The sequence below is a fragment of the Geotrypetes seraphini genome, chromosome 1, assembly GCF_902459505.1.
Source record: "Geotrypetes seraphini chromosome 1, aGeoSer1.1, whole genome shotgun sequence".
Classification (NCBI taxonomy): Eukaryota; Metazoa; Chordata; class Amphibia; order Gymnophiona; family Dermophiidae; genus Geotrypetes; species Geotrypetes seraphini.
In genome coordinates, this window is record NC_047084.1 from 119143014 (window position 1) to 119287192 (window position 144179).

At 44.3% G+C, this 144179-nt stretch overlaps 3 protein-coding genes across 10 annotated transcripts in view; 2 read left to right on the top strand and 1 right to left on the bottom strand.

Moving 5' to 3' along the window:
* Positions 1-5125: 5125 nt before the first annotated feature.
* LOC117356917 lies at positions 5126-30440 on the bottom strand. The gene is made up of 5 exons (XM_033936849.1): positions 30423-30440; positions 29808-29987; positions 26045-26268; positions 14896-15087; positions 5126-7347 (listed from the first exon to the last, which is right to left on the bottom strand). The coding sequence occupies exons 2-5, from the start codon at positions 29984-29986 to the stop codon at positions 6977-6979; spliced, it is 966 nt and encodes a 321-aa protein (XP_033792740.1). The 5' UTR covers position 29987; positions 30423-30440; the 3' UTR covers positions 5126-6976.
* On the top strand, positions 30191-107473 carry TAF1C (TATA-box binding protein associated factor, RNA polymerase I subunit C). 6 transcript variants are annotated; one of them, XM_033936792.1, is made up of 16 exons: positions 37055-37130; positions 37568-37758; positions 44375-44532; positions 44670-44763; positions 45275-45384; positions 50954-51049; positions 51684-51754; positions 52111-52358; positions 61014-61142; positions 64338-64455; positions 70371-70442; positions 72142-72277; positions 72871-72999; positions 73612-73789; positions 97113-97250; positions 103369-107473. In XM_033936792.1, the coding sequence occupies exons 3-16, from the start codon at positions 44395-44397 to the stop codon at positions 106119-106121; spliced, it is 4410 nt and encodes a 1469-aa protein (XP_033792683.1). In that variant the 5' UTR covers positions 37055-37130; positions 37568-37758; positions 44375-44394; the 3' UTR covers positions 106122-107473. The 6 variants fall into 6 exon arrangements, with proteins under 6 accessions (XP_033792721.1, XP_033792711.1, XP_033792692.1 ...); XM_033936830.1 differs by lacking the exons at positions 37055-37130; positions 37568-37758 and adding an exon at positions 30191-30208; XM_033936820.1 differs by lacking the exons at positions 37055-37130; positions 37568-37758 and adding an exon at positions 30494-30511.
* A 3843-nt stretch (positions 107474-111316) lies between these two features.
* The window catches only part of HINT2 (histidine triad nucleotide binding protein 2), a 44681-nt gene continuing 11818 nt past the window's right edge, over positions 111317-144179 (top strand). Inside the window, exons 1-4 of one of the 3 annotated variants that reach the window (XM_033936870.1) lie at positions 111317-111514; positions 119567-119722; positions 138797-138901; positions 140826-140898. In XM_033936870.1, the coding sequence (XP_033792761.1) occupies positions 111428-111514; positions 119567-119722; positions 138797-138901; positions 140826-140898 (421 nt within the window). In that variant the 5' untranslated portion in view covers positions 111317-111427. Of the gene's footprint in view, positions 111515-111554; positions 111584-119481; positions 119723-138796; positions 138902-140825; positions 140899-144179 lie in introns of those variants that run through there. The other 2 variants (XM_033936881.1, XM_033936862.1) reach the window with 2 other exon arrangements.

Genomic DNA, 144179 nt, shown 5'->3' on the forward strand with positions numbered 1-144179 from the left:
TTCTTAACTGAGGACTGATCTAATTTATTGAAAATTTTTCTATTACCTTCATTATTGTTTTCTATTATATTCTTTTAAATCTTTGTTAACTGGCTCGAGTCCTTGCTGGAATGATCCGGTATATAAGATGGAAATTAGATTAGATTAGATGTTCTGGTTCAGCAGGAACTTGTCTAACCTTGTCTTGAATCCCTGGAGGGTGCTTTCCCCTATAACAGCCTCCGGAAGAACGTTCCAGATTTTGAAAATGACTTAAGACACACTTGCTTGTAGCTGATTTCCAAGGGTTTGATTGGATACATTCTGTTTGATATATGTGTGTCGAACAGAAAGAAAAGAAATATTAAGGTTGATTAATTTTGTATTTTATTCTCTATACTATTGTGAATATTTGTTTTATTTTGTAAGCTGCGAATTATAAATTTTTTAAATAAAAGAAATAAATACAGTTGCTTTAAAAGAATTTTCATTTCTGCAAGCAGTTCAACACTCTACCGGTGCATCCCAAGGGTTGAGGGGGGACACGCACACAGCATGGGAGATCGGGAAAGGAGGAGGGGGTAGAGATGAGAGTGGGGGAGGGACACCTCTCACCCTCGCTACGCCACTGAGTACCACCAAACATATTACATGAAAACTTGTATTATAAACTTGTTCTGTAATTATGGCAAATCTTATGTTTACATTTGCTTTTTGTTACTAGTGTTTTCAGAAAACCACCGGATTGCAATTCCCTTTTGCACTTCTCCAGTTGGCATCCTACTGTTTTAAGGAATAGTCTTCTGTTCTCTCATTTTTTGAGGATACGTAGGATTTGTTTATCAACTGAGAATTATAATTAGGATTTGTGTGATAGATTTTTGAGGAGAGGTTGCCCCAGTAAAATTGTTCAGAGTGCATATAAAAGAGAAGATTACAACCACTGGGAGAATCTCCTACAATCCAAAGGATTTAAAAATGGTTTGGATAATTTCCTAAAAGAGAAGTCCGTGGGCCATTATTGAGATGGCTTGGGGAAATCCACCGTTTATTCCTAGGATAAGCAGCATAAAATCTGTTTTACTACTTGGGATCTAGCTAGGTACTTGTAACCTGGGTTGGCCACCATTGGGTTAGATTGAACCATTGGTTTGACTCTGTGTGGCTATTCTTATGTGAGCCAAGTCTAGGACAATGAAGCCATTGTGACATCACTGCTGAGGTTGGCTCTTAGGCATTGGTGGAGTGAGGCATTATGACATCACAATATGTTGCTACTTTTTGGGTTTCTGTCTGGTACTTGGGACCTGGTTTTGCCACTGTTGGAGTTAGGGGGTGGGTCTTTAGTGTGGGCAGACTAGATGGGCCGTGGCCCTTTTCTGCCGTCAGTTTCTATGTTTCTAATTCTTATGTTCTTATGCAAGTCGTCTGTTCCAGTGTGATTGTTCTTATGTGAGCCAAGTCTAGGACAATCGTGATGACATCACTGATGAGGATGGCTCTTAGGCATTATGACATCACAATCTCAGCTCTGGAATGTTGCTATTCTTTGGGTTTCTGCCAGGTACTTGGGACCTGGTTTGACCACTGTTGGAAACAGGATCCTGGGCTTGACGGACCTTCGGTCTGTCCCAGTATGGCAGCTCCTACTACTGCGAGTCCAAATTGAAAAAATAAATTTATTTAACCCGTTCTGAACTCCCCTGGGAGAATGGTATAGAAAATGGAATAAATAAATAAACTCGGTCCTGGAGTCCCCTCTTGCAGGCAGGTTTTTAGGATATCCACATATGCATGAAAGAAATTTGTATATAATGAAGGCAGTGTATACAAATCAAATTTATGCCTATTCATTGGAGATATCCTGAAAACTTGACTGGCAAGGGAGAACTCCAGGACCGAGTTGCTAAAATACAGAAATTTTAATAGATGGAGCCAAAACCACCTCTCATAACAATACTGGGCTGCCCAACATCCTACAGGGCTGGCACCTACATATGCACTTGCTGGTAGAGAATGACATGGTAACAAAATTTATCGCCGTCCCTGCGGATAATAGTGGAAAACCATCTCCATGTCATTCTTTAAGGAGAGAAGGAGGAATCAGAGTATAAATGGGCAAAGCCACTGACCCTCAAGCTTTGCTTTGAAGAAAGCTGGTGTAGAGGGATTGAGGTTGAGAGACACACAAAAGAACGACAATCTCTGGTAGCCAGAGCTAAGATTGTGACGCCATAATACCTCTTTCAACCAATGCCTAGCAGCCAATCTCATCAGTGATGTCACAATGGGTTCATTATCCTAGACTTGGCTCACATAAGAATCAGAGTATGAATGGGCAAAGCCGCTGACCCTCAAGCCTCGCATTGAAGAATGCTGCTGTAGAAGGACCGAGGTTGAGATGGACACTAAACAATGGACACGGGATGGTTTCCAGCCACTGACCCTCAAGCCTCGCATTGAAGAATGCTGCTGTAGAAGGACCGAGGTTGAGATGGACACTAAACAATGGACACGGGATGGTTTCCAATCACTGACCCTCAAGCCTCGCATTGAAGAATGCTGGTGTAGAAGGACCGAGGTTGAGATGGACACTAAACAATGGACACGGGATGGTTTCCAGCCACTGACCCTCAAGCCTCGCATTGAAGAATGCTGGTGTAGAAGGACCGAGGTTGAGATGGACACTAAACAATGGACACGGGATGGTTTCCAGCCACTGACCCTCAAGCCTCGCATTGAAGAATGCTGGTGTAGAAGGACCGAGGTTGAGATGGACACTAAACAATGGAAACGGGATGGTTTCCAGCCACTGACCCTCAAGCCTCGCATTGAAGAATGCTGGTGTAGAAGGACTGAGGTTGAGATGGACACTAAACAATGGACACGGGATGGTTTCCAGCCACTGACCCTCAAGCCTCGCATTGAAGAATGCTGCTGTAGAAGGACCGAGGTTGAGATAGACACTAAACAATGGACACGGGATGGTTTCCAATCACTGACCCTCAAGCCTCGCATTGAAGAATGCTGGTGTAGAAGGACCGAGGTTGAGATGGACACTAAACAATGGACACGGAATCACTGACCCTCAAGCCTCGCATTGAAGAATGCTGGTGTAGAAGGACCGAGGTTGAGATAGACACTAAACAATGGACACGGGATGGTTTCCAGCCACTGACCCTCAAGCCTCGCATTGAAGAATGCTGGTGTAGAAGGACTGAGGTTGAGATAGACACTAAACAATGGACACGGGATGGTTTCCAATCACTGACCCTCAAGCCTCGCATTGAAGAATGCTGCTGTAGAAGGACTGAGGTTGAGATAGACACTAAACAATGGACACGGGATGGTTTCCAGCCACTGACCCTCAAGCCTCGCATTGAAGAATGCTGCTGTAGAAGGACTGAGGTTGAGATAGACACTAAACAATGGACACGGGATGGTTTCCAGCCACTGACCCTCAAGCCTCGCATTGAAGAATGCTGCTGTAGAAGGACTGAGGTTGAGATAGACACTAAACAATGGACACGGGATGGTTTCCAGCCACTGACCCTCAAGCCTCGCATTGAAGAATGCTGCTGTAGAAGGACCGAGGTTGAGATAGACACTAAACAATGGACACGGGATGGTTTCCAATCACTGACCCTCAAGCCTCGCATTGAAGAATGCTGGTGTAGAAGGACCGAGGTTGAGATGGACACTAAACAATGGACACGGGATGGTTTCCAATCACTGACCCTCAAGCCTCGCATTGAAGAATGCTGGTGTAGAAGGACCGAGGTTGAGATGGACACTAAACAATGGACACGGGATGGTTTCCCCTAGTTATTTGCGGGGACGGAAATAGTTTTGAATTTTGTCACAGTGTTGTTCTCTACTTTCTAGCTCTCTTTTCCGGTGCTGTCCAGCTGCTCATGTGCTCATTCAGGCAGTGTCCCCTGCCCCCAGGTTGGGGGCTGTGCAGAAAGAGAAAATTTTTTTCCGCCCCGATGCGGATTAATCTAAGACGCTTAATGAAGTAGTCCTGCCCAACCTTTGAGCTCTTCCCTGTTTTCTTAGCTACTGTCTAGGGTTACCATGTAGCTCCAGCAAAAGGATTGAGACATGAAGGGCATAGAGAAAGTGGAGAGGGACAGATTCTTCAAACTTTCAAAGACTACAAGAACGAGACGGCATTCGGATAAATTAAGAGGAGACAGATTCAGAACCAATGCTAGGAAGTTCTTCTTCACCCAGAGGGTGGTGGACACCTGGAATGCACTTCCAGAGCGCATGGTAGGACAGACTACGGTATTGGGGTTCAAGAAGGGAATAGATGATTTCCTGAAAGAAAGGGGATTGAAGGGTATAGATAGAGGATTAATATGCAGGTCCTGGACCCGATGGGCTGCTGCGTGAGCAGACTGCTGGACATGTTCTTACTTCCATTGCTTTCGGTGGAAGTAAAACCCAGATATCTCAATCTGTCCCTCCTTTTGCTGGAGCCAGATGGTAACCCTACTAATGTGAGTCCACTATTACTTCAAAATTCATCACTCCTGGTCCAGTCCTGGTGACAGAAGAGGAGCTGAAACCAGTGCGCCAGTCCTTTGAGAGAGCGGTGGCATTGAGGGAGGAGCGAGATGCACCTGAATAGAGAATGAGACGGGTCAAATTTTTCCCCTTCCCCACAGGAACTCATTTTCCTGTCCCCGCTCCATTCCTGCAAGCTCCGTCCTCATCTGCACAAGCCTCAAACACTTTAAAATCATGAGTAGCCGACATTCTAGAGCTCAGATTGTGATGTCATAATGCCTCATTCCACCAATGCCTAAGCTCCGTCCTCATCCGCACAAGCCTCAAACCCTTTAAAATCATAAGTAGGAACATTCTAGTGCTCTGATTGTGATGTCATAATGCCTCATTCCACCAATGCCTAAGCTCCATCTTCACCTGCGCAAGCCTCAAACACTTTAAAATCATAAGTGTTTGAGGTTTGTGCGGTTAAGGCAGAGATGACAGGGACAAGAACAGTGAGAAAACTCACGTGGACAGGACAGGGAAATTGAGTTCATGAGGGATGGGGACACATTTCTCCCTGTGTCATTCTCTACACCTGAGCTAAGGTACCCATTGTTGGAATGAAAAAACACAAAACTGCAGTAAGTCATGGTTGTGGCTTTGTTTATTAAGATAGAAAAAGGACAGGACCGGTTACTCCATGAGCCTCAAGCAATATAAACACTTTTTCCAACACAAAAACTGAGGGCACGGAGGTTGTGTTCCTCACCTCCATCTGCGTTCCTCGGTGCATAATTTCACACCACCAGCATGATTAAAAAAGAAAATACAATGTGCAGCTCCTGACAGACCCTGGAGAACCATTTTGATCCAACCACATGAAAACAATATTAGCAAGAAAAGTGGAAATGAGGGCTGGTCCCCTGTCTCAAGTAGCAGAGGCTGGGGTGCAAGATCTCAGTGGTTTCCCTCCCCACCCAGGCCCATGGTGCACACACTCTGTAGAGCAGCCCAACCCTTCTCAGGCCCCCCCTCCCCCGTGTCACATTATCTCCAGGAGGGCTCTTCTCTTCGGTCTATACTTTTACCAGCATCATCCAACAAGGTTCCCGGCCCAGAGACACAGGCTAAAATCATGCACGCTCTCACGCAGCTCAGCCCACTGGACCCAGGAAATGACCAAGGCAGCAGCCACAGCTCTGGAAGAGCCCCTCTCCCTCCTAGCAGTGGCAAAGTAAAGGGGGGGGGGGCAGAAAACCCCGGGCGCTGGAAATTCTCTCCCCCCCACCACTATATTCACGCCCTCTTTTTCCCACCCCTGTGGGAAAAAGAGCTGCTTGACCTTCATTATTTCGGGGTCCTGACACCTCTAAAAAGAAAATCTTACATATGAGACTATCTTTGTTGCCCATGGAAGGGGGGGTATAGGCGATAGAGTAGGGATTGAGCTGTCATTTGTAGTCTGTGGAAGGTGGAATATAAGATTCCAAGCTTCTAGAGCATTATTCCATATCTGCTTATGGTAGCTTGAGAGTGGGAGATGGTGGGGGGAGGGTTGTTTAGTGGTTTTGTTTGGTATTGTTTTTGTTTTGCTGTGTTATATGCTCCTTTTCCTTGTACCAATAAAAATAAAATCTTAGCACACCAACCAGAGTATTGAAGGTCAAGCAGCTCTTTAAAATCTTCTCCAGAATGAGCAACTAGTCTAGCCTGCAGCTTGCACTGGCCTGGCTCCCTCTGAAATCACTTCTGGGTCACAGGGCCAGGAAGTGACATCAGAGGGAAAGCCGATGCTGGCACGAGCAGCAGGCCAGAGAAGCTGCTTGTGCTGGCAAAGATTTAAAAAGGTACAAGGGTGGGAAGAGAGGGCGTGAGTGTGGTGGTGGGGCTGGTGCGGAAGGAGCAGGGGGTGGAAAGGAGCGCTACCACCCGGGCACCTCCTACCCTTGCTATGCTACTGCCTCCCAGTAGACTTTTCAGGTCCTGGGCATGAAAAGAACAGAGCTAACCTGATGTGGAAAAACTGCTTACGTTCCCCATCTCCGATTTACTTGGGGGGGAAAAAAAAAAGCAATTTTCAAAGAGGAACTAGGAGGGTATCGGAAGAGAAGTGAGCCTGGGGAGAGTAGCTCAAGTAAATATCAAATACCTTAGAAGCAGCTAAAGCTACCTGCCAGAGGAAGCAACAAACCTACTCTCTAAAGTTGCTTTGCAAGAGCTGCTCGAATTCTCTTCCACCCACAAACGCTGTAGCTAAATTTTGCAAAAAGGAACTTGTTAGAAAATAAAATAGAAGGCATACACAAAAGTATTTTGGGCCCATGCAAACAGGAGTTACATGTTATGGTATTATATATCACATTCCCATATCTATATTATATACACACTATATAAAGTTGGCTCATAAGAATCAAGTCTGGGATGAAGGCTCTGCCCTTGCTAATCCTGCTAAAGGCAGCAGCGTCCCAGAGCCCAAACGCTCCACGCCTGAAGGAGCTCAGTAGTGGAGATAGCGGACAGAAGGTCTCCTCTGTCGCATGCTTCGCCTTGGCGCAGGATAGACACTTGAAGGCCCTGATCTGGGATTCCTGCTCTGCGCCGGGTCCTGACTTAGTGCACCGGGTCCTGCAGGGACCTCAGGCGGAGGAGCTTCAGGAGTAGAAGCACCAGCAGAAGTAGGGGAGAGTAAAGCTGTCGCCAACATGTCTTTTATTCTCACAATTTGCGAGGACAAGGATTCAACTTCTGTAGAGATCTCCTTACATGTTTGCACCAAGCGGTCCAAGGTAGCGACAGTCACTTGGAGCACAGGCTGTAGCTCCTGTGAGAGTACAGTCCAGGATTCGTGGAGAGGGTCACACACAGCCCCTGTAATGAGAAACACGCAATGGTGAGACCAGCGGAAATTCATGACTCTTCTGCTACAGAGATTATGCTGAGGAGGGGGGGAGAGAAGAAATACAGCTCCTGTAGTTAACAACAGACCAAAACCCCCAGAAGTCAGATTGCTAGGCTGATGCAGATTCACATCCCGATACTGTGAAGACAGAAAATAAAGTGAACATCCAACAATGTATTATTTTAAATACCATATTCAAACTAGGATTACATCCCAACGTAAAAAGCCTAAGAAAGACGACCCATAAAATGACAAAAAATGACGGTTAGGACATATTCACAAATAGTCACACAATATGTATTTTTGCATGAAGTGTGTAAAGTTTGTTAATTAGCTAATTAAAACCAGGACTTATTTAATTTGTGAATCCAGTAAAACCACCCTACAGAGTAAAGTTCCACATGACTACGTTTGCACATCAGCCATGGACAAGAAGACGAGACCGAAAAGCTTCAAAAGGGTTCTAGGCAGGCAAATGGTGGTAGGACGCACTAGGGAAGCGCGGACGCAAATGGTGGCATGGCAGCCCTCCTCCTTGCCACATGCCTCTTGCCTTCCCCCGTGCCTTTTTTTTACTTCCCAGCGTGAGTTGCTGCCCGTGTCGGCATCAGCGCTTTCTCCAAAGTCACTTCCGGGACCCGTACTTGGAAGTGACGTCAAAGGGCCCACAATAAACATAAGAAAATAAGAATTGCCGCTGCTGGGTCAGACCAGTGGTCCATCATGCCTAGAAATCCTTAGGTCAAAGACCAGAGTCCTACCTGAGGCTAGCTTTACCTGCATACGTTCCGGGTCCAGCAGGAACTTGTGTAACTTTGTCTTGAATCCCTGGAGGGTGTTTTCCCCTATAACAGACTCCGGAAGAACGTTCCAGTTTTCCACCACTGTCTGGGTGAAGAAGAACTTCCTTACATTCGTATGGAATCTATCCCTTTTCAACTTTAGAGAGTGCCCTCTCATCCTCCCTACCTTGGAGAGGGTGAACAACCTGTCTTTATTTGCCAAGTCTATTCCCTTCAGTACCTTGAATGTTTCAATCATGTCCCCTCTCAATCTCCTCTTTTCAAGGGAGAAGAGGCCCAGTTTCTCTAATCTCTCACTGTACGGCAACTCCTCCAGCCCCTTAACCATCTTAGTTGCTCTTCTCTGGACCCTTTCGAGTAGCAACGTGTCCTTCTTCATGTACGGCGACCAGTGCTGGATGCAGTATTCCAGGTGATGGCGTACCATGGCCCGGTACAGTGGCATGATAACCTTCTTAGATCTGTTCGTGATCCCCTTCTTAATCATTCCCAGCATTCTGTTTGCCCTTTTTGCTGCCACCGCGCATTGCACAGATGGCTTCATCGACTTGTCGATCAGAACTCCCCAAGTCTTTTTCCTGGAAGGTCTCTCCAAGTACCGCCCCGGACATCCTGTATTCGTGCATGAGATTTTTCTTATCAACATGCATCACTTTACACTTATCTACGTTGAACCCCAATTGCCATGTCGATGCCAATTTCTCAAGCTTGATTATGTAGTTTGGGTTTTATACCAGGTTGGTCCTCTGTAGGGTTCGTCCATCATATGGTTCTCACAGCAAAAATGAACATAAAAACATAGTGTGTTGGAGAGATCAGTTAGGTCCATCATTTGGAAAGCAAGGAAGTGAGGATTTTTCACTCCGTCAAAAATGACAAAGACTAAACTAAACTTTACGCTTATATACTGTAGCCACACTGCAGCCCTAGGCCGGGGTTCAGCAGTGCTCTCAGTGGCTGTACACAAAAAGTGTGTGACCCGGACTGGAACTGAAAAAAGGAACTGAAATCAAACAAAACCACAAACACTGTTGTAGCCTGGCAATAATGAACATTTAATTGTTAGAATGACCAAGGGCCAAAAAAAGTAAATAATGCAACTTGCAAAATCCACAGGAAAAATACTCACAAGAAAAAACTCAGAGACAAAAGGTGTTTTTTTTTTCAGCCAAAAGTCAGTAATTTGCTCCGAGATACTGCTCTCCTCAGACCTTCTTTCTCTCAGGGCCTTCACAGCCTGCTCCCTAGCAGGTTGTAACAGAACATACAGTTCTCTGCTGCACAATATTCACAGTTCCAAATAGCAAAGCCTCCAGAAGCTTTTAGAGCACTGCTGGGAAAAGGAGAGTGCCTTAGGTTTGCCTGTCAAAAGCTCCAAAACAGCCTTCAAAATCCCTCCCTGGGTGTTAGCAAACCTCTCCCCAGAAAAAGGCACCTTCAGCTTCTTAAACAAACTCAATGCAAAGAGTCCAAAAGAGTTCAAAAACAAAAACTCGCAGTTTAGGCTTAATCCTTGCACCTGGTTGACAAGCCTACTTCCATGGGTTCATGAAACTCAGCAAATTCCTCCTCAGGTAGTTCTCTCTGAAGTTCCATGGGAATCTCATCTTCAGGCACTGTTAGTTCTGGAGGTATCCCAGCTTCTTCTACCTCCATGGGTGTACAGCCATCACCCCTGCTTGAGCCAGGGAGGTCATCATGGGAGAGAGACCTCAACTTTCTCCTTATCCTGCCTAACTGCTTATACCAGACTGCTGGTTTAACTAGGGGAGGGACATGCCCTGCTCTGCCTGAGTCAGCAGCAGGGAACCAAACCTCTCTTGGACTCCCCCGGTGGTGACCTGGATACAGGTTTCTCTGCGGGATCTCAGTTCATTCTGGCTCCCCCTGGTGGACAGCCAGGAAACCACCGTGAGCAAGGTAGGCACGGAGCCTGTCTGGTCACAATACCGCATCTTCTGTATAAATATAGAGCTCGACAAGGTTTACAAAAATTAAAAGGGAAGTACAGTGGGAGTTGGTGGTAGGAGGAGGCAGAAATTTACATTTTTGAAAATAGCCAAGTTTTCAGGTGTCTTCAGAATAGTTGGAAAGATTCCCAAGTTGCGCAGCTGGGCAGGGAACTTATTCCAGAGCTCTGTAGTTTTGAAGTGAAGAGATTTCCTTAGTTTTCCAATGTAGGTAACGCCTTTTAGTGAGGGGAAAGATAATTTGAGCTTTTGGATAGATCTGGTGATGTCAGGTCTCGCAGCATTCCAAGATAGAGGAATTAAAGTGGGAAGAATGCCATGGAGGATCTTGAAAGTTAGGCAGGCACATTTAAAATAGACCCTGGAAATTACTGGGAGCCAGTGGAGTTGTAGCAAGAGCGGCGAAACATGGTCAGATTTGCTGCAGTACTCTGTATAGAACATAGAAACATAGAAGATGACGGCAGAAAAGGGCCACAGCCCATCAAGTCTGCCCACTCCAACAACCCTACCCCCTTGAATTTACCCCCCTAGAGATCCCACATGTGTATCCCATTTCCTTTTAAAATCCTTCACGCTGCTGGCCTGAATCACCTGAGGTGGAAGTTCATTCCAACGATCGACCACCCTTTCGGTGAAGAAGAACTTCCTGGTGTCGCCATGAAATTTCCCACCCCTGATTTTCAGCGGATGGCCTCTTGTGGCAGAGGGACCTTTAAAAAAGAAGATATCATCCTCCACCTCAATACGGCCGGTGATATATTTAAACGTCTCTATCATGTCTCCTCTCTCTCTACGTTCTTCGAGTGAATATAGCTGCAATTTATTCAGCCTTTCTTCATACGGGAGGTCTTTGAGTCCCGAGACCATTTTGGTGGCCATTCTTTGAACCGACTCAACTCTCAGCACATCCTTTTGGTAATGTGGCCTCCAGAATTGTACACAATACTCCAGATGAGGCCTCACCATGGATCTGTACAATGGCATTATAACTTCGGGCTTCCGGCTGATAAAACTTCTTCGGATGCAACCCATCATTTGTCTTGCCTTTGATGAAGCCTTCTCCACTTGATTGGCAGTCTTCATGTCTTCGCTAATGATCACCCCCAAATCACGTTCCGCCTTGGTCCTAACTAAGGTTTCACCATTTAGTGTGTAAGTTTTGCATGGATTCCTGCTGCCGAGGTGCATGACCTTACATTTTCTAGCATTGAAGTTTAGCTGCCAAGTCGAGGACCAATGTTCCAATAGAAGTAGGTCCTGCGTCATACTGTCTGGTAAAGTGTTCTCACTTACTATGTTGCATAGTTTGGCGTCATCGGCGAATAATGTGATTTTACCCTGAAGCCCCCGAGTCAGATCTCCCACAAATATGTTGAAGAGGATCGGGCCCAAGACCGAGCCCTGAGGCACTCCACTGATCACCTCCGACGTTTTTGAAGGGGCACCATTTACCACCACTCTCTGAAGTCTACTGTTTAGCCAATCACCGACCCATGTAGTTAACGTCTCTCCCAGTCCCATTGATTTCATCTTGTTCAATAGTCTGCAGTGCGGAACGCTATCAAAAGCTTTACTAAAGTCCAAGTAAACGACGTCTAGGGACTCACCCACATCCAGTTTCCTTGTTATCCAGTCAAAGAAACTAATTAGATTGGATTGGCAGGACCTGCTGAAGTCTTTGAAGACTTTTCTTGGTCAGACTTAAATAGACCGAGTTGCAGTAGTCCAGCCTCGACTAGGGGGACACTCAATGAATTTACAGGGAAATACTTTTAAAACCAATAGGAGGAAATATTTTTTCCACTCAGAGAAGCTCTGGAACACGTTGCCAGAGGTTGTGGTAAGAGCGGATCATGTAGCTGGTTTTAAGAAATGCTTGGACAAGTTCCTGGAGGAAAAGTCCATAGTCTGTTATTGAGAAAGACATGGGGGAAGCCACTGATTGCTACTCTTTGGGTTTTGGCCAGGTACTAGTGACCTGGACTGGCCACCGTGAGAGCAGGCTATTGGACTTGATGGACCTTTGATCTTACCCAGTAAGGCTATTCTTATGTCCTTATCTTAAGGATAAAAAGCCAACACCACTCCATTTTGGTTCCATATTCCCGATTGATAACTCACACCTTGCTATATCTTTGGATATTCTAATATTCACCTGACGCTTTTGCTCACCATTCTGCAGTAGTATGTGTTGGCTGCACATTTCAGTGAAGGGGGGGGGGGCTGAGTTGGAGATCCTTGAAGACACAAATTGTATTGATTGGCAAACTAGGCTTTTCAATGTAAACAGTTGGTTTCTGCTTTGACTATTTTTCCACTGCTGTTAAAATACATGTACTGGATTCTACATAAAAAAATAAAATAAAAATAAATAAAGATGCCTTGCATTAAAAAAAAAAAAAAAAAATAGTACCCTGCATTCACACCGGAACCCCATACAAAAATGAACATTATTTGCAAGCTGGTTGGTTGGCAGAGGTTGCCATGAAGGGATTTTCCACTGAAAACGCTAACGTCCGGTTGTTTTGCAACCGCAAATTCGGTTCACCAAGTAGGGATTTCTTATGTGTTACAATACATACAAATAGGACAATTTAACCATTCAACAAACACATCATCTATGTACCACACTCATTAAAATCATTTATTCATTCATTCTTCTATACCGTTCTCCCAGAGGAGTTCAAAACGCTCCAGGCCACGGTAGAACCCCCTACCGCAGCTTAGTTAAAAAAAAAAAAAAAATGGGTGGATGGGTAAGTTATTACTTTGAGGGCTCTCAGCCTGTTGCTCTAACCCTAATGATTCCTTCTCCATTCCCATCTTTAATCTTTTAACATAGTAACATAGTAGATGACAGCAGATAAAGACCTGAATGGTCTATCCAGTCTGCCCAACCTGATTCAATTTAATTTTTTTTTTTCTTCTTCATAGCTATTTCTGGGCAAGAATCCAAAGCTTTGCCCGGTACTGTGCTTAGGTTCCAACTACTGAAGTCTCTTATCAAAGCTCACTCCAGCCCATCTACACCCTCCCAGCCATTGAAGCCCTCCCCAGCCCATCCTCAACCAAACAGCCTCCTTCAACCCTGAATAAAATGGCATCCTCAGCTACTCATTTGTCCATACAGCCAAACTGCTTGCCATGGATCAGTAGAATGGAATATTGCTACTCCTTGGGTTTTGGCCAGGAACTAGGAACTTGATTGGCCACCATGAGAACAGGCTACTGGGCTTGGTAGACTATTGGTCTAACCCAGTAAGGCTTTTCTTATGTTCTTAACTTCTGAAACGTGGAGCTGATCCGACTACCAATGATCAGACGTGTGCTGAATAATCTATACTCGGGCTCTGCTACCTTGCGTTGAAGCCCCATCGATATGGCTGCTAAGAAAGCAACTCCTTGGGCATCCGTAACCACACCATCGTCGCTACTTCAGCTGCTAAAGGCATCTTAGAAAGACAAACGTGCTACACAGATGTTAACCCAGTGCTTGGACTATCCTCCCTAGATGGACTTAGCAGGGAGAGGACCCAGATCAAACCACAGACTAGACCCAGGTGCACAGGCACAGCATTAAATAAGGGACTTTCTATTGGATAGAGGATGTGCGCTAGATGTGGTGTATTTAGATTTTAGCAAAGCCTTTGACAGTGTTCCACACAGATGTCTAATAAATAACCTGAGTGCCCTCAGGATGGGTCCCAAAGTGACGGGCTGGGTCAAGAACTGGTTGAGTGGAAGGCAACACAGATTGCTCTGAGGAAAGGGATGTTACCAGTGGTATGCCTCGAGGTTCTGTTCTTTTTAACATTTTTATATACGATATTGCTAAATGGTTGTCGGGTAAGATTTGCCTCTTTGCGGATGATACCAAAATCTGCAATAGAGTAGACACGCCAGATGGTGTGAACAACATAAAGACAGATCTGGCGAAGCTTGAAGAATGGTCTAAAATTTGGCAGCTAAAATTTAATGCTAAGAAATGCAAGGTCATGCATTTGGGCTGCAAAAACCAGAGGGACCGGTACAGTTTAGGGGGTGAAGAACAGGACTTGGGTGTGATTGTATGTGATGATCTAAAGGTGACAGCGAAAGCTAGAAGGATGCTAGGTTGCATAGGGAGAGCTATGGCCAGTAGGAAAAAGGAGGTATTGATGCCCCTGTATAAGACTCTGGTGTGACCTCATTTAGAGTATTGTGTACAATTCTGGAGGCCGCATCTTCTTTAAGATATGAAAAGGATGGAGTCAGTCCAGAGGAAGGATACTAAAATGGCATATGGGGACAGACTTTAAGATCTCAATCTGTATACTTTAGAGGCAGGACAGAGGAGATATGACAGATGTTTAAATACCTATGTGGAGTAAATGCACATGAGTTGAGTCTCTTTCATTTGAAAGGAAACTCTGCAATGAAAGGGCATAGGATGAAGTTAAGAAGTGAAAGACTCCGGAGAAATCTGAGGAAATACTTTTTTACAGAAAGGGTAGTAGATGCATGGAACAGTCTCCCGGAAGAGGTGGTGGAGACAGAGACTGTCTGAATTCAAAAGGGTCTGGGATAGGCACGTGGGATCTCTGGGAGAGAGAAAGAGATAATGGTTACTGCGGATGGGCCATTTGGCCTTTATCTGCCATCATGTTTCTATGAATGTTAAAATGTATGCCTTTCAGCACTATACAAATGATAAATAGTAGCAGTAGATTGTCCCCTTTCAAAGGGCCCTTGTCATCGGTACCTGCTGACTGGGAGGGGTTGCTCTGGTCCAGGTTTTCCTGCCCCACTGGGTTGTCCTCCAGTAGGCCGAGTACAATCCCATCATTTTCTTCTGGATTTGGAGGCATGCTGAACCCCCCAGCCTCCTCTTCAAGGCCAAACTCAGCGTCATCCTGCTGCATAGAAGCTTCCAGATCCAGAGCAACGGCAGCATCTATAGGTGGAGAAAATTGAGCTTCTGGGTAACACAAACCATATGTTTGGCATCTACAAGCCCATATTCCCCATCTATAAGCCTCCTACCCCAGCCATAATACTCAGGGACCTTATGGTAATCATTGCATGTATACTTCTAACAGGAATGCAAGAATGTGATAAAACCTCATTCACGCTGTGCTGGAGAGCATTACCAAGACCATCTGCTCCAGCATGGTGCCCCTTACAAAAAGTACAGATTCCCCAACTCATTCAATGGAACATGTTTGGCCAAGTTCCTGGAGGAAAAGTCCATAATCTGCTACTGAAACAGACATGGGGGAAGCCACTGCTTTCCCTGGATTGCTAGCATGGAATGTTGCTTCTCTTTGGGTTTCAGCCAGGTACTTGTGACCTGGATTGGCCACTGTGGAAACATGATACTGGGCTACATGGACTATTGGTTTGACCCAACACGGCTACTCTTATGTGAGCCAAGTCTAGGATAGTCAAGCCATTGTGACATCACTGCTGAGGTTGGCTCTTAGGCACTGGTGGAATGAGGCATTATGACATCACAATCTCAGCTCTGGAATGTTGCTACTCTGGGTTTCTGCCAGGTTCTTGGGACCTGGGTTGGCCACTGTGGAATCAGGATAGTAGGCTAGATGGACCTTTAGTCTGACCCAGTAGGGGTAGAACATAAGAATAGCCTTACTGGGTCAAACCAATGGTCCTCTGCTGGTTTCCTGCACAAGAGCTGTACAAAAAAAAAAAAAAGGGATTATGAGCAGGGCAATAAGTTCATTTATCCCAAGTCCCCCCCCCGATTTTTCATTAACTTTTGGCATGCAAAACTTAAGGAGCTACACATCACTATAAAGCAGAGTTACTTACCGTAACAGGTGTTATCCAGGGACAGCAGGCAGATATTCTCTACATGTGGGTGACGTCATCCACGAAGCCCTGTTGTGGACAGCTTTTCAAGCAAACTTGATTGAAGATCTCAAAGTTTGCTAGTGCTGCACCACACATGTGTGTGCCTTCCCGCTCCACTAGAGGGCGCATCTCCTCCTCGTGGTCTTCAGTTCAGATAGCTAGCAAAGAAGCCAACCCGGGGAGGTGGGTGGGTTGCGAGAATATCTGCCTGCTGTCCCTGGATAACACTTGTTACGGTAAGTAACTGTGCTTTATCCCAGGACAAGCAGGCAGCATATTCTCTACATGTGGGTGACCTCCAAGCTAACCAAAGGGGATGGAGGGAAAGTTGGCAATTTAGGAGAACAGATTACACAAAACCGACTGGCCAAACTGGCTGTCGCGCCTGGAAAAAACATCCAGACAATAGTGAGAGGTGAAGGTATGAACCGAAGACCAAGTGGCGGCCTTGCAGATCTCCTCAATAGGCGTGGACCTGAGGAAAGCGACCGACGCCGCCATCGCTCGGACTTTATGCCCCGTGACCCGACCGTGCAGCGAGAGACCAGCCTGAGTGTAGCAGAAAGAAATACAAGCAGCTAACCAGTTGGACAAGGTGCGCTTGGAAACAGGACGCCCCAACCGATTAGGATCAAAGGACAAGAAAAGTTGAGGATCCCTCCGATGAGACTGGGTGCGATGCAGGTAGAAAGCCAACGCCCGCTTAGTCAAGAGTGTGAAGCGCCACTTCCCTAGGGTGAGAATGGGGCTTAGGAAAAAACACCGGAAGGACAATAGACTGATTAAGGTGGAAATCCGAAACCACCTTAGGCAAGAACTTAGGACGAGTACGCAGGACCACCTTGTCAAGATGAAAGACAATAAAATGCAGGTCCGCAACCAGAGCCTGCAGCTCACTGACCCTGCGAGCAGACGTGAAAGCAATCAGGAACATCACCTTCCAAGTAAGGAACTTCAGATGGGCCCTATCCAGGGGTTCAAATGGAGGTTTCATCAATTGAGCGAGAACCACATTAAAATCCCAAACCACCAGGGGAGGTCGGAGAGGAGGATGGACATTCAAGAGGCCCATCATGAAGCGATAAATCAGCGGATGGACCGAGAGCGATTTCCCATCGAGTAGCCGATGAAAAGCAGCAATCACACTGAGATGAACTCTAATAGAAGCCGTTTTAAGCCCAGACCGAGACAAATGAAGCAAGTACTCCATCACTGAGGACAAGGAGGCAGACAAAGGTTCAATGCGTTGGGAAACACACCACGCGGCGAATCTAGACCACTTCTGAGAATAACATTGCCTGGTGGAAGCTTTCCTAGAAGCTTCTAGAACATTACACACTGACTGAGAAAACCCCAGGGAGGAAGTCAGGTGGAAAGGAACCAAACTGTCAAGTGCAGAGACCGCAGATTGGGGTGCAGCAGCAAACCCCGACTGAGACAGCAGAGATGGAAATACAGGCAGCAGAAGAGGTTCCTGGACACTGAGTTGGAGAAGAAGGGAGAACCACGGCTGCCTGGGCCACTGAGGCGCTATTAAAATCATAGCAGTGTGCGTCGATCGGAGGTGCACGAGAGTTTTCAGAATCAGAGGAAAGGGAGGGAATGCCTAGAAATACCTGCCCGTCCAATCCAGAAGGAAAGCATCTGCCTTGAGACGATCCTCGAACAAAAGCGAGGCAACTTGTGATTGAGGGGTGAAGCGAACAGGTCTATCTGCGGAGTCCTCCATCGAGCAAACACCTGACGCAGAGTCGAGGAATGGAGCGACCACTCGTGCAGCTGAAGGAGGCGACTTAACCTGTCTGCCAGGCAGTTTTGCTCGTCCTGGATGGACCGCGCGAAGGAAAATATTGTGGCGTATCGCCCACTCCCAAAGCCAAACAGCTTCCTTGCAGAGCAAAAGGGAAACTGTACCCCCTTGCTTGTTCACATAATACATCGCCACCTGGTTATCCGTACGCACAAGGAACATTTGATCCTGCAGCAAGTGACGAAAAGCTGCAGCAAGTGACGAAAAGCTACCAGCGCCCTGTAAATGGCCTGGAGCTCCAGTAGGTTGATGTGGCAGCGACGGTCCGCATCCGACCAAGGACCCCGAGTCCGAAGGCCGTCGAGATGAGCCCCCCAGGCGTACGCCGAGGAGTCCGTCGTTAGGACTTTCCAAGGCGGGGGCACGAGAAAGAGTAAATCTCTTGAAAGATTGGAAGAGTCGGTCCACCAACGGAGTGAGCATCTCAAGGAGGGAATCACCGCAATGTGCTAAGAGACGGGATCCTGATCCTGCCTCCACTGGGATGCCAGAGTCCACTGAGGCACCCGGAGGTGCAGTCTGGCAAAGGGCATCATATGAACGGTGGAGGCCATGTGCCCCAAGAGGATCATCATCTGCCTGGCCGAGACCGAAGCCCTCAGGGAGACCTGTTGACTGAGCCGAACGAGGGCGGCTTGCCGAGACTGAGGTAGAAACGACCGTGTCCAGCACGGCTCCAATAAACTGCAGGGACTGAGAGGGGCACAACTGGGACTTTGGGAAGTTGACCTCAAACCCCAGATGCTGAAGGAAGATAATAGTCTGACGGGTCGCTGAGATAACTCCCTCCCTCGACGGTGCCTTAATTAGCCAGTCATCGAGGTATGGGAACACCTGAAGACCCCGAGACCTCAGGGCCACCACCACGAGGCATTTCGTGAAGACCCGTGGGGACGACCCGATATTGCAGATGAAGGTCCTCCACACAAAAGCGAAAGAAGCATCGAAAGGCCGGGTGAATTTCGGCACGAGTGTAAGCCTCCTTCAGGTCTAGTGAACACAACCAGTCCCCCTCTTCCATCAAGGGATATAAATTGGGAAGAAAGAGCATGCGGAACTTCTCCTTGACTTGTTCAGCCCCCGGAGATCCAAAATGGGGCGAAGGTCCCCGGTCTTTTTGGGAACCAGAAAGTACCGGGAGTAAAACCCAGAGCCCCGCTGACAACAGGGGACCTCCTCCACCGTCCGAAGGCGAAGGAGGGCCTGAGCTTCCCGGAGAAGCAGGGGAAGTTGTACGCCGCTCGAAGGATACACTCTGGGGGGCCTGTCCAGAGGAGAGGACCCGAAATAGAGCGAATACCCCTCCCTGATGACAGAGAGGACCCAATTGTCCGCAGTGATCCGAGCCCAGCGGTGAAAGAAAGCGCCGAGACGGCCCCCGGTAGGCAGAGGAGAAGGCTCGCGGGCGGAGGAGGCCAGCCCCCTCCCGCTGAGACAGTCAAAAAGACGGTGCCGGCTTGGCCGCAGCCGGGGTCTGAGGCTTCGGAGGGGCCCTCTGCTGCTGTTGGCGCCTTGGAGAGGGTCTAGAAAAAGCCAGCGTCGATTTCTGTGGGTAGCGCCGAGGAGGCAACCTATACGATTTGGGAGGAGCAGGCTTTGCCTTGGCCCAGACCAGGGAGGCAAAGGAGCGCTCGTGCTCCGAGAGGCGCTTGGTGGCCACCTCCAACGCATGGCCACAGCAAAGGCAGAGACCCTAGAAGAAAGTTCAAAAGCATCATACAAAGCCTGGAACATGTAAAGCCGAAGCTGCAAAAGGGTATCCAGAAGCCGGCGGAAATCCGCATGGCGGCGGACTGGAAAGTCATCCTGAAAAGACGGCAGAGATTTAATGCACTGCTTAAGATAGGACGTGAAAGTAAAGTTGTAATTAAGGACCCTGTTAGCCATCATAGAGTTTTGGTACAGGCGCCTGCCAAATTTATCCATAGTCCTGCCCTCCCGGCCGAGCGGGACAGCCGCGTAGACCTTAGAAGGGTGAGACTTCTTGAGGGAAGACTCCACCACCAAAGACTGGTGGGAAAGCTAAGCCTTTTCAAACCCTTTACAGGGGACCGTCCGGAACCGAGACTCCATTTTAGACGGAATGGCCGGGATAGCATACGGAATCTCCAGATTGCGGAAAAAAGTTTGTTGTAACACCGGATTCAAGGGGAGCCGCAAGGACTCCTTAGGAGGATAGAGAAGTTCCATCTCCTCTAAATATTCTTTGATATATCGGGAATCAAACTGGAGGCCCAAATTCAACGCCTTCCCCATGTCCAGTACAAATCTGGTAAAAGAAGGCTTGCTCTCAGACCGCCCAAGGGGGGAGGTCGAGTGAGACTGCAAGGCAGCAGAAAAGGAGGGGGAAGCCTCCCGGGAGTACTGCGCAGGCATGTCAGTGTCAACAAGCACTGATGTCGAAGAAGCCCCGCTGAAAGAACGGGGGGGGGGGGGGGAGTCGAGGACAGCTTGCGCTTAGAGGTCCCCGCAGGCAAGGACCCAGGGGTCCGAGGCACCGAGGACTGACGAAGCCCCCCCCGGAGGGTCCCGGGAAGACAAGCGTCAGGAAAAAGAGGCTGAAGCTCCTGACACCGGTGCCCCACGGGATGGAGTCAGAGACCGCACTGACGACCGCCAGAGACTCGGATCAGACAACACCAGGTCTGAGGCTTTAATGGACCTCGTAGTGCGAGGTCCCGGCGACCTACCCCGCCTCGGGGAGGAATCCCTGGGCTTTTTAGTGAGTCTCCGGGACGAGGGAGAAAGATGCCTCGACCGGTGCCTCGAACGAGGCCGAGCGGCGGGGAAATCCCACCGCGAAGGAAGCGGGGAGGAGTCAGACAAGGACAGACGCCGAGACCGACGCCCCTTACCTCGGGAACCCTCGAGGCGACGCTCAGGCTGGTCCATCGCGAGCGAGGTCAAGGACGGGGCAAACCGAGCCAAAGCAGAGGAGAGCTGCAAGAAGATGATAGCCTTAAGCATATCCTTGAACATCGGCACCGAGACCATATTCGGTCCTACAGGTGTGACAGTGCGCTCCACTGGGGGCAACCTCAAGGAAGAGTATTCCCTTATGGTGGAGGCATGCTTGGAGACCTTAGCAGGTGGTTTCGTTGAGGCAGTCACCGCCTGGATGGTCAGAGACTCCGAGGAGGGCTTCTTAGGTAGCTGAACTGAACCTGAAGACGGAAGAGGAGACTTACCTGCAGTGGAGGATTTCGAGGCTGGAGCCATCGAAGTCTTCGAGGTCGAGGGAGATTTTCCTGGAACCGAGGTCTTCGAGGCCGACGTCGAGACAGAGGTCAAGGCTGAGAGTGGGCCCGCAGGCAGATCAGTCTCCATAGCGAAGAGCTTCGCAATCCACGCTCGACGCCTCCTGAGAGCTCGAGGCTGGAGGGTAGCGCAACGAGGGCAAGAGCCCGTAGGATGGTTGACTCTGAGGCACAAGATGCACCAGCGGTGCGGGTCAGTGATCGAAATCACCCAACCGCACTGAAGTCAAAAAAGAGAGCCGCGGCCACGCAAGGCCAGGCGGCCAAGGCAAACCGGGAGCCCCCGATTCGCCGAAAACTAGTACAAACAACAACAAAAAAAAAGAGCACAGCGACTCCCGAACTGAGTAAAAATAAGAAGCCACGGTGCAAGAAAGGCACGTAAAAAACATGCAGAGAAGAGAGACAGAGCTTTCTGGCTCCGCAGAAAACTAAGAACTGAAGACCACGAGGAGCGGACGTGCCCTCTAGTGGAGCGGGAAGGCACACACATGCGTGGTACAGCACTAGCAAACTTTGAGATCTTCAATCAAGTTTGCTTGAAAAGCTGTCCGTGACGGGGCTCCATGGATGACGTCACCCACATGTAGAGAATATGCTGCCTGCTTGTTCTGGGATAAATACATAAACCTACTACTAATCATTTTTCTAGTTCTACCAGATGTTTACTTTCTGTGTCCCTAGTGGGCTCACAATCTGCTTTTGTACCTGGGGCAATGGACTTGCCCAGGGTCACAAAGAGCTGCAGGTCCCCAGGATCACAGTCCACTGCACTAAACTTTAGGCCACTCCTCCGCTCTCAATGAGTCTAATGTCGTGATCACTATTTCAGAGAGAACAAAACCTGGCAGGTTGTCAGGAAATATCATGGAGAGGATGATCTGGCAAAAAAGCCTTGGAACAGGCAGAAAAATGATAGGAAAGTATTATAGCAGGAACTGAAAGTGGGCAGACTTGTGACATGGAGTCAAATCTCTCCCTTCCCTCACCCTCCTAGCTACAGCTTTCTCTTATAACAAGAGATCTTGTCTCTTAAGTAGCATCTGACTCAAGAATTGTCACTCCTTCATCCAATTCCAGTCCTCGAGAGCCACAACCCAGTCAGGTTTTTGAGATTTCCACAATGAATATGCACGAGATTAATTTGCATGGACTGCTTCCATTGTATGCAAATCAATCTCATGCATATTCATTGTGGAAATCTCAAACACCCGACTGGGTTGTGGCTCTTGAGGACCGGAATTGCCTACCCCTGCCTTAAACCCTCCGATTGCTTCCAGTTTCTATTATGGAGCAAAACCCGACTGGGTTGTGGCTCTCGAGGACCGGAATTGCCTATCCCTGCCTTAAACCCTCCGATTGCTTCCAGTTTCTATTATGGAGCAAAACCCGACTGGGTTGTGGCTCTCGAGGACCGGAATTGCCTACCCCTGCCTTAAACCCTCCGATTGCTTCCAGTTTCTATTATGGAGCAAAACCCGACTGGGTTGTGGCTCTCGAGGACCGGAATTGCCTACCCCTGCCTTAAACCCTCCGATTGCTTCCAGTTTCTATTATGGAGCAAAACCCGACTGGGTTGTGGCTCTCGAGGACCGGAATTGCCTACCCCTGCCTTAAACCCTCCGATTGCTTCCAGTTTGTATTATGGAGCAAAACCCGACTGGGTTGTGGCTCTCGAGGACCGGAATTGCCTATCCCTGCCTTAAACCCTCCTATTGCTTCCAGTTTCTATTATGGAGCAAAACCCGACTGGGTTGTGGCTCTCGAGGACCGGAATCGCCTACCCCTGCCTTAAACCCTCCGATTGCTTCCAGTTTCTATTATGGAGCAAAACCCGACTGGGTTGTGGCTCTCGAGGACCGGAATCGCCTACCCCTGCCTTAAACCCTCCGATTGCTTCCAGTTTCTATTATGGAGCAAAACCCGACTGGGTTGTGGCTCTCGAGGACCGGAATTGCCTACCCCTGCCTTAAACCCTCCGATTGCTTCCAGTTTCTATTATGGAGCAAAACCCGACTGGGTTGTGGCTCTCGAGGACCGGAATCGCCTACCCCTGCCTTAAACCCTCCGATTGCTTCCAGTTTCTATTATGGAGCAAAACCCGACTGGGTTGTGGCTCTCGAGGACCGGAATCGCCTACCCCTGCCTTAAACCCTCCGATTGCTTCCAGTTTCTATTATGGAGCAAAACCCGACTGGGTTGTGGCTCTCGAGGACCGGAATTGCCTATCCCTGCCTTAAACCCTCCGATTGCTTCCAGTTTCTATTATGGAGCAAAACCCGACTGGGTTGTGGCTCTCGAGGACCGGAATTGCCTACCCCTGCCTTAAACCCTCCGATTGCTTCCAGTTTCTATTATGGAGCAAAACCCGACTGGGTTGTGGCTCTCGAGGACCGGAATTGCCTACCCCTGCCTTAAACCCTCCGATTGCTTCCAGTTTGTATTATGGAGCAAAACCCGACTGGGTTGTGGCTCTCGAGGACCGGAATTGCCTATCCCTGCCTTAAACCCTCCTATTGCTTCCAGTTTCTATTATGGAGCAAAACCCGACTGGGTTGTGGCTCTCGAGGACCGGAATCGCCTACCCCTGCCTTAAACCCTCCGATTGCTTCCAGTTTCTATTATGGAGCAAAACCCGACTGGGTTGTGGCTCTCGAGGACCGGAATCGCCTACCCCTGCCTTAAACCCTCCGATTGCTTCCAGTTTCTATTATGGAGCAAAACCCGACTGGGTTGTGGCTCTCGAGGACCGGAATTGCCTACCCCTGCCTTAAACCCTCCGATTGCTTCCAGTTTCTATTATGGAGCAAAACCCGACTGGGTTGTGGCTCTCGAGGACCGGAATCGCCTACCCCTGCCTTAAACCCTCCGATTGCTTCCAGTTTCTATTATGGAGCAAAACCCGACTGGGTTGTGGCTCTCGAGGACCGGAATCGCCTACCCCTGCCTTAAACCCTCCGATTGCTTCCAGTTTCTATTATGGAGCAAAACCCGACTGGGTTGTGGCTCTCGAGGACCGGAATTGCCTATCCCTGCCTTAAACCCTCCGATTGCTTCCAGTTTCTATTATGGAGCAAAACCCGACTGGGTTGTGGCTCTCGAGGACCGGAATTGCCTACCCCTGCCTTAAACCCTCCGATTGCTTCCAGTTTCTATTATGGAGCAAAACCCGACTGGGTTGTGGCTCTCGAGGACCGGAATCGCCTACCCCTGCCTTAAACCCTCCGATTGCTTCCAGTTTGTATTATGGAGCAAAACCCGACTGGGTTGTGGCTCTCGAGGACCGGAATTGCCTATCCCTGCCTTAAACCCTCCGATTGCTTCCAGTTTCTATTATGGAGCAAAACCCGACTGGGTTGTGGCTCTCGAGGACCGGAATTGCCTATCCCTGCCTTAAACCCTCCGATTGCTTCCAGTTTCTATTATGGAGCAAAACCCGACTGGGTTGTGGCTCTCGAGGACCGGAATTGCCTATCCCTGCCTTAAACCCTCCGATTGCTTCCAGTTTCTATTATGGAGCAAAACCCGACTGGGTTGTGGCTCTCGAGGACCGGAATTGCCTACCCCTGCCTTAAACCCTCCGATTGCTTCCAGTTTCTATTATGGAGCAAAACCCGACTGGGTTGTGGCTCTCGAGGACCGGAATTGCCTATCCCTGCCTTAAACCCTCCGATTGCTTCCAGTTTCTATTATGGAGCAAAACCCGACTGGGTTGTGGCTCTCGAGGACCGGAATTGCCTATCCCTGCCTTAAACCCTCCGATTGCTTCCAGTTTCTATTATGGAGCAAAACCCGACTGGGTTGTGGCTCTCGAGGACCGGAATTGCCTATCCCTGCCTTAAACCCTCCGATTGCTTCCAGTTTCTATTATGGAGCAAAACCCGACTGGGTTGTGGCTCTCGAGGACCGGAATTGCCTACCCCTGCCTTAAACCCTCCGATTGCTTCCAGTTTCTATTATGGAGCAAAACCCGACTGGGTTGTGGCTCTCGAGGACCGGAATCGCCTACCCCTGCCTTAAACCCTCCGATTGCTTCCAGTTTGTATTATGGAGCAAAACCCGACTGGGTTGTGGCTCTCGAGGACCGGAATTGCCTATCCCTGCCTTAAACCCTCCGATTGCTTCCAGTTTCTATTATGGAGCAAAACCCGACTGGGTTGTGGCTCTCGAGGACCGGAATTGCTTATCCCTGCCTTAAACCCTCCGATTGCTTCCAGTTTGTATTATGGAGCAAAACCCGACTGGGTTGTGGCTCTCGAGGACCGGAATTGCCTATCCCTGCCTTAAACCCTCCGATTGCTTCCAGTTTCTATTATGGAGCAAAACCCGACTGGGTTGTGGCTCTCGAGGACCGGAATTGCCTACCCCTGCCTTAAACCCTCCGATTGCTTCCAGTTTCTATTATGGAGCAAAACCCGACTGGGTTGTGGCTCTCGAGGACCGGAATTGCCTATCCCTGCCTTAAACCCTCCGATTGCTTCCAGTTTCTATTATGGAGCAAAACCCGACTGGGTTGTGGCTCTCGAGGACCGGAATTGCCTATCCCTGCCTTAAACCCTCCGATTGCTTCCAGTTTCTATTATGGAGCAAAACCCGACTGGGTTGTGGCTCTCGAGGACTGGAATTGCCTACCCCTGCCTTAAACCCTCCGATTGCTTCCAGTTTCTATTATGGAGCAAAACCCGACTGGGTTGTGGCTCTCGAGGACCGGAATTGCCTATCCCTGCCTTAAACCCTCCTATTGCTTCCAGTTTCTATTATGGAGCAAAACCCGACTGGGTTGTGGCTCTCGAGGACTGGATTTGCCTACCCCTGCCTTAAACCCTCCGATTGCTTCCAGTTTCTATTATGGAGCAAAAATCCTGTAATTTCCAGGAGGAGGAAGAGAACAGAAGATCCTTTGCCTCTTTCACCCCACTATTCCACATCTCTTAAATCCCAGGCCTGGGAGAGGTTTGCATCCTACTCACCCAGTGTCCTTTGCTCCACTCCAGCTGTGCTGCTCAATCCTGAGCTGTCAGCTTCCCTTCTGCAAAGTCCTGGGTCTTGAATGGCAGCTCCCAGCAGCTGCTCCAGTTCCTGATAATATGGGAAATCAGCAAGTAGCCCCGGAGATCCACCCATCTCTATAAACCTCTTCAGCCTCAAGTACTTCAGCTTCAGTTTCTTCCACCGTGCCTTGATCTGTCCAGGGCTAAGGGAAAAATAGAAGAGGCGGGAGAGAGAACAAATTCCACATCAATCAGCCATAGGCCAACCTATCACCCCCTGCTAATGTCCAGCATCTCCCATTTCCTACTTTACTTCTTCAGACTAGCCGATGGCTGCCTCCGTCACCTTGGATAGACACTTGGAAGCGGATTCTTTAAAGTCACCGTGCATTTAACGATGGCGCCAAACCATTGTTAAATGCATGTATTTTACCGCCCGATTATTATAAACGGCTCACCGTGGTCTTTTCCAAGCTTTCTAGTAGCCTCTGATTGTACTATGCAAATTTAGTACAATGAGGTCATCAATATTAAAATGACCTCTCCAGGCGATTCTCAAAAAGGAACACCCCTCCATGTATGAGGAATTGGGGCTGATATTTACCGACAGGGTCTGAGCTGTTGTAGCCTTACTTTCCTGATTGGCTCAGGCACCGACAGGAAAATAAAGCAGCTCATCAAATCCACCACCAGCCCCGATTCTTTATAAATGTAGCCTATATGAAGCCTGGTGGTCAAATGTCCCACTAGCTGATGCCCCCCGCCCCCACCCCATGGGGAAGCCAGCAGGAGGAATGCCCACTCCCTCCTGCCACAAGCTTTTTTTTAAATGGGCACAGCTGCGCCTACAACCCCCCCCCCCAATCACACAAGCCTGGAGGTCTAGTGGGCCATTCCCCCCAGTATCCACTGGCAGCTAGTTTCACCCTCCCCACCCCGACAACCTCCCACAGCCCCCACCACACAAGCCTGATGGTCTAGTGGGCCGTCCCTCTCTCCAATCCTCCCTCGTATCCTTTTTCAGAAGACCTGCGAGAGGGATGCTTGCTCCCTCCCGCCAGCAGGCCCACCTCTTCAAAATGGCAGGCCTTCCCCTTTCTGGTGCATCCTGGGATGTACTGGAGGGGGACCTAAGTTTGATAGGTGCCTAGGCCAAAGACCCCTCCCCTATGGAAAGGGGCTTAGGTGCCTGGGCCAATCAGGGCCTTAGGCCCCTTCCCAGTGTGCCCTGGGATGCAATGGAAAGGAGGAGCCTAAGACTGACTGGCCCAGGCACCTAAGGCCCCTCCCATAGGAGGGGTCCTAGCGTCTGGGCCAATCAGAACCTTATGCACCAGGAAGGCCTGCCATTTTGAAGAGGCGGGCCTGCCTGCGAGAGAGGGAGCAAGCACCCCTCCTGCCAGTCTTCTAAAAAAAGATAGAACGTTGCCACTTTGAAGGGTCCAGACTTGGCAGCTGGTGAACCAGGAGCAGATAATTTCTTTCCCAATCTAAAGGAGCAATATTCTTTGAGTTCTAGGGATATCTTCATATACCTACAGGTTAAAAACTTTTTACAAGGGAAGGGGGGGGTGGGAAGAGGGGGCACTTAGGAGGCGAATACAGTACTTTTGAAACATGATGGTAGATAAAAGCCAAATGGCCCATCCAGTCTGCCCATCCACAGTAACCATTATCTCTTCCTCCCTCTAACAGATCCCAATTATCTATCCCACGCTTTCTTAAATTCAGACAGTCTCCTCCACCTCTTGCGGGAGACTGTTCCATGCCTCAACCACTCTTTCTGTAAACTATTTCCTTAGATTACTCCTGAGCCTTTGCCCTCTCATTCCAGATAGTGGGACCTTTCAGTCATATATCAAGAAAGGATCAGCCAACACTTCAAGAGACCAAACTATCTGACCGCTTGGGAAAAAAAGATATTCAAAGGCCCATGGAGGATGCCGAGTAGGAAGACATGTCAATGAACTCAAAGTCTAGTATGCCACTCAAACGATAGAAAATGCATCAAAAATGTTATTTAGGACCATAGTGTAGATAAATAGAATAAATTAGGTGAGATTACATATTGGAGAGGATATTCTGAATGAGAAACATATCTGCATATGTGGTGGTCAAGGCCTAAGATACAATTGTTCTGGGGAGTGGTCTCTTAATACGTTCAACATATGCTTGCAGAGAGGATTTGGCTTGAATGGAAGAGTACCAGGCCAGAATGGTGGTATCAAGAGCGCAGGGCTCAAAGAGGCTCCATCCCTACAACTGGTGAACGTGAAGTTGGCCTGCCAATAAGATCAGTGCAGACTTACAGCATTATGCCACTACAAGATGGGACTTACTTTCTCAAACTGACGTAACAGGAGGTAGATTGGCTAGATGGGTTAGTAGACACTGGAGAAGGAGAATGCGAGAACTCAAATTAGGTTAGATAAATTGCTTACTCTATATTTATTGGCTGGAAGGGGTTGACTGGAAAATGTAAGCTATTGTATTTTGGTTTTGGATTAGAAAAGACACCAACAGTGTCTCTGATGCTCACTAGTTTCTTACACAAATAAAGGCGCCTCCAGATTCCTCAGCTCACAGAAGGGTCTGGAAAGTTCTATTTCCTAAGCTGCTACTTGATCTGATAAGGAGGGCCCTGAGTTACAAATTTGGTAAGGGAAGGAGTGAATTCCTCTGGGGAGGGACATGTGACAGACAGCTAAGCCCACCTTCTGCCTCCTCCTCAGTGGAGGGAAAGCCACAAGAGCTCTAACTTTACACTTCTACCACCCCACTAACGACATGGAAAGGGAACAGCATTCTGCGCCAACGACAAAGAACAGTGCCAGAGAAGTTTTTATGATGTTCTTGTATTTTTTTCAGGGCATAAACATTCATGAATTCTGGTGGTTAAAACAATAAGATTTTGAGAAGTAGACAGAGCACTTGGCAGTGTGGGTGGCCTTTAGAAATGCAGAAAAGCTCTCAAGCGTTAGCACCTACAACTTCATTATTCTGCTCATATGATAACAAAGGAACAACTGACAGCTAACAAATGAGAAGCCATTATAGAACTGTCAACTTATAATACTTCAGTTTTCATTGAAAGCTTAAGTGTCCATAGTCAGTTATATCTTTATTTAAAGGCTCTTATATTCCACCTCCAAGCATGAAAACTATCAAAGCAGAATACATCCAGATAGAGGGGGCATTTTTCTGACCCTGGAGGGCTCTCAATCTGAGTTTGTACCTAATAGGAATGGAGGGTTAACTGTCTTGCCCAAGATCATAAGGACCTGTAGTGGGATTTGAACTGGGCTCCCCTGAGTCTCAAACATTAGGCGAAGCCCCTACTCTACTCAAAAGAAGCAAACTCAAGCTCCAGAGTCAGTTAGCAGGGCAGAAGCTAAAAAATAAAGAGACCAGCACCAACAGAGAAAGGAGAAATGGAAAGACAGTCCATATAACATGTAAACCCAAGGATTGATGAAGCAGGTAAGGTCCTCAGAGACAGCCTAGTCCTTTAGTCACAAAGACACTCCAGAACTAGGGTGAGCTAAGGGCATATTTCTTCAAGGAAGAGGTGGTGGGTGCAAAGCATGGCTCTGGCAAGGGACTGTAAAGCCATAGTCTGGGTCTGTTGCAGATGAAGGGATGAGCAGAGACCGGGTGGGGCTTCTGGTAGTTACCATAAGCCAGACAGAGTCTACTGAGCTGAAGGGAACTGCAGCTAAATGAGCCATGTTTCAGATTGTACCTGAAGAGGATATTGCAGCGCTTCAGAAGAACATGAAGTCTCTCAAACACATCCCAGTTCTGGAACCTCTTCCTGCTCAGCAGCCCCACCAGTCCCAAGTCTTTGATGAGGTCCAAGAGCACATGGATCTCAGCTTCACTCCACTTCTCTTGGGGCTGAGGGGATTCTCCCCCATCCATCCTGTAAAAAAAAAAAACTAAACCACTTAACCCAAACACAGCTCCTCAGGCACAACAAAAACACTTCAAGCAAGTCTTCTGCAACCAGCCTGCACAACGCAACACTAACTTTCAGCAAGGAATCAATCACCTTCACCTGATACCAGGGCTTGTAGAAGTGCAATCAACTCTTCAAAGCCTGGTTATGGCAGGGAGAAAGCCTCAGAAATCCCCAGGACACAGGTGAGTTGTATTACTGTCTGCTGTGCAACATCCAACTTCAATTACAGACAACACAAACCCTAGATCTCCTCAACCTTCAAGTACAGCAAGGTTTTATTTCAGTTGAAATGGTATTAATTAGTATCACAAAAAGAAATAACATTTTTAAACATCAGGAACAAAATCAAAGAACACATGAAAACCATGCAATCCTTAAAAAGAGTTTTTAACCAACCCTCTGTGGAGCCTCCTGACTTGATCCACAGCGAGATTGCCAGTGTTGGAAGAGTAACTAAGCAAATGCCACTAATTACTGCATTTAAGGTACTTTTACTTGTAAAGAAGTCAAGGATAACATTGGATACTTTTACTGAAGTAATACTTTTGCCAATTTTTACGACTTTAACCCAGTTACATTTAATGTAAAAGTAAAAAGTGGGAGATTCAAATGACAATTCCTCAGTAAACCAAATGAAACAGCAAAACTGAGCACAGGATTTTGTTATTGCTAACAGGGGAGAGTGTGGTGCAGTGGTTATAGCTCCAGCCTCAGCACCCTGGGGTTGTGGGTTCAAACCCACGCTGCTCCTTATGACCCTGGTCAATTCACTTAATCCCCCCCATTGACCCAGGTACATTACGGTATATAGATTATGACCCCATAGGGACAGACAGGGAAAATACTTGAGTACCTGAATAAGAACATAAGAATATCCTTACTGGGTCAGACCAATGGGCCATCAAGCCCAGTAGCCTGTTCTCACGGTGGCCAATCCAGGTCCCTAGTACTTGGCCAAAACCCAAAGACTAGCAACATTCCATGCTACCAAGCCAGGGCAAGCAGAGGCTTCCCCCGTGTCTTTCTCAATAACAGACTATGGACTTTTCCTCCAGGAACGTGTCCAAACCCTTCTTAAAACCAGCTACGCTATGCGCTCTTACCACAACCTCTGGCAACGCATTCTAGAGCTTAACTATTCTCTGAGTGAAAAAATATTTCCTTCTATTGGTTTGAAAAGTATTTCCCTGTAACTTCGAGTGTCCCCTATCTTTGTAATTTTTGACAGAGCAAAAAAATCAATCCACATGTACCTGTTCTAATCCACTCAGGATTGTGTAGACTTCAATCATATCCCCCCTCAGCCGTCTCTTTTCCAAGCTGAAGAACCCTCACCGTTTTAGTCTTTCCTCATACGAGAGGAGTTCCATCCCCTTTACCATCTTGGTCGCTCTTCTTTGATCCTTTTCTAGCGCCACTATATCTTTCTTGAGATAGGAAGACCAGAATTGAACGCAATACTCCAGGTGAGCTCACACCATGGAGCGATACAGGGGCATTATAACATTGATATAAACCATTCTGAGCTCCCCTGGGAGAATGGTATAGAAAACTGAATAAATAGTGTGAAAAGTTTCAGCCTCTGATAATCAGAGCTGGTATTGTGATGTCATAATGCCTCATTCCACCAATAAGAGCCAACCTCATCAGTGATGTCACAATGGCTTCATTGTTCTATAGTTGGCTCACTTTTACTACAGTTTGATTTCTAAAGTGGTGCAGTGGTTAAAGCTACGACCTCCGCACCCTGAGGTTATGGGTTCAAACCTACGCTGCTCCTTGTGATCCTGGGCAACTCACTTAATTCCCCCCCCCCCGCCAAAATGCCCCAGGTATGTTAAATAAAGTGTGAGCTCACCAGGACAGATAGGAAAAAATGCTCGAGGACCTGAATAGATTCATGTAAACTGTTCTGAGCTCCTCTGGGAGAACGGTCTAGAAAACTGAATAAGTAAATGTTGCTGTTTAGTGAATATAGCCTATAAGAGTGGAGTTGGGTCACTTTAAAGCGGAGATGACGCTGAAGCCGGCAGCAATTCTTGATGAGCAGATGTTGCAATACTTTGAATTTTTACTCAAAGGCATTATTTTAGGCACATTTTTAATTTGTCTCTCAAAATTCTTTTTACTTAAGGATCAAAATACGCATTTACCTTCCCTTACGTCGTTTGACCTCCCTTCATTGAACTGACATTTTTTTTGACTGCCGCTCCCCAAACATGGAATTATTTGCCTCTTTACCTTAGAGAAGAAACTCTACTGGAGAGATTTAAAGATTTCTCTCTCTAGAGGCTTTGGAAAAAGAACAAGAATAATTGGATAGATCCGTCCACCTCCCCACAGTCTTTGTCACATTTTAGACTGCTCTTAATCCCTTCCCTAAAGTTCTTCCCCATTGATGTGCTTTTCTAAAAAAATTGACGTTCTTCCTTTTATCCTCCCTAAAAAAAAGTCTGACGTGTACTGTCTGTCGTTTATATGTTTCAAGAAATTTCTTAGAAGCGTTTTAATCAAATTTTAATAAAACTTGAAACGACGCTGGAGATTGCATGGCATAGATTTGCATCAGCTGAAGACTCAGCACATCCCGAAAAATGAGACTGTGGAGTCCCAAGGACGGGTTTAGAAAGTTTCAAGAACATTTCTCTGTATATCTATTGCAAAGTTAATAAAATGCAGGGAAAGGGACTTGTATACTGCCTTTTTGTTGCTTTGGCATTTCAAAGATACCTCTTTGATAAATTTCTCTAGCTCCCTCCCTCCCTCCCAAACTACTAAACTCGACCCCGCCTCCCTTCCTTCCCTTTCCTCTCCCTACTCACCTTTGTACCTCTTCTCCCCCGGTTTTTCCTATCCCCTTTCTGCACTCCCTCGTAATTGTTATTGGATTATTTTATAATTGCTACTGTTTATATTATATACTTGACAACTAACTCTCTGTATCTTCACTGTATATGTACAGTCTCTTCTCCTGTAAACCGCTCTGAACTGTTCTGTGGTATTGCGGTATACAAAAATAAAGTTATTATTATTATTATTATTATTAAGTGTCTTGCCCTGGGTCACAAGGAGCAGCACTGGGATTTGATTTCGCAGGCACCAGCTCAACCAGTGAGCCACAGCCCTTCTAATGGTCAAACTCCACCAAGGAGAGATCAATAAGGTGCTCTCTTTGCTTCTTCCAAGCCCCCCAACAGCCCCAAGGCTAACTCCAGGGCAGAGCCACTTCCATCGTTTCCATTTTGCTTTCAAAGGACCACAAGTATTAACTGAGAGGCCAAGTTACCCAGTTCCAGGCTGAAGACTTATGGACAGTTCTGGATTTCTGACCAGCACTGATTTTAATGGGCAAAACTGGCACTATACGGTAAATCCCACACTACTTTGGGATGCAAGTTCAAAAGCAGAACTGGCCAAAAAGTCTGCTGCCTAGAACTAAGCATCTTGGCACCTCTGTATTAAGCAGGGATCATGCCAGCTCACCCAGAACAGCGTAAAGATGCTAATCCAGTACTGGTTTTTGCCAGCTTTTCTTTCAGAATGTGGAACTACATCTCCCTATATGCAATGGGGCAAAGCAAGGACTGGATCAGTGGGTGAAACTCCACTTATTTATTTTGTACAACTTGATATACCATTTTAATTTGACAATATCAAGATGGTTTACAACAAATGGAAATAACTATAAACTTCACACATAGAGCGACAACCACACCACAGAATCACGAAAGGAAGGAGAAATGAATGGTACATAATTCCTACAAACAACTGTGCCAAAAATGAACCAGAGACTTCCAACAGTCTACACAAAAGAAAGAAGTAAAATTCTTCAGAAAAAATATATAAAATAAATAATCCTGTACTACTTTTATGGGTGGAGAAGGCTGTCCCAAGTAGATGGTTGCACGAGGACAGACATTTCAGCCATCTGCATTGGAATTTAACCTGGGGTTACCAGTGTCCAGGAAAACCCAGAGCCGCGTCTGGAGGGCTTTTAAGCATGCGTGGAGGCCCTCCAGATGTGGTCCGGACTCAGGGGAGGACGAGACGAGGTTTGTGTGGGGGTGGGGTTGGGGACAGGGCCACATGTCCTCTTTTTTGCACAAACAAATCTGGTAACCCCTAATTTAAGCCATCCCCATAATTGATCTCCTCCATTCCCACAGGAGTCCATGCTATTATTTACTCTGTCATCTGGTTCCTCCCAACTCCAACAGCCTCCCAAGGTATTTTGGATGGGGTTCACGTCGAGTGTGCCAAGCCTCTTTCTAATGCTCCAATCACCGCTCTGAAACGCTGCCATGAACTTTCCTGATGGAGTCACCAGAGATTTAGACCACACTCCTGTGGGAATCCCACTGCAACTTCTTCTGCATGAATCACATGGAAACTTGTTGCATGCATGCAAAAATCCTGCGGGTTCATTTCTGTGCAGTTTAGTCTCAAGGTTATCGGCCACTCCTCCAGGTGAACCTTCAGCTGTGTCCCCTCCTCCTGTAGCAGCATCCCCCCTTTCCCTCCCTATCCCCTTTCAGGTGGCCAGCGTTCATCCTCTTCTGTTCTTACCCTCGCTGCTACTGCCAGTCCGACCCTAAAGCAGTGCAAGAGCAGCTATCCCAGGGCTCTGAACAGAGGTTGTAGCTAGACAGAGAGCAAGGTAGGTTCACCATTGGCTGCAGAAAAAGGAGGACGGATTAAAACATCTGGGTTTTACTTCCACTGAAAGCAATGGATGTCTCAATCCATCCTCCTTTTTCTGAAGCCATATGGTAACCCTAATGCAGGCGTAGGCAATTCCGGTCCTCGAGAGCCACAGGCTTTCAGGTTATCCACAATGAATATGTATGAGATGGATTTGCATGCACTGCCTCCTTGAGATGCAAATCTATCTCATGCATATTTATTGTGGATATCCTGAAAACCAGACCTGGCTCCGGCTCTCGAGGACCGGAATTGCCTACCCCTGCCCTAGTGCAAGGGAAGCAGCCACCCCCCTGCCCAATGGATTTTGAATGAAATGGTGCCTTTGCAGATTAGCCCTTCAGCCCATTTCAATGATGCAACTTCCTCTTTCGTCAGAGGCAGGCCAGCCTAGCAAAGGCCCCGAGGCTGCCTGATGAAACCGCGTCTAAATTAATCCTAGCGGCAGATCTGTGGCCAAGTTAAAAGCACACTGAACTACCGCTAGAGACAGGAGAAGTACTGCTTGGCAGGGGAGGAGGGAAAGGGAAGGGAGAAGGGGTACTGCTGGACAGGGGGAAAGGGGAGGATGAAGGGAGAAGGGGTACTGCTGGACCTGGCAGAAGGGGTGGGAAAGGAAAGATGCTACACACCGGAGGGGAGGGTGAGATGGTAGATGGGGAGAGAGCATATTAGCTATGAGTGGGGTTGGAGGGAGGGAAGAAAGGAAAATTGTTACAGGAGGAGTGAGAGTGATGAGAGAGGGAGAAATGGTGAATGGAGAGAGAACATAGGTTGGGGAGTGGGAAGGAAGGATGTCACTCAAGAGAAGAGGCAAGGAGAGAGAGAAAATGTGCAGGAGGCAGAAAGGGTTGGACTCATGGAGAGGGTGAGATGGATGGGGGAGGACAGAAAAGAGAAATGTCACACTTGGGGAAAGGGGGAGAGGGCAGAGAGTGAAAAGTTGGACTCATGGAGGGAGAGAGACATGTTGGTTAGGGGAGGGAAGGAGGAGAAGAAGCATGCAAGAGGAAGAGAGAAAGAAATGGACTGGTGGAAAGGAGGGAGAAATGCTGGACTGGGAGGGGGGCCAGAAAGGAGGAAGGGAAGGGAGATGGACTGCAGGGGGCAGAAAAGAGGAAAGGAGAGAGAAATGTTACCCTGGGGAAGAGGGGTGGGGAGGAAAGATGACTAAAGGAAGGGAGAGATTCCAGACCAGGGAATGGAAGGGAAGGAGGGGAATCTGGTATCACTATAGAAATAATAATAGTAGTAGCAGTAGTAGAGAGGGATGCCAGATTATGGGAATGACAGGAGAGAGATATCAGACTGGGAAGGGGGAAAGGAAGGAGAGAGATGACGGACTACTGGGAGGGGGGGGGGAAGGAGAGAGTTAGGCAGGGACAGTAAGACATGGAAAATTAGATTTTGAGAAGAAAGCAGAAAAATTGAATGTTATAAGTTAATGCCAAAGATGGATGCAGGGCAGAAAGTGAAGGAAAAACTAGTCAATGGATAAGAAGGCCCTGGAAACATAGTTAAAAGCACAGAAAAATAAAATCACCAGACAACAAAGGTAGGGAAATTGATTTTATTTTCAATATAGTGATTGAAATGTGTCAGTTTTGAGAATTTGTATCTGCTGTGTATATGAAAAATGAATGGAAAAAAACTGTAATACAATTAGGAATGGGGGCGGGATCTGGGGCAGAGCTTGGGTGGGTCTGTGGTTTGGGGGTTCTCAGCTGCTATTTGTTAGACTTCCCTACTGGCATTTCAGGGCCTGTCTGGAGGACCGCTGCGCATGCGTGGATGTGAATGTGATGATGTCCTCATGGCGCAAGAAAGTTTGAGAGAGCCTGTTGTATCCCAAGTGACCCCAGCTTAAAAAGGCATGAAGACCAGGGAGAGGGAGCTGAATGGAATTCATCTTGCACTAGTGAAAAGGGGAGGAGCTAAGCTTGCACTAGTGAAAAGGGGAGGAGCTAAGCTAGGCTGATTGATTCTCTGCTTTTCTTTTTTTCAGAAGTACACACTCTTCAACCAAGGAGCACATCAAACCTCAGTCTGGTGCTCCAATGACCTCCCTCTCTGCACTGCAAGCTTCATTCTAGGGTTCTTTCTCTTTCGTGTACACACCTCACTCTGCTGCGCCACTAGAATTTCCCTCGGTGCGTTCCAAGCCTCACTCTGCTGCGGCACCAGCCTCTTTCGCTGTGTATTACAAGCCTCATACTGGTGCTCCAATAGTATCTCTTGGTGTGTTCTAAGCCTCGTTCAGGTGCTCCACTAGCGTTCTCGGAGTGGATCAAACCTCGTTCTGGTGCTCCAATTGCCTGTCTCCTGGCGTTCCAAGCCTCATTGTGGCGTCTGTCCCTGATGTTAATAATGAAAGTGGTTCTCGGGGCTCTGAAGCTTTGTCGTGTAAGTGTCTCAAGTGGGATTACTGTGGGCGAAGGAGCTTTTAGCATGCACCGTATTGGGATGCTTCCTTTTTTGTGGGGAGGGGGAGGGGCAAGTCTGAAGGCTCATTTGGGCCTCCTGTTTCTGTTGGGGACTCTGGACTGATGCAGTCCATCTCCAAGAATTGCTTCTCCTCAGATCCTCAGCCTTCCTGGGAACACGTTTTCCTAGTGTCTTCCTGGGCAGGATGCTTTCAAACATTCTCCTTATCTTTCTGAGTACCTGTATACATTTGCACAGTTCTCTAAGCCTCATTTTTGTTAGGTTTTCTCATTCATGTGATATAAATATGCTTTTTTGCTGTGCTCGAGCTTCAGTATTCAAAAAAGACATTGAGCATTTGATGATCCCTGTAATGTTTCTAGTAAATCTGGTTTCTGTTCTGATTTCTCCCTAAGGATCATCAGGCATATTAAACTCCACTACTGGGAGCAAAGATCATCACTAGAATGGACTCTCACTTCGTTAAGGTGGAATTCAAAATAAAGAGAGAATGATTTACAGTTTAGTTGCATGAAAAGAATTTGTAGCTCCTCCTAACAATTCGCTCCTCCACCAGCATGACCCTGAGGGTTAGAGAGCTGGGAGGGTAAGTTCAGCGCTTGCTGGAGTTGACGCTTTAGCTTACAAAGGAAATAACAGTACTAAAGGGGGTACTATAGCTTGAATGTTGTGCAGTTCTATAGGGTGGAAAACTTGTAACTGGCAAAATCCCTGGGATTAAACAGATTTTATGTTGCTTTTCTAGGAATAAGCAGTGGATTTCCTCAAGCCCATCTTAAATGGCTTATGGTAATAATAATAATAATAATAACTTTATTCTTATATACTGCCAACAATCTTGCGACTTCTAGGCGGTTTACAGTGAGGTGAAACTGTACAGTCAGTGAATTACAGAGTATAACAGTGACCATCTGATATTAACAACATTAATAATAACAACAGTTTATATACTGCCGGACCGGGAAGTTCCGTGCTATTTACAATGAGTTAGAAAAGTTTCATTAATTGATTGGGACATTCATAGATTAGAGATTAGAGGTTAACAGTTTGCAAGATCAGATATGGGTGGAATTACGAAGGGGGCTATTGTCCTTGTTCGTTACCTATGTAATTCAAGAACAGGTATGTTTTTAGGTGTCTCCTAAATTCGCTATAGTTGTTTGAGTGTGTGATTAGTTTTCCTAGGTCTTTGCCCCATAAGGCTGCTTGGTACGATAAAAGTTGTTGATGATGTCTCTTATATCTGCATCCTCTAGCCCAGGGGTGTCAAAGTCCCTCCTCGAGGGCCGTAATCCAGTCGGGTTTTTAGGATTTCCCCAATGAATATGCATTGAAAGCAGTGCATGCACATAGATCTCATGCATATTCATTGGGGAAATCCTGAAAACCCGACTGGATTCCGGCCCTCGAGGACCAACTTTGACACCTGTGCTCTAGCCGGTGGGGAAACAAATTTCAGGTGTGTGCTTCTCTCATGTCTGTTAGTTGGGAATGAGAAGAGGTCTATTATATATTTAGGGGCTAGACCTGATAATACCTTAAAGCAGAGACATCCTAGCTTGAACTTCGTGCGTGCCTCCATTGGCAGCCAGTGCAGGAGTCGGTAGGAAGGGGTTATGTGATCGGACTTCTTCAACCCGAAGATCAACCTGACTGCTGCATTTTGTATAAGTTGTAGTCTCTGCATTTGCTTCCGAGAGATTGCCAGATGGGTAATGTTGCAATAATCAAGGTGGCTTAGTATTAGGGATTGTACCAGAATTCTGAATGCTGAGGTGTCGAAGTATGCTCTAATGGACCTAAGTTTCCAGAGGGTAAAAAATCCTTTTCTGACTAGGGAGTCTACATGGTCTTTCATAGTTAGACCTTGGTCCAGTATTACCCCTAGAACCTTCGTTGTTGGTTGAATAGGGTAATTGAGTTTGTTAATGAGTAGTGATTCTGTCGTGTTATGTGGGTGTGGCGAGGCTATAAAGAATTTAGTTTTATCTGAATTGAGCTTGAGTTTGAATTCTGTGGTCCATTGTTCCATCAGGTTTAGTGCTTCTGTTGCTGTGGGGGTGATTTCGGAGGGAGACGTAGTAAACGGGATAATGATTGTAAAGTCATCCGCGTAACTGAATACTTTTATACCTCGCTGGGCCAGCTGCATGCCTAGTGATGATATATAGACGTTGAAGAGTAGAGGGGATAATGGGGACCCCTGTGGAACGCCTGATGGGTTTCTCCATGTTTTAGAGAGGTTGCAGTTGAAGTGTACCTGATAGGTGCGGGCCGTAAGGAATCCTCGGAACCAGTCAAGTACCTCACCTCCAATGCCGATCGCGTCTAAACATTGTAGTAATTTTTTGTGGTCCACTAAGTCGAAGGCCGAGCTCATGTCAAATTGCATGATTAAGGCGTTATGGCCCTTGGTGAATAGGTTGCGTAAGTGTTCTAGGATCGCTGCTATCACCGTCTCAGTGCTAAACAGAGGTCTGAAGCCGGACTGGGTTTCGTGTAGTAGAGAAAACTGGTCAAGGTAGTCCATCAATTAGGTATGTACTAAACCTTCCATTATTTTTACGAAGAATGGAATGGACGCTACCGGTCTGTAATTGGTTACTGATGTTAGGGAGTGTTTGCGATTTTTTGGAATTGGGGTGATTATAATGTGACCGTTATTCGTTAGGAATTTCCCGTTTTTGAACTTATTGGTCATACAGCTCCATAGTGTTAGTTTAAAGTCTAAAGGAGCTGCTTTCATAATGTTGGGGGGACAGGGATCTAGAATGCAGTGTGATTTAGTATATTTATTATAGAGTTTTATGAAGTTATTCCATTCTGGATCTTGAAATGAGTTCCAAAACATATCCCCTGGTATTTCATTTCCATGTGTGTTGGCTATTTGATGTGCTTGTGTGTTGATTGTTGGGTACGTGTTCCTTAGGTTCACAATTTTTGAGTCAAAGTGTTGTGCTAGATCGTCTGCTGATGGGAGTTTTGTGTCGTGCATGGATTGATTGTGGCGTGTGGTATCAAATAAATTTGTGACCAGGTTAAACAGTTCTTTAGTGTTGATTCCTTTTGAACTCGTGTTGGATGTGTGTATTTTGGATGAGTAGAATGTTTTTCGTTTTTCTTTTATCAGTTGTTTGTAGTCCTTTATGTTGGATCTCCAGTTGTTCCGGTCTGGTGTTTCTCCCGTTTTGTTCCAGATCCTTTCTAGTCGTCTTACTGATTGTTTCATTTTTAATAGTTCAGAGTCAAACCATTTATTATATTTATTTGAGCATTTTGTTCTGTTTCGTTTAGGGGCTATTTTATCTAAGATGGATGTGCTTGTTTTTGACCACTGTTCCAAGAACTCATCCCCTTCATTTATCTCCTCGCGCGATTCATAGTGTGCCCAGAATTCCTCTGGGTTGATGTGGCTTCTTGTGAGATGTTCTTTTATTTTTATCTTTGGGTGAGTTTTTTCTTTTGGTTGATTCCAGATTAAGTTAAAGTAGTAGGTGAAATGATCGGACCAGATGTCGTGGTACCAGATGCCGTCGGATATGGAAATAGTGGGGTTTAGGATTTCTTTTGAGGACATAGATACCAAGTCTAACTGATGGCCTTTCTCATGAGTTTGTGTGGGTTACCATATGTCGGGAAACCCAGACATGTCCTCTTTTTAGAGGACTGTCTGGGTGCCCAGGCAGATTTTCAAAACCCAGCAGTTTGTCTGTGTTTTGGAAGGCCCCAAGCTTGAGGCTGCATCAGGAGGGCCTCCGTGCACACGCCTGCCCTCTTCCAAAGATATAAAATACAAGTGCATGTTTAACTCGCTACTCACCTACCTTGGCACTGGAACAGTCTTCCAGTATTTATCAAGACAGAACCTAACTTCCCTAGATTTTGAATTAAACTGAAGACTTTCCTTTTTGAGAATTACTACTCCTTCTAATAATAATTATTTCTATAGCGCTATCAGACGTACGTACAGAGTTACAAAGAAAACAGTCCCTCCTCGAAAGAGCTTATAATCTAAACAGACAAGACAGACAAACAAGATGCAATGGATACAGTTAAGGGGAATGGTTAATCAGCTAGCTGGGTTGGAGGGCAGAGGAGTAGGGTTAAGGATTGAAGGCTATAGCAAAAAGTTATGTTTTCAGTTTGCTTTTAAACAAGGGAAGGGGCTTGACGGACAAACTCGGGTAATTTATTCCAGACATAGGGGGCAGATAGACTTCATTCCTTTCATCTGACTTCCCTTTATGCCTGGAATAAATGACCTGGGTCTGTCTGCCACGACCCTCCCCTGTTCAAAAGTAGGCTGAAAACCCACTTTTTCAGACAGCCTTCATCTCTTAACCTACTCCCCTCTGCTCACCATCCTAGCCAGCAGTTTAACCATTCCCTACCTTGGCATCCTGTTTGTCTGTCTTGATTGTTCAGATTGTATGCTCATTCGAGCAGGGACTCTCTCCTTTGTGACTGTACAGCACTGTGTACGCTTGGTAGCGCTGTAGAAATAATTAAATAGTAGTAGTAGAGCAGGTATTTATTTATTTAATTTGATTTGTATTCCATTCTCTTGGGGGCTCAGAACGGGTTACAATTGACATTCACAAAAAATTACAGGACAAAGGCATTCCTAGAAGAGACAGGAGAGTGAGACAAGAAGGGAGGGGAGGGGCAGGAGGAGAAGAGTAGGGAGTAGGCTGATCGTTAGCACTGTTCAAGGGAGGGGAGGGGCGGGAGGAGGAGAGCAGGGAGTAGGCTGATCGTTAGCACTGTTCAGGTGAAGAGATGGGTCTTCACCATTTTCTGGAAGGTCATTAGCGAGACTTCAGATCTTATCTGGGCGGGCAGCTGATTCCAGAGACTGGGGATGAAGTGGCTGTATAAGCATTTATGAGCCGTTTCCATTAGAAGGGATCTTCCTTCAGGGATGTGCAGATGTTTCTCAGTTTCAGAGCAGAGTGAGCGGGCAGGAGTGTACTGTGGGAGTTTGGATATGATGTAGGCTGGTGGTGGTGAGGTGGAATCTCTTGTAGGCCATTACGAGGGCTTTGAATACACAGCGCTTGTTAATCGGCAGCCAGTGTTCCTCATGGAGGACTGGGGAGATGGGGTCATGGTAGTCGAGGTCATGTAGGAGGCGGATTGCAGAGTTCTGCATGCGTTGGAGGTGCTTGCGTTCTTTGGCGGTGATTCCTTTGAAGATAGAGTTGCAATAATTCATTCTGGAGAGTGCATAGACATAGGCTACATCAGCTAGCACCAGCTACTTTGTTGGCTGGTGTCGAGGAATTTGCTTCATATTAAAGATGCTCATTCACCCACAGAGTTACAGAGCTGACTGCTATGTTGTAGAGGAGTGTAGCTTCTGCAGTAGACACAGAGTTCACTTTTTAGAACGAAGGGAGCAAAGGTTGTTGTGCAGCTAAAGAACCAGTGTATGCTTGACTCTTGCAGAGGACTTCTACATCTGCATATGTATGAAGGGTTATTTGTTTATTAGAAACATAGAAACATGATGGCAGATAAAGGCCAAATGGCACATCCAGTCTGCCCATCCGCAGTAACCATTATCTCTTCCCCTCTCTCTAAGAGATCCCATGAATCCCACAGTCTCTGTCTCCACCTCCTCTTCTGGGAGACTGTTCCAAGCATCTACCACCCTTTTTGTAAAAAAAGATTACTCCGGAATCTGCCACCTCTTAACTTCATCCTATGTCCTCTCATTCCAAAGCTTCCTTTCAAATGAAAGAGACCCGACTCTGGTGCATTTACTCCACATAGGTATTTAAATGTCTCTATCATATCTCCCCTGTCCCGCCTTTTCTTCAAAGTATACAGATTAAGAACATAAGAATAACCTTACTGGGTTAGACCAATGGTCCATCAAGCCCAGTAGCCCGTTCTCATGGTGGCCAATCCAGGTCACTAGCACCTGGCCAAAACCCAAGGTGAAGCAATATTCCATGCTACCAATACAGGGCAAGCACTGGCTTCTCCCTGGTCTTTCTCAATAACAGACTATGGACATTTCCTCCAGGAACTTGTCCAAACCTTTCTTAAAACCAACTATGTTATCCGCTCTTACCACATCCTCTGGAAACGCGTTCCAGAGCTTAACTATTCTGTGAGTGAAAAAAATTTTCCTCCTATTGGTTTTAAAAGTATTTCTATGTAACTTCATCGAGTGTCCCCTAGTCTTTGCAATTTTTGACAGAGTGAAAAAACAATCCACTTGTACCCATTCTACTGCGCTTAGAATTTTGTAGACTTCAATCATATCTCCCTAATCGTTTTAGTCTTTCCTCATACGAGAGGAGTTCCATCCCCTTTACCATCTTGGTCGCTCTTCTTTAATCCTTATAAGAACATAAGATTTGGGTCAGACCAGTGGTCCATTGTGCCCAGCAATCCGCTCCCGCGGCAGCCCTTAGATCAAAGACCAGTGTCCTATTTGAGTCTAGCCTTACCTGCATATGTTCTGTTCCAATAGGAACTTATCCAACCTTTTCTTGAATCCCTGGAGGGTGTTTTCCCCTATAACAGCCTCCGGAAGAGTGTTCCAGGTTTCTACCACTCTCTGGGTGAAGAAGAACTTCCTTACGTTTGTACAGAATCTTTTCCCTTCTAACTTTAACGAGTGCCTTCTTGTTCTCTTCACTTTGGAGAGGGTGAACAATCTCTCTTTCTCTACTAAGTCAATTCCCTTCAATATCTTGTAAGCTTCTAGTACCTAATTTCACTTGGATTATCGATTTTTTTGTGAACTGAGTCGAGCGCCTTTTGGGGATATGACACAGTATATAAATCCAAGATTTAGATCAGATTAGATTCTTGTGGTATACGTTTTTATGGAAATGATGTGAACTTTTGAGGGTTGGTTAGTCTATATGAAACCTCTCTGTAATATTTTTTAATATGTCTTCACCAGAGTTTGGACATGCTCCAGTTTGGTGTGTTGTAAAGTTTGTTGATTTTTGCATCCTTATCCACGAATAAAACATTTTGTTTTCTGAACCTTGCCCTCCAAGGTGGGGATGGTGGTTACTGTATATCCTCTGTTACATATTTTCTGTTTACAGTGTGTCCACTTTATGGGGCTGGTGCCATGTTTCTGACTTCTCCCTTCTGATTCTTGCCCCCGTCCCTGTCATTTACCTCCCCCATTCCTTGCCATCCTTTTTGAAAGATTCTTGTCTTTTTCTCCGCAGGTCATCTTGGACATCTAGTGATGCAGTTCCCAGAGTCTCTGTTTCCTGGGTTTTACAAAGTTGGCCCCTCTGCCCGAGACCCATCCTGTGGCCCCTTGGTGTCTGGGTGGGGAGAGTACAGAAATGTCCGGCTAGGCGAAAGCAGCGGTGATTCTAAGGTGAGACTAGTATAGTTTGTGCTTTCTGCCACAGAGAAAACAACATACTTGCACCTTTCCAAACATTCAGAGACTTTGTGTTCTGCTGCAATCAGATATTTATTCTTTATGGTTTCTGTCTTCCCTCTCTCTTGCAGGCTGGGTTCACCTGTCAGCCGCTTTATAAGAAGGATGGCAATGGGTGGGAGCCAACTCAGGCTGTGGCTTGTCCCATCCTTCCTCTCAATGCAGGTAAGAGAGTGGCATAGAGCAGTGCCTTCCTTCCCTGGGTGTTGTGATCCTTTCAGTTCTGGTGTGAAATTTTAGTCGTGGGAGCAGCTGTGCAGGAAGAAACCTTTAGAGTTAGTTACAAAAAAAGTTAACCTTAATGCCCTCTGTCCAAAGGGTTATGGTACGAGAGGGTGCTGATAAGTTCTTGGCTTTGTAAAGAAAACAACAAGCGATGGGATTGGAAAAAAACCAACATATTCATCACTGAGCTCCACATACTTATTATGACTTGGTTTTTTTTAACTTCTTTAATTCATCCAAGAAAAATTATTTTGGTTGTGTTGGCAACCACAGCTAATGTGTGTTTGTGTGTGTTGGGGGCGGGGGTGAGACCTATTTGGCAACACTGCTGTTCAGAGAGGGGGTAAAGTATATTTTTTAGTTTGAGGGGGTAATGCTTTTTACTTTGTTTCTGGGGAATCTGTTACCTCTTGCCTGCTGTTATTGATAGGATTGTGCATCACTCTTACAGGTGGTAATATCCCCCGAGTGACTCCCCAGGACCTAATGTACAAAGAGCACATTCAGCATCACTACAGGAGGACTAGAAAATCCCAAGTGATTCTTGACTTCGCCAAGCAGGTACCACGCAGAGCGGCATCGGTGCTGATGAAGGACAGGCGTAACATGAATGCCTTGACATCAGTCCTAATCTTCTGTTTGTCTATTGAGACATTTGCCATCCTGCTGTCTCAGGCTTGCCATGTTACATGTTCCAGGGCATCCCTCGCATGTATTGTGTGCATGCCAAGGCTTTGCACTTAACTGCCTCACCCATCTCATTTTGCTTGTAAGTTTTAGGCTCCAAGGAATTATATGCATGCTGTGATATCTTCCCTACCCCATCTTGTGTTATACATTTGCTAAGGTATTCTTCCCTGCTCCTTGTCTTATATGTTGCAGAATATATCCCCCCCCTCAATACTACTCAAGTTGCATGTGTTCTGTAGCCTTTCCCCCTCATTGCATGTTTTCTCATTTTTCCTGTTTGTTCTACATGTATAGCATGGTGCTATGCCATCCATATCTTGTGTTACATGTGGGCCAGGGCTTCACCATTGTCAGCTTGACATGTTATTTGCTCTATGGCAGTGTCCCGCAAATTTTGTCTAGCCATGGCACACTAAACGTAGTGCATGGACATTGACATCCACGCATGTGCGAAAGCCCTCCAGATGGGCCCTGAGCCACCAGTGAGGGGTGCCAGTAGGGAAGATGGATGGAGAGGAGAGGCGCTGCCACCGGCTGATTGCCTACAGGATGTGCCTCTCGCAGCGAGAGGCACGTCTTGTAGGCAGTCAGTCGGCGCCTCTCCTTCTCCCCCGTGTCTCGCGGCACACCTGAAATCTCAGGAGGCACATTAGTGTGCCATGCACTGCTCTAGGGCATCATCCCCCCTCCCTACTTCTAGTTTATGTATGTCGAGACTCAGCTCCACCCTGTTTTTTTAAGAGTTTATATAGACTTCCTTAGCATCCTCAACATCCCAGTCTATCAACCAGCAGGTGGAGACAGAAAAACACTGATGTTACCCGAGCTGAACAGTTCTCTGTTTCCAGGAGGTGGAGGACAGATTCTTGTGCAGCTCCTGAATTGTTCTGCTGAGGTTTGCTCCTGAGCCAGTTCTTGGTCTGGTTTTCAGTTGAGCTGGGAGTTTAAGGCTTTCCTACACAGTTTGAGAGGTTTGGCAGCATACCTGATTCTTCTGGATACCTCCCTCCTCCAATCTAAATTCCTTCTTTCAGTGGCTGACATCATTTTCCAAAAATAACATAAGTACCTGAATGTAAAAACCACCTGGACGGTCTTGCATAGAGCGTTATATAAGTACCTTAATAAACCGAAACAATTAGCAACACGGACCACATGTATCAAATAGAAAAGGGTTTATTTACAAAGATAATGTGCAATGTGCGACAGCAGGAAACTTTCAGAACAAGTTAGGATGGTAAAATAAAGTTAGATGGATTGAGACACCCCCTCCCCTACAGACAAAAACCACCTAAAGAGCCCAGAGTGATCACAGGTTTTAGAAAAAGGTATGCAACCTTGGTATGTCTGAGGGTGTTGAGTTGTCTCTTCACATAGGCAGCTGGTGAATAGAATGTTAGGTATAATCAAGAAGGGTATTACAACCAGAATGAAAGAAGTTATCCTGCCATTGTATTGGGTGATGGTGCGCCCGCATCTGGAGTACTGCGTCCATTACTGGTCGCCGTACCTTAAGAAGGATATGGCGCTACTCGAGAGGGTTCAGAGGACAGCGACACGTCTGATAAAAGGGATAGAAAACCTTTCATACGCTGAGAGATTGGAGAAACTGGGTCTCTTTTCCATGGAGAAGAGGAGACTTAGAGGGGATGTGATAGAGACTTATAAGATCATGAAGGGCATAGAGCAGGGGTGTCCAATGTCGGTTCTCGAGGGCCGCAATCCAGTCGGGTTTTCAGGATTTCCCCAATGAATATGCAGGAGATCTATTTGCATGCACTGCTTTCAATGCATATTCATTGGGGAAATCCTGAAAACCCGACTGGATTGTGGCCCTCGAGGACCGACATTGGACACCCCTGGCATAGAGAGAGTAGAGAGGGACAGATTCTTCAAACTTTCTAAAAATAAAAGAACAAGAGGGCACTCGGAAAAGTTGAAAGGGGACAGATTCAAAACGAATGCCAGGAAGTTCTTCTTTACCCAACGTGTGGTGGACACCTGGAATGTGTTTCCAGAGGACGTAATAGGGCAGAGTACAGTACTGGGGTTTAAGAAAGGATTGGACAATTTCCCGCTGGAAAAGGGGATAGAGGATTACTGCACAGGTCCTGGACCTGTTGGGCTGTTGCGTGAGCAGGCTGCTGGGCACGATGGACCTCGGGTCTGACCCAGAGGAGGCATTGCTTATGTTCTTATGGTGATGAGTTTCTTGGTGGTCATGTGACGAAGGGTTGATATTCGTGGTGCTCCGAATGAAATGAAGGCGCATTTCTTATGTAAATCCTTATCAGAAGTAGTGAATCCATCATGATTGGCAATTTTGGTTCACACTGTATTGTTGTAATTATGGCAGATCCACAAGAAGCCTTTGTTTCAAATGTGACGTTGTACAACCAGATAAATACTCTTAATTCAAACGAGTGATTGATATAATTTCTCTACCCAAAAAATGAAGTTCTTTCTTAATTGCAAATAGTTCTGCATCTTTGAACGAAGCGTAGTGTCCTTTTGTTACCATAATAAAAAACTTCATTTTAAAGTTGTATAATCTGCTATTAACCTGTGTCTCATCTTTTTTACATCCGAAATGACGTCAGACATTTGTTTTATATATATATATATATACACAAAGGTGTAATGACAAAACCCAAATGCAAATCAAATCAAATCAAATTTGGTTAAATTTCAAGGTGTAAGAACCCTTTAATTACTTTATAAGGTTGACCTTGGAATCGTGATGGCTCTGTCACCTTCCTTTCTTCTTGTCTGTGGCAGGGGACCTTTGCAACTCCTGGCAACCGATGGAAGAACAGACAAAGCTTCACTGCTCTTCCGTTGGGTACAAAGAGAAATGCAGTAGCCGCCTCCAACATAGAGATAAGAACATAAGAACTTCCTCTGCTGGGTCAGACCACTGGTCCATCGTGCCCAGCAGTCCACTCACGAGGTGGCTCTTAGGTCAAAGACCAGTGCCCTAATTGAGACTAGCCTTACCTGTGTATTTTCCGGTTCAGCATGAACTTGTCTAACTTTGTCTTGAATCCCTGGAGGGTGTTTTCCCCTATAACAGCCTCTGGAAGATCATTCCAGTTTTCCACCACTCTCTGAGTGAAGAAGAACTTCCTTACATTTGTATGGAATCTATCCCCTTTTAACTTTAGAGAGTGCCCTCTCGTTCTCCCTACCTTGGAAAGGGTGAACAACCTGTCTATATCTACTAAGTCTATTCCCTTCATTATCTTGAATGTTTCGATCATGTCCCTTCTCAGTCTCCTCTTTCCAAGGGAGAAGAGGCCCAGTTTCTCTAATCTCTCACTGTAGAGCAACTCCTCCAGCCCCTTAGAGATGCCCACTCCTATTAACACCTATCTACCTTTTAGAGTGTAAATTCAATTCCAAACTCCAACCCTCCTTCTAAACACCAATATCTGTCTGTAATTCCCCCACCTGAGCACTGTGTATTGATGCACCTTCTTGTCTTGACTATATTATAAGCTCTTTTGAGCAGGGACTGTCTCTTCCGTGTTTTGATGTACAGTGCTGTGTATGTCTAGTAGCGCTATAGAGATTAGTAATAGTAGTGGTGGAGAATTTGATTTAGGACTTAGGGGCTACCTGAGGATATTTTGGGCATGAAATGTTATCACCCAGGATGTTTGGGAACCTACCAGTGGACCTATTTTCATAGCAGCAGTCTTCTTTTGGAGGGAATAGAAGTCATTCCTCCCAGCGTTCTTGCCCCTCTAGTGCTTCCTGAACCTTGCAGTGATGGGGTCCATTCTTTGAAAACTTGGATAGGAAGCTGGATTTCTTGATGAGTTGTTCTGGACAACTACTGACCAGTGGATGCTGGAGGGATGGAAGCTGAAGTGTTCTTTCTTGGAGTTTTCTTGCAGAAACCTGACCAAGCAAAGATCAGTTTGTAGAACCTCGTCAGTCTAGGGCAGGGGTCTCAAAGTCCCTCCCTGAGGGCCGCAATCCAGTCGGGTTTTTAGTGCATGCACATAGATCTCATGCATATTCATTGGGGAAATCCTGAATACCCGACTGGATTGTAGCCCTCAAGGAGGGACTTTGAGATCCCTGGTCTAGGGAAAGAGAAAGGAGATAGGATTTGATATATGACTATGTCTTCCTGTACCTACCATCAAAGTGGTTTACATATTATATGCAGGTATTTACCCAGAGCCATAAAGAGATGCAGTGGGACTCAAATGCAATTGCCCTGGTTCTCGGGCGACTGCATGAACCATTAGGCTGCCACTCCTCCAAGTCTAGCACCAGTTCCTGTTTCCAAGAGTGAAAGGGGCCTGGGGAGATCTTTCTTTTGTACCACAAAATAGATGAAATAAGGTTCCTTTCAATCTATCCTGGATCTCAAGTCAGTGAATTGCACCCGTCGGGTAAGTCATTCCAGGATGGAGGTCCTTCATGCTTTGAAGTCTTTTGTTCTTCCAGGCAAACTATATGGGAGGAAATTGTTACGTTTCGTGTGGGAGAGCCTTTCTTGGGCTCCAGTTCTTTGTTGTTGAAATACTGACATTGCCTGAGCTGCACGGTACCTAGTAAGGCAGAACCTCTTGTTCTGTGTTTCTCTGTCTCCTCCTGCTGTGGACACAACCCACTAGTTCTGACTGGTTTGTTGGGACTAAAGGAAATAAGATTAGCAGGTAAGACCTAATCTCCCCTTCTAATCTGCTTGATTTAGCCATTAGCTGGTCTCTGTGGATTCTATTATACTATACTTAAAACAGCAAAATGACACAAGAGCTTAATATCAGAATATCCATGCATTAAATCATGAAACATAACATAAATGTTTATTTATATACCACATTAGCCTTTCGGTTCACATCAGGAACAATAATTTTTAACAAATTGGAATAAGACAGTTTTACAAACTCATAAAAAACAATAAATGAAAAATTGAGGTTTGTGATGGGGTCAGATGATGAGTGAAAGTTGTCTAGTCTTGGAGTCAATGAGGGTTCATTTAAAATGGGGTTGTCAGGTTTGGGGAAGAGTTTTCAGGAGCTTCCTAAAATGCATGTATGATGTAGAAGAACGAACCAGATGACTCCATTCTGGATCTTTAGAAGCTACTTGGTAGGATAAGAATTAATTGATGAATCTCTTATGCGAGAAACCTTTAACTGATGGGAAGGAAAAGAGTGACTGGGGTCGTGAAGTCCGCCTGGGTCTGGAAAAAAAGAAATGATTGGTGAGATAATCAGACAATAAACCATATATGAAACATCAAGTCATGCTCCTAGTCAAAAGCCTGCAGGAACAGAAGGGCCGTCAACTGTTTGTGCAGCACGAGATCATTCACCTTTGTTCTCAGGGAGCTGGGAAGGAATTATCAAAGCAAATTGAGAAAGACGTACGTATTGTGTGGCACTGACTTCCTTGTTCTGCTGCCCTTTTGTTTTCCAAGCTGGCCAATTTCTTTCTCGACTACGAGGATGCTGCATTCAGTTCTTTGGCGAAACTTGTAGAAGAAAATTACTATTTGGGAGACAAGTACGTATCGGTAAGCATTATGGAGCAAGAGGAGGCCGAGAGGGATGGGTATTAACGCAGGCCATTTCTATAAAGTTTGGAATTACATGAACAGAGCTGGGTGGAGCACACTGGTATGAAGGTGGATCGATGAAACAAATCTATGTATGTACATATTTTATTTTAAAAATTTCTATACCATTTATTACATAATTTAAAACAAAATCATCATAACATAGACATAGACATACAAATAATCCTCAAAAATCATATCTACAAACTAAAACCATGTTAAAAAAGATCGTGAACAGTTCATCAGCGTTGCCAGGGAGGGCAGTTATTGACTAGAAAAAGGCATCTACAAATAGTTGCGTCTTGAGTAGTTTCCTAAATGTGCCCTTTTCACAACAATTTCGTATTTAGCTCACAAGGGAGTTCCATATTTTAACTTCTGCACAGCAGAAAGTCATTTTACCAGTTTCAACAGGCCTTGGGTTCACATTCGTCTTCAGTAAAGCTAGATTTTCAGAACGTAATGATCTGTTTGGTGTATAACTGAACATGTTAGTTTTAAACAACTCTGGAATGTTTCCATGCAAAAATTGTTATTTGTCTGTTTCTTGTACATTTTGATGATTGTTCTCTCTACTTATGATTTTGAATAGAGGAAAGCGGTGAACCTCATGCTAAAAGCTACAGAATTGCTCAAGTGTGCGCCTCACGCCAAGAACAGAGAGTAAGTCATATTGTTCCCTCTGTCATCTTGTTACATGCCACTTTTTCTTGTGCAGCTGTATACAGATCCTAATGAGTTCCTGGTGAAGTATACAATGCAGCATTAATTCAAATACTCGAGCATTTCAGGCAGCACAGCTTTGTAGGTTTTTATATTTTAATTTTTAAGGGAGGGTATATTTGTTTAATCTTGTTTTTTATGTTTTCTTTTGTTAATGGAGTTCCTTTTTCTTGAAGTTTAAAATTGTAAACCGCTCTGTTGTTGTGAAGTGTATAAGTACCAATGAACATAAGCAGAAAAGGAGCAGGCTTAATTACTGCAAAGTCCGTCAGTCTTTCTTTTTTTTTTTTTCACAGATGCCCATTGGCGTACACTAATCGCAGGCTGCGACTGTTTTCTTACCTGAGTCGTGATTGGCTGTATGAAGTACCTGTTGTATTGCTGGCACAGCGGATCCACGAGGAAATAAAAGAACAGTGGAACTGTCTGCAGTTCAACGAGGCTGCCACTGGGGGAGCCCTCGTCTGGCTGCCTTCCTTGAAACCTGCTCAGTCTGGGAGAGGTTGCCTGGTTTATCCAGCAGGACAGGCTATGAACTGCCTCAGTATCCTTCTGTGACAGAAAAAGGGGGGGGGGGGGCAGAAAATCCAGCTTATAAGGATCACATGGCTCTGCTTACTTAATTGGTCACCCTGCTGCTATGTCTGCCTCACTGTGAGCACCTCTTTTGGAAGTCTCTCTCCAGATTTTCTTCCCAATCCTCTCTTTTCAGCTTTGTATCAGTGGCGTAACCAGATGGCTAATTTTGAGCTGGTGTGCACCAGAAGTTTTCTCTGCACTCCTGTCTTCTCTCCCCCATCTCCCAAATGCAAAATATAAATACCTGAGCCGGTGAGGAACCTTGAGCCCCACCTTCTAAAGACCTTCAGCAGATAGAATGCTTTCCAAGCTCAGCAACCAGCAGCAGCATCCCTGGGCTGCTGCTGCTATTGACCTATGCATGCTCGGGGTTTGCGCGTGTTCTGCCACCTGGTGCTGAGCTTGGAAAGTGTTCTAACTGCTGGAGAAGTTCTCCAGTTGCCAGGCCTTGGGAATTGGACATAATTCACTTCCAGTACATCCCCTCAGGTTGTGAGCTCCAAGATGAGTGGCAGGTAATTGGAACTTTTCTTTTTTAATTTTTCTGTAAGAATAAACTGATTAATGTTATTAAGAGGAATAAATTCAAAAACATACCATTTAAACCAGAAATAAACATAATTCAATCATTAATCAATACATTTCACATTGGAATCTAAGAATAGAAATAAAAATTAAGAGAAATAACATTATAAAGATAGCAGTGGCTGGTCAGCTGAGAAAACCAAATCATAACTACAAGCTTCAGTCCATATATGCAATCAGTGGTGTACCAAGTTGGGGGGAGGGAGGGCGGCTGTCCTCCCCCCAGATGCAAGTGCTAATGGGGTGCACGGCTGGCACACCGGGACCTCCTGCTCGTTCCTGAACCAGAAGCATTGGCAGTAAACTTAAACGCAGCCATTGTGGGACCTTTGGGCAACTCCTTCGACTGCCAGTCCACCCCCTCCGACGTTGCTTCCTTATTCTGGAGCAGAGCCAGCAGCTAGAGATTGACCTTTCATTGCCCCGTGGAAGCGGTGAAAAGTCTTGCTCCTGTGGTAAAAAAATTGCACCCATGTCAGACTCACCATCTCCTCCCCAGCTCCTCTTGGGCCTATTTTACCTTCAGGAGCCAGCCATGCCACGATGAAGACAGAAGGAACCCAAAACCAAAGCCTGAGACCAATGTGATTTGAGGAATAAAATTACCAGTTGACAAAAGGTAGAAAAAAATATTTTATTTTATGTTTTGTGATTAGAATATTTTAGATTTGAAATACGTATCCTGCTAGAGCTGGTATTAGACTTAACTGGGAACCGCAAAGCCCAGGCAGTGCTTCTTTAGCTTCCAGCTGGCTTAGAGCTCTCTCTCTGACCAGGGGGCAGTTGCCCTTGTTGCTCTCCCCTAACACTATTCCTGCCATGTGTGACTGAAGTATTCTGTTAGGGCTCCTTTTACGAAGGTACGCTAGCATTTTTAGCGGTAGCGGCTAGCGTGCGTGGCATTTCACACGTTAAGGCCCTAACACACCTTCGTAAAAGGAGCCTTTAGTTTGATTTTTCTATGTAGCATTCTGTAGTAATTTGATTTGTTCAGTTTTCACAATAGTGGAGGGGATATTTGTGAAAGGGAGGGGAGACAGGTTTTGTTGATCCTTGTTGCTCTGTATTATTTGTGTTTATAAAATGACAATTGTACAGAATAGTCTCTTTTTATACTTTAATAAAATAAGTTCAGCATAAAATCATAACTATTCGAGACTTGTGAGGGTGGGATCTGACAATTTGCAGGATGGGGACTGAGCTCATGGGGATGGGGCGGGGACAGGGATGGGGCGGGGACAGGGATGAGCTCACAGGGATGGGGCGGGAACGGTGATAAATTTTTCCCCTATGTCATTCTCTACCAATGGTCGGTTTGAATGGTGTAAATAGGGAGTGGTAGCCTGAGAAAGTCCTTGGAACTATACGGGCGAAACATGTTGGTGATTCTACCCCTGTTGAAAAGCGTCTTTTATACAGCTAAGTACTTTTAGTACATATTCAAGATAAATATTAAAGTTTATTTAAATATAACTATCGAAAATATTAAGTATTTAGAAAACTGGATCCGATGACGAGTGGGAGCATAAAGCCCAGCACAATGAAAGTAGTTTGAGTGCCTGGTGGCCCGCTGAGGACCAGTAAGACGATTTGTAAACCTGGATGAATGAAGTACGGCATGAATGTGAGATAAATTCTTGCATTTGAAGACATCAGATATTGGAGTGTTCTTCATTTAAATAAGTTTAAGTAGTGCCAATTGTTACATTCTTTACCAGCAGCCATAGGAAGGTGAACAAGGTCCCACGATTGCTGCATTTAAGTTTACTGCTACTGGTTCAGGAAAGCAGCAGTGGGGAGGTGAGGGAGCAGGATACTGAAATTGAGGTGGAGAGAGAGAGAGGAGGTCAGATGTTGGATATTAGTGAGGAGGAAAGAGGGGGAGCAGATGCTGGATGGAAGTGAGGAGAGTAGAGCAGACTCTGGATGGAAATGGGGAGGGGAGCAGATGCTGGAAGGAAGTGGGGAGGAGGGAGAGAGGGGAGCAGACTCTGGAAGGAACGTTAGATAGATAGATTGTGAGTTCATCAGGGACCAATAGGGAAAATGCTTGAGTACCTGATTGTAAACCGCTTAGATAACCTTGATAGATGATATGCAAATACCTAAAATAAATAATAAATAAATGAGTGGGGAGGAAGGAGAGAAGGGAGCAGACACTGGACAGAAGTGGAGAGGAGAGAGGGAAGCAAATGTTGAATGAAAGTGGAGAGGGAGCAGATGCTGGTTGGAAGTGGGGAAGGGAGAAAGGGGGCAGACGCTGGAAGGAAGTGGGGAAGGGAGAGCAGATGCTGGAAGTAGAGAAGGAGCACATACTAGGTGGAAGGAGGGAATAAATAAAGGCACATGCTGGATGGGGGAAGAGAATAGAGTTAGTGAAGGAGTTGGGAAGAAAGAGGCAACGTCGAAAGTGTCTAGTGTGCGGGATTAAAAAGGCCATAGCAGGACCTTCTGCTAGTGGATAGGAGAACATAGCCTGATGCCTCAGGAGATTTAGAGAGAGGCACAACTTGCTTGTTATTGCATTGATACTGTTAGAAGCAGGATTTTGAGCTTGATGGACCATTAGTCTGACCCAGTGTGGCTATTCTTATGTTAATTTGTTTCTGAGGCTTTACAGATTGGATGTACTGTATAGACGCATAAATATGAATGACCATCCTTTTCCTGTTCTTGTTTGAAATTATTATGGTACATCCTGCACATCTGGACTGGTCTGGAGTGACAATCAGGAAGGAGAAATTTAGGTATTACCTGCTCATTTTCTTTCTTTGAGTCTCTCCAGAACTTACCTGTGTTTGGAGAAGAGAGTGGTGAAGAGCTCTTGTGATTTTAGGAGTAAGGGAATGGGTCCACTAATCTCTCTGGATGCTGCAAGGTTGCAGTTTGGTTAAGGAGCATATTGTTGGTTTTCTGTTTCTTGTTTCATGGTTTGAGAGGGAATTATGCTGTACCACTGCTTTGTTAGGAAAACACTGGCTAATTGTGGACCGCACATGACTCTGGGAACAGCGTAAACCAGTGGTATGGTATGTATTACCTATGCATCAGGCTTTTTCCAAACAATATTGCTATACAAGCATCAATATTTTCCCACTAGGGTCTGTTGAGATCGCACCAACAGTGAAACTGAGCAACCTAGGTAGACCTTATTCGCTCTCAGATCTGCTTACAAACTGAGACAGTAGTGAAAACTTCGTACAGATAAGTGATAATGTTTTTATATCTTCTGATTTGGAGCATGAGTTGGATTGTGCAATGATGGAATTTATCTCACTTGCTCAACGCAGGAAGGGTTTCACAATTTATATATATATATATATATATTTAAATGTTTTGAAAAAAATTAGTAATTTAAGCACTAAACTTCCATAGTAATGTTAATTTTTGAATTATTTAAGCTCAGTGGCTGACTAATGATCCTTATATTATAGTAATTTAAATCATGTTATTTTGACAGTTGTTGCGCAGTTGAATCAATTAGAAAAAATGGGCAAAATGAAGCATTTTCTGTAGATTATGGGCAATTAGTATGAATAATTCTACCGATTTAGCTCTTTTTTTGGTTGTTTGACTTGAGATGATGCTCTTAAGTGCTTCTCCTCTCTGCTAGGCTGCACAAACAGCTTGAATAAGACGTTCGGGAGGCAGTACAACAAGAAAACCACGAAGGAAGTTCAGGGTTGGCTGCACTTACTTCCCGCCTGCCGGCTTTTTCTTGACTGGTGAGAGGGGGATGGGAAACGGAGGAAGGTATAAGAATTAGGAATCCTGCTTCCAAATGAGAGAGAAGGTGGGGGGGGGGTGAATCCTGTTGCTTTGGAGGGCCTCTGAAAAATGTCTCTTTGGAATCTAGACTTTGAACTTACAGCATTGGCACAGAAGATCCTGAGCTGTTGGGGGATGGAGGGGTAATGAAAGACCCGGTTCTTACCTTTTCTAATCTTCTTTCTAGTTCACACTCTATTCATGGACTAGGGGGTTACTTTCCCATACTCGCCAGATCTTGTAGGAAGCCTCATCATACAGCGTTTTGAGTCCCTCCCCTCTCACCTCAGGACTGCCCCCCCGAAATTCAGTCTGTGACAAGCAGCCAGGAAGACAAAGGCAAAAGAGAGGGATGCGGGGACCCTCCCCGACAAAGGCAAAAGAGAGGGATTCAGGGACCCTCCCCGACAAAGGCAAAAGAGAGGGATGCAGGTACCCTCCCCGACAAAGGCAAAAGAGAGGGATGCAGGTACCCTCCCCGACAAAGGCAAAAGAGAGGGGCATGGGGACCTTCCCCGACAAAGGCAAAAGAGAGGGGTATGGGGACCCTCCCCGACAAAGGCAAAAGAGAGGGGTATGGGGATCCTCCCCGACAAAGGCAAAAGAGGGGTATGGGGACCCACCCCGACAAATAGGTTTAATCTACTCATAACAAGAAATTTAGAACAAACAGCAACAATTGAAATAGATCATTAAACATTAGGTCTCTGAATGACAAGAAGACGTAGCCTATACCATCCAAAGGTGGGGCCTGAAACTAAGTGCTAAACCCATTCTGCTGGTAACATAGAAACATAGAAGATGACGGCAGAAAAGGGCTACAGCCCATCAAGTCTGCCCACTCTGCTTACCCACCCCCTGTCTATGCCCTAATGACCCAATTTCCTTATCTTGACCCTCGTAGGGATCCCACATGGGTATCCCATTTATTCTTAAAGTCTGGCACGCTGTCTGCCTCGATCACCTGCACTGGAAGCTTGTTCCAATGATCAACCACTCTCTCTGTGAAGAAATACTTTCTGGTGTCGCCATGAAATTTTCCGCCCCTGAGTTTGAACGGGTGCCCTCTTGTGGCCGAGGGCCCCTTGAAAAAGAAAATATCATCTTCCATTTCGACACGTCCCGTGAGGTACTTAAATGTTTCGATCATGTCTCCCCTCTCCCTACGTTCCTCAAGAGTGTAGAGCTGCAATTTGTTCAGTCTCTCTTCGTACGAGAGACCCTTGAGCACCGAGATCATCCTGGTGGCCGTCCGTTGAACCGATTCAATTCTGCGCACATCTTTACTGTAATGTGGCCTCCAGAATTGCACACAGTACTCCAGATGAGGTCTCACCATGGCCCTGTACAACGGCATTATGACTTCAGGCTTTCGGCTGACGAAACTTCTATTGATACAACCCAATATCTGCCTTGCCTTAGATGAAGCCTTCTCCACTTGATTGGCAGTTTTCATGTCTGCACTGATGATTACTCCTAAATCTCGTTCTGCTGAAGTCCTAGTTAAAGTTTCTCCGTTCAAGAAGTACGTCCTGCATGGATTTCCGCTTCCGAGGTGCATGACCTTACATTTCTTAGCATTGAAGCCTAGCTGCCAGGTTGAGGACCAACTTTCCAATGTAAGCAGGTCCTGCGCCATATAATTCTGTAAGCTGCATTCACTTACTATATTACATAGTTTGGCGTCATCGGCGAATAGTGTTATTTTACCTTGAAGCCCTTGAGTCAGATCCCCTATGAATATGTTGAAAAGGAGTGGACCCAGGACCGAGCCCTGCGGCACTCCACTGGTCACCTCCGATGTTTTAGAGAGGGTACCATTAACCACCACCCTCTGAAGTCTGCCACTCAGCCAATCATTGACCCATGCAGTTAGTGTCTCTCCTAACCCCATCGATTCCATCTTGCTTAGCAGCCTGCGGTGTGGGACACTGTCAAAAGCTTTACTGAAGTCCAGGTACACGACGTCCAAAGACTCTCCCAAGTCCAACTTTCTTGTTACCCAGTCAAAGAAGCTGATGAGATTGGATTGGCAGGACCTACCCTTGGTGAATCCATGCTGACTGGGATCCCGAAGATTCCCTTCATTCAAGATCGTGTCCAATTTGCTTTTAATTAGTGTTTCCATGAGTTTGCACACTATTGATGTGAGACTCACCGGTCTATAATTCGCAGCCTCTGCCCTGCAACCCTTTTTATGCAGAGGAACGACATTAGCTAATTTCCAGTCCAGGGGAACTTTCCCCTTACTTAGGGAGAGATTGAATAGCTCAGCCAACGGTTTCGCCAGGACATCGCTCAATTCTCTGAGCACTCTTGGGTGCAAATTGTCTGGTCCCATGGCTTTGTACACCTTGAGTCTTGCCAGTTCACTGTAAACTTCACCTGGTGTGAACTCAAAATTCTGAAACGGGTCTTCTGTGTTTTGTGTTGCCTTCAACTGCGGACCGTGTCCCGGTGCCTCACAGGTGAAGACTGAGCAGAAGTATTCATTCAGTAGTTCGGCTTTATCGGAATCTGCTTCCACGTAACTTCCGTCAGGTCTTCTAAGGCGTACTATCCCGCCTGTGTTCCTTTTTCTGTCACTAATATACCTGAAGAAGGATTTGTCCCCCTTTTTAATGTTTTTTGCCAGAATTTCTTCCACTCGAAGTTTTGCCTCCCTAACTGCCATTTTGACCGCTGTAGACCTGGTCCTATATTCTACTTTTGCCTCTCTTTTCTCCGTGCGCTTGTAGGAGAGAAACGCTTTTTTCTTCTCCTTAATGAGGTGCAAGATCTCCGCGGTGAACCATTGGGGTTTATTGTTTCTTTGTCGTTTATTTACTGATTTTATGAAGCAGCTAGTTGCTTCATGTATGGTTGATTTCAGTGTTAACCACTTAGCTTCTACATCATCGGTCTCCGCTTGGTCCTGCAGCGTCTGATGGACGAAATCTCCCATGCGTGCGAAGTCTGTGCCCCGGAAATTGAGTACCTTTGTTTTCGTGTTTGATCTAGGGAAGCCTTTCCTAAGGTTGAACCATACTATGTTGTGGTCGCTGGAGGCTAGCGTATCTCCTACTGAGACCTCTGAGATGCTTTCCCCGTTGGTGAGTACCAGGTCGAGGATCGCCTGGGCCCTAGTGGGCTCCATTACCATTTGTTTAAGACGTGCTCCCTTTATGGAGGTTAAGAGCCTCCTGCTACCGCTGGTTGTCGCTGAAAATGAGTTCCAGTCTGCATCAGGCATATTGAAGTCCCCTAGCAGTACAGCTTCTCCTCGTAGAGTGATATTCTCTATGTCTTCAATTAATTCTGCATCTATGTCTTCCAGTTGTCTTGGGGGTCTGTATACCACACCTAGATACAGGCATTTTTCTCTGCCTCTTGCCAAGTTTACCCAGAGGGACTCCCCGGTGTACTTGACATCTGTGATCCTGGTGGTTTTGATGTCCTCTTTAATGTATAGAGCTACCCCCCCTCCTAACCTGCCCTCTCTGTCCTGACGAAGTAGATTGTAACTCCCCTATATTGATAGTAGTAGTTTAATTATTTAACACCATTCTCCAAATGTGAAGCTTGAGAAAAAATATGCTCAGAGACCTGGAAGCCAGAAAAAAGGGGGCTAGCCCCCGAGTATAGCTTCACCACCCAATCATCGCATAAACTTCTCCAAATAATTACTTTTTTTTGCTGTGCTGTGGTAAACAGTCAGATTATTCAATGGATACACAAATTTGCAAAGGATAAGTATCACTTATCTGTTTAAAGGTTCCGACGCTGGACGTTTCGGTCCTGCTTCAGGGAACCCCAAGGAAAAAGTTTTAAATCACATTTAGCTGGTGTTGGTGGTCAGAGTCTCTTAATACGTTGAAAAACACCTTTAAAGATGGAGCACAGCAAAGAAAAGTAATTATTTGGAGAAGTATAAGTGATGATTGGGTGGTAAAGCTCCACTTGGGGGCTAGCCCCCTTTTTTTTTTTTGGCTCTGAGCATAGTTTTTCTCAAGCTTCACATTTGTAGAATGGTTTGCTGACAACTATCATGCTATATTTCAAAGAACTGTCTTTAGGTCACGTGCATCTGCGTTCATCTAACTATTCCTTAGCCCTGTACTTTTTCTCTCTCTACGATCCTTAGCTGTGAAGGAGTGAGGGGTAAAAACCAGAGAAGTGGGATCAATGAAGTTGTAACCAGAAGGCAAAATTGTCAGAGGTTGGGTTGTGCTTATAGATTCTCTGTATGATAATGTGAGATTTGCCCTTAACCTAGAACATTGCACAGCATTTCAGGATTTCAAGTTGAAGTTTCCAGAGGAACAAGTCCCAGTGCCCCAGCTTAAGGGCAAACCAGCAGAATTTCAACTAAATGGCAGAATACAGCAGATTGCTGCCCACTGTGTGGATGGAGAGGGTAAGTCAGGAAGGGCTGGGGCACTTTGCGGATGATACCAAAATCTGCAATAGATTTGGCAACCCCTGATGGTGTGAATAACATGAGGGATATAGTGAAGCTTGAAGAATGGTCTGAAATCTGGCAGCTAAGATTTAATGTAGGGAGCTAAGATTTAATGTTAAGAAATGCAAGGCCATACATTTGGGCCACAAAAACCCTAGGAAATGGTACAGTTTAGGGGGTGAAGAACTTATGTGCATGATGGAAGAGCAGGACTTGGGTGTGATTGTAGGTGATGATCTTAAGGTGGCCAAACAAGTTGAAAAGATGACGACGAAAGCTAGAAGGATGCTAGGTTGCACAGGGAGAGGTATGGCCAGTAGGAAAAAGGAGGCATTGAAGCCTCTGTATAAGACTCTGGTGAGACCTCATTTAGAATATTGTGTACAATTCTGGAGGTCACACCTTCAAAAAGATATAAAAAGGATGGAGTTGGTCCAGAGGAAGGCTACTACAATGGTGTGTGGTCTTCATCATAAGGCGTATGGGGACAGACTTAAAGATCTCAATCTGTATAATTTTGGAGGAAAGGTGGGAAAAGGGAGATATGACAGAGATGTTTAAATACCTACGTAATGTAAATGCGCATGAATTGAGTCTCTTTCATTTGAAAGGAAGCTCTGGAATGAGAGGGCATAGGATGAAGTTAAGAGGGGATAGGCTCAGGAGTAATCTGAGGAAATACTTTTTTACAGAAAGGGTGGTAGATACATGGAACAATCTCCAAGTAGAAGTGGTGGAGAGACAAAGACAGTCTGAATTCAAGAAAGCCTGGGGATAGGCACATGGGATCTCTTAGGGAGAGGAGGAGATGATGGTGCTGCAGATGGGCAGACTGGATGGGCCATTTGGCCTTTATCTGCCGTCAGGTTTCTCTGTTAATTTCAGATAAATATGCAGGAGAAGCAACTACACTTCAGTACATTCTCCAAATGTAGCCCTAACAATGGCTCTGGAGGTGAACACTGCAGCCCTGCTTTATTTTTTGTTAGTATGCAGTGTTTTACATTCTAACCTCCCTGATCGTGTTCCCTCCAGGTCAGGCGCACACATGCAGAGGAATTAGAAACAGTCCCATGTGGTAAGAGTGGTTAATTAAAAAAAAAGTTTAGACAAGTTCCTGGAGGAAAAGTCCATAGTCTGCTGTTGAAACAGACATGGGGAAGTCACTGCTTGCCCTGGTTTGGTAGCATGGAAAGTTGCTACTCTGTGGGTTTTGGCCAGGTACTTGTGACCTGGATTGGCCCAGTATGGCTATTATGTGAGGAATGAGCATGCTTCCTTCCACGTTGACAGTTGTGGTTTTAAGGCACAGTGGAGTATTTGAGCACACTAAAATTCACAGAAATGTTTTTCCCATTTGTGTTTATTTAGCAGTCGAGTGTACAAGATATATATTTTAAAACCCAAATATATTTGGTGTTGACAGTAGTCTATTTATTTTTGGATTCTGGCACATTAATGCTGATAAATCTTTGCCCTCCTGAAATCATTAAACAAGTGCTAAGTTCCTGCCAGAAAAAAAGGAGGAGGAGGTATTATGTATGTGGTGGTGGGGGGGATGTCACCAGACTCTGCTAGTTCCTATTCCAGACTAAGATGATTCTCTCTTCTGGAAGTCTTGGAGGGGGGGGGGGTGATTTTCAGAAGGCTTATTTTCAAAGATAAAACATTCTGAAATCTGCCCCCACAGAGTGTGAAAGCTAATGCGGCCTGAGGGGAATTACGCTCCTAGCGTTTTTAAAAGTAGATACTGGATTTGATCTGAGAATTTGGGGCAGCCATTCAGGAAGCTGCTGAGCGCCAAAGCGCGCTCCTGCTCGGTACCACTCGGTGGCAGAAGCAGGAACTCATGGCAGCGACTGATCACGTAAGCAGCAGGGCAGGAGCGTGGAAAGCTCACTCCTGCTTGCTACACCTCTGGACCACCAGGGATTCCAGCGGCAGAGGAGGGCAGAGCATGGACAGGGCAGGGCAGGGCGGTGGGACAGGGTGCAGAGCCTGCAATAAGTCTGGGAGGGCGCTGGCCCGAATATAAACCTGGACCCAAAAATCCCAGTTTATATTTGAGTATACAGTGGAACCTTGGTTTACGAGCATAATTCGTTCCAGAAGCATGCTCGTAAACCAAATTACTCGTATATCAAAGCGAGTTTCCCCAAAGGAAGTAAGGGAAACTTGCTTGATTGGTTTCACCTCTTCCTCGCCGGCCACCAGCGCTGCTCCATCCCACCACATCCCCAAAAGACCCCCCCACCCCCGAGGCCACTGGTGCGCTTCCACATCCTCCCCCCCGGTGAACCGGCATCACCCCCCACCCGCAAATGCCCCCCCCTCCCCGCGAACCGGCATCGCCTCCCTTACGAACACCCCCCCTCCCCAAGAATCTCGGAGAGAGGCGGGAGCCAGAAGGCCTTGAGCATTCGCAGATGCTCAAGGCCCAGTCCGGCAAGAGGCAGGATCTTGCAGCACCGACACCACCTGTGGGTTGGTGCTGTGTGCCGGTGCCAGATGGGGGTAAGCCTTCAGTTTGGGCGGGGGGGGGGGGGGGGGTGGGGCCATGCCGGTTCATGGGCGGGGAGACTTGCAAATCGAGTCAACGCTCGGTTTGCGAGTCACGATTTGCGAAAATGTTTTGCTCGTCTTGCAAAACACTCTGTTTTCGCTTTCCTCTTACAGAAAGGCCTAGAAGTCTTGGCAGGGCTCTTTGTCAGGTACCAGATGTTATTGTCAGACTCTAGTCGAGCAGACAGGTCATCTCTTTTCTTAAATACACACAAGATAACCCATTTCTGCCTTGTAAGTTTTTAGTCCCTTGTATAAACGATGGAACTTTGTCATTAATCTAATTTTATTGTCTTTCTCCCCCATTCCCACCCCCTCTGTTTCTCATGGTTTGCCCCTCTTTCTTATGTATTTCCTACCTCATATGTGTTCTTAACCTTCTTGTCCGTTCTCCATCTTTCTTAATCTTCAATCTTCCCTCTCATATGATTATTGTTCACCCCATTATATAAACTGGTGTCCCCCATGTTCCCCCGTTATCTCTGTTGTTCCTTTATTCCTGTAATATGTTTAACAATCTAATCCCTTTGGATCTTCTATTATTTGTCACTCTCGCCTGTTGTCTTCCTCCTCCTCCCAATTCTCCAGCCTTTGTAGGGGTTCGCTCAGATTATCACTGCGCAGTTTGGAAAGTCTCAGCACGGTCACACCCTACGCCGCTGCAGGTGGTAAAGACGCGGAATGTTGCAACCTGCATTAATGTGAGGTAAAAATCTCCATAGCCTTTGCTTTAAAGGACAGGATTCTCCTGTTGCTTAACGTCTGCTTTTTGCTGCCTTGGCAAGAAACGTATGTGATTTGCATCCTTCTGCAAGTCATGATGGCAGTGTTTTGGCAGGGAGAAAAATGGAACAGAAAAGAATCTGAAATAAAGATTGTACAGCCCATCCACATCAACTGCTCATCTCTGCAATCCCTTCTTCTCCCTGTTCTTCCTTGAATTCAGAGACTGAGAGTCCGTTCTGTGGAATGGATCTACTCTGATCAGAGGGTGGCTGTTCCCCAGGGGAAACCTGAATAGTGAGATTGCCCAGCAAAGAGTACATAAGAACATAAGAAGTGCCTCTGCTGGGTCAGACCCGAGGTCCATCATGCCCAGCAGTCCGCTCACGCGGGGGTCCACCAGGTCCAGGACCTATATAGTAACCATCTATCTATACCCTTTTCCTTCAGAAAATTGTCCAAACCCTTCTTGAACTCCAATACCATACCTTGTCCTATCACGCCCTCTGAAAGCGCATTCCAGGTGTCCACCACCCGTTGGGTGAAGAAGAGCTTCCTAGCATTGGTTCTGAATCTGTCCCTCTTAATTTTTCTGAATGGCCTCTCATTCTTGTAGTTTTCGAAAGTTTGAAGAATCTGTCCCTCCCCACTTTCTCTATGCCCTTCAAGATCTTGTAAGTCTCTATCAGGTCCCTTCTAAGTCTCCGCTTCTCCAGGGAAAAGAGCCCCAGTTTCTCCAATCTTTCGGCATATGAAAGGTTTTCCATATCTTTTATCAAACATATCACTCTCTTCTGAGAAGGGAGGAGAGAGAGAGCGAGAGTCCTGTACAGGTGACAGGTTTTTCACTTCTGAACCCTCTCGAATATCGCCATATCCTTCTTTAGGTATGGCGACCAATATTGGACGCAGTACTCCAGATGCGGACGCACCATCGCCCGATACAATGGCAGGATAACTTCTTTCATTCTGATTGTAATACCCTTCTTGATTATACCTAGCATTCTATTTGCTTTCTTAGTGGCCACTGCACACTGCGCCGATGGCTTCATTGTCTTGTCGACTATTACCCCCAAGTCTCTTTCTTGGGTACTCTCACTCAATAACATCCCACCCATCGTGTAGCTGTATCTCGGGTTTCTGTTTCCTACGTGCAAGACTTTACATTTCTCTACATTGAATTTTATCTGCTATCTCATCGCCTACTCCCCTAGTTTGTTCAGGTCCCTTTGTAAACCTTTGCAGTCCTCTATAGTCCTAGCTCCACTAAATAGTTTGGTGTCGTCTGCGAATTTTATTACTTCACACTTCGTCCCTGTTTCTAGATCATTTATGAATACATTGAATAGCAGTGGTCCGAGCACCGACCCCTGCGGAATACCACTCGTGACCCTTCTCCAGTCCGAGTAGTGGCCCTTCACTCCTACCCTCTGTTTCCTACCCGCCAACCAATTCCTGATCCATCTGTGTACGTCTCCATCCACCCCGTGGTTCTTCAGTTTCCGAAGTAGGCGTTCATGGGGTACCTTGTCAAAGGCTTTTTGGAAGTCTAAGTATACAATGTCAATAGGGTCCCCTTTGTCCATCCATTTGTTAATTCCTTCGAAGAAGTGCAATAAGTTTGTTAGGCACGATCTTCCATTGCAGAAGCCATGTTGGCTTGTTTTCATAAGTTTATTCCTTTCTAGATGCTCCTCGATGGTATCTTTTATCAGTGCTTCCGCCATTTTCCCCGGAACTGAGATCAGACTTACCGGTCTGTAGTTCCCCGGGTCACCTCTTGATCCCTTTTTAAAGATGGGCGTAACGTTGGCTATCTTCCAATCCTCTGGGATCACGCCTGTTTTCAGGGATAGATTACAAACTTGCTGTAGTAGTTCCGCTGTTTCCTCCTTAAGCTCTTTCAGCACCCTAGGGTGGATTCCATCTGGGCCTGGTGATTTGTCAGTTTTTAATTTTTCTAACTGCCTGTGTACGTCTTCAAGGTTTACTTTCATGGATGTTAATTTTTCTTCTTGTTCTCCTTTGAAGATTTGTTTAGGTTCCAGTATGTTGGATGTGTCTTCTTTTGTAAATACTGACGAAAAGTACATGTTTAGTCTTTTCGCCACTTCTTTCTCCTCCTTCACCACTCCCTTCCAGTCTCCGTCATCCAGCGGTCCCACCTCCTCCCTAGCCGGCTGTTTCCCTTTAACATATCTGAAGAACGGTTTGAAATTTCGTGCTTCCCTGGCTAGCCTCTCTTCATATTCTCTTTTTGCTTTTCTAACCACATGGTGACATTATTTTTGATACTTCCTGTGTTCTTTCCAGTTCTCCTCGGTTTTGCCCTTTTTCCATTTCTTGAATGAATTCTTATCACCTATCGCTTACTTCACTTCTTTAGTTGTCCACGCTGGGTCTTTTGTTCGGATCTTTTTGCACCCTCTGAATCTGGGGATATACAGATTTTGCGCCTCATTCACCGTATCCTTGAATAAATACCAGGCTTGCTCTACAGTCTGCCATTTCTTTGAGCAGTACCTAAGTTTCTTCCTTACCATTACCTTCATCGCTTCATAGTTTCCTTTCTTGAAGCTGAGAGTTGTCGCTGTGGTTCTCTTTCCCTTCGATATTCCTACTTCAACTTTGAACTTGATTATATTGTGATCGCTGTTTCCCAATGGTCCCACTACTTCCACTTCCTTTGCAGGTCCTCTTAGCCCATTAAGGATTAGATCTAGAGTGGCATTCCCTCTTGTCGGTTCTGCACTGTCCCTCCAGGGGCTGATCTTGTCCGCACAGGATTGGCGTGACACACGGCTATTCCATTGGACATGTTAGCAGGCCTCAAGGTTTCTGTGAAAGGGACGGCTTCTACACAGCTGGTGTCAAGCTTATTTTTGAGAATTATGATATATAGCGGTGTGTCTCAAACTTTGTTAGCTCTGGCACACTAAACGGTGCAAATGTTTTTTGTGGCACATTTATAATTGAAATTATAAAATTGCAAAACCATTAAAAAAATTAAATTTGAGAGGTATTTATTTAAAGTTCTTTAAGCTATATATAGGAAATCGTAGCAACAGTGAAACTAAAGTAGATAGAATATAATTGCTAATCAATGCAATGGATGTGCTTGTTTTTGAGTTCAAATTAACTCAAAACGCGGCTCAATAGTTGACATGCAAATACACATTTCATTATCCAGTTTGTCTCTTTTTTCAATTTAATTTCTATTAGAGCTGAAAATACAAGTATGCAAAGAAAAGAAGATCCAAACAGTGCAAAGCTTTGTTGCTCAAGTTAGGATAACCACGGCATAAAAAATAAAACTAAAATGACTTGCTGTTAGTTTTCAAGGATCAATCATGCCAAAGAATGATGCTTGTCTGGGTGGTCGTATCCTCACACACACAGGCTCTTGTGTACACGACATCATGTCATCTATTCTAGTGTATTCTTATGTTCTTACTTTTGAAGGGAATTTTTAAAAATAAAACAAAATTCTGGAATCTCTTGAGGCACCCCTGTGTTTTTGAACTTTATTATGGTATTTGGTGAAGATATTATTATCTCCTAAAATACTCTTTGGACTGTGTCCTTCATGTTGTCCCCACAGGAGAGGTCTGTCTACTTCTTGCATTGGGCCACATTATGTGGTATATTGCTGACGGGGCTCAGCCCCTCAGAACAACTTTGACGCTCTCAGATGATTCAGTTTTTGCGATGGAATGACATAAAAATCTGTGATTTTTCTTCTGCTAAAGGCTCTTTATTTCAATGGATCTAGGAACCATTCTGGTCTAGCCTTACAGTTTGAATGCTGACAAGTGTATCTGTTTGTTGAAGGGAGGGATGGATTGGGGTTTATATGTAGAATATATTTTACATTCAAAAAGAGCCTTCATTTTATTGTTGCTTTTCCTTGTATCTGTTTAATACTCAATAAAAATGGTTTTAAAAATAAATGATCTTCCTAATAGTTTCTAGCCTCCTGTTTACTTTATAGCAGGGGTGTCCAATGTCGGTCCTCGAGGGCCGCAATCCAGTCGGGTTTTCAGGATTTCCCCAATGAATATGCATGAGATCTATGTGCATGCACTGCTTTCAATGCATATTCATTGGGGAAATCCTGAAAACCCGACTGGATTGCGGCCCTCCAGGACCGACATTGGACACCCCTGCTTTATAGGCTGCTGTCACACACCTCCTCGTATAATTCATCCTATCTAGGGTGCCAATCCTGTTGTAGATTGGAGGCAGATTCCCAGATTTTGAAGCAGTTTGACCTCTGTTTGCCGTTTTCAGTGTCCCTCCCCGACGAAGGAAACGAAACTCGAGTCGGGGGGACGGGAAAGATATTTGAAATTACGGTTTTGGATTTTAACACTGCACGTTATCACTTTAATTTGGTCACCAATGAGGTTTAACAAAGACAAGTTCATCTACACTAAGCCTCCCCACTCAGATAAGTACCAACTTAGTGTTATAATTAGGCAAAGAACATTGAGGGAGGGCGGGGACAGGTGGTTGCAATGATGGTCCCCTTGTTAAACCCATTGTAGTGACTACACTATTTATTGGGTAAAAGGTCTGAGCACATCACCTTATGATATATATTCATATTATCTTATAAGTTTTAAGAAATAATATATTTAGAAGACATAACTGTGATCAACAGGAGTGCAGTAGATTGGAGGCAGACCATACCCGATAGCCCTTTAGCAACCAAACTTTAAGGCACACCACTGGTAACACCCGTTTCATCAGAGTGAGCTCCATTTACCACTACCCTCTGTAGCCTTCCACTCCTACCTCAATTACGGCCCATGCAGAGGACATTCACTTTTAAGTCACTTATGGAGGACCACATCAAAGGCTTTGCTAAAATCTAAGACCACCACATACAGCATTCTCCCTCAGTCTGATTCAGTGATCACCCAGCCAAAGAAATGAATCCGATTCCTCTGACAAGACCTGCAACTGCTTCTAGTAAAAGTATGCTGCCTTGGGTTCTGCAATCTTTCCTTCCCACGTTCCCTCTAATTCTTAATGAGCTCGATGTGCAAAAGGTTTTGTATAGCTTTTTTGTAAACTGAGTTCAAATTTATGTACAATGAGCTAAAGGGAGAGTTGGATACTGGAACACAGCAAATGACGGTTTTATTCCTGGTTGTTTTAATTGATTAGGGTTTTTTTTAAAAATTTTTTGTGAAATATGTATGTATTTTGATCCTCGCTGAGAATGGTTGATGATGTGTGTTGTAAGTTTTTTAAATAAATAAGTATAATGCAAATGACATCAGACTTGGGACCGTTAACAGATTTTTGTAATGAATGATTAACTTTTCCCATGTTAAGGTATTTGATTAGGGGGGAAAAGGGTGGGTTTTACTTGTTGTTATTATATAATACATGAGTATTTCAATAATTTCACAGTAAGGATAATTTTATGATTTATTGAATAGGGAGGGAGAGGAGATTCAATAAGGATGATATAAATGTTAGATTTCTTTCATAATATTTAAAATATTATAGAATTTTAATTTGTAATGAAATGTTAAATTTGATGCTTATATGAGAGTTAATCAAGTATCTTTAAGTTTTAAATGAGTTTATTTGCTACACTTGTTGTAACAAACGAAAATGAATAAAGAATTTAAAAACATAAAAGAGTGTTAAAGTTAATGAAAGTAATTCTGTATTAAATTATTTTAGTCACTCTCTTGACCTAAATAATTAGAGAACATCAGCTGGCAAGGTCAGGTACATGTGAATTACTCATAGTTTGCGTTCCGTGTTCTGCATTTTAATGTCTCATTAGCATTAGGTTTTGCCATGTGCTTGGGGTTCAATGATCTGTGTGCACGTGCTTAATAAGAACACTTGTTTTGTTTTGTTTTCTGCCTCTTCCAGCCCTCATCTTCCTGGGGAGCTGACAGTCTGCACGGAGAGTGGGTCTGTCTACATCTGGAACCTGGAAACTGGGTAAGAATTTAAGAATAGCCAAACTGGGTCAGACCAATGGTCCATCTAGCCCAGTATTGCAAATCCAGGTCACAAATAAAAGTGGAGCGCAGGGCAGTTTAAGCTCAGTGAACCAACGTTGGATCAGCAGGTTGCTGTATAAGATAAGTGTTGCTGAAAAATAGTTGTTCCACAGGGCAGTTGGATGGATGAAATTGAACACAACTGAAGCACAGATACATATTAATAGAAACCATATAACATAACATAGTAACATAACATAGTAGATGACGTCAGATAAAGACCCGAATGGTCCATCCAGTCTGCCCAACCTGATTCAATTTAAAATTTTTTTATTTTTATTTTTTTTCTTCTTAGCTATTTCTGGGCGAGAATCCAAAGCTTTACCCGGTACTGTGCTTGGGTTCCAACTGCCGAAATCTCTGTTAAGACTTACTCCAGCCCATCTACACCCTCCCAGCCATTGAAGCCCTCCCCTGCCCATCCTCCTCCAAACGGCTATGCACAGACACAGACCGTACAAGTCTGCCCAGTACCTGGCCTAGTTCAATATTTAATATTATTTTCTGATTCTAGATCCTCTGTGTTCATCCCACGCTTCTTTGAACTCAGTCACAGTTTTCCTCTCCACCACCTCTCTCGGGAGCGCATTCCAGGCATCCACTACCCTCTCCGTAAAGTAGAATTTCCTAACATTGCCCCTGAATCTACCACCCCTCAACCTCAAATTATGTCCTCTGGTTTAACCATTTTCCTTTCTCTGGAAAAGATTTTGTTCTACGTTAATACCCTTTAAGTATTTGAACGTCTGAATCATATCTCCCCTGTCTCTCCTTTCCTCTAGGGTATACATATTCAGGGCTTCCAGTTTCTCCTCATAGAGATAAGGGATGGGATGGAGGTAATGGTCTCTAAATGATTATGTTTTGAAAACTGGACAGAATGTGGACTTGGGATAACGTATGTTATATGAGGTCCTATGCATGGAAAACTGTTCCTACTGTATGATATACCATCCTCCTAGTTGACCACTTGAGGGGTTTTTGATTGAGTTTGTCATAAATAAAGAAAAAAGAACAACAATATGTTTTAAAAAAGAAAATGTTGCCAATTATCATAATATAAAGTGATTGTGAAATATCCTTTATCCCCTTATTATTGTAAGGAACGCAAATAGCAACATTCCATGCTACCAATCCCAGGGCAAGGAGTGGCTTCTCCCATATCTGTCTCAATAGCAGACTGTGGACTTTTCCTCCAGGAACTTGTCCAAACATTTTTTTAAACCCAAATGCTCTTTGGCAATGTGTTCCAGAGCTTAACTATTTATTAAGTGGAAAAATATTTCCTCCTATTTGTTTTAAAAGTATTTCCTTAACTTCATGGAGTATCCCCTAGTCTTTATACTTTACAATCGAGTCACTTTTACCTGTTCTAAACCATTAAGGATTTTGTAGACCTCTCCAAGGAATGTGTGATCTGCAGTGCTTTAATGTAGGGTAACGATGGCATAAATGTTATGCTGGTGGATTGGGTCAGTACAGGCTCAGAAAGAGGACTGGACCCCAAGAGGTCAGTACTGGTGCAGAGACAAGAACCCCCTTATGCTTGGACACTGGGCTCAGAGGGGATTACACTCTTTAACACCATGATTGTCCCTCACACCCTTTGACTTGTGGCCTGGTTTTTTGTTTTCCAGTTTGAGGAGAGTTCGTCAGGAGGAAGACAACATGTTCTTCCAGGATTACTCCATGTGGAGGTGGAGCGATTTCACCCATCATCCTCGAGTGGTGACATTTGCAGACAGGACAGGCGTGGAACTGGCTGACCTCAGGGTAATGCTCTAGGCAGGAACAAAGGGAGTTGGGGGTACAGGAGAGAGGTTAAAGAAGGTCGAGGAGGTAGAATATGGGGTCAGAGATAGAAGAATGGCCTTGGAGGCAAGGGAAGGAAGGAGAGAGGGATGGAGCTGGGTGATGAGGTGGAGGGTAGATCAGGGCTAAAAGGGTACAGAGGATGGGGAGGGGGAACTAAGGAAATGGGTGAAAGGTGGGATTTGGACTGGTGGGAGGCGAGGCAGGGTTATGAGGCCTTTTTTTTGTCTTCATGAATATGGTAACCCTACATGCACTAAATCGTTTAGTGATGTTGATGAATTCCCATCTTAGGGGTAAAATTATCTGTTTTAACAGTATCCCACATTGATCACTTCCTGAATCTGAGCTGGAGGCCCAGAAACAGAGGAAATAAAGAAATGTAGTAGCTGCTGAATAGAGCTGATGCTATAGAAATGACTTCCGTTGCAGGATGCCACTGTAGAGGAGCTGTTCCCATGCTACCAGTAGATGGGATCCCCTTAAGGCAGGGTCCCTTTTCACCCTTCACACTTAATCCTTGCAGCTCACGTGTCTTTTTTGCTGTGCTGCAGCTGCCTGGGAGTCATGGACTGACCTTGATGAAGATGGGAGCAGAATATGACTGCCAGCGAGGGGAAAGGGTAATATTCCCAAAGTATCTCAGTGATGTCCACCCATGTCACCATCTCATCACCACGCAGGTCAGTGCTACATTCATGCACGATACAGCTCTATAATTAGAAGTTTTCTCCAACCCCCTGAAGGCCTAAAGACAGCTCTTATAGGAGGATCCACCACCCAATCATTGCAAATGTAATAAATCAGAAAGCATGTGTTATGCTTATTCTTAACTTATGCGCATTCTTGCATTCAAAAATCGTGAAAAAAATCACCACTTAGCTGTTAGAAACTATTTAAGGGTCCCATCGCAGACCACGTTTCACCGTCTTTTTCAAGGAACCCAAAATGCTTTTGACTCATTCGTCTAAGCAGTAGAGTCGTGGATACAGCTCAACGCTCAAATGTGCTGTCACTGTATTGTTTCTGCAAAGCGCCCTCTCTCTGGGGCCTGCTCTAGGGGCAGTTGCTCTTGGCAGGGCTACACGTCTCTGAGCAAGTGTTGTAAAGTACAGCGAGTCTTATAGTATAAACACATTATACAAGTAAGCAATTAATTTTTGACCAGAGATCTTTTTTCTATCATTAATGTGTTTGAGGCTAAGCCAGAGATTCTAGTCAATGTAGATGATTCACTTCTTTGATTTACACGACTGATCCATCTTCTCTTTCCATTCCCTCCTTAACTCTCTCAGTTCTCGCTGTACGTCGTGGACGAGCGATTCCCCTCGGTTCCCATGCTGAAGTGGGACCACATGCTGAAGTCTCCGCCCCTTTTTTCTCACGTGACTGCGGGTGAAGGAAATGACAGATCCGTCAAGGTTCTGTTGGGAACACAAAGTAGCCAGGAGATCCTAATGCTGCAATATACAGGTAATGATATGCAGTTATCAGTGCTGAGTCTCCAACGCACAGAAAACAGAAAGCAAACCCTGCTAGGGAATATTAGAAAAGGACTCTCAGTTATCCGTCACCCATGGGGATTGATAGATGTCGGATAACTATAGTTTCTGGTTGCTTGAGAGTTTTGTCTCCCTTCCCACCTCCTCTTTCTGGTCTGAGTCACATTCTATTCCTCTCTCTATCATCCCCCCACCCCCACTTGTAGGTCCAGCATCTGTTCCTCCCTTTCCACCCTCCTTTCTGTTCTGTTCTCTCTCCTCCCGTCTCTCTACACACCCCTCCCACTTACTGGTCCAGCATTCATCCATCTCCCCTCTCCTGCCCTTACCACTGCAGGTCCAGCATCTATGTCCCTCCCCCACCCACCCCGCCCCAGGTCTGGTATATCTTACTTAGGTTCTTCTAGTTCTCCTGAAGCAGCACCAGCAGCCAGTTGGCGTTGTAAACAAGCTGCTTGCGGCCAGCCCCGGCAGGGCCTTTCCTCTGCCGCATTGAAAGTGAAGCAGCAGAAGAGAGGCACTGCCAGGGCTGGCTGTGAGAAGCCTATTTACACCATTACCTCTGCTGACCAGTTGCCACTGCTGCTTCAGGGAATGGGGGAGGGGGTGGTTGTCGGGGTCTGCCTGTTTACACTGGGGACTGGAGGGAGGGAAGGAAGGGGGTTGTCGGGTCAGAATGGGAGCCATTTTTTTTTTGGTGTGTGGTTGGTTGAATACCAGTTAAAGGGAATAGGGACTTGTATACCACTTTTTTGTGGCTTTGGCATTTCAAGGCTGACAGCACTGGAGGACTAAGTGACTTGCCCAGGGTCACAAGGAGCAGCACCGGGATTTCATCTTACAACCTCTGGGTGCGGAGGCAGCAGCTCAACATCCATTTAACTGTATAAGACAAAAGAATTCCATGCTGCTTTTGTATTGCTTTGTGGGCCACCTCACCTCGAGTATTATGTGCAGTTGTGGCTGCCTTATCTAAAGTGGAAATGGAAAAGGTTCAAAGAAGAGCAACCAAAATGATTAAAGAGATGGAACTCCTCTCATATGAGGAAAGGCTTAAAAGGTTAAGGGATAGGATTGCAGTTTACAAAATCCTGAGTGGATTAGAACAGGTAAACATGAATCACTCTTTGAATCTTTCAAAAAGTACTAAGACGAGGGGACACTCCTTGAAGTTACAAGCTAACACTTTTTTAAAACAATAGAAGAAAACCATTGTTTTCACTCAGCATATAGTTAAGCTCTGGAACTCATTAACAGAGCAGATAGAGTAGCTGGTTTTAAGAAAAGTTTAGCAAATTCCTGGAGGAAAAATCCATAGTCTGTTATTAAGATATAGGGGAAGCCTCTGCTTGCCTTGAATCGGTAGCATGAAATGTTGCTACTCCTTGAGTTTTGGCCAAGGCTATACTTAGAAACATAGAAAAAAGCAGCAGAAAAGGGCTATAGCCCACCAAGTCTGCCCATTCCAAGTATCCCCTCCCCTGAATTTACTCCCTTAAAGATCCCATGTGAGTATCCCATTTTCTCTTAAAATCAGTCACGCTGCTGGCCTTTATCACCTGGAGTGGGAGTCTGTTCCAATGATCCACTACTCTTTCGGTGAAGAAGTACTTCCTGGAGTCGCCATGAAACTTCCCTCCCCTGATTTTCAGCGGATGCCCTCTGGTGGTCGAGGGTCCCATGAGCCAGAAAATATCATCTTCTGACTCGATGCGTCCCGTGATGTACTTATATGTTTCAATCATATCTCCCCGTTCTCTTCTTTCCTCAAGTGAGTACAGCCGCAATTATTTTAATCTTTCTTCATACGTGAGATCCTTGAGCCCCAAGACCATCCTGGTGGCCGTTCGCTGAACCGACTCGATCCTCAGCACGTCCTTTCGGTAGTGTGGTCTCCAAAACTGAACACAGTACTCCAAGTGAGGCCTCACCATGGCTCTGTACAACGGCATCATAACTTCAGGTCTCCTGCTGACGAAACCTCTGCGGATACACCCCATCATTTGTCTTGCCCTGGAGGAAGCCTTCTCCACTTGATTGGCAACCTTCATGTCCTCACTAATGATCACCCCTAGATCGCGTTCCGCCGTGGTCCTAACCAAGGTCTCACCATTTAGTACATAAGTTCTACGCGGGTTTCTCTTACCCAGGTGCATTATCTTGCATTTTTTAGCATTGAAGCCTAGCTGCCAAGTAGTTGACCATTGTTCCAGCAACAGTAGGTCGTGTGTCATATTATCAGGTAATAAGCTTTTGCCTACTATGTTGCAAAGTTTGGCGTCGTCGGACCCTTCCTCTAAGTCCTTGCGTCATATCTCTTATGAATAAGTTAAATAGAATCGAGCCCAGGACCGAGCCCTGCGGCACTCCACTGATCACGTCCGATGCTTCGGATGGGGTACCGTTCACCACCACCTTCTGAAGTCTACCGCTCAGCCAATCCCCAACCCATGTAGTTAGAGTGTCTCCTAATCCTATCGATTTCAGCTTGTTCAGTAATCTTCGATGAGGGACGCTATCAAATGCTTTACTGAAGTCCAAATATACCACGTCCAGTGACTCTCCGGCGTCCAGTTGTCTAGTAACCCAGTCAAAAAAGCTAATCAGATTAGATTGGCAGGATCTACCCTTGGTGAACCCATGTTGGTGTGGATCACGCAGTTTTTCTTCGTCTAGGATTGTGTCAAGATTCTGTTTGATCAGTGTTTCCATGAGTTTACACACTATAGACGTGAGACTCACTGGTCTGTATTTTGCTGTCTCTGTCCTGCAGCCCTTTTTGTGGAGTGGGATTACGTTGGCGGTTTTCCAGTCCAAGGGGACCCTTCCTGTGCTTAGGGAAAGATTGAAAAGAACAGATAATGGTTCTGCCAGGACTTCCCTTAACTCCCTGAGCATTCTGGGTGTAGGTTATCCGGTCCCATGTTCTTATTTTAAAAGCCATGAGGAATCTTAGCAACAGTACAGAGACATGTGGAAATTCAGGCCTTAAAGCCAGTGCCGCCAGAACATAGTAACATAAAGTCTGCCCAACCTGATTCAATTTAAATTTTTTCTTCTTAGCTATTTCTGGGCAAGAATCCAAAGCTCTACCCGTACTGTGCTTGGGTTCCAACTACCGAAATCTCCATCAAAACCTACTCCAGTCCATCTACACCCTCACAGCCATTGAAGCCCTCTGCAGCCCATCCTCCCCCAAACGGCCATATTCAGACTCAGACCATGCAAGTCTGCCCAGTACTGACCTTAGTTCAATATTTAATATTATTTTCTGATTCTAGATCCTCTGTGTTCATCCCACGCTTCTTTGAACTCAGTCATCGATTTCTTCTCTACCACCTCTCTTGGGAGCGCATTCCAGGCATCCACCACCCTTTCCGTAAAGTAGAATTTCCTAACATTGTTCTTGAATCTACCACCCCTCAGAAGAATTGGGCTCAGGCAGATAGAAACATAGAAAGATGACGGCAGATATGGGCCATAGCCCATCAAGTCTGCCCACACCATTTACCCACCCTCTTAAGTCTACTGACCCCTAAAGTACAATAATTATACTGTCATTCTACTGACCCGCCAATTCAAGTCCTAGTGACCCTATCCCTTGGCATGACCTCGTAGGGATCCCACATAGGTATCCCATTTGTTCTTGAAGTCTGGGATGCTGCGTGCCTCGACCACCTGTACTGGAAGCTTGTTCCAATGCTCAATCACTCTCTCTGTGAAGAAGTACTTCCTGGCGTCTCCACGAAACTTCCCTCCCTTGAGTTTGAGCGGATGTCCTCTTGTTGTCGAGGGTCCCTTGAGAAGAAAGATATCCTCTTCCACCTCGACCCGTCCCGTGATGTACTTAAAAGTCTCAATCATGTCTCCCCTCTCCCTACGCTCTTCGAGAGTGTAGAGCTGCAATTTGCTCAATCTTTCTTCGTACGGGAGACCCTTTAGCCCCGAGACCAACCTGGTGGCCATCCGCTGAACCGATTCAATTCTGAGCACATCCTTACGGTAATGTGGCCTCCAGAATTGCACACAGTATTCCAGATGAGGTCTCACCATGGCTCTGTACAATGGCATCATGACTTCAGGTTTCCTGTTGACGAAGCTTCTCTTGATACAACCTATCATCTGCCGTGCTTTAGATGAAGAAGAATAAAGACTGACTGCATTGGTAATAAATATCAGCGGTGAGAGGGCTGATGGCAACTTAGAAAAACGCTCAGAAAAAGTGAAACTCTGAGGGGGGTGAATACCTCCCCTTGGGCAAGAGTTTACAATCCAATCATTGCATTTGCTGTTTGAAGCATCACTCTCTGACCGCTGGTAAAGCTTAATCAATTCAATAACTTTGGTTGACAAAATTTTTGTTCAAAAATATATCATACACGAACTCTCTTGCTCTTTAAACGATACTATACACTTATCTGTGCAAGCTTATAAGGATTATGGTAGTAAGGGCTCTAGGGGTCTCAACGTGGCCCCGTTTCGATAATCTTCTTCAGGAGACCCGATACTGCACACTCTGAGACCTTGTGCTAATCGTATCTTTGCAACAAGAGATGATCTAAAATTACAACAAACATTTATCAATCACAGCGCACAAAATATACTTGCAGTGCGCTGTAAAAACTTATACTTGTTTGTAGCAAACATAAAGGTGAGAAGCACTGTATATGAACAAGTAGAACATGAAAGCAGAAAATGAAAATTATCCACATACCGTTTGCCAAATTTAGAAAGTCCAAACGACGGAGACCGCTTCACTCCTCACTGGTTTTATACTACTGTGAGGAGGAGGGGTGACCTCCGACGGAACGTGATGACGTCACTGAACTGCTGACGTCAAAGGTTACTGTAATGATTATGGTGCAATCACTGTAAATAAAGTTCATTTGAAAAAACACCAAAATGTCCAAACTACTGGCCAGATTCACTAAAGAAGCTGAAATCATAGCAAAACTGGAATCAAAAGCTGAAATCATAAAAAAGCCACCCACTCAATCTCGTTATTAAGTCCATTGGGGTGAAGTGTGTTCAGCTCGAAAATCCATTTCTGTTCCTTCTGCCAGAGGAGTTTAGGTATATTACCCCCTCTGACAGAATGTACTGTGTCTAACACAGAAAATTTTAAACCAGAGATGTCATGACGCTGTTGCATCCAATGCTGTACAAGGGGGGCTTCTTGTATGCCTGAGTTTATTCTACTTATATGTTCACCTATTCTAATCTTGACACTCCGCACTGTGCAACCCACGTAACATAAGCCACAAGGACATTGTACTATGTACACGACTTGTTTCGTGTTGCAATCTGAGACAAAAGGAATTTGTCTTCTTTTGATGTTGAGACTCATATCCTGTAGAGGAACACTATACTGGCACATTTTGCAGTGACCACACGGATTATGCCCACTCGTGGCGGTAGGGGTGTTCCGTTGACAGCATAAAAACTGGGAACGAACCAGCCTTTGCTTCAAGTTTTGATTTCTGGAAAACGCAAACCGAGGGGGCTCCTGAAACTCCGAATGGTACTGCATCACATGCCAATGTTGTTTAATAGTGCGTTTAATGTGGAATGCCAGGTGAGAGTAGGGTAACACACATACTAGAGATTGGTCTTCCCTTCTAGGATGTGGTTCTAACAGTAAGGTACGATTGGCATACAAGCCCCTCTTATGTGCTTTCTTAATTACAGTGCCAGGATACCCTTTTTCTTCAAATCTAGTTTTCATAATTTCTGCCTTAGAGATGTAATCCTGTGTAGAAGTACACAATCTCCGGAGTCTCAGAAATTGTCCGGCAGGGATATTGTCCCTTAGATGTTTTGGGTGAAAACTGTCATATTGGAGTAAATTATTACGATCAGTGGGTTTTCGATAGATGCTCGTTTGAAAACTCCCATCAATCAATCGGATATTGATATCCAAAAAAGGCACTTGGTGGTAGTCTTTAGTCAGCGTGAAATGCAAGTTAACATCACAACTGTTTAACCAGGCTAAAAAATGGTCCAACTCATCTGCTGTGCCTGTCCATATACCAAAGATGTCATCTATGTATCTTTTCCAGAAAACCAGATGTTGCCAATGTATGGATGGATACAGAAAAACTTTCTCAAATTTAGCTACGTAAAGGCAAGCTACAGAAGGAGCCACTTTGGCTCCCATGGCGGTGCCTTTAATTTGTTTGTAAAACACCTCTCCAAACTGAAAATAGTTACAGCCTAGTACTATAGAGGCCAACTTCAACAAAAATTTGATCTTACTTCCAGAAATATCCATCCTCTGCAATTCTTCCTTGATGACATCAATGGCATCGCTTTGTGGTATATTTGTGTACAACGCAGTGATATCTAAGGTAAACAATATGGCACCATGTGGAATGTTGGTGAACTGAGCCAAAAATTGTATCATGCTGGCAGAATCCAGAACATATGAAGGTGCTAGGGGGACTCGTCCATTCAGGTAGGAATCCAGCATAGATGATAAAGGTTCCAATATTGATCCTATACCTGAGACTATTGGTCTACCTGGGGGGTTATTGAGTGACTTGTGAATCTTTGGAACAAAGTAAATGACTGGAATTTTAGGGTACTTGCAGTGTAAAAACCTATATTCCTTCTCAGTGATAACTCCCCTTTCTACCCCCTGTACCAAAATGTTTGAAATGACATCTTGTATGTCTTCTACTGGATCATGATGAAGGACCTCATAGTATGTAGTATCAGATAATTGGCGATGGGCTTCTGCCACATACTGTTCAGTATCTAAAATAACTATGCCTCCTCCCTTGTCAGCGGGTCTTATGATGATGCTATCATCTCCAGCTAAGGTGTTCAAAGCTTTTTGCTGTAAACGCGACAAGTTGAAACGGAGGGGAGACTGCTGATGTTCTAGATGGGCAATGTCCTTCAATATGAGATTCTCAAACGTTTGAATGTGAGGATCCACGGTGCCAGGAGGGCACCATGTAGACTTCAAATATAACTTTGCTTGTGCTGGAAGTTCTGGATCTGCCATATTGTCATCATGACTATCTGTCTCTTTGTTATGAAAAAAATTTTTAAGTTTGCATTTCCTAATAAATTTGAACACAGCTATTCTGGTGTCCACAGGTTGATAAATGTGAGATGGTACAAAAGAAAGCCCTTTGTTCAACACAGATGTTTCTACTGCAGTAAGATTTCTGTGAGATAAATTGAAAATGCTCGATGTTAAGGAGGATTCCTGGATTGTTTTGCTCTGGTGGACCTTTTTACGCTGGATTTTGGCCCCCCTTGAAAATGGACATTAGGGCCTCCTGCTGAGGTTTTTTGTCTTTTATCATCTTCAGATGAGTCGGATGACGTTTGAGTGTAGGTGGGGTGTTTTGTACTACGCCTGGTGGATCGGGATTTGTCCATCCACGCATAGACAAACCCCTTTGTATAATCCAACTCGTCTCGACGTAGTTTTTTAATCTTGTTCTTCCTGAGATCTTCCCTGAACCCCTCTATTTTGGTATTGAACTCCTGTAAAGACTTACTATAATCATCAACTGCTGAACCACCTTCTAATCCCTCTTTAGCTGTTTGAAACTCAGCAGTGTATGTTTGTAATTCACTTTTAGTGGTTTCTATAACTAGGAGCATTAGATCTAAGGAGCACTTGTTTAAAATAGCGTTCCATTTGTCTAAAAAATTGACATTATCCAAAAATAGTCTAGGTTCAGTGCGCATACGCAACCCCCGCGGAATTCTTTTTAAACGGCAGTATTCTGCCAAAGTGGCTGCGTGTAGTTCCGCCCTCACCATACGCTTCTGTAACATCTCTAAATGATCCCAATCTGATGGAATGGATATATTATCCCCAGTGGTGAATAGTTGGAAAGAGGACAGTAGTTCATTTGCTTGCTGTTCATTATATGAGTGCGCTTCCCACCCCATAGTCTGCTTGAATAGTCCCATATTTCTGGTGCACAGGAGATTTCTATGTGCTGGAGAGATATCAGTTCTCGATGCTGCCTCTTTGGGTTGGAATTAGTACCCTACACATTTACCAAAGTGATAGTGGTGGTAGCAGTGTACTCTGCAGGGCAAGATTGCAAGGGCATCCATATCTGGACGACTGGCTGATAAGAACTCCACCGTTATTAGAAGCAGAACAAGCAGTGGTTTAAGTGGTCCAGGTCTTGCAGAGCCTGGGCTGGATAGTGAAATTTCAAAAGAGCCAACTGGTTCCATCCCAATACCTGGAAATACTATTTGATTCAGCAGATGGCTGGGTTTATCTTTCAGAGGCACGCAGACAGAAGCTTGCACTCACATAATGGATATGATGGCCAAGCCAGCTCAGTCTACATGACATTGTTTCCAAGTACAAGGCTTCATAGCAGCCATGTCAGATATGGTTCCTTGGGCAAAGGCTCACATTCGTCCTCTCCAGAATGCTCTACTGGCTCAGTGGTCCCCACAAACGGACTCACTTCAAATGACTCCCGTGGACCCTAGAATCCTACTGCAGTATGAATTGGTGACTCCGTCCACAATTGTTATTACGGGGCATGCTCCTCAGAATAACTTAGTTGGTGATTCTCACAATGGATGCCAGCCGGTTCGGTGGGGATGCCCAATTCAGAGGCAATGGTTGGCCTCCCAGAGAAAGTGGTCCATCAACAGACTGGCATTTTGAGCCGATTGGCGTTACAGAAGCTGATAAAATCTAGAAAGATAGGTGGTCCGAGTCCTCTTGAACAATGTTATAGCGGTGGCATATGTCAATCGCCAAGCAGGCACCAAGAGTGTGAGGCTGAGCCTGGAAGCTCATTTATTGTTCCAGTGAGCAGAGCTACTGTAGCAAGAGTGGACAATGTCCAAGCTGATTACCTTAGCAGGCAGACTTTAGACCTGGGAGAATGGACATTATCTGCAGCAGCGTCTCAGTCCATCGTTCTTCGATGGGGTTGGCCAATTTCAGTCTGATGGCTACGGCAAGGATCCAGTGTGAAGTGAAGAGCCTATGACAGCCAAAAAAACATCCTTTAAAGAATCCAGATGAAGAAAATAAGAAGAGATATAAGCCCTGGCAAGTTAGATGCAAAACATTGATAAAGAAAGCTAAACAAAAATATGAAGAACAACTTGCCAAGGAGGCAAAACTCATAGTAACAATTTTTTTAGGTATATCAAAAGCAGAAAATCTGTGAGGGAATCTGTGAAACCATTGGATGATCAAGGAGTAAAAGGGAGGATAAAGACTTAGCAGAGAGATTGAATGAATTCTTTGCTTCGGTCTTTGTGGAAGATCATCTTCTAGAACCGAAAATGATTTTCAAGAGTGATGAGGCGGAGAAATTGAAAGAAATCTCGGTGAACCTGGAAGACGTACTAAGCCAAATTAACAAACTAAAGAATGATAAATCACATGAACTGTATAGTAAACATCGCAAGGTACTGAAAGAACTCAAACATGAAATTGCTGATCTTTTGTTAGTGATCTGTAACCTGTCACTAAAATCATCTGTAGTACCTGAAGATTGGAGGGTAGCCAATGTTATTGCTGATTTTAAAAAGGGTTCCAGGGGAAATCTGGGGAATTATAGACCAGTAAGCCTGACCTCAGTGCCGGGCAAAATAGTGGAAACAATTATAAAAAATAAAATTGTGGAACATGTAGACAAGCATGATTTAATCTTTTCCTATCGTGTGTCCCGGATGACGGGACATTCCAAAAATGTTGTTGCCATCGTGGATAAACTGTCTGTATGGACTAATAAAGAGCCAGGAAAGCAAAATATTTGAATTTACAGACTTATGACTTATTTACATTATGTTTACAATAGCCGTAAATGATAACGATGAATAATACAAAACTTTGCTAAAATAATTACGATTGGAACCAGCGTAACGTAAAATTTATTACGATAGGAAAAGGTTAATGAGACAGTCAGCATGGGTTCAGCCTCACCAATTTGCTTGACTTCTTTGAAGGTGTGAATAAACAAGGGGATAAAGGCGAGCCGGTTGATGTAGTGTATCTAGATTTTCAGAAAGGTTTTGATAAAGTTCCTCATGAGAGGCTCTGAGAAAATTAAAGAGTCTTGGAATAGGTGGCAAAGTTCAGTTCTGGATTAAGAATTGGCTATTGGACAGAAAACAAAGGGTAGGGTTAAATGGACATTTTTTTCAATGGAGGAGGGTAATTAGTGGTGTGCCACAGGGATCTGTACTGAGAACGGTGCTATTTAACTTATTTATAAATGATCTGGAAATTGGAACGACGAGTGAGGATGCTTAAATTTGCAGATGACACTAAACTGTTCAAAGTTGCAAACTGTGAAAACTGTTCAAAGTTATGAACTGTGAAAACTGCAGGAAGACCTTAGGAAATTGGAAGACTGGACGTCCAAATGCAAAGTGATACACATTGGGAAGAATAATCCAAATCATAGATACTGGATGCTAGGGTCCACCTTAGGGGTCAGCGCTCAAGAAAAAGATCTGGGCGTCACCGTAGATAATACGCTGAAACCATCCGCCGCCGGCCAAGAAAGCAAACAAGATGCTAGGAATTATTAGAAAAAGGATGGTAAACAAGACTAAGAATATTATAATGCCTGTGTATCACTCAATGGTGCAACTTTACCTTGAGTATTGCGTTCGGTTTTGGTCTCCTTATCACAAAAAAGATATAGCAGCACTAGAAAAGGTTCAAAGAAGAGGAGGAACTCTCCTCGTATGAGGAAAGACTAAAGAGGTCAGGACTCTTCAGCTTGGAAAAAGAGATGGCTGAGGGGAGATATGATTGAAGACTACAAAATCCTGAGTGGTGTTGAACAGGTACAAGTGATTCGAGTTTTTTTTTTTACTGCATCAAGATTTACAAAGACTAGGGGACACTCTATGGAAGTTAGAGTAATACTTTTATTTTTTTTTTTTCCATTATTTTTTATTTTCAAATTTTACATAAAGTGTACATAATAATATAATATAATTGATAAATGCATAGTATCACTTTTATATCTAATACATTATATATTTAAATTTGATTTTCCCCCTCACCCTCCCCCCACCCTTTCATTACTTTAATATAAGATTTTTAATTTTCAAATTTTATAAAAATTATACAACATATTAGAATACAATTGATAAATATTCAATAACATTTTTATATATAATACAATATATTCTAAACAAATTTTGTCCCATTTCCCTCCCCCCATCCTTTTTTTACCTTTTATTCATATGTTACATTTTGTATAATATATTATAACTTATTATGTATAAATTATTTTCCTTACCCCCCTCTATGTGTGTCATAAAAAAATTCCTGACAAGAAGAAAAGAAGAAAAAAAAACAAACAAAATATTATATTATTTATTCATTATAGTATTTTGTCAATGGCCCCCATATTTTTTTAAATTTAGTATATGTCCCTCTTTGTATTGCTATTGTTCTTTCCATTTTAAAAATGTGACATATTGTATTCCACCAAAATGTATAATTTAGGTTGTTATAATTTTTCCAGTTATTAGTTATATGTTGAATGGCAACCCCTGTCATAATTAATAAAAGCTTATTATTTTCTGGTGAAATTTGACTTTTTTTTCTCATCAACATTCCAAATAAAATTGTATCATACGATATTGCAATATGATTTTCCATTAATTTGTTAATTTGTGGCCAAATTGAATTCCAAAAAGTTTTAATATAGGGACAATGATATAATAAATGATCTAATGTCCCTGGTTCTAGATTACAATGCCAGCATTTATTGGACTTAGAATTGTCTAATTTTTGTAAACGTGTTGGGGTCCAAAAAGCTCTATGTAGTAAAAAGAACCATGTTTGTCTCATAGATGCTGACACTGTACATCTCATTCTCCAAGACCAAATTAGTGGCCATTGAGATGCATTAATTTGATGTCCAATCTCAATGCTCCAAATGTCTCTTAGACCATTTTTTGGTTTTTTATTCAAATATTCAGATATTAATTTATACCACAATGCGGCTTGATGTCCTAGGAAGTCTGCTTTAAAGCATAAGAATTTTAAACTATATTGATTGTTCAATGTTTTCCATTCAGGGAACCCTACCTGAATGGCCTGCTTCAATTGCAACCATTTAAAACTTTGTGTTTTATTAAGACCAAATCTATGTTGCAATTGTGAAAAATCCAGCAGTTTATCTTCTGAAATAACATCGTCTAAAGATCTAATGCCTGCAATAATCCAGTTCTTCCAAAGGATTTGAGCTCCGCCAATTTTAATCTTGGAGTTTATCCATATAGATTGATTAGTTGATTTGTATATTGGGATAGGTGTTAATTTATCAATAAATCTTAACGTTTTCCAAGTATCCATTATTATTTTATTTTCTCTGTATCTTCTAGGTATATTAATACTTGGAAGGTGAACTAAATTTAGGGGAAACATAAGGCGCCATTCTAAATACAACCAATCTGGTGCATTATCTATAAGTTCTGGGAGGATCCAATACATACCCTGACGTAAAATATAGGCTTGATGGTACCTATAGAAATTTGGAAAATTTACCCCTCCCTCCTTAATTGATTTTTGTAAAGTTACTAAAGCTATTCTAGGTGTTTTACCAAGCCAAAGAAATTTTGTTAAAATACTATTAAGTTTTTTATAAAAGGACCCCTGAAAATAAATAGGTATCATACTCATTTGATAGCAAACCACAGGCGATATCATCATTTTAATAGTTTGAACTCTTCCCCACCAAGAAATATGTAATGGGTTCCATTGTTCACATAACTCCGTAACTTTTTTTAATACATATTTTTCATTTTCTTTTACAGTATCTTCAATTGTATTTTTAACTTGAATGCCAAGATATTTAAATCCTTCTTCTTTCCATATGAATGGAAAAGTATCAAATAATCCTTTTACACAATGAACATTCAAGGGTATAATTTCAGATTTATTCCAATTAATTTTATAACCTGAAAATTTACCAAACTTATCAATTAATTCCAATAGAGAAGATAAGGTTGACTCTGGATTTCTCAAATAAAGCAAAATATCATCAGCATAAGCCGAAATTTTATATTCCATATCTGAATATGGAATACCTTGTATCTCCTTCGTTTGCTGTATTGCTAACAATAAGGGTTCTAATACAACATCAAACAACAAAGGAGACAAAGGACAGCCTTGTCTAACTCCCCTTTGTAATTGAAAACCATCAGATATCTTATTATTAATATTTAGTCTTGCAATTGGGAAGCTATACAATGTTTTTACCATTTGTATAAATCCAGAACCTATATCAAACCATTCTAAAGCTTGATACATAAAATTCCATTCTACCCTATCAAATGCTTTTTCAGCATCTAATGAAACTGTAAAAGCCGGTTCATTCAATTTTTTTGATAAGTTTAGCATGTGAAATAATAGTCTAGAGTTATTAGAGGAATGTCTTTTAGCAACGAAACCTGTTTGATGCATATCTATAATATGTGGGAGAGCTTTGGCTAATCTCAAAGCCAGAATTTTCGCCAAAAGTTTATTATCAACATTTATCAAAGATATAGGCCTGTAGTTTGAAACCAAAGTAGGATCTTTATTTGGCTTAGGTAAAACAATTATTATTGATTCAGCCATAGTACCTTTAATATTACCTTTTATAAGTTGTGTCTGATATAAATTTAATAAATGTGGGGAAAGGATATTTTGAAATGTTTTATAAAATTCTACTGTATAACCATCACCACCTGGAGCGGATCCAACTCTAAGAGACTTCAATGCTGTTTCTAATTCTTTTAATGATATAGGTTCATCTAAACTCCGTTTTATATGATCAGGAACCTTAGGTCCATTAATTAAATCTAAAAAATTTTTCCCGTCTTTTTGTCTCTCCAAATAAGGCTCGGACGAATATAGGTCCTTATAAAATTTTAAAAATTGTTTTAATATTATATTTGTTTGATTTGTTATTATACCATTCTCATCTTTTATTCCATTAATATTAGTTTTTCTTTTTTTTGCTTTAAGATAATTTGCTAATAGTCTCCCCGCCTTATTAGAGCTTCCATAATACATTGTTTGCTTGGAAAACAAATCTCTTCTTATCATTTTTGAAGTTAATTCATTATATTTACCTTTAGCTTTCAAAAGAGCTTGCAAAACATTATATTCCCATTTACTTACCAATTTAGCTTCTAAAATTTTTATTTCTTTTTCTAATTCTATATATTGCATTTTAATCTGTTTCCTACTAAAAGCTGAATATGATATAATATTACCCCTCATAGTTGCTTTAAATGCATCCCATACATTCTCTATAGATGTATCCTCTACTAAATTTATTTGAAAGAATTCGTTAATTTGTGTTTTAAAATTTTCCAAAAATTTGTCATCCACAAGCAATGCATTATCAAATCTCCAAAGAGGTCTACCATTCTCTAATTGAAGAGTAATACTTTTAAAACCAATAGGAAAAAATATTTTTTCACTCTGAGAATACTTAAGCTCTGGAAAGCATTGCGAGATATGGTAAGAATGATTAATGTAGCTGGTTTTAAAAAAGGTTTGGACAAGTTCCTGGAGGAAAAGTCTGTAAACTGCTGTTGAGACAGACATTGAGGAAGCCATTGCTTGCTCTGGATCAGTGGCAAGAAATGCTGCTACTATTTGGTTTTTTGCCAGGTACTTAATGACTTGGATTGGCCTCTGTGAAGATAGGATACTGGGCTAGATGGACCACTGGTCTATTCTTATGTCTTAAGCCCGGAATTGAAGGCTTGGATGCCCTAGTCTAGCTGTGACCAAAGAAGAGCTCCTCCTTATGTGTTCCTATATAGGGTTATCGCTTGCTTTGATATAAACTGAAGGGTGCAGCAGAGCCCTCTGGAGAAGGAGGATGCATTGAAAACCTGGAATGGGTTCCTACTGTATGGCTTATGAGCATGGGGGGTGTGACCAGTAGAAGAAAGAAGGTGTTGATGCCCCTGTACAGGTCGATGGTGAGGCCCCACTTGGAGTATTGTGTTCAATTTTGGAGACTGTATCTGGCGAAGGACATAAAAAGACTTGAAGCGGTCTAGAGGAAGGTGATGAAAATGGTAGGAGGTTTGCGCCAGAAGATGTATGAGGAGAGACTGGAAGCCCTGAATTTGTATACTCTAGAGCAGGGTTGCCTACACTTTTTGGGCTTGCGAGCTACTTTTAAAATGACCAAGTCAAAATGATCTACCAACAATAAAATTTTTTAAAACACAAAGCACACTGTACGCAGAGAAAATGTTAATTATCATTTATATTCTGGGTTTTTTTCAAAGAGGTCAAGGCAGATGACTTTATGCATTGTCACCTCAGTAACTATACAAAAATAGACAAATACTCCCTCACGTTTTACTAAACCGCGATAGTGTTTTTTAGCGCAGGGAGCTGCGCTGAATGCCCTGCACTGTTCTCGATGCTCATAGGCTCCCTGCGCTAAAAAACGCTATTGAGGTTTAGTAAAAGGGGGCCTTAGTGCAAAATATAGAGAACAGATATAAATTCTCAAAACGGGCACATTTTGATCACTAAATTGAAAATAAAATCATTTTTCCTACCTTTGTTGTCTGGTGATTTCATGAGTCTCTGGTTGCACTTTCTTCTTCTGACTGTGCATCCAATATTTCTTCCCTTCTTTCAGCCTCCTGTATGCTTCCTCTCCTCCAAACCTCATTCCCTCCCCCAAATTTTTCTTCCTCTCTCCCTGCCCCCTCACCTTTCTTTCTCCCTGCCCTCTTCTTTCTTTCTCTCTATCTTTCTCCATGCCCCCTTTCTTTCTTTGTCCCCCCCCTTTCTTTCTTTCTCTCTTTCTGTCTCCCTGTCCCTCCTTTCTTTATTTGTTTCCCTTCTTTCTATCTCCCTGCCCCCTTTCTTTCTGTCTGTCTTTCTCTCTCCATGCCCTCTTTCTTTCTGTTTCCCTTCTTTCTGTCTCCCTGTCTGCCCCCTTTATTTCTTTGTCTTTCTTTCTCTCTGCCCTCCCCCAAGCCACCGCCATCGGGGAACAGGTCCTCAAGCTGCCTGCCGCCGAGTTGTGAGATGTCCCTACTTCCCGACACGGTAAACAGAAGCGCCGGGCTGACCAGCCTTCCACCCAACGTCAATTTTGACGTTGAAGAGGAAGTTCTGGGCCAGTCAGGCAGCGATTGGCTAGGCCGTAACTTCCTCTCCGATGTCAGAATTTATGTTGGGGGGAGGGGGGAAGCTGCCCGGGATGGGCTCCACGATTACTCCTATTGCCTTCACGATTTACTGGTAGATCATGATCGACCTTTTGGGCACCCCTGCCCTAGAGGAAAGGAGGGACAGGGGAGATATGATTCAGACGTTCAAATACTTGAAAGGTATTAACGTAGAACAAAATCTTTTCCAGAGAAGGGAAAATGGTAAAACCAGAGGACATAATTTGAGGTTGAGGGGTGGTAGATTCAAGAGCAATGTTAGGAAATTCTTCTTTACGGAGATGGTGGTTGATGTGTGGAATGCGCTCCCGAGGGAGGTGGTGGAGAAGAAAACGGTGACAAGAGTTCAAACAAGTGTGGGATGAACAAGGATCTATAATCAGAAAATAATGTGTATACATTGAAGGAACTGAGGCCAGTACTGGGCAGGCTTGCACGGCCTGTGTTCCCTATATGAACATTCAGTGGAGGACGGGCTGGAGAGGGTTTTGATGGTTAAGATGGGTTGAAACATAGAAACATAGAAATAGACGGCAGATAAGGGCCACGGCCCATTTAGTCTGCCCACCATATTGACCCTCCCCTGCCTTTACCCTGTGAATAGATCCCACGTGTCGATCCCATTTGGCCTTAAAATCAGGCATGCTGCTGGCCTTAATCACCTGAAGTGGAAGACCATTCCAGCGATCAACCACCCTTTCAGTGAAAAAGAATCTCCTGGTGTCCCCGCGTAGTTTCCTGCCTCTGATTTTCTACAGATGCCCTCTTATTGCCGTGGGACCCTTGAAAAAGAAGATATCCTCCTCCGCTTCGATGCGGCCCGAGATACTTGAACGTCTCGATCATGTCTCCCCTCTCTCTGCGCTCCTCAAGCGAGTATAGCTGTAATTTATCTAACCGTTCTTCGTACGGGAGATCCTTCAGTCCTAAGACCATCTGGGTGGCCATTCTCTGGACCGATTCCAGCCTCAGCACATCCTTACGGTAATGCGGCCTCCAGAATTGCACACAGTATTCCAGGTGGGGCCTCACCATGGATCTATACAAAGGCATAATGACCTCAGGCTTACGGCTGACGAAACCCCTGCGTATGCAACCTATGATTTGTCTTGCCTTGGATGAAGCTTGCTCCACTTGATTGGCAGCCTTCATGTCCTCACTGACGATCACCCCTAAGTCTCGTTCTGCTACCGTTCTTGTTAGGATCTCACCATTAAGGGTATAAGTCCTGCATGGATTTTGGCTACCCAGGTGCATAACTTTGCATTTTTTGGCATTGAAGCTGAGCTGCCATGTCTTAGACAGTTCTCCAGTAAGAGTAGATCATGCATCATATTGTCGGGCATTGAATTTTTATCCATTGTGCTTTTTCCCACTACGTTGCTTAGTTTGGCGTCATCGGCGAATAATGTTATTTTACCTCGGAGCCCTTCTGCCAAGTCCCTTATAAAGATATTGAATAGTATCGGGCCCAAGATCGAGCCCTGGGGCACTCCACTGATCACCTCCGTCATTTCAGAGGGGGTGCCGTTCACCATTACCCTTTGAGCCCTACCTCTAATCCAGTTCCCAACCCACTTCATCAATGTGTCGTCCATTCCTATAGAACTCATCTTGCTTAGCAACCTGCGGTGAGGTACGCTATCGAATGCTTTGGTAAAGTCCAGGGACTCTCCAACATCTAGCTTCCCTGTCACCCAGTCAAAGAAGCTGATCAGGTTGGATTGGCAGGATCTCCCCTTAGTAAATCCATGTTGACGGGGATCCCGTAGGTTCTCCTCATTCAGGATCGTATCTAATTGGTGTTTGATTAGAGTTTCCATTAGTTTGCTCACTATTGATGTGAGACTCACTGGTCTGTAGTTTGCTGCTTCTGTCTTTGAGCCTTTCTTGTGGAGTGGAATGACGTTAGCCTTCTTCCAGTCCAACGGGGCGCTACCTGAACTAAGGGAGAGGTTGAAGAATGTGGACAGCGGTTCCGCCAAGACATCACTCAATTCCCTGAGCACCCTGGGGTGTAGGTTGTCCTGTCCCATTGCCTTGTAAACCTTGAGCTTTGACAGCTCACCGTAGACACTGCTGGGTGTAAATTTGAAATCACTAAATGGGTCAACTGAGTCAGCCCTTGTCTGTAGCTGAGGGCCAAGCCCCGGCGCTTCTCGGGTGAAGACAGAGCAGAAGTATTCATTTAACAGTTGGGCTTTTTCTGAGTCCTTTTCCACATAGTCTCCGTCTGGTTTCCTAAGACATACTATTCCTCCTGAGTTTTTACTTCTGTCACTAATATACCTGAAGAATGATTTATCTCCCTTCTGGATGTTCTTTGCTAGAGACTTCTCCATGTTGAATTTAGCCTCCCTGACTGCTGTTTTGACGGCTTTTGACTTGGTCAGGTATTCTGCTCTAGAGTCCTGTTTCCTTGATTGTTTGTAAAAGATTAATGCTTTTTTCTTCTCTTTGATGAGGTCATAAGAACATAAGAAACGCCATGGCCGGATCAGACCTAGGTCCATCTAGTCCGGCGATCCGCACACGCGGAGGCCCAGTTAGGTGCTCCTTATTGAAGACCCGGATTTCCCGTATCCCCCGATGTGATTTGCAAGACGGTGTGAATCCAACTTGCGCTTGAAACCCAGAACAGTAGTCTCTACCACAACCTTCTCCGGGAGAGCATTCCAAGCACCCACCACTCGTTGTGTGAAACAGAACTTCCCGACATTTGTCCTGAACCTTCTGCCGCTCAGTTTCAGGCTATGACCTCTTGTCCGTGTCACATCTGAAAATGTCAGTAAAGCTGCTTCCTGGTCAATTTTATCAAATCCTTTTAATATTTTAAAAGTCTCTATCAAATCTCCTCGCAGTCTTCTCTTTTCGAGGGTGAACAGTCCCAGTTTTCTGAGGCGTTCTTTGTAGCTCAAATTCTCCATACCTCTGACAAGTTTCGTGGCTCGCCTCTGCACATTCTCCAGCAGAGTTATATCCTTCTTAAGGTATGGAGACCAGTGTTGGACACAGTATTCTAAGTGTGGTCTGACCATTGCTCTGTAAAGTGGCATTATGACGTCTTCCGATCTACTCATGATCCCCTTCTTAATCATGCCCAACATCCTGTTTGCTTTCCTCGCCGCCGCCACGCATTGAGCCGATGGTTTTAGGGTTCTATCTATCAGTACCCCCAAATCCCTTTCTTGTTCGCATTTGGCTAATGTCACACCCAATATCCTATATTCATGTTCTTTGTTTTTCTTTCCCAGATGCATTACCTTGCATTTGTCAGCGTTAAAATTCATCTGCCACTTTATCGCCCACTTTTCCAGGTGGTTCAGATCCTTCTGAAGATCCTCGCAGTCCCTTTGAGAGCCAACCACCCGACATAGTTTTGTATCATCTGCAAACTTGATTATATTGCATGTTGTCTCCTCTTCCAGGTCATTTATAAAAATATTGAACAAGATGGGCCCAAGAACAGAGCCCTGGGGCACGCCGCTAGTCACCTTCTCCCAGTCCGAGAATTTCCCATTTATGCTTACTCTCTGCCTTCTGTTCTCTAACCATTTGCTGATCCATCTGTGCACTTCTCCTCCTATTCCATGACTTAGTAATTTACTCATAAGCCTTGCGTGCGGGACCTTGTCAAATGCTTTCTGGAAGTCCAAGTAAATTATGTCCACTGGATGTCCACTATCCATGTGTTTGTTCACCTTCTCAAAGAATTGAAGTAAATTTGTCAAACATGACTTCCCTTTCCTGAAGCCGTGTTGACTAGCTCTTATTAGGTTGTGATCTTCCAGATGTTGTACAATGTTATCTTTAATTATTGATTCAATTATCTTCCCAGGGACCAATGTGAGACTCACAGGTCTGTAGTTTCCCGGTTCACCTCTTGATCCTTTCTTGAAAATTGGGATGACATTTGCTATCCTCCAGTCATCTGGTATTTGCCCGGTTCTAATTGACATGTTAGCTAAGGATTGTAATAGTTCCCCAATTTCCACCTTAAGTTCCTTTAATACTCTCGGGTGAATTCCGTCCGGTCCAGGGGATTTGTCATTCTTTAGTTTGTCAATCTGAAAGTATATCATGTCCAACTCCACATTTACTGTTGCGAGGCTTTCCTCTATGCCTCCGGTGAATATCCTCCCTGTTTCTGGCATTGTTGCAGTGTCCTCATTTGTGAAGACAGAGGCAAAAAATGAATTTAACCTATCGGCAACCTGTTTGTCTTCTTTAATTGACCCTTTCCTTCCTTGGTCGTCGAGAGGGCCCACTGCCTCTCTTGCTGGTTTCTTTCCTTTTATATATCTAAAAAAGGGCTTAAAGTTTTTGGCTTCTTTCGCTATCTTTTCTTCATAGACTTTTTTGGCGTCTCTTACCACTATATGACACTTTTTCTGGTCGATCTTGTGACAGTTCCAGGCCTCTGTCGTTTTTTCTCGTTTCCATCTTTTAAACGATTTCCTCTTTTCCCGCACTGCATCCTTCACCTCTTTGGATAACCAAGCTTGTTCTCCTTTGACCTTTTTTCGCCTTCCTTTGGATATCTTCGGTATGTAAAGATTCTGTGCTTCTATGATGGTGTTTTTCAGAAGAGACCATGCTTGATCAACTGTTTGGATTTGTGCCTTCCCCTTCTTGAGCCGTTTTCTAACCATGGTTCTCATGCTATCATAATTCCCTTTTTTGAAGTTAAAGGTTGTGGCTTTAGTTTTGATTGGTTTCCCTTTTCCGATGCCAATGGAAAAATTGATCATATTGTGATCACTTGTCCCCAGAGGGGCCGCAACTTCTACATCTGTTGTCCTTCCAGTAATGCCATTCATGACCAAGTCCAGGATTACGTTTCCTCTTGTCGGTTCTCCCACCATTTGTTCAAGGAAGCAATCTCCTATCGTTTCCAGGAATTTTATCTCCCTGCCGCAGATTGACGTTGCCAGTTTCCAGTTTATCCCCGGAAAGTTGAAGTCCCCCATGATCGTTACATTTCCTGATTTACATCCACGGTTGATTTCCTCCATCATTTCTTTGTCTGTTTCCTCAATCTGTCCCGGGGGTCGATAATAGAGGCCAATTTTTATGTCTGCTTCTTTTTGTCCGGGAATCTTTATCCAGAGGGACTCTAGTTTACCATTTGCTTCCGTCTCCCCTTCTCTAATAGATTCTATTTCTTCTTGGACGTACAGGGCAATACCTCCCCCTTTTTGCCCAATCCTATCTCTTCTGTATAGTTTATATCCTTTCAATGCCGTGTCCCATTCATTCTCTTCATTCCACCATGTTTCTGTTATTCCTATGATATCCAGTTGTTTTCTTTTTGCTAGCTCTTCCAGTTCCCCCATTTTATTTCTTAAGCTTCTGGCATTCGTGTACATACATTTAAGATCCTTTTGTGCTAATTTCCTGGATTTAGTGGTCCTCGCATCCCTCTTAATATCTTTTTGATTGTCTCTTGTAGTTTCATCCTGTTCTTGCCCTATATCTGTGCGGTTGCTTGAAGTTTCCTCCTCAGTTTCATCTTGTTCTTGACCTATATCTGTGCTGTTGCTTAAAGCTTCCTCCTCAGGATATCCTGGTGTCCGGGCCATCGACTGGTTGTCGACTGTCGGCTCTCCCCTGATCTTTAGTTTAAAGCCTTTTCAATGGACTTCTTCATGTTCTCAGCCAGGACTCTTGCTCCCTGTTTGGTGAGATGTAGGCCGTCCTTTCTATAGTACCTGTTTCTTCCCCAGAACGTTGCCAGTTTCGCACGAAGTCGAAGCCCTCCTCTTCGCACCATTTCCTCATCCAGGCGTTTACTGCTCTCAGTTCATCCTGTCTCATTACATCCGCTCTCGGTACCGGCAGGATTTCTGAGAAAGCCACCTTCACCTCCCTGACCTTCAATTTCCTTCCAAGTGAGCGGAGCTGGTCCTTCATTTCTTCCCTGTCGTATTTCCATCCGCTAACATCGTTGGTACCCACATGAATAAGCACGGCAGTGTCGTTTCCTCCTGCGCCGTCTATGATACTGGTGATCCTGCTGGCCACATCCCTCACTCTTGCACCGGGCAGGCAGGTGACCAATCTATCCTCTCTTCCTCCCGCAGTGTGGCTGTCCACAGTGAACCACTGTGGTTTATTGTTTCTACGGCGTTTACTTACTAGCTTAACATAGCGGTTTGTCGCTTCCTGTATGGTGGCTTTCAAAGTCGACCACATTTCTTTCACACTATCGGTTTCTGCTTGGCTTTGTAGCACCTGGTGAACAAAGTCACCCATCTCTTGGAAGTTTGTGTCCTTGAATTTGAGGACCTTGGTCAGTGTGGCAGATTTAGTAAAGCCTTTCCCAAGTTTGAACCATATCATGTTGTGGTCACTGGAGGCCAATGTGTCTCCCACTGAGACCTCTGTGACACTTTCACCATTGGTAAGCAACAGGTCCAGTATTGCCTGATCCCTTGTTGGGTCCAACACCAGTTGCCTGAGACGTGCTCCCTTCAAAGAGTTTAATAGCCTCCTGCTGCTGCCGGAAGCAGTGATAAGTGAGCTTTGATGGAGACTCCTGTAGATGGAACCTAAGCACACTACTGGGCATGGCTCTGGGTTTCTGACCCAGAAATATCTAAGAAAAAGAACCATTTAAACTAAATAATTAATTTATGGAGCATGTTTGGTTGGGCAGACTGAATGGACCACTTGGGTCTTTATCTGCCATCATTTAGTCTGTTACTAACCACCTATCTACTAGAAAAGATATTAGCAAGGTAAGAACCTAATCTCTTTTTAAGATGGACTTGGGAAAATCCACTGCTTATTGATTCTCTTTGAGATCTTGCCAGATACTTGTGACCTGGGTTGGCCACTTGTCCCAGTATGGCAACTCTTTACGCTGGGGTTTTTTTTTTTTTTTTTTGAGTAGGACAGATTCCTACTATCACAGTGCAGGTTCTCTGAATGTTGCTAAGTGCATTCATACAGACTGCTGTCTTTGAGCTGTGTAATACCTGTAAGGTCACGCATGTTTTATTCTTCCCATATGTTAGGAGAAAGTCAAAATAACTGTATAGTGACTATAGGCTTCATTCTCCCATTTCTTTCCAGCTTGTCCCTGTTGTTTTGATTATATTTTCTTCTGGTTTTTGTAGGTGGAAGTAAATCTCCCTGCCAGCTCCTGGGACCTGCTCGCAAGCTTTCTTGTATCTCAGATTTCCTGCAGTATTTACCCCTGCATTTGCCTGACCAAGAGGAGATGCTGAGAGAGAGGCTAGCCTCCCCCGGGGCAGGTAAAGTAACTCCGATATTTGAGCAGACTGAATCCAACAAACTAGCAAAGCCTTCTGTAAAAACCTAATAACATGACAGTGTAGGTAGGTTTAAATTAAACTTTACTACCCTGAAGCCTCAGAGAGAAAGGGAAGAAAAGTGTTAGTCAAAGCAGTTTAAATACCATATACAGGTACTTATTTTGCACCCGGGGCAGTGGGGTGCTGAGTGACTTGTCCAGAGCCACAAGGAGCTGCAGTGACAATTGAACCACTGTAGTAACCACCAGGCTCCTCCTCCACTTGGAAGCTTTAGGGAAAGAATAATGGCAATGTGGAAATATACAGTATATTATTTATTATAGATAATAGTTACAAAAATTTCAGGATTACACAAAATAGATATGTTGATATCTATTTTGGTTATACTACAATACTTTCCTGAGACGAGGAGATAAAGCAGAAGCTATGTTAGGCTGTAAAGCGTGTCCGAGAGTAACCAAGTCCTTTGGCAAGCTAAGACAAATAACTGTCTAGTCCTCTGCAGTACACTTCTCCCTCCGTATTCGCTGTGAAAGGGGATTAACAGAACCGTGAATACAGAAAACCGTGAATAACTTTTTCATATGTTATTCACTGTTTTCTATTAAAAACCATTGTAACTATGGGGAAACCGCGAAAACATGGTGGGAGACCTGGTCTGTTCCTGAAGGAGAGGCAAAACACGGTGAAGAAAGTGCTGGGAATCAGTGATTTTCTCTCTAAATGCTTGGAATCAGCGATTTCTCTATGCAAGCTGATGTAATTGGGGGGGAGGAGCCAGCAAGCTAAAAACCATGAATAATTGAATCCATGAATGCTGAAACCATGAATACGGAGGGAGAAGTGTATAGAAGAAATCCCATTCTCATCCTTAGAGGTCCACAACGTCAGCGTCCAGCAGTGATGAATTGGTTCTCCAAGGACAAGCGGTCATAATATTATCACACGTGGGTGATGTCATCCGCAGAACCCAGTACGGACACTTTAGGCAGTGCCCACATAATGTGCGCACACGGGTACCTTCTCACACAACATTGGCATGCAGGACTGACAGTTCTGAGTTTTTCACAGAGACAATGAGCCGTATCTTATTTATTGAAAAACACTTTTATCCCACATATTCAAACAATCTAGGCGGGTACAAAAGTACATGCACAAATCAATACACAAACATAAAACACAATTTCTTTAAAAAAAATGCTAAAATCATATATATAAGAAAAACCCAAAAGCTAATGATTCAACAGCTCCATTGAACAGATCTCCATTTCCAAAAGCCTTCAACGACGTGTGGAAGGATAATAGCACCGGAATCTGATGTTTCTCCTCAGCACATCAAACTTTGAATACAGAGGATTTAGAATCAGAAAATAATATTAAATATTGAACTAAGGCCAGTTACTGGGCAGACTTGCACGGTCTGTGTCTGTATATGGCCATTTGGTGGAGGATGGGCTGGGGAAGGCTTCAATGGCTGGGAGGGTGTAGATGGGCTGGAGTAGGTTTTAACGGAGATTTCGGCAGTAGGAACCCAAGCACAGTACCGGGTAGAGCTTTGGATTCTTGCTCAGAAATAGCTAAGAAGAAAAAATTTAAAAAATTTAAATCGAAACAGGTTGGGCAGACTGGATGGACGATTCGGGTCTTTATCTGCCGTCATCTACTATGTTACTATGAAGTCTTTTTTTTTTTTTTGTGCCTTCCATTATAATTTTATTCTTATTTTCTTCATAATTTTTAATTTTTATTGTTTTCCAGTATTTTCTTCAAGTTTGTTTCATTTTTGGCCTCCCTTTTTTTAACCCAGAGAGTGTCGATGTTTTTCAGTACACTTCTCCCTCTGTATTCACTGTGATAGGGGATTAACAGACCTGCAAATAGAGAAAAACCGCAAATAACTTTTTCATATGTTATTCGCGGTTTTCTCTTAAAATCCATCATGAATATGGTGAAACAGCGAATAACATGGTGAGAGACCTGGCCTGTTCCTGAAGGAGAGGCAGAACACGGTGAAGGAAGTGATGGGAATCAGCAATTTTCTCTGAAAACACTTGGAATCAGCAATTTTTCTATGCAAGCTGATGAAATTTCGGGGGGAGGAGCCAGCAAGCTAAAAACCGCAATTAATTGAAACCGCAAATACAGAGGGAGAAATGTACACTTTTTACTCAAGCTGTCTGGGCCATGGAGTCTTTTGACTTTGTGTCGGCCGTTTTTCTTGCATGTCAAAGAGGTGCCAAGCGGCTTCAAGAAATGTACTCAGTGTAATCACAGAGTTTTTAATATCTGATGGATTTTAAATTTTTAATCATACTTTAAAGTTTTTCAGAAAGAAGTGCAATACATTTTAATTGCTTCAATTTTAATATTTTGTGGAAATAATTCTTACCGTAAGCACTGTAACACTTAATTGATTCTAGAATCACATCAAAAGTCATTCCATTTAGTTTTTTTACCCGTTCTTGGCTCTGCCTAATTGGATAAAGAAGTTTCTTTTATACCACCTCTCCTGGGAGTGAACACAGTCCGAGGTACTCGGCTTTATACACACAGGTTAAAGTAAAGCTTTTCAGAAGGGAGGAGCTACACTAAGGTTTGGTCTTATTGCATTTTGGATGGTAGTGAGATCTTCAGGCAGCAATGTCAGACACTTCCAAAAATAAATATAAATACGATATGTTGTTTTTTCTATTGGTAGGATAAAGCTCAGAGACATGGAGGGGTTAACATGGGGGGCAAGCCCCTAACCACCTCACCACCCAATCATTGCATGATCCTCCATTTTAAATTAAATGTGCAAAATAATGCTTTTGATAATAAAAAAAACTTGAAAACTCTTCAATATATAAGTGAAGTTATTAAAAGTGAAAAAACAACGTGGCATGTTTTGATTGCTGCTCCAGGAAACCATACAGCCAGGAATTCTAAAATCCAAGAATGGTTTGTCAGCGACGTGGGGGCAATATTGCGGAATTACTTTGGAGCAAGGAATAACGGTGGATTTTCCCACTGCAAACCTTAATGCTGCATGGTTTAAATCAGGGGTGTCCAACTTTTTGGCTTCCCTGGGCCACATTGGCTGGAAAAAATGTTTCTGGGGCCGCGCAAACACTGCAGCAAGACAGAGGAGGGAGCCGGCAAGACGGTAAGCACCCGGAGACAGCAGAGGAAAACACTGCATTTCCCTCAACCGGGGCCACACAAAATACTTCATGGGGCCGCATACGGCCCTAGGGCCGCAGGTTGGACACCCCTGGTTTAAATAGTGAGATCGAATGGAAGGCTTTTTTAGAATGCAGTTTTTGCTTTTTCTGCTAGTGTCGCTATATATTTTTTACGTTGCCAGCTGTTTTTCAGCAGGCAGTTTATTGATTGGGTAATTCACGTTTTCTACGTGCTGACGATTTAAATCCATTTTCTTCTCAGTGTTTTTGCCGTTAACCCTTTCAGGACCATAAGGATCGTAGGCCAATTTTTGTGGTTTTGACGACATTTTTATGGTAAAAAGGGCTTGCAGATGCCAAAAAATTGATTTTTTTTGTGAAATATTATTATTTTTATTTAAAAAATCAAACTTCTGGCTTATGGACAGTGTGGCAAGTGAATCTTCTCGTCAATCTGGCAACGACGCTAATGAATGAATGTCGGAACCAGTTTGTTTACATAAAGGCAGTATCATATGGAATCCGTACATATCAAATTTAGAACTGTAGACTATCCCAATCAAAATTTATAGGATTTTAAAGTTATGGGACAAATATGTCCCTTGGTCCTGAAAGGGTTAAGCAGCGATCTCAAAGAATTAACCTCTTTCAGGTATCCCCTCTGCTCTAGCCATTGTTTTAACTTGGTTTTTTGAGCATGTTTTCAAGTTTTTATTTATAGCAGTTTGATAATGTTATCGGGGGGTTTTGCCTTTTAAAAATCTCACCCGCTCTTGCTGACAAACCATTCTTGGATTTTAGAATTCCTGACTGTATGGTTTCCTGAAGTAGCAATCAAAACGTGCCACGTCAAAACCATTCATTAGTTACCGTATTTTTCGCACCAAAAAAGTGGGTGGAAAAAAGGGTGCGTCCTATGGAGCGAATAGAACTCCCTTGGCCGTTACCTTATTTCGACCGCTGCCCGCTGCCCCTGCCCGCGTAGGAAAAGCCAGGCGGGTGCAGCGATTGCACGCCGCCAGCCCAGAAGCCTTATACCCGACATCAATTCTGCCATTGGAAATACTGCTCAGTGAAATCAAGTGAAGCCACAACCCCGTTCTTAAGTAGCACCATTCCAGAGCTGATATTGTGATGTCATAATGCTTCATTCCACCAATGCCTAAGAGCCAACTTCATCAGTGATGTCACAATGGCTTGATTATTCCTTTATACGCAGTCCCCAGGTTAAGAACGAGTTACGTTTTTAAAGCTGTTCTTAAGTGGGATTTGTATGTAACTCAGAACTTTTAAGATTCTGCTCCCAGCTGACAAATGGGCCATTTGTCCCTACCAGTGTTCCCTCTAAGGCAGTGTTCTTCAACCATCGGTCCATGGACCAGTGCTGGTCCATAGAAATTTCCTGCCGGTCCACAGAGCCAACATGTGCATCAGGCCCAAAACAGTATTCTTCAACCGCTGGTCCACGGTGCGATCGATGCGGCGTTATCTTCGAGCCAGCTTCCTCTTCCTAATTGATTCAGTGCACAAAGCCACAGGCAGTGGCTCCTACGGGCATCCTGTGCCTGAACCGGAAACCTTCTCTCTGATTTTGCAACGTCAGAGGGAAGGCTTCCAGATGAGGCAAGGGACGTGCAAGGTGCAATTAGTACTATTATGGGGGCAGGGTCTGGGGTGGACATTGGGTAGAGATGGGCGGGGTCTGGCCCACGACTTAGCCCAGTGTTGTTCAATCGTTGGTCCACAGACCGATGCCGGTCCACAGAATAATTTTTTTATTTCTGCCGGTCCATAGGTGTAAAAAGGTTGAAAAACACTGCTCTAAGGTACAGCATTCACAACCACACACTGTTCTTAATGCGGCCATGTGTCATTCCTGAATCTGCTGCAGCAGAAGTGGAAGAGTCTCTGCCACTGGAAATACTGCTCAGTGAAATCAAATGAAACCACAATCCCGTTCTTAAGTAGCACCATTCCAGAGCTGATATTGTGATGTCATAATGCTTCATTCCACCAATGCCTAAGAGCCAACTTCATCAGTGATGTCACAATGGCTTGATTATTCCTTTACAGGCAGTCCCCAGGTTAAGAACGAGTTACTTCTTAAATGGGATTTGTATGTAACTCAGAACTTGTAGATTTTAAGATTCTGCTCCCAGCTGACAAAAGGAACAACTGTCCTTACCAGTGTTCCCTTTAAGGTACAGCAGGCACAACCACACACTGTTCTTAATGTGGTCATGCGTCATTCCTGAATCTACTGCAGGGGAAGTGTAGGAGTCTAGGCCACTGGAAATGCTGCTCAGTGAAATCAAATGAAGCCGTAACTGCATTCTTAAGTACGAGTCGTTCTTAAGGTGGGCATCTGTAACTTGGTAGTAGCGTGACCATGGTATATAGAATGTACTTGTATTGGGGAAGCAATTCCAGCTTCTGTGGTAGAGAAACTTCCATACAGTGGAACATAGCAGTAGCGAAATTCCTCCTTTCAAACTACACCTCCTCTGTTCTTTACTATCATCCTCTCCAACCTTCCCCAAATTAGCCCCCCAGTAAGTACCTCTACCTCCAAAGCCACCTATTTCACCTCCTCTAATACTCCCTATGTACACCCACCCACCCACCCACCCTACTAGGCATAAGATTTTTGAATTGGTAGGAAAGAAAAAATATTGAAATAGATGAGTTTGTTTAGAAAGCTAGGGGAAGGGACAGAGTGAAGGAGGTAGGGTCTGTGCTGCTCTGTCCCCACTGCCCCCAAGCTCTCCTGTGAGTCACCAGCCCTTTGTATCATGCTATAGTTCAAATAATATCTGTGGTATTGTAGTAGGTTTTAGAGATTTTTAAGACTGACTCTAAGCGCAGGACGCTTTCAGCTGCTTTAAATGATTTCTACAGCCCTCACTCCTGTTTCTCTTTCTCTCCTTCTCTAGGTTTGACAGCTGTATACAAGAATCAAGGTGTCGAGTCTTCACTGGTCTTTCAGCTGTCAGAGTCTGGAGATCTGTTCTTTCAGCCTTTGGCTCTGCAGAGGGGACAACTGGAAGAACCTGAAATAGGAGTCACACAGAGCTGTCATTCACTGCCACAGACCTCAAAGGACCAACAGAGGAGAAAGTCAAGAGCCCAAGACCTGGGCAGTGAACAGAGATACCTCTCATCGAAGAGGCTTCAGGGTGCTGGTGCAATTTTGCAGCCGGTAGATGACAATGAGCAGCAGATCTCCCTTTCTGACCTGGAGTTCTGTGAAAATGATTCAGTGTGTGCCACATCAGAGCACAGAAGTGTCTTTGGTGCAAGGGAGGGGAGCAGTGACGATGAACGGGTTTCTCTCTCTCACCTGGAGGTGGCAGTTAATGACTCAGACGACACCACATCAGAGCAACAGAGTGTCTATGAGACAAGAGAGCAGAGCAGTGACAACGAACAGGATTCTCATGACTCAGACGATGCCACATCAGAGCAGCAGAGTGTCTCTGGGACAAGAGAACAGAGCGTTGACGATGAACAGGATTCTAATGACTCAGACGATGCCACATCAGAGCAGCAGAGTGTCTCTGGGACAAGAGAGCAGAGCGTTGACGATGAACGGGATTCTAATGACTCAGACGATGCCACATCAGAGCAGCAGAGTGTCTCTGGGACAAAAGAGCAGAGCAGTGACGATGAACAGGATTCTTATGACTTGGACGATGCCACATCAGAGCAGCAGAGTGTCTCTGAGACAAGAGAGCAGAGCGTTGACGATGAACGGGATTCTAATGACTCGGACGATGCCATATCAGAGCAGGAGAGTGTCTCTGGGACAAGAGAGCAGAGCGTTGACGATGAATGGGATTCTAATGGCTCGGACAATGCCACATCAGAACAGCAGAGTGTCTATGAGACAAGAGAGCAGAGCAATGACGATGAACGGGATCATCATGACTCGGACGATGCCACATCAGAGCAGCAAAATCTCTATGAAACAAGAGAGCAGAGCAGTGACAATGAACGGGATTATCATGACTTGGACGATGCTACATCAGAGCAACAGAGTGTCTCTGGGACAAGAGAGCAGAGCAGTGACGATGAATGGGATTCTCATGACTTGGACGATGCCACATCAGAGCAACAGAGTGTCTCTGGGACAAGAGAGCAGAGCGTAGACGATGAACGGGATTCTCATGACTTGGACGATGCCACATCAGAGCAACAGAGTGTCTCTGGGACAAGAGAGCAGAGCGTTGACAATGAATGGGATTCTCATGACTTGGACGATGCCACATCAGAGCAACAGAGTGTCTCTGGGACAAGAGAGCAGAGCGTTGACGATGAACGGGATTCTCATGACTTGGACGATGCCACATCAGAGCAACAGAGTGTCTCTGGGACAAGAGAGCAGAGCGTTGACAATGAACGGGATTCTCATGACTTGGACGATGCCACATCAGAGCAACAGAGTGTGTTTGAAGCAAGAGAGCAGAGCAGTGATGATGAGCAGGTTTCTCTCTCTCACCTGGAGGTGGCAGTTAATGACTCAAATGATGCCACATCAGAGCAGCAAAGTGTTTTGGGTGCAGTGGAAGGGAGCACAGCTGTTGAGCAGTGTCATGTAGAGAGTGAGGAGATTGGGCAGAGTAAGAAGCATGCCAGCCTAAGCCCGGCCATCATTTCCTGTTGCCGACGCTGGATAAAAGCATTCTTGCAGGACCAGAAGCGACTGCAGTGCAAGAGTGCTCAACGTGCGAGAGTTCGCCCCACATTCTGTTGCCGGCGGCTTTTCAAAGTTTCTGAGCTGCAGGAGCAGGTGCAGAACAAACTGATGTATGCAGAGCTGCGGCAGCACTTTCGAGCCTGCATGAATCAGCAGCGAATAATGGGGCAGGAGGATACGGGTCCCCTGGAATTTGTGTCTCTTGCAGACCCTGTGGATCCCCTGGCCTGGACAGATGAGCTAAGCCAGCGACTCACTGCGTCTTGGGAAGGACAGTGGAGAAACTGGTGGGAGGAGAAGCTGGGATTGAATAAAAGCCAGAAGATCCAGGCCCTTCGAGAAAAAAGGCGTCGGCAGAAGCTGGCAAAGGGCAGACGCAGCCTCTCTGAAAGCTTCACCTCCTCTGCTAGCTGCAAGTCTGACCTCTTAGGCACCAGTGACTACTCACTGTTGTCAGTTGATAGCCAGGGGTTAGCAGAAAGCCCCTCTAACCTTGGCAGCTGTTCCCTGACCATCACATCCAGGGACTCATCCCAGCTAGTTTCTATTTTAAAGTGCCCTGGAAAAAATGCTGACTCTTCACAGACTGAGTCAGTACCAGCCCACAGGGAGTATTTGGAGTTGGTGGACCAGCATGTTGCACCTCAGGCTGGTGAGAGAAAGGGCACAAATCTTGTGAAATCTGTTCAGTCTGATATCTCTTTAGGGTCTTGGGGTCAGCTGGAGAATCGCTTGGTGACTGGCAGTCAGCAGAGACACATAAAAAGATCTCAGCCATTGCTGTCCTCTCAGTCTCTGCAGTCTCGGGGGATTCCCAGGGAGAGAAGGAAGATCGTGCAGGATTATTTCTCTACTCTACCCGACAGCGAGGAGCACGCAGTACATTTCTTGGGGGCCAAGAGACAGGGAAGCACACCAGCAACCCCTGCTTCTCAAGACAGGCAGGCTGAGTCCCAGCCGCAGAGGAAGAGAGCAAGAATGGGCTTCTGACTGTGTGTTTAGAAGAGCTGATGTAAAGAGATGGTCTCTCCTTTGTTCAAAGAAAGTGCCTTCCTCTGTCCTAGGTTTCATGCTAATTCTTCCTATGGTAATAAGTGGACTCGTACAATCAAAGTTGAGCCGTTGACAGGACTTAGACATGTTGGTTTTATGATCCTAACTTAGGGCTGATGTTTCTACAGCAATCAAAATAAGGCCCTAATCTGACTTCACCACTAGCTCAGCCTACTTTTAAGCACTTAGGGAAACCCAGGTTGCTCATATTTGTGTACATGGACCTAGAACACTCCCATTCATTACAAAGCATCCTCCCTATGCATGTGTTCCTCTCTCTGACTTAAGAACATAAGAATGGCCGCTGTTGGGTCAGACCAGTGGTCCATCGTGCCCAGCAGTCCGCTCATGTGGCGGCCCTTGGTCAAAGACTTGGCATCCCCCCCAGTGTGTGGCCGTCTTTCTCTGTCCTTATTACAGTAGAATCCCGATTAACCACTACTCAAGCAACCGGCAAAAAAATTGTCCCTGAAGTGGCAGCTGTTCTCAGCCATGAACCCCCCAGCTCCGAAGCAGTGGCAGCATTGGAAGTGACTTGGCAGAGGGAAGGCCTGTTTACCGGTGCTTCCTCTACTCATTGGCTGCCGCTACATCATCGGGTGAGGGAGGGAGGGGAGGGGATTGTCAGAACCATTTCTGCTGCTTGGGGAACAGAGGGAAAGAGGTTGGTGGCTGCTGTGATGCTCCGGGAACTGGAGGGAGGGCAGGTTGTTGGGTCAGGAGCACCACTTTGGATATTGTCTTAGGAGCATGGGAGACAATTTAAAATTTTTTTTTGCCAGTTAGCTGAGATTCTTCTGTATCTTGTCATTTTCCTTTCAGTAATGGAGTGATTCCTTTCCCCATGGTGATAAAGTACTTGCCTGTCCCTTCCCCTCCCCTCCCCCACATGTTCCCATTACTCTCCCCTTGATGACAGAAGCTGATCCTCCATCCTTTTCACTTCCTTTCATGAAGCGTTTCATTCTAGACCAGGAACGTTTCTAGGCCAGAGATCCTCAGACACTGCGAATATGCTGCTTTGTTCCTGCTCCCAGAATCTGAGCCTTCTCCAGCTCTGCAGGGAGCTCCCACGTTGAAATAATTCAGGAACAACATTTCAGCTTTATTTCTGGTTTAAACTTTGGCTGCTACCACTTAACTCTGGTGCATTAAATACTTGGAGAAGTTCTGTGCTGTGGGAGGTTGTCTTGTATAGATCTCTGTAAATGAAAGCCATTTAGAAGGGAGATTGTTGTATATTGTTGTGAATTCTGACAAGATTAAAAGAAAACCCTTTGCACTGTCAAGTTGTGCTGCTGGTTTCTTCTGTTCAGGACCACTGCCCTCCCCATCTGCCTTTGAATCACACCTCTCCTCACCCTATCTCCATCTCTTCCCTTGCGCTAGGGTTACCATATGACTCCAGAAAAAGGAGGACGTAAGAACATAAGAATAGCCTTCTGAGTCAGACCAATGGTCCATTAAGCCCAGTAGCCCATTCTAACGATGGCCAATCTAGGACACTAGTATCTGACCAAAGCCCAAGGAGTAGCAGTATTCCATGCTACCGATCCAGGGTAAGTAGTGGCTTCCAAAACAAAAATTACTCTCTACATTTAATAAATCTTTATAATTTTTCAAATGTGGTTCAAAATATCAATGTGATAGAATAGTTGATATCTTCAAATGAAGCCTCTCCACTTTCAGAGCTCCAATATCCAGATCCCGGGTTGCTGCCAGCTATTTAACTTCGTCAAATGAACAAGTAGGGCAAAAATCTCTCAAAAAGTGAGAGTACAGTGATCAAATAGCAGTGATGAACATCAAACAAGAACACTCTATTGAATAAAGTTCCAATTGAACAAAACTTATACAACTGATAGTGAATTAAAAAGTGTCTGAGCACTTTTTAATTCACTATAAGTTGTATAAGTTTTGTTCAATTGGAACATAAGAACATAAGCAATGCCTCTGCTGGGCCAGGCCTGAGGTCCATCTTGCCCAGCAGCAGTCCGCTCATGTGGCGGCCCAACAGGTCCAGGACCTGAGCAGTAATCCTTTATTTATACCCTTCTATTCCCTTTTCCAGCAGGAAATTGTCCAATCCTTTCTTAAATCCCAGTACTGTACTCTGCCTTATAACGTCCTCTGGAAGCGCATTCCAGGTGTCCACCACACGTTGGGTAAAGAAGAACTTCCTGGCATTTGTATTGAATCTGTCCCCTTTCAACTTTTCCGAATGCCCTCTTGTTCTTTTATTTTTTGAAAGTTTGAAGAATCTGTCCCTCTCTACTCTCTCTATGCCCCTCATGATCTTATAAGTCTCTATCATATCCCCTCTAAGTCTCCTCTTCTCCAGGGAAAAGAGACCCAGTTTCTCCAATCTCTCAGCGTATGAAAGGTTTTCCATCCCTTTATCAGACGTGTCGCTCTTCTCGAGGTCGACAGCTAAAGAATGGGGGTGGAGCCTTGATAAAGTGGTTCCTGCGAAACATGTCGGCTATGACACCCTACATGACATAGATGGTTCTACTATTGAGAACACTCGCTATTAAGCTAAGTAAAATTAGATTATATAAAGAAGATAAAATAAATCAAGCTATTTTAAGCTCTTGATAACACATAAAAATGAAAATATAGACCCAGTGACGATTTGTCACATAAAGCTCAGAACAGTGATAAGTTTGAGTTCTGAGTGGTGATGCTGAGGGCCTAAGAAGTTTGTTTAGTGCTGCCATCTCCTTAAGAGTGGCATAGAGTGATACGGGTAAGGGTAAATTAGATGCACATCTCCCTTGAGAAGCATACAGTGATATGGGGACTAAAACTATGCCAGGGTATACCTGGCAGGGCCTCCGCGTGTGCGGATCACCGGACTTGATGGACCTAGGGTCTGATCCGGAGATGGCAATTCTTATGTTCTTATGTATAGTATTCTGTCCTGACCTGAGGAAAGGGGTTAAAAAAAAATATGCCTTATTTCCATTTCCTATTTATAAACTTTTTATCAATACAGTTACAATACTACTTGATTCTACGTAAAGCAACAAAAAAAGTTTATTTCTACCTTTTGTCGTTTCTGCTTTAATCACCTTCTCTTCACTCTCTTCTTTCTATGCAGCGTTTGTCCTCACTCCCTTCCATGCAACATCTGCCCTCTCTCTTTGCCCCTTCAACTCAGCCTCTGCCCTCTCTCTACCCCATCTACTGTCCATCCTCTCTCTGTTCCTTCTATCAACTGTCCACCCTTTCTGCCCTTTCCATCCAGTGTCCGCCCTCTCTCTCTTCCATACGGCATCTTCCCTCTTTCTATGTCCCTTCAATAAACTGTATATCCAGTGCCCCTTCTCTCTTTTGTACATGATTCATTTCAGCATCACCCCCTCTCCATTTTTTTGTCTGCACCCCCCTCTCCATGCTCTGGCATCTCTCTCTTCTCCTTTCCTCCTTCCCACTCCCATGGACTGGCATCTCTATCTTTCCCTCCCCCATGGCCTGGCATCTCTCTCCTCTCCTATCTCTCCGTCCATGCTCTGGCACCTCCTCTCCTTCCTTTCCCTCTGGTCTGGCATTTGTCTCCTTAGTTTCCCTTCCCTCCCCCCATGCTCCGGCATCTCTCTCTCCTCTCCTTCTATCTCCCCCTCCATTATCTGGCATCTCTTCTCCTTCCTTTCTCTCCTTCCTTCCTTTCCCCTGGTCTGGCATCTGTCTCCTTCCCTCCCTCAACCTCCATGGTCTGGTATCGTCTTCCCTCCCTTCCTCCCACAGACTTGGCATCTCTCGTTCCTCTCCCTTCCCTGGTCTTCCTTCTCCTTCTTTCCCTCTCTCCCCAATTAGGTGCAGCAGTAGCATTTCTCTCCCCCCCTTCCCTGGTCTTCCTTCTCCCTCTTTCCCCAATTGGGTGAGGTAGTAGCATTTCTCACCCCTCCCCCCCCTTCCCTGGTCTTCCTTCTCCCTCTTTCCCCAATTGGGTGCAGCAGTAGCATTTCTTCCCCCCCCCTTCCCTGGTCTTCCTTCTCCCTCTTTCCCTCTCTCCCCAATTGGGTGCGGCAGCAGCATTTCTCTTCCCTCCTCCCCCCATGGACTTGGCATCTCTCGTTCCTCTCCCTTCCCTGGTCTTCCTTTTCCCTCTTCCATCCCTATCGCAGTGCAGCATTCAAAACTCACTGCTCCTGCTTGCTTCGGGCCTTCCTTGCTACCTGATCCCATCTACTTTCCGTTTCCGCAAAGGCAGGACCCGGCAGTGAGGAAGGCTTGAAGCAAGCAGGAGCGGTGGTTGAAGCCTCCCTATCTCCCGCCACTGCCGTACTAGCCAGCAAGTGACTTCGCCCATGCTCTGGGGCTCTAAGACTGTGCTTGCCTGCTTCGCTTTTCCCTTCCCCCTCATGATGTAACTTCCGGGTCGGGAAGCCGGCAAGCACAGTGTTAGAGCCCGGGAGCATTGGCAAAGTCACTTGTAGACTATTGTGGGAGATAGGGCAGTTGCCCTATTTTCTACCCCCTAACGCCGGGCAATTTTGGGGGAGGCCACGGCCCCTGTGCCCTCCCCCCCCCCATGTCAAAATTTTTTCCTTTCAATATTTCCTTTATCTTTGGGTAAAGAAAAAAGTGAGTAGGGACCAGATTAGAGGAGTAGGGAGGGTGTTCCAATATAGTTTGCTTTTTTTCCCTTATGATCTGGTGCAGTCATGATGACAAATCCCAAGATTTTCAGTAGATTTTCCTGTTTCTCTACCAATGGTCTGCTAGCTTCTCAGAGTCAGCCAACGATTGGGGTGTATAATTGGACAAATGTTTGCAGTGTTTTTCATCAGTTCTGCTTGTTACTGTTCCCTCTGAAAAATGTTTAATCCATCTTTACAATGCTGTTTTCTTCATGGCATTATCCCCATACACCTGGCCTAACATGCCCCTGATTTCACTTCCCCCTCAAGCTCTGGCATTGCCCTGATCTACCAAGGGGTTTGGACAACTTCACTATGGGACCTGGATGGGCCACGGTTCAAGCCATTTCTGTGGCATTTGCAGAGGCTTCTATTTCTTTGCAAAGCCCCTTTTAGGCTACGTTTCGTAGGCTCCTCCCCCCTTCACTCCGTCTCGAGCAGCCTGGGCAGAGTGAAGGGCGGGAGGCCAGTCGTCCGTCAGCGGCCACTTGCGCACGCGCAGTGCGGCCGCTCGATTCGCGCTCGAGGCACGAGCCGGCAGCAGCCCCGCCTACCGCCGTCACGCGCGAAGTCCCCGAGCGGCCGGAAGAGAGAGGCATGGCGGCGCGCGGGGTAGGCCGGGGGCTCATCGCCTGGGCTTCTGGGCTGCTGCCCCGTCGGCCTCAGCCCCGCCTCCAGCTCCAGGTAGCGGACAGGAGCCTGCCCCGAAGAGCTTCCAATCTAACTTGGTGATAGAGGGATGGGGAGGCCGAGGTGAGAGAGAGGCGTTAGGAGGCCAAAGCGCAGCCGCTCCTGTGGGCGGATCCGGGCATCCGGGTTTTACTTTCCTTGAAGGGAAATCCGGACCTTTTTCTGGAGCCCCCGAAAACGATGGGGAAGCGCTTTCTCTCCTGATTTGAGCTGCTACTATAAGCCCCAGTTAAGCTTAACCCCTCCCCCCCACCAATGTCCACGGCAGGCTCATTTCCTCCTCCTGCTGGCCCCCACCCCGAATGCCCCTCGTACATGGAAAAATAAGACATCCCCTGAAAATAAACCCCACTTAAGCTTGACCCCCCCTAATGTCCATAGCAGATCCATTTCCTCCTCCTGCTGGCCCTCACCCCGAATGCCCCTTGTACATGGAAAAATAAGACATCCCCTGAAAATAAGCCCCAGTTAAGCTAGAACCCCCCTCCCCCAATGTCCACGACAGACTCATTTCCTCCCCGACTCCACCTCGAATACCCCTTGTACATGGAAAACTAAGACATCCCCTGAAAATAAGCCCTAATGTGTCTTTTGGAGCAAAAATTAATATAAGATCCGGTCTTATTGGTGGGAAATACGGTCCTCAAACCCCCTAGCAGTTCTCTACACATCTGGTGCTGGAAACCTAGCGAAAAATGAAAAATGATCCCACCCTAATTAACATATCTGCTGGAATGATGTCAGGAGCTAACTGGGCAGCAAGAAAACCATGACAGCTCAGAATTAGGAATATCCTAAGTCATTTTGAAGGAATTCTTATCAGGATGAAAAGAGCTCAGCAGTCAGTTACAACGCAACAAACCATTAACAAAAGCAATCCAGTCAGCAATCTCTTTCACTGGTCGCAAAAACCTATATTTATGGTGCATTTTCTTTTTTTTTTAACAGCGTGCACAAATTCCATCTAAAAATATACTTGAAATATCCACTGAACACTTACCAGAAAAATAGAAATCCCAATAGAGGCCAATAGTTTCATTCACTGTTGGCTTCTTCAGGGGACAAAATAATTTCCTAAAATCAAATCCAAACCATTACTTAATATATCTCACAACTTAGTTTTTCCTAAGAGAGACGCATGCACATTGTCTTTAAAAACTACATTAATTTTTATAATATCTCAGAACTTTTCGATGATATTCATCACTCTCCCACTATTGGAAAAATATTTTAAAATACATGTAATTGTTTCTTCACCTTTACTCGTGATCTTATCTTTCAGCAACAAGTATCTCATTGTATTTAGCTGTTTTCTAAGGGGTCCTTTTACTAAGGCGCACTAGCCATTTTGACGCACACTAGACGCTAATTCGTCCATAGGATATAATGGACACATTAGCATTTAGTGTGCATTAAAACAGATAGCGCACCTTAGTAAAAGGACCCCTAAGTGTTGATCACTTTCTCTGGGCTGAAGTTCCATCTATGTCAGTGGTCTCAAACTCAAACCCTTTGCAGGGCCACATTTTGGGTTTGTAGGTACTTGGAGGGCCTCAGAAAAAAATTTTGCATGAGGTAAAACTCTTTATAGTTTATAAATCTTTTCTTGCATCCATCTTTGGCATTAACTTAACATTCAATTTTTCTGCTTTCTTATCAAAATCTACTTTGCCATGTCTTCCCTTCCTATCTTTCTCTCCTTCCCTCCCTATTTCCATGGTCTGACATCTCTCTCCTTCCTTCCTCTCCCTCCCTCCTTCCTTTCTTTCCCCTGGTCTGGCATCTGTCTCCTTCTCTCCCCCCCCATGCCCTAGCATCTCTCCCTCCCCCTCCATGGTCCGGTTTCTCTTTCCTTCTCTCTCATGGACTTGGCATCTCTCCTTCCTCTCCTCTCCATGGTTTTCCATCTCTCTCCTTCCCTCTCTCTCCACAATTGGGTGCAGCAGCAACAGCATTTCTCTTTCCCCTCACCCCTCCCTCCCGTGTGCAGCAGCAGCATTTCAGTACTGTTTAGTTTCTGGCCAGCTCCCTTGCTGCACTTGTTTTTCCTTCAAAGCCATGGGCGGCAGCAGCTCCTCACGAGATCTGCGCCTGCGTCAGAAGCCTTCTCGGCTTTCAACGCAGGTGCGGATTGCGTGAGGAGCCACCACTATCTCTCGCAGATTTGAAGGAAAAACAAGTGCAGCAAGGGAGCCGGCCAGAAACTAAACACGCCATCATTGTGTCCAGGCTGCGGGCCACAACAGTACCTGGGAGGCCACATGTGGCCCGCAGGCTGCGAGTTTGAGACTGCTGATCTATGCTGTCGGTTAAGTTTTATTACAGATTGTGTTAGCATAGTAATGAAACATACTGTCACACTTTGTATAATTTGAATATTTTTACTGCTCAAAAACCGGCTATTGCTTAATGTTTGATTTATTCATGCTGTACACCTCCTTGAGGGAATTTCTTCAAAAAGGCAGAAAATAAATTCTAATTAATAATAATAAAATTTGAAAAAGAGTTTAAAGGGTACGAGAAACCTACTGACAAAAACACAATTTACAAAACAGAAGCTGCCAACCTGTATTGTTAAAGAACAGTTTTCTTATTCACAGTTCCTGAGGAAGGATGATAAGGTATTCAGACAACAGAGTAACATAAGGGTCCCGTTTTAGCGTATGCTAATGCATCCATAGACTATGATGGACATGCTAGCGTTTAGCGTCCGTTAAACAGCTAGCACACCTTAGTAAAAGGACCCCATAGTAAATGATGGCAGATAAAGTCCCGAATGGTCCATCCAGTCTGCCCAACCTTGCCCTCTCTTTAAATTACTGAATTAATTTATATTTTCCTTCTTAGCTCTTTCTGGGCCAGAACCCAAAGCTCTGAAGTGTGCTTAGGTTCCATCTACTGAAGTCTCCATCAAAGCTCATTGCATCCCAGCCGTCGAAGCTCTCCCTAGCCCATCCTCAACCAAATGGCCATATATGGGACACAGACCGTTCGAGTCTGCCCAGTACTGGCCTTAGTTCCTTCAATTGTTAACCACTTATGTAATTATAGGTGGTTTAGAAATTTTAGAAAAAAATAAATATATATATACCCAAGCACAAAAATTAAAAAGCAAGTTTTAGCCCAGAGATTATCCAGATAAGTTGAACAACACTTATTAAAGAGCTAAATACAATGCTAGCGATTTATTTTAGATATATTAGTGATAAGAAGAAGTGCAAAAGTGCATTGTGAGACTCAAAGGTGAAGGGGAGGAATATGTAGAAGATGATAAAGAAAAGGCCAAATTGCTTAACAGATATTTCTGCTCTGTGTTCACGGCTGAAGCGCTGGGAGTGGGACCACAGAAGACAAACGTGAATAGGGATGGAGGAGTAATAGACCCCGATTGATTTTCAGAGAGTTGTGTTCATGAGCAGCTAGCTAAAATAAAGATAGATAAAGCAATGGGGTCTGATGGTGTATATCCGAGGGTGCTGAAGGAACTGACCTTTTCAACGAGTCTCTAGAGTCAGGAGTGGTACCGGAGGACTGGAGAAGTACGGATGTGGTCCCTCTCCACAAAAGTGGAAGTAAGGAAGAAGTAGGGAATTACAGGCCAGTAAGTCTGACTTCTGTGAAAAGCAAATTAATGGAAATGTTTTTAAAACAGAGAATAGTGAAGTTTCTGGAAACCTGTGGATTACAGGACCGGAGGCAACATGGATTCACTAGAAGTAGACAAATCTGATCAATTTCTTTGACTGGGTGACTAGAGAATTGGATAGAGAATGTGTGCTAGATGTGGTGTATTTAGATTTTAGCAAAGCCTTTGACAGTGTTCCACACTGAGTGCCCTCAGGATGGGTCCCAAAATGACAGGCTGGGTCAGGAACTGGTTGAGTGGAAGGGGAGAGAGGTTATTGATCAATGGAGATCGCTCTGAGGTGGGATGTTACCAGTGTTGTGCCTCATGGTTCTGTTCTTGGGTTTGCTGAAGGGTTGTCGGGTAAGATTTGCCTCTTTGCGGATGATATAAAAATCTGCAATAGAAGTAGACACATCGGCTGGTGTGAATAACATGAAGACCTGGCGAAGCTTGAAGAAAGATCTGAAATTTGGCAGCTAAAATTTAATGCTAAGAAATGCAAGGTCATGCATTTGTGCTGCAAAAACCAGAGTGAACAGTACAGATTAGGGAGTGAATAATAATAATAACGGTTTATATACCGCAGTACCGTGAAGTTCTATGCGGTTTACAAAAGATTCGAAGAAGGATACAAATTGATTGAACTTAAAAGAGGTGAAAGATAGTAGTTAATAGGTCAAGAGAACCGTTATTGAGGAGAAAGAGATGTATGGGTCAGCTGTCTAGATACTTCAGGAACAGATGTGTTTTTAGGCGCTTCCTGAATTCCTCATAAGTAGCGGGCAAAAACAATTGTTCTAGAAGAGATTATGTGTATGACAGAAGAGTGGGACTTGGGTATGACTATATGTGATGATCTTAAGGTGACCAAACAGGTTGAAAAGGTGACGGCAAACGCTTGAAGGATGCTAAGTTGCATAGGGCTTGTAGGAAAAAGGAGGTATTGATGCCCCTGTTTAAGACTTTGGTGAGACCTCATTTAGAATATTGTGTACAATTCTGGAGGCCAAACCTTCAAAAAGATATAAAAAGGATGGAGTCGGTCCAGAGGAAGGCTACTAAAATGGTATGTGGTCTTCATCATAAGGCATATGGGGACAGACTTAAAGATCTCAATCTGTATACTTTGGAGGAAAGGCAGGAGAGGGGAGATATGATAGAGACTTTTAAATACTTATGTGATGTAAATACTCATGAGACGAGTCTTTCATTTGAAAGGAAACTGCAACGAGAGGGCATAGGATGAAGTTAAGAGGTGATAGGCTCCGGAGTAATCTAAGGAAATACTTTTTTACAGAAAGGGTGGTAGATGCGTGGAACAGTCTCCTGGAAGAGGTGGTGGAGACAGAGACTGTGTCTGAATTTAAGAGGGCCTGAGATAGGCATGTGGGATCTCTTGGAGAGAGAAAGAGATAATGTTTACTGTGGATGGGCAGAATAGATGGGCCATTTGGCCTTTATCTGCCATCATGTTTCTATTGTTAAAAGATGAAGGACTGATTGAAAAGTAATGAGACTGCCTCTGTTTTTCTTTCCAAGACGTAGATTTGGCAACACTGTGCCAGTTCTTGTGAAGCTCATACATCGGATTTTCTGAACCTGCAGTTGGACTGACGTAGTCTTCATTGTTGGGCTACAGCGAGAGGAAGAACTTTGTACATTTCATTATGGCAGATGAGGAAGACATTTTTGTGAGAGTATGCCAGAGGTGTGTGATTGAGTTTTGTGTTATACTTGAAATGTTAGGACAAGCATATGAAGGTGAAACAATTAGCTGTGCTGCACTATTTCGGAGGTGGAAGCCCTTCAAGACATGTCATCCATCCACTTATATATAAAGACAAACTGCAGTCGTTACAGCATGATGGCTGAAACGTCAGTTTATACCTGCGAGACCCGGAAACCTGCAACAAGCATAATACCAGCTGCGGAAACCCCGAGAGAACAGTTTGAATACAGGTTTTCTGCAAGTATTACGATCTATCACAGGAACATCAGCATTGCAATGGTATGATTTTTTTTGTTTGTTTGTTTATTTTGATCAAAATATAACATAATACTTTCCATAGAAAAGCATAAAATACAAACCGATGATAACATTATCAAAAAAAACCATATTCAATGCTTTAAACATATAGTTAGATATAACATTTCCACTCCCCTCCCTCCCCTTCCCAAGGAGCCTGGAATTAATCTAAAGGGAAAAAAACATTTCATAAGGACAGGATAATATGCATAATATCCTTATTTCACCCTCTTAATCCTACCCCATATCCTCCTCCACTTCAATATATTTCCCCTACAAATCTTTAAATTGTAACCACCGGTTTGTTAAAAGAGCTGATAATCTATATTTTTCACAGACTATTCCTAAAAGAGCCCTCATATCTCTTAATTTAGGAGCAATGGGATTACGTCACTGCTGAGCCAGTTAATCGGGCAGCTATAAATGCCAGATCCATAAGTTTAGATTGAGGGGATGGCAATCCCTCAACCCCCACTACCAATAATGCCCTTTCAACTTTCATGTCCACAGGGATCTGAATTAATCTGCTCACATACTGAAACACCTGTTCCCAATACCTCTGAAGAACTTGACATTCTCACCAGATATGATAGAACGTGCCTCTTTCAGTGCACCCCCTCCAACAACCATCATTTTTCCCCTTTTACATATTTACTAATTAAAACCGGGGTAACAACTACAGACAATTCAGAATACAGCTCTGAGACTCGTCTATTCATTGAAAAAACATGATCACATTACTGAGGCATTCATCAATTCTCATTGGCTTCCAATCCAGGAAAGAATACAATTTAAATTCTACTGTATACTATTTAAAACTATAAATGGAGACAGCCCAACCTACTTAAACGACCGCCTCATCCAAACCACCTCTACCAGGCATAGAAAAACACACACCCCATTCACTTACCCCCCAATCAAAGAAGTAAAACGGAAAAAACTATACAACGGACTACTGGCCACTCAGGCAGCGAAGATAGACAACCAAGTCTCCAACCTATTGACAACAACCCCAGACTACAAGATGTTCAGAAAGGACATAAAAACTATACTCTTCAAGAAATCCCTTAATAAAGCTTAATACCATGATAAAGCTTAACCCCCCCTCTTACCATCCCCTCCCTAACCCCAGATCCTACTTTTCCCTCTCTTGGAAACCTTCTCTGATCTAACGTTGTAACCCTTCTTCCATAACTCTTTTTGTAATCTGCTTTGAACCGAAAGGTAATGGCGGAATAGAAATCTGTAATGTAATGCAATATATCAACGCACTAAAAGTTTGAGCATTTTCCACCAAAATAGAAGCTCTAGCTGGGTATGATGGTTTAAATGCAGGAAATTCTGTCATTGAGCACAGCACCATGTTGAGCAGCTTTAAGCCAGACAGAGCCACTTTGATTTGACCATAAGAACAAACAGTTTAAGTGGTCAGATCTAGAATGTGCACATGTATAACCAATGGTTTGGGTTTGATTTTAGGAATGAGCAAAGAGTGGAAAAGTTTGTGTCCTGGAGAAGCCACAGCGAAACGGTTGTCCTCCACTGGGACTTCTGTTTTTTGACAAGTGTTTAGTGGATATTTGAGTATATTTTTAGGTAGAATTTGTGCATTATGTAAAAAAATATATCAGAAAATAGAGGAAGTTTTTGAGACCAGTGAAAGAAGAGAGTCATAATGGGTTGAATGTGTTATTGGTCACAGTATGTGACTGTTCTTTGCTGAACTCTTTTCATCCTGATAATAATTTCTTAAAAATTGCTTAGCGTTTTCATAATCCGGAGCTGTAGTTGTTTTGCTGTTATGACAGTTTGAGTTTTAGGTCGTTTCCCTGAGTAGTGTTAATGCGAGCACTTACAGTGCCAGAACTGGTTCAGTGTTTTTGAAAGACGCACAAAGTGCCTGTTTTTGCATTTTCTGGAATAAAAGAGCAAGTGCCTGCAGCATTTGAAGAAGGTGTGAGAACTGATGGGGGGTGGGAGAGGCTGAGGGAGAAGAGTGGGAGAAGGGAAGGGATCTGGAGACAGATACTGGAAATGGGAAAACCTTACAGGATTTGATGTCTTGCCTCACCAACAGTACATAATTATCCACGAAGGGGGTTGGAGGCTCTCATGAGTCGGGGAGTGGTGGAGGTTGATGCTGGGGGTGGCAGGGAGGTGGAGGTAGTAGAAGGGGAAGCTGGGGAGAAAATAAGTTGCCACTGAAAGACTTTGAGCCATGGAATGGAATTCACCTAAAAAGCAAATAGACCGATAAACTCCTACAATTTGAATCTCAGCCTCAAAAATAAACTTTTAAAATTTCAGAAGCCCTGAGTCTAATTTCCTGCAGTGGTCGATGAGAGCTGCTCTTTCCGCTGGCCTCTACTGCTGTCTTTTCTTTCCATACCAGAGATGGGCGTCCAGCTTGGGAGGTCCTGATGACGAGGTGTCCAAGGCTAAGCAGGCCGACAGAGCCCGGAGGATCTGTGGGACGCAATCCCCCACCATCTTTTCCAAAATCATTGACCGCACCATCCCTGCTGATATTATCTATGAAGATGAAAAGGTAAACATGGGTGGTATGCAAGGGGGGGCTTCATTGAGGGACATGGATGAAAGAAGGTGTTGGTGTAAGTTTATCTGAATACATCACTGTTCTGTTATCCCAGTACTTCCTGTATTTGATTCATTCACATCAATATAAAAAAAACATTGATGCTGTTTTGAGCAAGGTATCGGTGGGACCCATTTCTAGATCTATGAGTTCAGTTACCCAGGTTTAGGGCTACTACTATTAATCATTTCCATAATGCACAGCTCTGTATACATTATATGTGGGTACTATATCTGTCTCTATCGAGCTAACAAGCAACCTTGAAAAAGTGGGCTTTTAGTCTGGACTTAGATACTGCCAGGGACAGGGTTTGACAGACCGACTTATTTGATGTTTGTGTGGAACACTGACAATGGCTTTGCTATAATCTAAATACACCACATCTACCGCATAACCTCTATCAAATTCTCTGGTCACCCAGTCAAAGAAATTGATTGGATTTGTCTGACAGGTCAAGACCTGCCTCTAGTGAATCCATGTTGCTTCCGGACCAACAATCCAAGGATTCCAGAAACATCACTATTCTCTGTTTTAAAAGCGTTTCCGTTAATTACCATAGAGTGAGACTTACCGGCCTTTAGTTTCCTACTTCTTCCTTACTTCCACTTCTGGTACTACTCCTGATGCTAGAGAAACATTGAAAAGGTCAGTCAGAGGAGCCACCAGAACTTCCCTAACTTCCTTCAGCACCCTTGGAGGTACACCATCCAGCCCTTCCCTCGTAATCTTGGTTATACTCCATCCGGTCCTATCGCTTTGTCCACCTTTAATTTAGCTAGCTCCTCACGAACACAATGCTCGTGTTTGTCTTCTGCGGTCCCACTCCCGGCGCTTCAGCTGTGAACACAGAACAGAAATATTTGTTAAGCAATTTGACCTTTTCTTTATCAGCTTCTACATATTCCTCCCCTTCACCCTTGAGTCTCACAGTGCCACTTTTGCACTTCTTTCAATCACTAATATATGTAAAAAATGTCTTGTCTCCCTATTTTACCGTGTCAGCTATTTTTTCTTCCATTTGCGCTTTCCTGGCTGCACGACCAACCTCACTTAACTTTTCCAGATATTTTTGCCTGTCTTCCTCTTTCTGCAATCTTTTGTAGTTTATGAAAGCTAACCTCTGATTCCTTACCTTCTCAGCTACTACTTTTAAGATCCAAAGCAGCCTTCTTTTCCTCTTACTTTTACTTGCCTCACAAAAAGTTTTGTCACACACCACATTTCCACTCCTTCTAGTCATTCCCATCCAAACAATTCCTTGAAGTAATCTCCCATCCCCCAATAGAAACCTGGATGTAGGACCACAGATTAAAAATAAACACAGAAAAAACACAGTTCCTATTAACAGAGAATGATTTTAAAAAATACCTACAGCAACCAACATAAAAATTAACTTCCTATCTTACCTACTAAAACCCGCCCCGGCTCTGTTCAATTACAGATCAACAATGTTGTCTGAAAATCCTTTATCATAATGTGTAACCTAAGACACACATGCAAATTTTTTAAAGAGCCACAAATTTGTCCCCTAGTACAATCCCTAATCTTGGGAATGCTGGATTTTTGCAATATCTTGTACCTACTCTGTCCAGCATCAAAGATAACAGTTGCAAACTATACAAAATACAGCGCTAAGATTAATCTTCTCCATGAACAAATATGACCACATAACACCAGCCTAGCTAAAAACCTCACTGGTTCCCTGTGAAAGCTGAATTGTATTCAAATTCTTTTACCTGTTGTTTAAAGCACTACAGGGCTATGTCCCAATTTACCTGAGCAATAGACTCTTACTGAAAGAAGGAAAAAGTCCTCGGAGAAACATGAATCGCTTTACTTACCCCTCAACCAAAACAATAAAAAGCTAAAAAAGTTAGAAGGCCTACTGTCATTCCAAACAGCAAAACTAGATAAAGATGTCGTCAGAATCTTAGGTGCCATATTGGATTCTATAATATTCCGGAGAGAAATCAAAATGTTGTTATTTAGGAAATATGTCTTGTAATGCTAATCCAATGTCCGTCTAATAAGCTTTGAAATGTAATTCCCTAGAAATGTCCAGATGCCTCTCATTGTAATCCGCCTTCAACTGAAATGTTAAGGCAGACTAGAAGTGAATAAATGTAATGTGATATGGGCAAAAGAGACTTATAAGACCTTTAAGGTAGAGAGTTGCCCACCCGTCCCTGCCAAAGTCCCACCCGTCCCCGTGAGGTCTCCCACCCGTCCCCGCGAGGAATCCCTCCGTCCCCACCCGTCCCCGCGAGGAATCCCCTACGTCCCCGCGAGGAATCCCCTACGTCCCCGCCCGTCCCTATAAACTACAGAAATAGTTATTTCATTTAATTATGCTACTGAATTAAAGGCTCTGGTAGAAACCCATTTAAAAATAAGCAAAAAGACTTTATTAATTTGGAAATATTAATTGGGAAGAATACATACTTTGTAAACGGGTTTCTACCAGAGCCTCTAATGTTTATAAATTTTTATCAACACAACTAATATACCACTTTATCCTTAAGCAAAAAAAAAAAAAAGACTTTTTTTCCTACCTTTATTGCCTGGTGCTTTCTTCATGTTCTCATTCAATTCCTTCCATCCACTGCCTCTCTTCTCGCTGTGTCTTCCATTTGCTCTGTTACTGTGCCTCTCCCTTTCTCCCCCCTCCCAAATTGGTCTGGCACCCATCTTTTTCCCTCCGCTCCCCCCATAGTCTGGCACCTCTGTCTTCTTCCCTGCCAGCGTCTTCTTCCCATTCCCTCTTCCCCATTTCCTTTCAGTGTCCTTCTCCCTCACCATCTTCCCCATGTCCTGTCAGGCAGCATCCTTCTCCCCCCTCTGCCTTCCCCATGTCCTTTCAGCGTCCTTCTCCCCCCTCTGTCTTCCCCATGTCCTTTCAGCGGCCTTCTCCCCCCTCTGTCTTCCCCATGTCCTTTCAGCGGCCTTCTCCACCCCTGTTTTCCCCATGTCCTTTCAGTGGCATTCTCCACCCCTTTGTCTTCCCCAGTGCTTTCAGGGTCCTTCCCCCCCCCTCCTCCCGTTTACCCCATGTCCTTTCAGCGTTCTTTTCCACCCCTTTGTCTTCCCCAGTGCTTTCAGCGGCCTTCTCCCCCCTTAAGCGTCTTTTCTTCTCCACTCCACCTTTCCTCCCTCCCTGCCTCTACCTTTGTGGCGCTTTTGCACCCGACCGACAACAGAACAGGCCCGGTCGGACAAATCTCCCTGTCCTGTAGCCGCGAATCTAAATTACCTTCTTACAGCAGCTGGAGTAGTGAAGCTGCTGTAAGAGGTAATTTAGATTCGCGGCTACAGGGCAGGGAGATTTGTCGGCCGGGCCTGTTGTCGGTCGATCGGGGGACCTGACCGGCTGTGCACATTCTCCGGGGCGGACCGCCCCCTCCCCCCTCTTTCGTACGCCATTGCCTTCTCCCTACCTGCCCTGCCGCACACAGCCGACCGGAAGTCTTCCTGATGTCAGCGCTGACGTCGGAGGAAGGGAGGGCTTTGCTTAAGTCCTCCCTCCGACGTCAGCGCTGACATCGGGAAGATTTCCGTTCGGCTGTGTGCTGCGACAGGGCAGGTAAGGAGAAGGAGACTACCCTCGCGGCTCGAGTGCACTGCGATCCAACCCCGCAGGAACCCTGCGACCCTCGGAGGCGTCCCCACGGGATCCCCGCGACCCTAGGGGGCATCCCCAGGGGATCCCCGTGACCCAAAGGGGGAACCCGCGGGTCCCGCGGGATTCCAGTCATCCCCGTTCCCGTGCAGCTCTCTACTTTAAGGTTCAATTTAAAACCTATTTTTTCATGCAGGCCTTTGGATTGTACTTGGATTCTATGTGAGGATGGTTCTTTGAGTTTTCAGCTTCCCTGTAGCCATGGGGTCATTTCTCTTTATTTATTATGTGTTATAAATCACTTTGACCTTTTTTTGATAAGGTGATATAGTAAATCTGATTAATCTGTAAACAGGGAATACATTACATTACATTAGTGATTTCTATTCCGCTTGTACCTTGCGGTTCAAAGCGGATTACATTGGAAGAGAGCTGGACATTTCCAGGAGGTTGCATTACATTGGAAAATTGCTGGTACAGGTTACGTATTGAGGTTTCAGGTTACATTACATTGGAAAATATCAGGCTTCATTGCATTGGTAGATAGCTGGTTACAGATTACATATTGAGGTTTTCAGGATATATTACCCTAGAAGATATTAGGTTTCAGGTTACTTTTGGGGACGTTGAAGAGATGATACCAGAGGAGTAGGCAATACGTGGGAAATTACAGAGGGGATCGGAATACTGCCGTCACTATCCTTTTCCCCTTCACCCAATGTTTTTTTTATTCTTAATAAGAGCTTGCTCAATAGTGGACGGTGATAACGTGCAAGTAATCTTTCAAGTCTTTCTGCTCTTGCTGTTGACATGCCTTATCTTCCCTGCTTTGCTGATATCCTTCAAAGATACCGTGTTCCAAACTATGCATTTTTGAGCTAATCCTTTTGAGTTAAAACTCTTAAGATGAATTCTGAAATGGATGGTAAGCCTTTGTCTAGCATGTGTGTGGAGCCTGATAACATTTTTAATTCATTTTAATATTTTAGCAGAGGCAAGCTAAGACCAACGTACAACGGTAATACAATAGTCCAGGTGCAACACAACTAAGATACGAAGGAGCAGGTTGCATGTGGTAGAAAACTGGAACACTCTTCCGGAGTCTGTCATAGAGGAAAACACCCTCCAGGGATTCAAGACAAAGTTAGACAAGTTCCTGCTGAACAAGGACGTACGCTGATAGGGCTAGTCTCGGTTAGGGCGCTGGTCTTTGACTGGACGGCCGTCATGTGAGTGGACTGCTGGGCATGATGGACCACTGGTTTGACCCAGCAGCGGCAATTCTTATGTGGCTAGTAGCCCCCTGTTCATCTCTGAGAGCTAAAGCGACTCTGGTGTTCTTAATCTCTTTAGGTCTCCATACTAGGGGGGCATAGGTATGGTTACCAGACATCTGGATTTACTTGGACATGTCCTCTTTTTAGAGGACTGTCTGGACGTCTTTCTAACCTGTAAGGAGTTTGTCTGGGTTTTTGGCTTGGTACTGTAACTGGGAGGGCCTCCAAGCATGGTTGAAGGCCAGCCAGTTCAATTCCTACACTGCAATCTTTAGCTGCTGATGGCTTTAAGGAGTTCATGGTGCAAGGGGTGCCCAAAATATTCTTAATACACGTTGAAATAAACAGAGAAATATTCATGCATAAGAGTAGATCAGTGAAGACGAACATGCTGCTAGCATAATTAAAGAGTGTGACAAAAGAAGCCATTAAAATGGGAAGCGGAGTAAAATAAAAATTAGGAAAGGGTAAGAGGCAAGTTAGAAGGAAAACTTTAAATGGACACGACAAGGGAGAATTTGAGAAGAAGCCAAAGAGACATTCAAAGCAAACACATGTGAGTTGGTTGAACTACTAAGAGACTGAGGCATAAAGGACATAGGAAGAACCATACTGGGTCAGACCAATGGTCCAACTAGCCCAGTATCCTGTTTCCAACAGTAGCCAACCCAGGTCCCAAGTACCAGACAGAAACCCAAAGAGCAGCAACATTCCAGAGCTGAGACTGTGGTGTCATAATGCCTCATTCCACCAATGCCTAAGAGCCAACCTCATCAGTGATGACACAATGGCTCGATTGTCCTGTACTTGGCTCACATAAGAACGTAAAAATTGCCATACTGGGACAGACCGAAGGCCCATCAAGCCCAGTATTCTGTTTTCAGCAGCGGCCATTCCAAGTAACAAGTACTTGGCAGAAACCCAAAGAGTAGCAGCATTCCCTGCTACTGATCTCAGGGAAGTAATGGCTTTCCCTAAATCTGTCTCAATAGCAGACATGGGGGAAGCCAAGGACCACAAGTTCATAGCAGAAAAGCTAAATGAATGATCTGGTTCAGTCTCCTGAATAAAATGTCAGCAATGCCCCTAGGAACATCTTTCACTCTTTGAAGAGAATGACTCGGAGGAACTGAAGTGCATCACTGAACGTCACTGAGCATCGAGATGGACTCTGCAGTCTAAACCTCTGTTACTGTATAACCTGGGAGATGTAGCAGAGCAAAGTGAAAACTAAAGCGTAACAGATCAGTAGTTATCAGATGGTTTTCACCCAGGAGGTCTGAAACTCCTCCAGGCCTCTTAAAGGTCATTTGTAACATAAGAACAGCCAAAGGTCCAACTAGCCTAATTTACTGTTTTCATCAGTGGTCAATCCAGGTCACAAGTACCTGGCAGAAACCCAAATAGTAGTAACATTCCAGAACCTCAAAGATTAGTAAGATTCCAGAATCTGAAAGAGTAGCAAGATTCCAGGCAGAATCTCAAACAATAGGAGAAGATTCCAAATAGAATCTCATGCATTGCATGCTACTGATTCCAGGGCAAATAGTGGCTTCCCCCAAGTAATCTATATGAACATAAGAGCAGCCATCCTGGGTCAAACAAATGGTCCAATTAGCCTAGGTTACTGTTTCCAACAGTGGCCAATACAGATCACAAGTACCTGGCAGAAACCCAAATAGTAGTAACATTCCATTCAGAATCCCAAAGAATAACAAGATTCTGGAATCCTCAGAATTAGCAAGATTCTATGCTACTGATCCCAAGGCAAGCAATGGCTTTCCCCATGTCTGTCTCAATAGCATGTCCAAACCTTTCTCAAACCCAGCTACGCAAACCACTGTAACCACATCCTCTGGCAATGACTTCCAGAGCTTAACTCTTCTTTCCTCCTATTTGTTTTAAAAGTATTTCCCTGTTTTTGTACTTTTTGAAAAGATGAAAAATCTCTTTACTTTTACCTGTTCTACACTATTCAGGATCCCATCCAATTTTTGGTTTTATATACCGATTCATTCCTCCAACAGGGCTGGACTCGGTTAACAAAATATTCACAAAACATGTAAAGAGTTGGACAAGACCTCAGTTTCTATAATCGTTAGTTTGAAGCAGAGGAATCAGTCAGCAATTTCTGAAATAAGTAAGTTTTCAGCACTTTCCGAAAGATTGATAAATGAGAAAGAGGTCTGACTTCAGAAGGAAGCTCATTCCAAATCTTTGCAAATAAAGTAAAGGATAAGCAAAAATTAACCATAGTTTTAATTCTCTTAACAGTGGGAGAACCAAGTTTATATTTCTTAGAGCTCCTGAAGTTAGATGATTTACGAGAATTAAAGGAAACAGGAACCAAAGGGGGAAAGATCCCATACAAGATTTTAAATATCACAGTAGCACATTTAAACTGAATCCTCCAATAGACTGGGAGCCAGTAAAGTGTTCTGAACAGAGGTTTACTAAATATAAATTTCCTTAGCAACAGCAGCAGATGAATCCAGAGACCAATGGGATAGCACACATCTACCAGCAGGTGGAGATAGAGAAACTGATTAACAGGTGGTCCTATTGTCTGGCACGCCTCCTGCATCTCCAGTATGCTCTATCTCCCAGTAGGTGATGGTCGCTGTTCAACTATTTCCTGGATTCTAGCTGTGACTGGAACTTTATTTTCCCCTGTTGAAGTTTCTCTTCAGTGGGACAACATTTATATTTCTCCTGTTGAGGTTTCTCTTCAGTGAGACAGGAGTGTCCAGCTGAACGGTGCCGGCTTTAGGGGTTACACCTGGGCACCCCCAGGTCCTTGCCTCACCCTCCCTCCATTGATAGAGGGTCTGACTGGGTCTCCGTTTTTCTTCTTTCCCTTCACTGTTAAAAAAAAAAAAAAAAGGGGGAGACCACTGTTACTACATTCTGCCCTGTTAGTGCTGCACTACCAGCACTTACTGGCATCAACCGGTCCTAACAATAAGCTTGTGAGTATGTATGTGTTATTACTGTTGTTTGAACTTCAGGTTCTGTTTGGGAGTATTAGTGATGCAGGTTCGATCAACGTCCGTTTAAGGACTGGATATTTTATTAATGCTAAGTTTTATGACAAATCTGTTGAGGGAGCCAGGACCTTCCCGCCCTTTGCATGCACGCGCTTGGTTTCCTTGTTTGGTTACAGCACGGCAGCAGCGGTGCAATTTCATGCTCGCACTTGTTCTCCTTTTGGGTTTCAGTGCAGTGGTCATATTTCTTACCGAGGCTCACTTTCATCGGTGTTTGTCGTGGCCATGTGCAGCTAATTGTGCAGGTGCCGGTTTATAGCAGCGCGCTTGAGATGGGACATGTTTTTCCAGTGCTGTAGGAAGCACCGTTTCTATGTAGGCTGCGGCAGTGTAAATTTTGCGGGGGTTGACTCTGATTATGTTTCTAAGAGCGTTGATGCAGCTGCCACGTTTCAGCATGAATCAGGCGCGCACTTGGGTCTCCGGCGATGGCAGGAGAGCTGCAGCGTTCCGGTAGTTTATTTTCCAGCTGACTTTGGTCAGGGTATGCCGCGGTTTCTATCTTTTCCGGTTCAGGCAAGCTTGGGCAGATCTATATTTCTGTGTGTGTGTTTCCTGCTGTATCCACTTGAAGGAAGCTGCTAGTTTAATCGGACTCTAGGGTTAGCCCTCAAGAAGCTTAACAGAGAGACTCTGACCTGTGCTAGGTCACCCAGTCTCGGTTTATCTCTGGACTGGGTCGACATAAGGCAAATCACGACACAGTGATATAAGCAGAAAGATAGTACCCTGTATTTCACACGGGTATCTCGTCGTCTCTCTTGGGGTCCCTGCAGATTGTTCCTTTGTCTGTTGGTAACTGTCCTTCTTATTTGGACCTCTGTGCTGCGCTGCATGTGTCTGGTAGTGGCATAGAATTTATGCCTAAAGGTAGTACAAACAGTTTCCAAGTTCGGGGTGTCTCTATGGGTATAATGACACTTCGCATCTTCCTGCGGCCAGGACTCTCTTTCTCTATTTCTAGGGGGGCCTGGACTTCAGATTTCCATGCTTATCACACTGGTTTCTCCTGTCGCCATCTTCTCATGGCACATACTAGACGGAATCCCCAACCAGACAGGAAGGGCTGTACAGCTCCTTCTAGCCAGGAGCAGGTTACCTATTCTGTCAAATTCGCTGAGGAGCACACACTATGTGGCTGTTAGACTTTAGCAATGTGAGCTTTGTCTGATACCTATTAAGATGCAGTTGTTTCCCACGGGGGCGGTAGATGCAGCATATAGATTGCGTCTAGTACGTATTCACTTTAAAGGACATAAGTTTTTTCGCTAATGTTGCATGGAGTTAGTACTGTTTTCATGGTTCCAGTATACTCCTCTTTACATTGCGAATCTGAGAGTTGTTTAGAAACAATAGATTTGATCAATTTAGTTAATATAGGTATATTTGCTATAGGGCGATAATGAGCAGAGCTAGTCGGATCCAAGTTTGAATTTTTCAGCAGCGGAGAAAGTACAATATGTCCCATATCCCAGTGGTCCCCAACCCTGTCTTAGAGGACCACCAGCAATCAGGTTTTCAGGATATCTCTGATGAATTTGCATGTAATGAAGATGATAGGAGTGCAGATCTGCCTCATGCATATTCATTAGGGCTATGCCAAAAACCTGATTGGCTAGTGATCCTCCAGGACAGGGTTGGGGACCACTGCCATATCCATTGAAAAATAGGCATTGGAAAGTAAATGGTTTATTAGAGCCATTAACCATGAAGTAGCATAAGAGGGAATATAACAGAAAATGTAAGTCAAATTTCACACAAAGGTCCACTATTTGACTTTCTGTTGTTAAGTCAACATAAGAACATAAGAACTGCCATCTCCGGATCAGACCCATGGTCCATCGAGTCCGGCGATTCGCACACGCGGAGGCCCAGTCAGGTATACACCTGATGTAGTTTTAGTCACCCATATCCCTCTATGCCTCTCGTAAGGAGATGTGCATCTAATTTGCCTTTGAATCCCAGCACAATGGATTCCTTAATAACCTCCTTTGGGAGAGCATTCCAGGCGTCTACCACTCGCTGCGTAAAGCAGAACTTCCTGACATTTGTCCTGGACTTGTCCCCCCTTAGCTTCAAACCATGTCCTCTTGTCCGTGTCGCGTTGAACAATGTAAATAATTTATTTTCCTGCTCTATTTTATCGATGCCTTTCAGCATTTTGAACGTCTCGATCATGTCCCCTCGCAGCCTCCTCTTCTCAAGGGAGAACAGTCCCAGTTTCTTGAGTCGTTCCTCATATTCCAAGTTCTCCATACCTCTTATTAACTTCGTTGCTCATCTCTGCACCCTCTCCAGCAGTTTTATATCCTTCTTTAGGTTGGGAGACCAATGTTGGACACAGTATTCCAAGTGTGGTCTGACCATTGCTCTATAAAGCGGCATTATGACTTTCTCCGATCTACTCGTGATTCCTTTCTTTATCATGCCTAACATTCTGTTTGCTTTCTTTGCCGCTGCCGCGCATTATGCCGACGGCTTCAGGGTCCTATCTATCAGTACACCCAGGTCCTTTTCTTGTTCGCTCTTACCCAGAGTTGCGCCTGACATTCTATACTCGTGTTCCTTATTCTTACTACCTAAATGCATTACTTTGCATTTCTCCACGTTGAACTTCATCTGCCATTGCTCTGCCCATTTCTCTAACTGATACAAGTCACTCTGGAGTTCCTCGCTATCCTCCTGCGATCTGATTGCCCGGCATAGCTTTGTGTCGTCTGCAAACTTAATGATCTCACTGGATATTCCGTCTTCCAGGTCATTGATATAAATATTAAATAGGATCGGCCCAAGCACTGAGCCCTGGGGCACACCACTAGTCACTTTCTCCCAGTCTGAGAACTTCCCATTTATGCCCACTCTCTGCTTTCTGTTTTCCAACCATTTGCCTATTCACCTTTGTATATCTCCCTCTATTCCATGGCTTTGTAGTTTCCTGAGAAGTCTTTCATGTGGAACTTTGTCGAATGCTTTCTGGAAGTCCAAATATATTATATCCACCGGCATTCCACTATCAATTTGCTTGTTCACGGTCTCAAAAAATTGAAGTAAATTTGTTAAACATGAAGTAAATTTATGTTATAATAATAATAATAATAATAACTTTATTCTTATATACCGCCAACAATCTTGCGACTTCTAGGCGGTTTACAATGAAGAGAAACTGTACAGACAGCGAATTACAGAGTATAGCATTGAACATCTAGTGATAGTAACAATGTCAATGTCATGTTTACTGGAATGTCAATGTCATGTCAATGTCTGTTTACTGGAATATTTGTCTGTGAGTTCTTCAGAGTAAGGAAGAATAAATGAATCTGAACCGTTAGAAGAAAAAAAAAAGAGATTGTTGTCAAAATTTTATCATTAAAAAAAGTTGCCAAAGTATCCACAGATGCTTTTTGAATGTTATTACATCATTCCATGTCAATAGTAACAGATTTCCAAATTGAAAATAGGGCTTTACTCTGATCTTTTGCTAAGTTAATTATAGTACCATAGTAGATGTTCCTAGCTTTGTTATTTTCATAGTTATATTCTTTTATTTGTCTTTCTCCAATTAGTCTTGTCTTGTCTACATCTAGGCTACTTTTTTCCAAACTTTCTGCATGTTTGTTTACATTGGCAATGAGAGCGGAGCATCCTTCTTTTGAGAAATCACTCTAATTTTAAAAGGTGCCATAGAGTTAAAGATTTTTTCAGACCAAATTTTTAATCAGCATTAAACTCAAGCCTGTTCTGATTTTTGCCAGAAGATATCTGTGTTAATTTGACTTCTTATTCTAATCTTTTCTCTCAAGGGACTATCCTGAATTTTAGATAGAAAATAGGTGTTCTGAAACAACCTAAAAAATGATCCGCTTAAACCAAATCTCCACCTCAAGACACAGAAGAACATCGAACCCTTTCGCCTTCCCCCCACTCAAAGGCACACAACGCAAGAAAATGTTTGACAACCTTCTAGCAACACAAGCAGCAAAAATCAACCATTCCATCTCCAATCTTATGACAATATCAGACAACTTCAAAACATTCAGAAAAGAAATCAAAACCCTGCTTTTCAAAAAATTCATCCAAATATCTTAACCCCTCCTCTTTTACCTCCAGAAGATTCACCTACCTTCAGATAACCTTCCCCCAAATTACCCACCTTAACACCTTCCAATTAAACAAATACCATAAATAGATTGTAACCTACCCTCTCTAACTGAATTCCATATGTATTTTTCATACAGTTCTTCACTGTCAGTTTAATTTCCATCCTATAAATTCACATAGAATTTTTCTTTTTTCAACCATCTTTATTTTCTCTTCTTTATTAATTTCCAGGTACTTTAGTTAGATTGTGAGCCTTCGGGACAGTAAGGGAATTTTTTAAGTACCTTCTTACTTCTCATTTATAATCTTAATGTATATTTTCTTCAAACCGCTTAGAACCTAACGGATGTAGCGGTATATAAGAAATAAATTACATTACATTACATTACATTGTTAATGAAATACAGTGCAAAGAAAATAACAGAATCATTATTTTTAGAAGAAAAGAAAAACATTTCCTTAGACCACTATAATACTTGTGGGAGAGGACCATAAAGAAAGGTAATAGGAGAACCATTAATAGGTTAACATAAAGAAAATAGCAAAGATGGACATCTCAGACTACACTTTTTTCTTTCTAAGCAGTGTCAGTTATTACCTTCTTGAGATCTAAGAAAGATCTCAGGTGTTTGGGTTGAAAGAAGACATACCTCAGGCCCAAATATTTGATAACACATTTACACAGATATAGTAACTGGCTTCTAATTTCTATGTTTCCTCTCTCATTACCAAAAATTGTTTTCTTCTCTCCTGGGTGGATTTAGTCATGTCAGGATACAGCCATAACCTCTGACCACAATAAGGAGAAGTAGGAATTTTGAATTATATCCTCATGGTAGAGTTCAAGTCTTGTTCAAAGACAAAGTTAACTACGAGGGTAGCTCGTTCTTTGACTTGGGAAAGAGAATCCTCCAAAATTTCCATGATATTATGAAGATCTTTATCTGGCTGTATTCCATTCATAAGGACTGGATCATTTGGCTTGTCTCCCGTATCCTTTTTATTAGTACTAGGTAAATAGTAAACTTTGTTTATAGGGGGAATAGCTTGAGGCGGATAATTTAAATTTTCCAGCAAATAATTTTTAAAGACTTCAACGGATGATAACGACATGAGCTCTGCATTCGACTTGGTAGACCATGAGAAAATGATGTAATGCTTAGACGCCATTGGTATCAGAGCTGAGGTACTAAACTGGTTTCGTGGCTTCCTTACATCCCGTTCTTACCAGGTACGCTTTAACAATGAACACTTCGACACCTGGAGCAACTCATCCGGAGTGCCACAAGGGTCACCGCTTTCCCCACTGCTTTTCAATATCTACATGTCCTCATTAGGTGTGAAACTAACCCAACTAGGAATAAAACTATTCAGCTACGCAGATGACTTTACGATCATCATCCCATTCGCCAACTCCATCTCGGAAACCATTCCCAAGGCATCCGATGCCATAAATGAGATGGAACAATGGATGACAGATTTCAAGCTCAACCCAGAAAAAACAAAATTCTTCGTTGCCTCCCCTCACCCGCTTGACAATAAAACCCCACTATGTATCAATAAACTCAACTACCCTATTCAGCCCACCATGAAAATACTAGGTGTTATTCTAGACCAATGCCTAACAATGAAGGAACAAGTGGATTCCCTATTCAGAAAAGGTTTCCTTACTCTCTGGAAACTCAGAACCATTAAATCATACTTCGATACGTTAACATTCAGAATCCTAGTGCAATCCCTCATACTAAGTCAGCTTGACTACTGCAACATCGCCTATCTAGCAATCTCACAAAAGAATATGAGACGTCTCCAAATAATGCAAAATGCTGCGGTCAGACTTATCTTCGGGCTGAAGAAATTCGACCACGTGACACCCTACTATCGGCAGCTGCACTGGCTACCAACGGAAGCACGAATAATGTTTAAATTTGCCTGCCTCTGCTTCAAAGTACTATACGGCCTGACCTCCAAGTACATAACGAACCTTTTCGCATTTTCTAATAACAAATTCAAGAGAAACACACCCAAAACTCATTTCCCCTCCAGTTAGAGGCTGCAAAATGAAAAAACACCACGAACACCTTCTCTCTCACCAAGCAGTCCTATGGGGCAAAGACATAGACCAATTGCTTTCGCCCACTACATACGGGGAATTCAGGAAACGCCTAAAAACATACCTGTTCCAGAAATACCTAAACAATTGACCCGCTCTCCCTCTCCCCTCCCTATTCCACCTGAACTTGCAGCACTGTTATAAATATAATCTGTTATCCTCATCTTATCGTAACTTTACGTTGCTATTTATCCCCAACAGGTCCTGTCAGACATTACCTACTAAAATGTACATATTACATTTTCGCTCAGCAAATTGTATTTCTATAGTATTGCCTCCTGAGGTCTCTGATCTCTGTATTTCCTCTGAATATCTACTTATTGTATTTCGCTGAATGTCCAGCAGTCTTGATTGTAAACCGCCTAGAAGTCGCAAGATTGTGGTGGTATAGAAGAATAAAGTTATTATTATTATTATTATGATTAAGCCTAAGATTTTAGGGCAATTGAGAACCCTAAGATTTATACGTCTGTTGTAATTTTCAATTGATTCAATATTTCTTTGAATAAATTTTTGGTCTTTGATGACCTCGAGAAGTGTATTTTTCAAAGGGTTAGTCTTACTTTGAATTTTCGCAATACTGTCCTTAAGAATTTTATCAATATTGAAAGAGAAGGCATCTACTTTGGAAACCAATACCTCTAGGTCCTGGGCTGTCTTCTCCACTTTAACATCAAGTCTTCCTAAGGCTTCAAGAAGTGTCCCCAAGGTGATTTCTGTGTCCTGCACTGGTCTCTCTAAATGATAGTGCTGAAGGGTTGTCAGGTAAGATGTGCCTCTTTGCGGATGATACCAAAATCTGCAATAGAGTAGACATGCCGGATGGTGTGAATAACACGAAGAAAGACCTGGCAAAGCTTGAAGAATGGTCTAAAATTTGGCATCTAAAATTTAATGCCAAGAAATGCATGGTCATGCATTTGGGCTGCAAAAAACCCAAGGGAACAGTACAGTTTAGAGGGAGAAGAACTTATGTGCACGACGGAAGAGTGGGACTTGGGTGTGATTGTATGTAATGATCTTAAGGTGGCCAAATAGGTTGAAAAGGTGACGGCGAAAGCTAGAAGGATGCTAGGTTGCATAGGGAGCGGTTTGGCCAGGAAGAAGGAGGTATTGATGCTTCTGTATGAGATTCTGGTGAGACCTCATTTAGAATATTTAATACAATTCTGGAGGCCGCACCTTCAAAAAGATATAAAAAGGATGGAGTCGGTCCGGGGGAAGGCTACTAAAATTGTGTGTGGTCTTTGTGATAATGCGTATAGGCACAGACTTAAAGATCTCAATCAGTATACTTTGGAGGAAAGACGGGAGAGGGGAAATATGATAAAGACATTTAAATACATACTTAATATAAATTAAAATGAGTCGAGTCTCTTTCATTTGAAAGGAAACTGCAAAGCGAGGGCATAGAATGAAGTTAAGAGGTGATAGGCTCCGGCGTAATCTGAAGAAATATTTTTTATGGAAAGGGTGGTAGATGCGTGGAACAGTCTCCCGGAAGAGATGGTGGAAACAGAGACTGTGTCTGAATTCAAGAGGGCTTGGGATAAGTAGGTTGGATCTTTCAGAGAGAGAGAAAGAGATAATTGTTACTGTGGATGGGCAGATTAGATGGGCCATTTGGCCTTTATCTGCCATCACGTTTCTGTGTTTCTATCTATGCTGTGCATCTACGTTGACAGTGCTTATGTCTCTTCTTATCTTCTTCATTTGGATCCTTTTTCATTTTTTAACAGATGATTTTTGGTTTTGATAACCTCTCACTTCACCTTGTAACCACGCCAGCTCTCGTTTTTCTCTTCTTTTCGCCTTTGTTAATACATGGAGTGTATCTGGTCTTGGCTTCCACAATGGCATTTTTTAATAACTTAGCATTACAATCAGCCACAGTACTTAAGAACTGGAAATTTCCACAGGTGATATGGGAAAGTACAGAGAGGTGAATAGGATGTCAGGGCTATAAAACAAGAATGGATATGATTTAAAAGGGTAAAACTTGCATGGCTTTAGCATTGGGGGAATTCTGTCTTTCCAATGCATTAGATTTTTCTTGAAGATGTTAATAAATTGTGGATAAGCATAAGCTAAGCTGTTCTGAGGAAATTCAAAAGCCACTGGGTAGGGGCTATCTATCCAAAATTCTGTTGCTAGACTCTTGAGTGGGACATTGCGTTCTGATCATATTGGTCTTGTTCTGTATTCTTTTTGGAGAGTGAAATTCAAAATGTAATGTCTGATGTATTTTTTTTTTCCAAAGACGTTCCAACTTATTTTCTCTCCCAGTTAAAGTCTTATATTTCTGTATGAGCCTTGTGATCTGAAAGTTCCAAAAGGCTTCAACTTCCAGCTCTCAGGAATATCATTACATTGAAACCTGAAAAAAATTCCTTTACCTTACTATTACTACTAATTATTTCTATAGTGCTACTAGACATACGCAGCGCTGTACATCAAAACACAGAAGAGACAGTCCCTGCTCAAAAGAGCTTACAATCTAGTCAAGACAGACAAACTGGTCAAGAAGGTGCATTAATACACTGTGCTCAGGTTTAAAGAGGGAATGATAATCTAATATTTGTGAGTCGCACAAACCTAAACAGGCTCTAGGCGACTTGAAAAAGAAAAGGGAAGATTGGGTTAGAGGAGGAGAAAGGAGGAGGAAACCTAATCGTAATAATCATGGTGATCATAAAAAATTAATTGTCAAAGAGAAGAGTTTTCAGGTTTTTTTCCGGAATTGGTCATGGTTGGCTTCTGTTCTTATTGTCTCTGCGAGATCATTCCAGATTTTGACTCCCAGGAAGGTGAACATGGATTGGAAAATTCTTCTGTACTTGAGATTTTTCGTTGAGGGGAGGTTCATTTGGATCCTGTTAAGTAGTCTGCGAGAGGCGGACCATGCATCGGATTGGATTTTGTTGAGAGGGGCAGCTGAGTTTCCGTAGATTATATGATGCATGATGTTTTTAATTTTATTTGGGCTGGGATGGGTAGCCAGTGGAGTTGTTTGAGGTATGCTGAGAAAGTCATATTTTTTCAGGCCAAAAATGAGTCACACTGCCGTGTTTCGAATGAGCTGCATTTTGTGTTTAAGGATGGTGTTGATTCCCAAGTAGACAGAGTTACAGTAATCTAGTTGGGACAATATCATCATCTGGACAATGAGGGTGAAATGATGCTGATGGAAGTATGACCTGATGAGTCTTAATTATTTCATGGTGAAGTGGGTTTTCTTTCAGAGATGGGATACTTGAGGTTCCATGGTTAATGTGGAGTCCAGCCTAGAATTTTATTGTTTTTATCTACTGTGAGTGTGTTGCCGGATTGGAGCGTGATGCTTGTTGGTGTTGTTTGTTGGTCACTGTGGAAATAAAGGACTTTGGTTTTGGAGGCGTTTAGTTTTAGTTTTTAAGTTGTTGCCTAGGTTTGGATATTGGTGCTTAGCAGGTGGGTTGGAGTTTGGAATTGAAAACATTAAGTGCAGCATTTATATGGAACAGCCTGCCAATGGAGGTTAGGCATGCAGATCCTTCTTGTTCTTGTAGAAAACTTTTAAAGAAGCTTTTCTGGAGAATGGCATGGAGACAGAATTCATCACCGTTCCCATCCCCATGGATCACTGTGGAAAACCATCCCGTGTCAATCTGATCCTCAGTTCTTCAATGCAAGGCTTGAGGGTCTGTGGCTGGGCCCATTCATTGAGGGTCAGTGGCTGGGCCCATTCATTCTCTGATTCTTCCCTCTCTCCTTAAAGGGGATGGTTTCCTACTGTTATCTGCAGGAACGGGAACAGTGACAAATTTTGTACCATGTCAACCTCTACAAAGTTGACAAATAAACTGGTTATAGGTTGCATCGTGAAGATAGAGGAAATGTCTGTTAGAATTGTACTGTTTTGTTAATTGTGTGTGTAAATTTATATTCTGTGAGTAGAGTGGAATATAACTATTTTTAAATAAATAATCATAACAAATAAATGTCCTATTGTAGACTGGGAAGTAACTAAAAAATATGAAACAGACAGGAATACCATATATACTTAAATATAAGCAGAGATAACCTTTTTCCCCTAAATAAAGTGTGTGTAGGGGGGGATGTTAACTAGAATATAAACCAAAAGTTTCTATTCACATTCCTCCCCTTCCACCCCTCTCCCATGGTGTCCAGTATTCCTGCCTTCCCTCCTTCATTCTCTGGCTGATTTTCTGTCTTGAGTGGCATTGTGTATCCCTGCTGATATCTTGTATACCCCTTGGGGTACGTGGACCAGGTGTTGGGAATCTTATGAGCTAGGTGATAACATATTAATCTCATGTGGTAATGTTGTCCAACATCCTTTGCTGACTGCAGTGTTTGAAAGGTTAAACATAATTTTCCTTGTGCAATTTTCCCTGTAGTTGTGACATATATAAATGCATAATTCTAAAGCCATCATCGTTCAGTGGAGGCAGAACAGCAAAACTAGGTCAGAAAGCCAAGAAAGTGTCTAATTTAACCATATTTTATAAAGACACAAGGGCATCTACACAAATCTGGTGTCTATGTACATATGCGCGGTCCCTTAGGGCATGGAAGATGTTTCAGTAGACATGGTCCCTGGCATGGGACAGGCTTTCTGGTAGGACTCGTACTTATTTATTAAATCTGTGAACTAGAGCTTGTGGGAGTTTTGATGGGTTTGTGTACAATTTCTGTTTATTTTTGGATTACCATGAACAGGATTCATGGTGATACCAGTTTTTGGATGATGCTGGGCAGTGTATGGTTCTTGGCATTGTCTATTATAATGTTGTATTTCTTTAAGTGACATCAGTACAGAACATGCACTCGCAAAAACATCCTTTATAATATGTATAAATTCCTGTCTCACAGTGTCTTGCATTTTGGGATGTGAACCCCCAAGCTCCACTGCATTTCCTTGTGATCCCTAAGACTCCAATCCCCAGGATCAGTTACGTTACAGAGGATGATACAGAGGTAAGCCTCAGGGGCTGCAAGTGGAAACCTTCCCTTTTCTGAAAGTTCTGAACATTTTCCATGAATTCTTTGTGTGCACACTAATAGGAGGTTGGACCCATTCCTGGGCCCATACTACAATCATTACAGAGCTCTGTTGATTACACTATCTTCCCTCCCACGTGGTACTGCTTTTGACATCCTCTCTACTGGTGATCTATCCCCTGACATACTTTGTTTTTGATCCCCCCCCTCCCTCTCCCAATCACAGGGGTCCTGGTATTGACCACTGCATCACTTTAGAAGTGCTTTGTTGGTGACCTCTTGACAGGAACAGCAGTGATGAGTGAGAATGTTCTCACTTTTGATATGAAGATCGAAACCCCCTCTGCTACTTGTCTCCTTGACTCTTTTTCAGACTTTCATTTACTGCACATAAGACAGAGAGCTGCACAGGCCTTGAAAGTGTCAAATTCTTAATATTTTTGCTTGCTTGACCCCAGAAAAATGTGTGTGGAGAGGGGGATGTAGAACACTGTTCTTCAACCACCGGTCCGCAGGAAATTTCTGCCGGTCCGCGCAGGGCCGGCAAGATTAAAATGACCATAGGTCCGTTTTCAGACCTCCTGTCCCGTTGTCCCCACACACAGCTTCAGGACAGCGTCCCGAAGCTGTGCTCGGGGACAACAGGACAGGCGATCATTTCCTGTCCCTCCCTCCTTCCTTTCCCCGGGTCCCTTTCTCTTACTACCCTGTCGCTACTGCTAAAGCCGACAGGAAGTCTTCTTTCCGACGTCAATTCTGACGTCGGAGAGGATGTTCTGGGCCAGCCAATCGCTGCCTGGCTGGCCCAGAACGTCCTCTCCGACGTCAGAATTGACGTCGGAAAGAAGACTTCCTGTCGACTTTAGCAGCCACGGCAGGGCAGTAAGAGCAGGGGAAAGGAAAGAGGGAGGCTCTTTTTTTTTTTTGCAGGGCAGGGAGGGAAGGTGGTAGGCAGGCAAGCAGACTGGCTTTGGCCAAGGAGGGAGGGAGAGAGGTAGACAGGCAGGCAGGCTGGCTTCGGGGGTGGGGGTGGGACAAAGTGTGGAAGGCAGTGAGAGGGACACGGGAAGGATGCACTGGGGGCAATAAAGACATGGGAAGGAGGCACTGGGGGCATTAAAGACATAGGAAGGAAAGAGGGAGGGAATAGAAAGGGACAATTCTTGGGCCTGAGTGCAGAAAGAAAGAAATGAAAGAAAGGATACACAGATAGAAGGAAATGCAACCAGAGACTCATGAAATTAATCACCAGACAGCAAAGGTAGGAAAAATGATTTTATTTTCAATTTAGTGATCAAAATGTGTCAGTTTTGAGAATTTATATCTGCTGTCTATATTTTGCACTATATTTGTCTACTTTTCTATAGTTACTGAGGTGACCAAGTTCACGGAGATGGGGCGGAAATGAGGTTTTTAAATTTTAGTCCTAATTATGTTTGTAAGCTCTCTGGGGACAGGGAAATATATTACTGTACCTGAAAGTAACTCCACTTGAGTTACCACTGAAATTGCATCCACTAAATGCTGAACTCAATAGATCCATTGAAGGGATGCTCATTACTGAGGTGCCATATGTATGGCGAGGGACGTGGATTGCTACTACCATAAAGATATGTTGAGAACATGTTCCTTTGGCTGCCTCCTTGAGAAGTCTTAATGCACTGAATATTCCCCCTGAGGGGGGGTAAGGGTGTCACAGGCTCCAGAGGGTTATTTCCTACTTCAGGGGAAAATACTGGCACCAGTCATCCTTGAAGTAAGAGGAGAGCCTAAGCATCTTTCTCTGCATGCACTATGTGCTGGGTGGGGGGGAGAGGGGCTGAGATCAGTGCTGCAGGCTGCGAACCATATCTTTTGCATGTTGGTGTTTTAGTTACCGTGAAATCTTTCCCTTTCACAGTTGCTGGGTCACTTGCTGGTGACAGCTAGCCAGCTGGCCAAGAAGGAAGGACTGGATGAGGGCTACAGACTCGGTGAGTCACCCCCTTGAGTCGTCCTCTTAGCCCTCTCTTGTAATGTTTAATGAGGCTTGGTATATCACCTTTTAACAAAAGCAGTCAAAGATGGAAAAGAACTAGAATGATTGATGGGAGAGTTAAAAAAAAAAAAGAGAGAGAGACTATAAGGAACCCAGACTCTATTAAGTGACAGAGTCTGGAAAAGCCAGGGCAAAAACTGACTTTTAGTGCTGCTCTAAAGTTCATGTTCCATTCTTAGTACAACATCTTTATATAAAAGAATAGATTAACATACTCCTACTCCTACTTAATCAGTTCTCTCTCCTACATGAAACTCAATCCGGTTTCAGACCCTCATTCAGTACGGAGACAGTAATTGCGGCTATCTTAGACAACCTCCGCCTATTGTTCAGCAAGGGCCTCAATGCCCTGATCATGCAATTCGATATGAGCTCTGCCTTTGATCTGGTAGACCATGGGAAAATGATACCATGCCTAGACGCCATTGGTATCAGGGAAGAGGTGTTGAACTGGTTTCGGGGCTTCCTTACATCTCGTACCTATCAGGTACGCTTCAACTACAATCTCTCCAATACCTGGAGCAATTCATCCGGTGTGCCACAAGGGTCACCTATATCCCCATTGCTTTTCAATGTCTACATGTCTTCATTGGGTGCGCAATTAACCCAACTGGGGATAAAACTATTCAAGTTACGCAGATGACTTTACGATCATCATCCCATTTGCTAACTCTATCTCGGAAACCATTCCCAAGGCATCAGAAGCTATAAAAGTGATGGAGCAATGGATGACAGACTTCAAGCTCAAACTTAATCCAGAAAAAACAAAATTCTTCGTTGCCTCTCCTCACCCACTTGACACCAAAACCCCACTATGCATCAATGAACTTAGTTACTTATTCAGTCCACCATGAAGATATTGGGTATAACTCTGGATCAATGCCTAACCATGAAAGATCAGGTGGACTCCTTAATCAGAAAAGGTTTTTTCACTCTCTGGAAACTCAGATCCATTAAATCATATTTTGATACGTCAGCATTCAGAATCCTGGTGCAATCTCTGGACTCAAGGGTCTCTCATACGAGGAAAGACTGGGCAAATTGCAGCTCTACTCTCTAGAGGAGCGCAGGGAAAGGGGTGACATGATTGAGACTTTTAAGTACGTCACAGGTCGTGTCGAGGTGGAAAACGATATATTCCTTCCCAAGGGACCCTCAGTCACAAGGGGGCACCCGCTCAAACTCAGAGGAGGGAAATTTAGTGGTGACATCAGGAAATATTTCTTCACAGAAAGAGTGGTAGATCACTGGAACAAACTTCCGGTGCAGGTAATCAAGGCCAAAAGCGTGCTCGACTTTAAGAATAAATGGGACATCCAGTGGGATCCCTACGTGGGTCGAGCAGCACTCAGACTTAATGGGGTGGGTCAGTAGAGTGGGCAGACTTGATGGGCTGTAGCCCTTTTCTGCCGTCACCTTTCTATGTTTAAGTCAACTTGACTACTGCAATATTGCCTACTTAGCTATCCCCCAAAAGAATATGTGACGCTTACAACTAATGCAAAATGCAGCGGTCAGACTTATCTTCGGGCTGAAGAAATTCGATCATGTGACACCTTATTACCGGCAGTTGCACTGGCTACCGACGGAAGCACGTGTAAAGTTTAAGTTCGCCTTCCTCTGCTTTAAAGTACTGTATGGACTAGCCCCCAAATACTTAACGGACCTTTTTTCCTTCTTCACCAACAGACACAAGAGAAGCTCACATTCGAACTTTGTTTCCCCCCCCAGTTAGAGGTTGTAAACTGAAAAAACAACATAGAACATAGAAACATAGAAATAGACGGCAGATAAGGGCCCACGGCCCATCCAGTCTGCCCACCTTAATGTCCCTCCCCTACCTTTGCCCTGTGAATAGATCCCATGTGCCGATCCCATTTTGCCTTAAAATCAGGCACGCTGCTAGCCTCAATCACCTGTAGTGGAAGACTATTCCAGCGATCAACCACTCTTTCAGTGAAAAAGAATTTCCTGGTGTCACCTCGTAGTTTCCCGCCCCTGATTTTCAACGGATGCCCTCTTGTTGTCGTGGGACCCTTGAAAAAGAAGATATCTTCCTCCGCCTCGATGCGGCCCGTAAGATACTTGAACGTCTCAATCATGTCCCCCCTCTCTCTGCGCTCCTCGAGCGAGTATAGCTGTAATTTGTCAAGCCGTTTTTCGTATGGTAGATCCTTGAGTCCCGAGACCATCCGGGTGGCCATTCTTTGCACCGACTCCAGTCTCAGCACATCCTTGCGATAATGCGGCCTCCAGAATTGCACACAGTATTCCAGGTGGGGCCTCACCATGGATCTATACAATGGCATAATGATTTCCGCCTTACGACTGACGAAACCCCTTCGTATGCAGCCCATGATTTGTCTTGCCTTGGACGAAGCCTGCTCCACTTGATTGGCAGACTTCATGTCCTCACTGACGATTACCCCCAAGTCTCGTTCTGCTACCGTTTTTGCTAGGATCTCGCCATTAAGGGTATAAGACTTGCATGGATTCTGGCTGCCCAGGTGCATAACTTTGCATTTTTTGGCATTGAAGTTGAGTTGCCATGTCCTAGACCATCGCTCCAGTAGGAGTAGGTCGTGCATCATGTTGTCGGGCACTGAATCTTCGTCTGTTGTGCATTTGCCCACTACATTACTCAGTTTGGCGTCATCTCCTCTCACACCAAGCAGCATTATGGGGTAAAGACCTAGAACGCTCTCCCCCACCACTTACATGGAATTCAGGAAGCGTCTAAAGACATATCTGTTCCTGTTGTATCTAGACAACTGACCCGTACTTCTCCCTCTCCTCAATATCGGTTTTCTAGACCTTTAATCCTCTCTCGCTCTCCTCTCATATGTTCAATCTTTTTGTATCTTTTCTTAATCTTTTGTAAACCGCATAGAACTTCACGGTATTGCGGTATATAAACTATTATTATTATTATTATTATTACTCGTACGCAGTGCTTTAGAGAGTTACGATGGAGACAGTCCCTGCTCTAAAGAGCTTACAATCTAGACAGACAAACAGGGTGCCAGCATAAGGGATACATTTAGGGGATATGGTGAATATGCTGCCTAGGGTGTTGAGCAGTGTCTAACAGTATAAGATCAGCAGACAGATGAACTCTGTCTCAAGAGGCAACTCACATTGAGCTCAATTTCAAACCAGAAAGGTCGTATAAGCACACAATTTCATGCAAAGGAAGGTAGGAGATTTCCCTGCTTT

What these genes read in the sequence shown, in the direction of transcription:
- LOC117356917 (XM_033936849.1), bottom strand. Translation starts at nt 29,986, where the DNA reads ATGGATGGGGGAGAATCCCCTCAGCCCCAAGAGAAGTGGAGTGAAGCT. An exon ending in AGTGGAGCAAAGGACACTGG is followed by an intron (nt 15,088 to 26,044) that starts GTGAGTAGGATG and finishes CTCCACCTATAG; the next exon opens with ATGCTGCCGTTGCTCTGGAT. An exon ending in CAACCCCTCCCAGTCAGCAG is followed by an intron (nt 7,348 to 14,895) that starts GTACCGATGACA and finishes TTCTCATTACAG; the next exon opens with GGGCTGTGTGTGACCCTCTC.
- TAF1C (XM_033936830.1), top strand. Translation starts at nt 44,395, where the DNA reads ATGCAGTTCCCAGAGTCTCTGTTTCCTGGGTTTTACAAAGTTGGCCCC. An exon ending in CCACTGTGTGGATGGAGAGG is followed by an intron (nt 61,143 to 64,337) that starts GTAAGTCAGGAA and finishes CCAATTCTCCAG; the next exon opens with CCTTTGTAGGGGTTCGCTCA. An exon ending in TGGAACTGGCTGACCTCAGG is followed by an intron (nt 72,278 to 72,870) that starts GTAATGCTCTAG and finishes GCTGTGCTGCAG; the next exon opens with CTGCCTGGGAGTCATGGACT.